Genomic DNA, 121,896 nt, shown 5'->3' with positions numbered 1-121,896 from the left:
ACAGTCAGACTACGAAGGTGAGATTGTGAAAACAGTTTCATGTCACTTGCAGTTTTTTTTTATATTATTAATATTATTATTGTTATTTATGATATTTAATCTTTTTGCTCCTGGTTTTATTTGCAGTGAGCAAATGCATAACACAGGCACCTATGATGTAACCACAATAAATGTATGTGATTTTGAACTTATGAACTGAATCAGAACGACCATTGTTGTTGTTAATACTGTATATAAATGTGTGCTGAAAAATAAATACATTTATTTATTCATTTATTTATTTTAACTCTTATGTGATTACATTCTTGTGCAAACATACCTATGTGTATTTTTTTTTTTTTTTTTAATTTCTGCCGATTAACCCTGCAAAGTCACACTGGACCTTTAAGACGTTCTTCCGTGTCACGTGACCCGGCTGTCAAATATGGCTCCGTCCTACAGGGTGTGAAAGAAGCGACAGCTGACAAAGGGAAATAGATCTACAACATCGCCTTCCAGCTTCGTCCAGACAACGCTGCTCGTGTGTGGTGGGTATATTTGTCTTTTGTCTCCACTTTGGCTTTACTTGACGTCATTCGCTGCGAGACTGTAGCTGTATTTTTACCGTTAGCTCGATGTTGACCGTTTCTGCTGCAGCAGCATCCGTCCCCGCTCTGCATTGGGACTAGTTTCTCATTTAGCAGCATTAGCTCAGTGTATGCTGTTTTTTTTTCCAGTCCTTTCCTTTTTCTATCTGCATCATTCGGATGTGCTAGCCTGCTGTTAGCACAGCTGCTAGCTGAAAGTCACCCCCCCCTACACACACACACACACACACACACACACACACACACGAGGGAAAACAAGGTTGCAGCCGATGCAGAAAGAGTTCACACTGGGTAAATGTTCACTGTGGACAGAGTTCATTACAGAAAGCTGATAAGAGTGTGGTCAAGGTTCACTGCTGTGCTGAGTAAAGATGTTTCAGGGACTCAATGTGCATTACACCGACTATCACATTTACTGGATTAGAAATAAATAAATGCTAAAATGGTTTTCATTATTCTGTTGTCATGCTGAGTCACCCTTTCCTCTGAAAAACCTGACTGATTGAATGTCTCGTCCTCTTTCTTTACATCATCAGGAAGAGTGCCTGCCGAACGATGAAGTGTGCCAGAGAGAGGAACTGACAGAAGAGGGGCCTTTATTGTTGCTGACCATCTGTTCAGATCGATTCTCCTCCCTCCCCGTCAAGCCCGCCACCCTGCAGCCATGCTGATGAACGCGGCGCTTGTGGAGTCCGGCATCGTTCTGGCCATGGTGCTCTGTGTTCACATGGCCGTCTGGAACCAGCACTCTTGGTGCTGCATAGCCCTTGTCATCCAGGCTTTCTACGTGCAGCACAAATGGGACCGTCTGCTCAAGTCAGGGGGGGCCGTGTTCCAGTTTCGTCCAGGGGCAAATAGCGGCATCGTCCCGGCCTCTATGGTGATGCCCTTGCTCGGTCTGGCACTGAAGGAAAAGTGCTCTGCTTCAGGGAATGTCTACTTTGAGCGCTTCTCCATGGTTGTCACCATCACCGGCATGATATTGGCTCTGTTTCTGTCTCTGATTGCACTCGGCATCACAAGACCTGTGCCTACAAACACCTGTGTGATAGCAGGCATGTCGGGCAGTGCAATTCTTTACACAACCAAACAGACCCTGACTGTGTCTGAGGTCATCGAGGTCTTAGAGGTACTTTTGATCTTCGTCTATCTCAGCCTGATCGTGCTTTATCTGCTGCCTCGCTGCTTCACACCCGGAGAGGCGCTTCTCATCGTTGGTGGAATCAGTTTCATCGTGAACCAGCTCATCAAGCGCTCGCTGAATCTGGCAGAAGTCAAAGGAGATCCGGTGAACTACTTCCTGCCTGTGGTCGTGGTAGGCTCACTGCTTTTAGGCGTTTTCTTTGCCCTGCTCTTTTGCTTCATGGAGTCAGAGACCTGGGTGTCATCGCTCTTCTTTCACATGATGACAGCAGTTCTGGCTCTGGGAATCCTCATGCCGTGGCTCTCCCTGTTCATCGGCCGGCACCCCATCATGTGGCTGCTGGACTTTTTAACATTAAATGACAGAAGACTCTGTTTGTTGGGGTACTGGGTCTTTCTGGTCGTTGTAGCCACCTGCGTTGTGTTGCACCAGAACTACCAGCGTCAGTCTGGGTCCAAGAAGTACCAAGCCTCGACTGTTGTCCGAAAGTACTTTCATCTGATTGTAGTGGCCACTTTTGTTCCAGGTCTGATATATGACAGGCAACTGCTTCATGTGGCGTCCGTGGGTTGTTTGGCAGTTTTCTTGTTCCTCGAGTACGTGCGTTACTTTCGGATCCGGCCGCTGGGTCAGCTGCTCAGACAGCTGCTCACCCTGTTCCTGGATGAACGTGATTCTGGGCCTCTCATCCTGACCCATGTCTATCTGCTGCTGGGCATGTCTCTGCCAATATGGCTGTTCCCTGGGCCCTGTGTGCCTAAGGGGATACTTATTGGTGCGGGAGGCCTGGTGCCTTATGCAGGTGTGCTGGCTGTGGGCGTTGGAGACACTGTGGCGTCTGTGTTTGGCAGCACCATGGGGGAAATCCGTTGGCCTGGCACTAAGAAAACAATGGAGGGGACTGCAACATCTGTGTTCGCCCAAATAATTGCTGTCGCCATCTTTCTCATCTTTGATGGAAGTATTAACCTGAACTCCACCTATTCATGGATTGTTGGCTCCATCACTCTGGTGGCCATGCTGGAAGCCTACACCTCCCAAATAGACAATCTCTTCCTTCCGCTCTACCTCTACATCCTGCTGCTGCTTTGAATGGACAGACGTCCCAAACACTCGCACATTAAACCCCCCCCCCACCCTTTCTAGGGAAAAAAGCTACAAAATATGTTTTAGAAATACAAAAGAATCATGATTTTCAAAGGGATAGATGTCCCTTTTAAGAATCAGTAGACTTTCAGAATGTGTCCCGAAGAAGTTAAAGATCTCAGTGGCAGCAGTGGTGAATGGTTCCTGTGTGTGTCGCTCTCTTGACCCTCGAGAGAATCAACAATAAAGATTCTTGATTTATGCAAAAGCAGATTCAGTTTAATCCATGGGGGGGGGGGAGACGCACAGTGAACTGTGGACATTATAGATGCTGCTTAAAGGCACATATGGATCGGGTTCACCCATCTCGTCCCTGACCCGCAAATGAATACATGCCTTGTATTGCCTTTGAAGAACATTATTGATTTAGCTTATTGTCTTTTACCTAATCAACCTTTTTCATGATTAGAATGTTACGATTTCGATGATGGCAATACAATGAAGGACTTACTGATAAAAACATTTGCCTTAAGAAGTAAATTTTCTATCAGACATTATGACTAGTATAGACGCTCTAGATGAAAAAAGCATGGCAGCCCTTCTCAACTCCTGTTCGTAAGGGCTGGTTTAGACATGAATATGGCAGAACCTCACTATGCTCCTGCATGACACTAACGTAAAATCCAGTACTGTAACATGTACAAAGCTATACGGTATATTTTTGTCTGGTAAAATGACTTTGCTTAATATTAAGTTTTTACAGTTGTTTGATGGGACCCTTTAAAAGTGAACCTGATATTTACATTTCCTTGTGATACTGAGCCTTTTTACACCACATTCTTTTGACCTTGTAGATATGTTTGTAGGCCATACTGATGAACACGGGCCTTTCCTTGTTTAGCATTAATTAACCCTCAAGTTATAATTTAATGTTCACTTCACAGAAATATCAAATGTCATCAGATGTGACGTTCAGCCTTTTGTTTACATTCATCTGTAAAAGTTCCCTGGTGTTTTTAATGTTGTGATGACTTATTTATTCGCATGATTCTCTACACATGTTGTTTTTGACATCATCCTTGCATTTTTAAAAATGTAATACTGCATGTTGAGTGCACCCGAGGAGAAGGATAAAACTGATATGCCTCCGACTGTTTGTTTTAATGCTCATTTGTGGACTGAGAAGATTTGATTTCAAAGTCAACAAAATGATTTTGGATGCTGCGGGGTAAAAACCTTCATACTTTTGAGTTGATTTCCTCTCCATTAATGCTATGTCTTAAAATCAAACTTCAAAAAATAGAAATGCTCACTGTTTGTCTGTAAAAAAAACATAATATAGGGATCTGCCATCTTGTTTTGAACAAGAATTATGCTGGTTGGTGACAATGTTGATGAGGAGACTGAATAAAAGTATCAGTTGTATTAAGTGCCCATGGAAACATTGGTCAAAATGTAAAAATTATAATTAATTTCATACTCCATACAAATTACTACATTTAGCAAGAACTTTCAAGATAAGATAGTCACAAGGACGTGGCATTTGCTATGGTTAAAACGGTCCATACAAAATGATTAGTCCTTCAGGAAACACAGGGTCTTGTGATTGTCTGCCCAGTCATATCTCAAAGAAGTCCTTCACTTAGTGTAGAGAGATGGGAAAGGAAGCTCATCCGTCGGCTGCAACCTTTAAGCAACAAAGACATGGACACATCAGAGATGAGTTATAAACTATGATCATCTTTCTCTTTCTCTTGCCTTCAGTAAGTCAGTTTACTTGCTGCAATCATTTATCCTATCCACAGTCCTCATTTTGTACATTAGGTCAAGCAAGAAGTTCATCCAAATCTAGCAGTCTGAGTAAAAAAATCAAGTCAATAGCTTCTACCGTTGCACTTCTTTAGGAATTTAATTTTATGAATGACTGAAACACTTTAGAAATTGATGTCTTAGTGTCCTCTATGAACAGGAATAACATTTACAGCAAGTAAAAGCTGTTTACATTAGCACCTGATTGAGACAGTATGTATTTTAGTATATCAAAGATTATCTAGTCTCATTTTAGTGTGTAAAGATTATTTTACTTCCTTAAGTTATTTTAAAAATAAATGGCATCATGCTCTAAACAACCAAAAACATGGTTTATAATAGTCACAGTCACTGTTGCTGTTGCAAGGTCCAGTTAGAGCAGTTTTACGAGATTTACAACCAGTTGTTTTAGTACTCCACATAATAAGCAAACGATAATAAGTAAAAAAAATGTAAACCTTTAAAACTGCACATAAATATTCAAGCATTTTAAAGGCTTTCCAGCACTCACATGAACTCTGAATATTTGTAAACTACATTATCTCAGTTCACAGTTAAAGATACCATCAATAGGCAGCCAACAGTGTGTAATAATGATCACAAACACATAACAAGACTCACTGTGATGACTGTTTTTGTTTACTTTTGTGATAAAACCATAAAATTGTATCTCATCATCTGTGAGATGCCCAATATCATAAATATGCAGTGTAACAGCAGCATGAGCAGTTATATGTTCATAAAGGCTCAGCTAACAAAGGCCAACATTTGCTACTGGTCACACCAGAACTAAAAGATCTGTACATGTAGCAGTAAAACCACTCAGTATGTTGAATTAACATATTGCTCCATCAAGACTTGAGTATTTTCCATTTACTGTGTACATTATTTTAATATATTTGATCCATTTCTCCTGTCCAGGGAGTACCCTGCCTATCGCCCTATGTGAGCTGAGATTGGCACAGCACCCCCCGCGACCCTCCGGTGGAGGATAAAGCGGTAGATAATGGATGGATGGATGATTCACTTCTTTTGCAAACATGCTGACTGCGACAATCCTTCTGCTGGAGACACACCAACACTTAATCCACTCTCACCAGTTGTCAGGGCTCCACTGGGTGTCCTGGGATTCCATGAGGTGGAATGTATAGACATGGCGAGAGTCATCCGATTTGTTTTCAGCACTTCGATGCACCACCTCGCCGTGGATCAGGACCACGCCACCTGATCACAGAGAGGTTACTGAGCGGGCTGGGACGTGTAGCTGCTCTCCCTCCCACTGTGACAGTTTTATTAGGCGTTGGATAACAAAAATATAATGTCCTTAATCATTTGAGGATTTGAACACACAGCCAGTTACCTTTTTTAACCGGTGCTGCTATGAACTTCTCATCGTCGTACGCCTTCTCTCTTCCAGTGAAGTCTGTGAGGGGAAACGTGCCCTCTGGAGTCCGCACCATACGGCGAGAAATACCACCTGAGGGAAGGAGACCGAAGTTTCATAATATTAAAAGCACAAAATCATACCAGGTTATGAACGTAGTGGTTACTTTAGAGGCTACAGAGAAAGATATTTTATGATAAAATAAGATCTTACTGTGTTGTGAGCCCGGGATAAACCACAGGCAGCCATTGTTCACAGTGGCATCTTCCAGAGCAATCCACATCCCTGTAACTCTGCCCAGAGGCTCCGTGTACAGAAATGTGGCATCTTGATGAGGTGTCACTGAGAAGAATAGAAGACAAGAATCTACTACACACTTACAAGCGTCATGGAAATAACATACGTATGAGAAACGTGGATCTCGAATCATCTTAATGTAATATACTGTACATTGTTGCAAAGGCAGAGAAGGAAAATCACAACCAAAACAGCACCATGTATAAGAATAATGTACGTATATATTAAAATATACAAGAATAAAGACAAACAAAAACATTTTCATTTTACCTTCCCCACCAATGCCCGGTTGCTGGAAAGGAGAGAGAATGAAAAATTACATCTTAATCGATTAATTCATTAACTCTTTGTTCTCCAATTTATATCATGTGACATTAGGTTAGGAGGTAGGTGGTAGGGCTGAACAAATTGAATAAATATCTAATTGCTATTATTTTGACTGAAATTGTGGTATGATTGGCAATATTAAATAGATTTTACATAATTAGGAAATTAAGAAGGCAGGGAGTAGGAAGGTAGGGAGTTAGGTAAGTAGATAAGAAGGGAGGGAGAAATTTAGGAAGGTAGGTAAATAGATAGGTGGGGATGTGTGGATAAGTAGGTAGGAATACAGGTAGGTAGGTAAAGAGATCGATAGGGAGGTAATTAGGTGAAGAGGTATATAGGTAGGCCGTCAATGCTTTACCTTGAAAATGTACATGCTTTGGAGTATGACAGGACTTATGAGACCCAGCTTCATAGATATGCCCTATAAGACAACAGTGGAGAACAGAGTGTTGGTTATTCTGTCACTTTGCTCTCATGCATCATTTGTTCCAACAGTGTACTCACCTGAACTTTGGGTGAATGTGTAACCTTTTTGAAAAACGGCTCATAGGCATGTAGCGCTGCATGAAGACAACCTGGATTAGTCAGGGACCTTTGGGAGACTCATGTTGCTGTTAGAAAAGCTCAAGTAGAAATCTTACCGTGACCAACTTTGTTCAGTGACAGCTGTTTTGGAACGATGAACTCCCCTGCAAACCAAGAAAAGCTTGACTGAAACTAATCTGGCATTGACTATTTAAAAAACAGTTATGGAGTTTAAATTTACAAGAGCTCACCTTTGTCATCAAAAACTCCTTTTTCAAAGAAAAAACGTATCTTATCACCACTGGTGATAAAATAGTCAGCATTTCCCTGCAGGTCAAATGGTCAACATTAGTCAACTACTGACTAGATTGTTGACATAACAGGAAGCACGTCTAAGGTCAAGGGGATCATCAGCTGACAGATAATGTATTAACACTACAGTTTAGAGCTTTATACACAGCCTTTCTACTTTTAAGTAACATCAATAATAACCATACCTGCATCTTTAAGTGCAATGTGGTGAGAAGCATGTGAACGAAATACTGTTAAATCAGCTGCAGACAATGTTCAAGTTTTATCCCACTGACTGTGGTTAAACTGGGTCACCTGTTTTTGGAGCTGTTCTTCCTGATAGGTAGAGAAGGTGATGCGGCAGTGCTGCGGGACGTCCATCTGGTCCACAATCTCCGTCATCCTCTGTCTCAGTTCATCACACTCCTGAGAGGTCAGCAGCCCGTCCAGAACCACATACCCGTCCTCTAAGTACTGTCACGGGGGGGGGGGGGGGAAGGGCGGTTTAAACAAGATACGACTGTATGTTTCCCAGTTTTGAAATTTTGAAAATACCTTGTGTGGTTACATTGTGCGCACACTGCAAGAACATAAACACACGAAGCTGGGGACACGTGACGAAAAACGTGACACTTTATACGTGAACTGTATTTAGTTAAGCATTTGAGGCAAGACAGTGTTGCTGTTTTTTCAATATAAGGCAACGCTCACCTTTTGCACATCACGATCTGTCATGAAATCCATGCTGAGGTCTTTCTGTGATCCGTGTCCGACCAACACTGAGCTGAACTTCCAGCCTGCAGACGCGCTGATACCACGTCACGTGACTTGTCTAAGTCGATTAAACTGGAACCAAACAAAGACCGTACACGGAGCTTGGGCGTAAATTAAACGGCCCAAAGCGCCCTCTTGTGGATGTTTTGTGTAGTTGCGTAAACCAGGATGTAATGAGGGAGTATTCCCAATACAACATATATATATATATACATATATATTTACATATAAACATATTGTTGGAGCTATTTATTTATTGTTAGTATTTAGTGCTGTTTAGTTCAGTATTTTGTTTAGTGAGTATTTAGTTTTGGTTATTCTTAATTATCTTTAATCAATTTATTTGATTTAATTATGATTACCTTTTTATTAGTATTCTAGTTTATTGTTTGTGTTTTAGGTTCATATTTGGGCACGTTAGCGTGGGACCTGAGGCTGTATAGGTAGGCTGTCGGTAAGGGACCAGCATGCACCTGGGTGGAATGATGTTTTTTTACCGCTGAGCAGGAGAAGCATGGGACTTCCTTTTGTTCTTTGTTTGTTTGCACTTTTGGTTAAATAAACCACCTTTTTGTTGACTTTGGATATTCGTTTGGACCTCTTGTTTTTCCGACACCACAACCCATGGTGCATCAGTGGCCTTTTGATTAGGGATAATTTGAAGTTTGATTTGATTTTTATTTGTTTGACAAACGGCTACTACACATATTATTAAGTACTGAGCTATAGATAGGTAGATGGACAGATTGATACTTTATTGTTTTTTTTTATTATTAATCACTGTATTTAAATACACAGTAGGTCCATCCATCCATCTTCTACCACTTTTTCCTCCATGTGAGGGTTGCTGGTGCCAATCCCAGCTGACATAGGATGAAATCTTGGACAGGTCGCCAGTCCATCACAGGGCCACATAGAGACAAACAACCATCCACTCTCACACTCACACAATTTAGAGTCCAATTTGCCTAATCCACAAATCTGCATATTTTTGGACTGTAGGAGGAAACCTTAGAACCAGGAGAAAACCCACACATAAACATGCATACTCCATGCAGAAAGGCCCTGCACAGTAGGTAGTTTCTGTAATTTGAGAAATTGTGTTTTTGGCTTGTTTGATTTCCCTTGTGTTTGTGCTTTATGCGGAGAGCTTCTGCGTAGAATGCCCATCAAACAGCAATGAGTTGCTGTGATCTATTGGAATCCAATTGGAAAAAAAATAAAAAATACAAAACTACTGGGACAAAAGATCTCATTCCAAATACTCATCCTTCATGGGGATGTAGCAAAGATGTTAAAGCAGATGCCTTCATTAAAAGGTGACCAAAAATCAAATGGTAGGTTATTGTAAATATGGAGTTCTATGGATTTGTGATCCATACAATGATGTTCTATAAACATCACAAAAAAAAACAATTTTAGCCACATGAACCAACATCTTATAAAAAGCTTCTCAACAAAATCACCAACAGTGCTCAGGAATCTCTTCCGAAAGAAGACACTTTCCAGACAATTAAATAACATATTCTTTGTGACAGAGCTTCGTGTTAAGTGTTACTTTTATTATTATGTGTCAGAATGGTACAAAAGTAGGGTTTGAACATTAGGAAATCAAAGTTTAGTTCTTCATTGAAATAGACATCGAGCTTCAAAAGCCAATGTCCAGTCCACTTGGCAACAGTAAATTCATAAAGGCCTTGTCATATATGTGTCATGTGATTCAGCGTTCAGGCTTATATTCAGCAATGACTGTGGCTGGGTGTATGTGGGCAGCTCTAGTATGGCTATAATGCACATAAGTTCAACATCAACAAATTCATGCTGCAAAATGAAATGGACAGGACACCAGATAAGGAAATCAACCAGCACTTCTTATAGCCCTGAACTACAGGCTTCAGAACACAGAAAAATGCCATACACAGTACATACAATCATAACAAAAAAAAACATTTCATTTTTCATACATAAATAGAGAAAAGATGTCAATGCAACCATGGCAGTTATTTGAGTGGGATTGTTTGATTTTCTTGTGAAATGGTATGTGACACGATTATATAAGTGGTTCAGGAATATTACACATTAACAGATGCTGTGTACCGTTATGTACAATGAAAGATTGTCAAGAGTTGGTTCTGTGCATTTGTGGAACACTGTCTTGTTTTTGGGGACAAAAACTGGTAATTACTTGTGAGAATAAACTGATCAATAACTCTGCTTCACAACAACTACACTACTTAAGGCATACCTATACAAACAGACACTCCGCTATATTTCAGACTGAAACATACATTTAAATATTAACAAAGAATGCAAATGCAAGCAGAAAACTAATTTTAAATATGTCGATTGTGGCTTTTAAAGGTGATAACATTAGACATGATAACTAATCACGTGCAAGAGCTGTTTGTTACCATGGGGCATTTCATTAGTCACAAATGTCCTCCCTTTAAGGCTGACTGAGCTCATTTCACACAGTCACACTGACTCACAGGAAATGGAATGGGGGTAAGGTTAACTCAACACATGACTCAAAGCGAAGTATCTTGACATTACTGTCGTCATTCGTCTGGAGGTCAGAACAAACAATGTTTGTGGATACAAATCTAAACTTTGACAAAAAACTAGTGCAGTTGTTCACGAACATTTTTAGCAAATCCAACAACTCTGATACGACGTGAATAAGCTCCCAGTGACGCCCTGAGAAAGACTCAAATGGCTTCCCTGAAGTTCAAGAGTACTCAAGTACACCTGAAATAATTTAGGGCTGGACACATGCACTACATGTCAGAACATCTTCTCAATAAACCACAACCATGAAAAAAGAATTTTTGTGCAAGACTGTTGAACTTCTAACATGACTAGCAAGTTATGGCAGAAGAGCCCAAAGCAACAGGGAGGTTTTTAGTTTCAGCTGCACTGCACCACTACAATGAACTATGACACTGCAATATAATGTCTTATATGCAGTTTTATGGACTGGTAACTAAATTACTATATGCATCGAGCTGGTAAAAGGACACTATTTGTTGCTACTGTATGTAAAATGGAAAAGAAATAATCTTGCTATCACTTAGCACCATAAAAATTTAACCAGAGCCAAGATACTGAAGTGGACATGCTACTTCAAAACTAATGTGTAAATATGTCACATGTGCATGGCATTACTGCCTTCCTTGGTGTCATCTGTTCCTTTTTTGCATTTGACTGCATCTCTGACCTTTAAAACTGGTTGCTAATGAACACATGAAGACAACACAGGACTGCACTTTAAGACAGTAAGGGAGCAATTAACATGTGACTCCTAGAAGGACATTTGGATTCAACTAAGGCCTCAGTGCAACATAACCCATGGGGAACAATAGTGCGGTTGTATTATTACAATGAAACTATTCAACGGCTAAAACAAAAAATTAAAAAAAAAAGATGGAGAAGGGAAAAAGACTGATAACAATAAGATCACTAACTGATATACAGGAAACAAAGAGGTTATACATTTCAGCTGTACATTTTACATGAAATAACATGTTTGTGATCATTAACAGGGCATACTGCTTGTAAAAGGTAAGGCCATATTAGAGATGCCTGGATGGGTTTAACCTAGCAGATATACGCTAAATTATGCTATTAAATCCTAAGCCAAAGAAAAGTGTTTCAAGCACACAAAGCAGTGTTTGCACTGATTTGCACCATGCACCATGAAATCACATACTCTGCATACTCTCTTTCTCTACAAATAAATGTTTCCCTTGTGTAGGTCACTAAAACCTGTTTCGTTCACTCTGCAATTCCCTGTGTGTCCTTATTTTGTTATTCAGCGATTAATCAAAGTTCCATTTTTCCTGGAATAAACCAGGCATAATAAATAAAATAAAATGTCACGGATGTCAACACTTTTCATTTTCAGACTGGCAGTACCTGGCAGAGAGTAAAGTCTGTCTTGTCTTACATCTTCAGCTCATCCTCTCTGTAGTGCCATATAAGCAATTATCCTTTCTCACGGGACTCATGATTAAAAATTATACAAGGCATTACATGTGCCTTGATTTCTGTATTTTTATTGACTTGCTTGTGCAATCGCGCATAACAGAATTGGAAAATAACTAAGAATGACTTCTGTGACTGTGTGTTGTCTGAATGTGTGAGCAACAGGACAATGTGTAATTTTAATCTCATCAGCGAAGCAACGTGCCTTCAATTGAACAAAGGTCACAGGATCTTGCACTACAAGTATACATCCCATAACCTTTCTATGTGTTCTTATTCTGGAGTGTTGTGGTGACTGAGTGATAACAAAATGAACAACAACAACAATAATTATAATTATAATAATAATATTAATAGCAATTCTTAACTGAAGGCATTTAATCACTGCCTGGAATTTCCAATCACTCTGTGGCCTGACTCGCATACAGAGACATGATACCAGGTTGTGGTAGCATTTTAAAACACGCAATTATGTTTAGGGGAGTGAAATCCACCCATATAACCACCCATATAAAAACACATCTCTCATAACCTTAAGATACACCAGTAATGTCTGCAATGTTTCGCCATGCAGAGGATGCGATGTTTTCATAAGCAAAATAAAGAGTCCAAGAAGAATGATGCATTTCTTCACCATAACTCCACAACTTCCAACATAACAGGCTGACATTATAACTACAAAAACTGCAGTCTATTCAGACAGTGTACAGTAAAATGTGTTCCCTTTTCTTTTTTGCTGAACAGTTATTCTTTGATGTCGTTTCATTAAGTTAAGGCCTAAGCTGTGAGATCACGTACAGGATTATCTCCTGATCTTTCTCACGGAGTCACTCCATTCATGTAAAATCTCGCACCGAAAGCATGTTGAATGTACAGGAGAGGAGCCTGAAAACCAAAGAGGCAGACCTTTGGGGCTTACCAAATTGGTTGTCAGATGCACTGTAATGTTGAGTCTGCTAGCATTCTAAGTCACACTGCACCACAACTGCAAATGTAATTGTAAAAAAAGTTACATTTTGAGGCTCAAGGCAAAAGGAACGGCAGGCAACACTGCTCTGAGTATGTTACATTTGTGCGTGTATGCCACTGCAAAGAGGTGATGTAAGCATGTTTAGCTTACTCGTCAGCCTCAATCGTGCAAAGTGTTTCAGTTTTTTTACGCCCTTTCCAATAAACGGGTTTGCTTTTGACAGGTCCTGTGGCATGCATATTAGATGTCACCTACTTGCATCCCTGTGGGATGAAATGACAGAAAAAACATATTTCTAAACCAAGTTATCATTAAAATTCTTGAAATGTGACGTCCATGTTTTCACAGACCCTGTTAGGAAAGCCTCATCACAAACAGAGGTTTGCGTCTCTTTCGTAAACAAGAACAATCACTGCTTGTTTTTTTCTTTGATCAAACTTCTCTCACCACCAAGGATTTGGCTCAAGCTTGCTCCTTATCCGCCCTCCAAAGCTGTTCTTTGACTTCTGATGGCAGCGTGGTGAACACGTCCTCCTCCACCACCAGTGCACTCCTCTTCAACAGTCGACACTCGCCGAGCTCCACCGGGAGACACTCCAGACGGTTCCCTCTCAGCTCTAGCTGGGTCAACCCTGTGAGCTCTCCAAAGCGCGAAGGCAGCGTCTGGAGGCAGTTGTTACCCAGATTCAGAGTACGCAGCTTCTTACACTGGAAGAGCTCTGGGGGCAAAGTCTCAATCTGAAGTGGAATGGACAAGAGGCAGAATATTAAGTTACAAGTCACCAAACAGGCTGAGTTGTTGAATTTTTAATCCACATGTCATGGTCAGGGATATGAGATATGAGCAAAGGTCATTCATAGAAAATATACAGCTTTTAAGACATTCTTATATGAATTAGTTTAAACAACACACAAGCCAGGCTTCAGAAAAGTTAACACATCAAAATAAGACTGGGCAGTTCCAAAGATTTTATCAGGTTTTAAAGTTAAAGAGTCAGGACAAAAACCCCAAGTCTTAAAAGTCTCAACAATTACAAATCAACAGCCAGCCAAAGCCTTTGTACTACAAAGATACTCACAATTCATTTGAATTGCGAGAGTGCCAACAGAAAGAATGTAAGCAAAAGAGACTTTGAAATTTCCCCTTTACTACGGCTATTTTTAGCTGCACACAAACCTGTTGGAACCTAATTTCAGTATGTAACCACATGAGGAAATGCAATAAACTGGCAGGAGCCTTTACTGAAAACACATGATTTTAGATGCATGCTTCTGAGTGAAAGAACACCGATTTACTCAATTTTCACAGTGAACAAACAGCATCTACCCGAGACTGATACATTAAAAACAAGCAAAAAATAAAGTATTAAATGTAGCAACACAAATAACAACATCAAGTTTAATATTCATAATTGGTCTCTTACGTTAAAACTCATATAGTCTACTTCACCTCACACAATATGGACTAACTCAGCAGTGTGGGTTGAACAGCCTTTAAAACACTTGAGTTAATGATCTTTGCAACTGAAATAAACAGTTTACTTCTCAAGAAGTCACAGCAAGAGACAGAAATAATCATCTTCTCTTCCAAAGAGGAGAGTTTGTATTACATCATGCTCAACCTTATTTTGGACTCGGAAACAATGAGACTTTAAAGCATACTTGCACACATTGTACATAGTTATTTTCTGTTTATTGGCCTAAAAGAAGAAAGGAAAAGAGACTGGCAGTAAAAACATGTTAGCAGTTTATTCATAATTTGACTTCTGTGCACACAAGTGGACTGGGTCTACAACATGCCACTTTGTTTCACTGAAAAGCAGAGAAATATACCAAGATGATTTCAGTGTTTTCAAATTATTGTTGTCACCTGAACTCTAATCATATCTCTGCATGAAATGGATCAAAAATCTTGTAAAAAGGGAAATAATGAATAACATATCTGTCCAGCAAAGGTGCCATAGTGTCACTTATTATCTGGTTATCTTAAAAGCAATAGTTTCCAATCCAGAACTATCTCAACATTTACAACTGCTGACCTTTGTAAACACCTCATCTGGCTGTTGATCTAATCTTATTCACACATACTAAAGAGAGTTGGGTGGAGACGGAAAGTGAGACAAACTTTCGCTAGTGTCAGAGTTTATATACAGCACCTTTTCTAAGGTCAAATTCAAGCACTTTCAATTACAAATATTCATATGAATACATGCATACTCAAAACGATTAGATCACATTAAGTATTATGCTATATAAGCAACCAAATATGTGGTTAATAGATACAATCTTAAGCATTTTTGTGCACTTCATGCAAAAATCCATGGCCTTTCCATTCATCAATGATGATGATGATCTTGATAACATCATTAAAATTCAACAATATCAAGCCCCTGTATGAACCTTGTAATATTAACACATGCAGTGAACAGATTTAAGGAAGTATTTTTAATTCTTACCCTGTTTGCTGTCACAGCAAAGTACTGCAGGTTCTGGAGGAAACCAACATCAGCATGGATGTTGGTTAGGTTGTTATGACTCAGGTCCAAGAACCGCAGCTTGCGGCAGAAGAAAAGCTGGCTGGGGATTTTCTCAATCTTGTTTCTGTTTAAATAGAGCCTCTCCAGGTTGGTAAGCGTTCCGATTTGAATGGGGATGTAGGCGATCTGATTGTACCACAGTTTGAGGCACACCAGCCGATGCAGGTGCTGGAAGCTGATGATCTCTTCTATTGTCTTCAGATTGTTGTCCTTCAGGTCAATCTCCTGCAAGTTGTGCAGACTAAAGATGGAGTGGGGGATGCGTTCAAGGTCACAGCGAACAAGCTCAAGCTCCGTCAGGTTGACCATTTTCTTCAGGCTGTTGAGCACCATAAGCTTGGTACCCTCATTATTGATGGAGAGCTTCTGGAGGTGGACGCCCACATCTGTCACTACCTGTGGCAGCTTGGTCAGGTTACTTTTCAGACGGAGAACTTTGAGCCTTTTGAGCTCTCTGAGCCCATCAATGACAATGTAACGATTGTTCTCTGCACTCAGGTTCCCAGTTAAGTGCAACTCACTGAGGTTTTTCAGGCTGTAGATCCACAGTGGGATCTCCTTGATGTCAGTGAACTTGATATGGAGTGACTTCAGGTTTTCTCTCAGAAAAGCCAGAGCTGGAGCCTCGATTTTAGCTGGTGTGTGGTAAAGCCACATCTCTCTCAGGTTGGAAAGCTGGGCAATGATTGGTGGTATAGTTACGTCAGAGATGAGCTCCAGCTTTAGCACTTCAAGCTCTATGAGATCAAATACTGTGTCTGGGATCCCACTGAGCATGAACAGATGTAGCTCCAGCTTTTCCTGAGAGTTTTTGGTGATGCGCTGCCTCAACTTCTCCAACGTCCACTCGTTGTTAAGGTTCAGCTGCCTCAACTTGTTCTCACTCACCTCTGACAGAAATACAGCAAAGCGCTTGGAATACAGAGGGTCATATTGGTCTATCATGTGTAACATGAAGGCAAAGTCGTTCTTCACGTCAGGGATGTCACTATAGCTGCTCTCCTCCCGGATTGATTCGAAGGAGTATCTTTTGAGGGAGCGGCTGAGCATCCAACACAGAGTGTACATGGAGATTAAACCATAAACCACTACCAAACTGATGTAGAAATAGGCCAAAATCTTGAAAAGTGTTGCCAATGGGTGGGCACAAGAGAATGTGTTATACCCTGTTAGCTTCTGAAGGTTCACTGTGCACACTACACTGAACCTGATGTAACCTACATAGTAGGCTGTGTAGCTAATAATGAGTAGAAACTTGATAACTTTGATAATGGTCTGACGTATGTATAGACGGTACACTATATCACCCTCCTCTACGTGGATCCTGAACTTCTTCACCTTCTCAAAAAGAGCCTTCGCCTGCTCCCCTTCTTTTTTATCTAGAACCCCAGTTTCAGAGCGATCGACTATTCCTTGTTCAATTCTGGACTTTGTTCGTTGAAGCATTGGCACACTAGCCTCAACATCCTCGCTCACGCAAGAGGCTTTTTTATCCATTGAACCGTTCATTTTTCCAAGAGGTTTAGGATCACTCTCTTCCACCACAGTCTCAGACAAAGCCCTTGTTGTCCATGGGGAGTCAAAGCACTTGAGGAGGATGGAGACAAAGTGCTCCAGTTTTGAGCTTGTGCGGGGAAACTTGAACCAGAAGTTGCTAGAGGCCAAGAAGATGAGGGTGTGAAGTAGCACCAGATAGGGGAAATATTTGGCAAACCAGTGTAGCTCAGTCTCGTAGCAGACAGCATCGACATAATTATACTGATGACGGTCAAGGTCATACTGAATGCCTTTTGGTTCTGATGCATAGAGGGTGGTCGTATTTGAGATGGGCATGGTCTCGCATGACTTGTTGACCACCCATTTGCAAGGCAGGCAGATCATCTTGTCCTGTGTGACCTGCAGTGTACCACCAAACACTGCAATCATCAGCATGATGATTGAGATGTAGTCTGTGAAAACGTCCCACCATGGCTTCAGGATACGGTACGTTGGCTGGGTGTCAGCAAAGTACCGGAGCTCTGTGATGGGAATCATGATGGTTTATCTAAAAAGACAGCAAAACAAACAAAAAAACTAGGAATTAGTTGGTGACAGGTTACATTGACATTGGGGCGATGGTAACTCAGTGGTAGTCGTCTTTCAACTTGAGGGTTGTGGGTATGATCCCCGGCTGTCAGTCTAAATGCCGATATGTAACATCTAATGTGAGTAGTTGCAGTATTGTAACTCAATTACAATTATTATTGTGGAACTTGGGAAGGTTGAATTAACATCTCCAACCAACTAAAAATGGGTGTTTGCCAATTTTGTGCTATTCCACAACAAGGACAATGCAACTTTGCCATAAAAAACACAGTAATTGTGTACAGCTCGTTTGCTATCTTAATAAATAAAAAATAAAAGTGTGGCCAAATCAAATTTGATATGTGACATGTTCACACAAGTTGCTTCTTCTACAGTATGTTAATGGTTTAAAAAATGTTTTTAAAAAACTTTATAGTTATGTGATGACATCTAAAAAATAATTACATTCTCAGCAACATGGAAATGACACCAAATTATATCAGATTGCTGACCATGACACCTCTGTCAAACCAAAAATAGGCAACTTCCTCTTTTCCCACACAATAAATGTGCGATGCAAGATGATATACATATGATAATGCACAAACAGCATTTCCTATCCAAGTTGTTTCAACTGTTAAAGTAATGCAAGAAAACCTGTACAAAAACCTGTGGAATTTGTGCAAAAGCACATCGACCATACTGTACATGGCAACATGACATGACTCTACAAAAGCATCTTAACAAGCATAAATGGCATCGCTTTAAAAACATCACCAAATAGAAATACATCTATGGAGCCACATATAAAATTCACCCTGAACTAAGCTTCAATGTGGAATAGAAGCTCTGTAGATAAACAGCATCAATCTGAGAAAATATCTGAGATAATCTGAATATCATCATGACTGAATGATTTTTGTTTCCTCTTAGAACTCAAGATTGAGCATGGTTGCTGTAAAAAAAACCTGTATCTTTTCCTGTCTGCTCAACTCTCATACAGGTAGAGTAAAAGATGAGATAATTGGTCAAGTAGTCACAAAAAAGCATTGTTTTATCCAGTTCAATCGAGAAACGCCTCCTCTGTTAGAACAAACACCAGCACATAGAAGCAATAGGTTAATTAAAACTCAAAAGATGAGTGATACATTGTATATATTAAAGCTGAAACTGACATGAAAATCATTGTTTCAAATACATATAATACAACAATCTGCTGATTTAAACTATTGTCAAACACAGATGTAACATAAACTGAATAGGTACGCGAGTTGCACGCCTCCCCTAACCACCTAACCTCTACAACAAACTTTTAACTAAGGACATTTCCCACAATGACTAAAAGCAACCTAATCATTCTCCCCACCACCACAGACAGCATCAAGGAAATATAGTGTTCACAACAATAAAATACTTATTTCAAAAGGCCAGGACTGGATTATTTAGTGACTCAAGTGAGTTTTCTCCTGTTCTGCTTCTGCTTTTCTGCAGTTAATTTCTCCTGAGTTTGTTCCCTGAACAAAGCAGCTTTTGTGTAGATGCTTTTTTGTCAAGCAGGCTCTGACACATGGGTTGAGAGAGGTGCAGGTGACCCTAGCTGCTGTGAGAGCCAATATATAACAAAGCCAAGTACAATTTTCCTCAAGGACACGAATGTCCCTTGACTGTTGCCAAGCAGAACATTGGAGGAAAAACATAAAACTGGCATGAACTTCTATTTTACAGCATATAGTTTGACTTCATTGAAAATTAATGAGAATATAAAAACCAAATGAAATCAACATAACTAAACCAACCAATAAGAATGTTTAACGGGAATGTCAAAGATGTGAATCTAATCGCTGATAAAGACACTTTATATTACAGTAGCATACAATATTATTGTAATAATTTGTAATAGGAATAATATGGGAATATTAATAATATAAAACAATAGTTCTAGAGTAACCACCATGTAATAACAATGAAAGGTGTGTGGTGAATATAAAGGAGGATGCATTTTAACTTTATAAAATTATGATTACCAGTTTTGATGCACTAAAGTTTTCATGTGAACGTACTAAACTAATAGTAGCCTATGACAATCATCATTACCAAGCTACTACCCTGGATATTACTATGGAAATCATTATATGGTAATGGTAAATTATCTCCTTATCACACCATTACTATTGTCAAGATGGAAATTGCATTTTAAATAAGCTGGCATGACCATTATGCCAAGTATATTACATCTTACGTAATCAATAATTATATTCCATACTAATAAATAATATGTTGTTACTGTAAAGGGTTATCTAAAATGTTGGTGTCTGGAATCTCTTAATATTCTCCCTGAAACATGAAACATAGTACACACATGATTGAAGGGACATGAAGGGACAATGCATTTTGGAATTTGTGCACTAGTTTTCAGACGTTAAAATCTTTATTTAAAGATCTCTCTATTGTGTCAACAAAATGCAATCTACAAAAATTAATCAAATCTCAAACATTTGGGATCACTGAAATCCATCAATGGAAAAGAAAGTCTTTTTAACAATGACATTTCAGCTTCTCCAATATGAGAAATTGCTTTTTGTTGGTTTTGTCTTCTGATTCTAAGAAAACAAAATCCTTCTGTGGGCCATCTGTATTTAAACAGAGTAATCACAGCTTCATGTATCAGCCCATCTGCCCAATCCTGGCAATGGGAAAACTGTGACAATGAAGGAGACAAGGCAGTCATGACCGGGTCCAACTGGTTCTGGCTCACAAAAAAACTTTTTTTCCTTGAAGGCAGCTCTCTCTCTCTCTCTGTCTCTGTCTCTATCTCTGTCTCTGTGTGTGTGTGTGTGTGTGTGTGTGTGAGTGAGAGAGAGAGAGAGAGATGATTCGATTCAGTTTTAATGATTTCTCTGTTATATGGAGCAAATAATCCAGAAATGATTCACGTTTAAGGTGAAAAATCAGACGATTCAGTACTTCAAAAAAAAACAATGCAGTATCACATTAAAATATTGTGATATTTTCTCATATATTGATATTCTCTTACATACAAGGTTTAACTAAAAATTATTTTCATAAATGAGTCATATTCAATTGACAGTGGAAATGACATTGGGTATTATATTACAATTTACGACAGACCAGAGGAGGGCTGAACAATTAATCAATTCATTTTTATTTCTCACAGATCTATACAAATATCACAGTAATCATTTTAGATGTTTCTCAAATGAAATTGATAATTATATTTTACACATTTAGCGTATTGTGTCAGGATGAAAAGAAAAAAGAGCTCGAAACAATACATGTTCTAATAATAATAATAATAATAATAATAATAATAATACAAAAATAGCTTATGCGAAACAAACACAATCCTGTCCACAATGGAAATTCTACAGGTTTTTTTTTTTGTTTTGTTTTTTTCTTAATTGATTTAGGTGCCAAGAAACAGTTTAAGAGTTCATAAATAAAAACCGTGGGTTCTAATCAATCTAATCAACGTTGAATGTGTTTTCCGTTTCAGTTATAATATCAGAACACCTTGCTGGCCTTTAATTGGTGCCGAAATTTGATGGTGACTATTGTACTGTAATAGCCTGGATTTAAAGCTGACAATGAATGTACAACATGTTATTCAAACCTGCTGACCGCGACCTTTAATGAACAGCTCTTCCCCACAACAACAGCCAGACCAGTGGCGACGGGAAACGGGTGTCTCATACCGATGCTTGGTTAGCACGCTGCGGCACTGGAATCACACGCTGAGTCGCACAGCTAACTGGCTAGTTACACACATTAGGACAATATATGGAAAAGAGACCCACCTATTTTATTGTAGCTGGTGTCTGTCGCCTCATTCGCACACGGGTGACACATTTCTTTCCCGTTTCTCAGCAGCTGGGGGCGGTGAAAGCCCGGGCCGGAGCCCCGTACGACAGTGACGGTGTAGAAAAAACCTTTACAACAGCGGCAGCAGCAGCCGAGCGGCGCTGTTAGCTCGCAACAGCTGTTGCACGCGACTGCCGGAAGTCCTAACATAGAGGCCCATTCAAAATAAAGGTACGGCGGAAGTACAAGCAAATATCATGCAAAAGTCTGTTTTTTCTTTTTTTGTTGTTGACGTATATTGTTGTTGTAATGTGTATACTATTACACCTTCTTCTTCTTCTCATTTCAGCTGCTCCCTTCAGGGGTCGCCACAGCTAATCAACCTCCTCCATCTAACCCTGTTCTCTGTATCCCCGTCTCTCACACCAACTAACTTCATGTGTTATTACACCTAATAAACTGTTATAGTTGTATTTTGTAAAACATTGCAACGTGCGACATTATGGAGACAGTCTGTAACTAACAAGGCAGCCTACATCTGCAATTTGTTTGTAAAATATTAATAACAAAATATTAATAGCAGGTTATATTGAAGATAAATACACAATAATACATATATAAATAATATGTATATAATTCTGGCTATGGATGATATTTGAGAAAAAGGCAAACTTAGGCTGGAGACATGCTGTACACAAAAACTGTGTGCCGAGTCACCACAGAGGCAGTGTTATTGTACGATGAATATATGTATTCTGTGGGTAATGGGGGCGGGACTAGATAAGCTTTTGCTTCTCCCGCTTGTGTATTGTGTGAACTACACTAAAATGATGTGTGATGATGAGTGATCTAACTGACATGACCGAAATAAACATATAAATAAATAAATAAATAAACAAAAAGTGTGTTAGCTCTTTACACTTTAAAACTGACCCAAACTGTACAGCAGGGGTCTCAAAGTGGTGGCCCGGGGGCCACATGTGGCCCTCCAATCGATTTCATGTGGCCCTCCAAACATTATCAAGTTATAACGAGTCATTTCTATATGTTTTTATTTTTAAATGAATAGATTAATTTTGCATCATAAATATGTTTTTTTTATTGTTGCATATTAAACTTATATATTGCATATTAAACCACTTATATTTTGAAATGATCCAATCCAACTTTATTTGTAACACAGTGGACCAAATTGCTGTACAGAATAATGGAAAAAAACAGAAGAAGTAAAAGACAGAAAAGCTCACACGAGGGAATACATATTTAAAAAAAGGAATTAATACGACATATTGATGATATGCGCTCATGACGTCCACCGCAACTGTTGCTTTTCCCAAAACATTTTTTTTTACTTGACTGGCCCCCGACTGACCAGACGAGACCGTCAGTGGCCCACAGGTCATTTGAGTTTGAGACCCCTGCTGTACAGGTAGTATGTAGATAAACTCACTCCACTCACCATCACCCTTACTACCTACATAATTTGTGCTGACTGCCAATTGGCTGAGCCACACATTCTAGCAGCAGCCTTGGCTTTAGTCATTTGGAACAATGTTAAAAATAATTTTGACATAAATTCACAACATGTCCTTTCATAGTCCCTCCATGGAACCGGTCAAACAAAGAGGTGATGATAACCGTGTGCACAATATTAATATTACTGGAAGGATGTTGTTTCCAGTTTGTGACTCACTGGCTCTCCCAGAGGAATTTTGTGACCAAGTGTAAAATGTGACTCTGAGAGATCAAACATTGTAAGTCTGTCTGTTATTATTTTGAGAAACAAAGTAACTTCAGGCCACAACAGTGATTAAATCAATACATAACCAATGTGAATGAACAAGACCTGACAGAACAGCTACTTATTTATACACATCACTCTCTGAAATGGCTCTTCACTATCATGTCGAATATGTCTCTTATGTTTGTATATGCTAAACATTTTAATGACTGGTTTAAATAACTCATTTTCACAGAGTCTAAATAACAAAACCTTGGCTGTGATACAGATTTAGTGGAAATGTTTCCTCTACTTGTTTTTGTATCATATCCAGAACCTGTTCCTGAAATGTGTGGTGAAAGTTATACCTGTGACAAGACATGTGTTGACTCAATGTTTCATCACTGAGGACTAAGGACTACTGATGAGAGAGAATGCCCAACATACAGTATGTGAACACATTTATCTGATTTACCATTGCCAAAGTATCCAAAGCAATTTAAAATGAGGTACAACACCAAAACATCAATGAAGTCAAGCATCTAGAAGTACTAAATTTGACAATGGAGCTCAGGTAAACAAGTGCACAGAAAGAGTTTGTTAGTTAGGAGGGTTAGGATGACAAGCACATGGAAGAAATATTGTTTATGTTGTTAAACTAACCAGTTTTTTTTCTTTATTAATTTATTAAATTCAAAATATATAGAAGACATTGGCAGTGGGACAGTTAGTATTAACATTTCTTACTGATTGATTTCCAATATGCTAGTAGTCATCGAGTCAGTCTTGTCCAGAAATTAGGTAAATCATGTTTTTATTGCATCTGAAATTTGGAGTGTTTTTGATTAAAAAAGTGCTAATGCAAGCTTTTTCAATTGAAATTTCTATAAAATTGTACATTAAAAATGTCTAATTTTCAGTATGCTGAACACAATCTTGTCAGTCTTTTCCAGAAAATGTATCTTTTATTACATCTCATAATTTTTTGTGGGACTTAAAAATGGAAAGTGAAGCGCTTATGAATACAACATTTGACAGACGTTAGGATTTCATATTGGAAATCTTACATCTTTTACTTCCATTAATGGAAAATGGAAGCAAACACATTTAGTTTATTTTCCTTTGCGGTATCTGTTTGGAAAAACATATTTAAGTCCCAACAATGTGCAATAATAAACCATAATAGTAATACGCATGTTTACAGAGCCGTTGTAGCAACTTTATTTTGAAAACATCTCTTGATGATGTCATCAAACCGGGACAGCGCACTCTCTGATGAAATCATTTGTACCTCGGCAACAGAAAGACAGCAGCAGCAGTCATGTTGGTTTTACACCAGTGTTGTGTTAGTTTTCGCTCTCTGTCTCGGAGGACGGTGTCTTCTTTCAGTCCTGCGTTTCTTCGCTGTTTCCACAGTCGTTCAGATCTGTGTCCTCCGACATTACGGACAACCACAGCCTCGACGAGGCTCCTCTCCTCGCAGGAGCAGCGGAGGGGTCGTTACTTGTCGCCAGTTGACAGAAGTGAAGCTGGTCTGATCATCTGCAGAGGGTTTTCAGCTTCGCAGTGTATCAGAAGTGACGCTCTTGGAAAGATCGAGTCAACTCATTATCATCTTGTTTACACGTGCAAGGTAGCGGAAGTGGGAAATCTAAAATAGTTTTGTTTAAAGGCTCAGTGTGTAACATTTAAGTGAAACTGTTCTGATACAATACAGATATCACAACCTCAAGTTTTGACTAGTATTTTCATATTATACTAAGATATGTAATATAATATATGAATACAACCGATGGGGCTAAGCCGGTTGGGATCTATCTAACATTCAGACTGTTTTGCATTTGCAGGTTTGCTCCACAAGATCCACGCAAAAGATATCCAAGATAGCATACCACAAAGGTGTCGTGATAGTGACGTGTCCAGGATGTAAAAATCATCACATCATCGCTGATAACCTTGGCTGGTTCTCTGACCTTGAAGGGAAGAGGTGCGTGATTTGAACTTCTCAACACAAAACAGAATAATACAATAAATTGTTGTTTGACCTTCCCTCATTGATTTGAATGAGGTGGACAGAATCACTGAAACACCTGACGTGTGAACATAAAGCAGTGCAGTTCAATAACACATCCTCAACATCTCTTGGACACAATTTCAGCCAAATCTGAATTTGTGAAAGCTGCAATCTGCATTTACACTAGTTAACACGTGGAGAGACAACAAATAGGATACAATTCTGTGATAATCAATATATTGCCAGACGATCATATAACGGTACATCACGATATCTGTGTAACTGAAGAAAACAAAACGTCTGTAAAAGGTTAAAAGTGCAGGATTTATCTATTTATTCAAAGCATAGAGAACAAAGTGCATGAAGTCTATGTATTGAATGTGTTTGGGGCATCCGTCAACAATGCTTTCGCTGCCATTATTCTGCTGTAAACGCCAGGTAACTTCTGCCCAAGTTTACCTTGTTTATTTGAGCCTTATCTCCTTGAGGGGCAAGGAGACATCAAGTAGCATTTTGACATACAAATGAGGCCTGAAACCACACTGACTATACCTGAATCCATGTGCTTTTTTTCCTGCTTATACTTACATGGGTCATATCTGATTTGTACCACATGAGAGGATAAGATCAAGAATCAAGAATTGGATCACTTGCACCATGTAGTGTAAAATGCAGCCAAAACCAAGTGTGGTATACACCCCAGCCCACTGGTGGTATCTGTCAATGAAATAAGATGACCACATTGTTTACAATTAGAAAACAACAGATGTTTGTCAGAATCAGCAGGAGATCTAAATAGGGTATATTATATACCAGTAGGTCTGCATATCAAAAACTGACAGGGACATATTACTCTCAGGCTACGTTTTTCATAGCTCAGAAACAGTATGCGTCACTAGAACAAAAAATGGTAAAGTTGTGGCCAGACAGCAACTTTGATAGTTAAAGCCAAGAGGGACATTTTAAATTTACCAGCTACATGCACTTTATACTATCTCTGAATGTCCTCTGTTGATTCTTCCTTTAGAAACATTGAGGAAATCCTTGCTGCCAAAGGAGAAACTGTGAAGAGGATTGAAGGAAGTGCTGCTTTGGAGATAGTGTTGGATGAATCCAGAAAAGACAAGTCACAATGTAGTGAAGACACAGAAAAATCAGACAATGTTCCAGAGAAACAATAATGCTGTTAATACCTGCAAATGCATACATGTATTGTTTATATTTCATTAATTTCCTAATAAATGTAAATATTTTTCCTGAATGGTGTTCTTTTGCCATGCCTTCTGAAAGAGACTAGATTTTCATCATTAATGCTAAATCTTTTAAGGAAAATGTTTTTTCCTCTGAACTGAAGACTGAACAAGGTCTTTCATATGTTGTCCAGATCAGAAGTGAAAAAGATCAGATCGCATGTGACATGTGCTGTTCACCCTGTCATAAAGATTATAATTGAATCAGTTATAAGCCAAAAAAAAAAAAAAAAAATAGTTGGGCCACTGTAGCCTAAGTACACTATATAACTGTAGCAGTTAGTTTCTCACTATAAACAGCAAGTGGCGCTCTCTACACTGAGCTTCGATCTGAGGTGGGGAGACAGAGCAGTTTAGGAACATTGAACTGTGATGAAGAAAGAACTTTGAGCTTTGAATTACTTTCTTACTTTTAAGTGTTCTCATGTCTCTGTATTCTGGTCTGACATACACAATTGGTCATCTCTGAAAATAGAAAATAGAATATACAGTGCCGTTGTCATTAAAAATAATGGATAAAAACAACAATAAGGCCAAAAGACTATAAAAATATCTGTCTCTTATAATTTTAGCCTTCTTTTCTGTTTACTTTAATTATTTTATTTGTGTTTCATGTTCATGTACTAGGATGACCCAGCTTCATTCCTGCTGCAGTTGTACTTATTTATTACTTAATAGTTAATTGATTTCCACGTTTTGAAAAATTCGAAAAGTGGGAGGCAGCGTCGCGCCTCTCGTACACAGCCTGTCGGAAATTATTGGACGAGACCTGTAGCGAAACTTGGGTTGCAATCACGTCACTTCTCGCGAGAGTAGCGTGTTGTTTTTACATTGCTAGCACTTAATAAGCTAGCTAGTTTCCCTGCAGTGCTCTCGTTCCTATTCGACTGCAATGGACGCTCTCGGAGCCCTTGACGATGCAGAGAGGCCCCGGCACCGTCCTTTCTTGATCGGGGTTAGTGGAGGAACCGCCAGCGGCAAGGTCAGTTGTTTTCAGCCGGAAGATCTCCCCCAACAGCGGAAATTAGCATAGTAGCTTAGCTTAGTTAACTGCTTATCAACCGGTCAAAGCAGCTGACACGCCCCCCCACCGTTTAATATATTCTACTTTTTTAAATTATTCCATTACCTAGTAATCAGTCATTCCATATTTTACTGTCCGTTATCACTTACCTGTGACAGTTTGACGCGGAACATCTTCATTTTTCTAAGCAGTTGCTGTGAGAAGGTCACTGACACCACATCAAATGCAGTCTACGCTCAGGGACTCGTATTTACCTCTGATCCGCGGGAGACTTCCAATAAATCTGTGTGATATATTAAACATAGCTTCATTTTATGCATGCGTTGTAGAAAACATGCACTCATGAAGTACTTCAAAAACCGTAATTAGGTGTAGTTAACACCAAGGGTTCTGTGAATGACAGCTGTAAATAACTGTGACTTGTCTGACACAGTCAACAGTTTGTGCCAAGATCATGGAGCTCCTGGGCCAACACAAGGTGGACCACCGCCAGAGGAAGGTGGCCATCATCAGTCAGGACTGTTTCTATCGAGTCCTGACTCCAGAACAGAAGGCAAAGGCACTGAAAGGCCAGTACAACTTTGATCACCCAGGTAAGACCAGTTAACTTACTAATTACTACAATTCCTCATGGTTCCAGTGACTCAAATGTGAGGATCTGCTTCTTTCCTGCCTTTTTAGTGAAAATGTTTGGGTTTTGGACCATCGGTCAGAGATCAATTCATATCTTATATCTTTATTTATCTTATCTTTATTTTAACCTATTTAACCTTATTTAACCTCATTTTTTTTATTTCAAAGCACTTAAGAACAGGAAATAATCTCTGCAAGAACCAGATATGCAGCCAACTGTCTGGGCCGGGTGGGGTGAAAGGAGAAGATGGGGTTAAGAGGAGGGAGATGGGAAAAGAAGTGGACATATAAAGGGAACAGATACATAACAGTTGCATTAAAGGACAGTTAGATCAGTTGTGGGAAAGAAAATAGTTATATTTTTATAATAGCAGCAGCTTTGATGATAGCTGATATAATTTATCACAAAAATAAGTAGCATGATTTCCATCAGCATCCTGTTGGTCAACATCACAGATGGCAGTTGTTGTCAACTCTGTCATGCAACCCTGGAGTCACAATCCCTTATATTCACATTATAAAATTGTGTTTGTTGTCTTGCAGAGGCATTCGACAACGATTTAATGTATAAAACCTTGAAGGACATTGCGGAGGGAAAAGTGGTGGAAGTGCCAACATATGATTTTGTTACCCATTCCAGGTAGGTAGGAAGCATATTGGTTAAGCCCCGATGCAGAATCCTCTGACCTCCTTTTATTAGTACCTTTCTTTGACGACTTATGTGTGTTTTTATAGGCTGGAAGACAGGATCACAGTTTACCCAGCAGACGTGGTCCTCTTTGAAGGCATCCTCGTTTTCTACCCCCAGAAAGTACGTGATATGTTTCACATGAAGCTCTTTGTGGACACAGATTCAGACGTCAGACTGTCTCGCAGAGGTATTAATGTCCGTGTTGAACACACAATACTCCAGTAGTTGTCCCAGTGCTTCCTTTGTCTGACTTCTTTCTTTCTCTGAAGTTCTGCGAGACATGAACAGAGGGAGAGACTTGGAGCAAATTCTTTCACAGTATACGACGTTCGTCAAGCCTGCTTTTGAGGAATTTTGTTTGCCTGTAAGTATGGCGACTCATGTGTCTCCCCTTCACAGTGTCAGTCAATACGTCTCTGAACATTTTCACTTTATCCTCTCCCAGACGAAGAAGTACGCTGATGTGATCATTCCGAGAGGAGTGGACAATATGGGTAAGTGTTGTTTGTTTTCTTCTGATGTAGCAGCCCAACATTACATGACACATTCTTCCATCTGTCTCACATCAGTGGCCATCAACCTCATCGTGCAGCACATCCAGGACATTCTGAACGGAGACATCTGCAAATGGCAACGTGGGTCCATCAACAGCAATGGGCGGGGCTTCAAACGGGCCATTTCAGAGCAGGGTGACCTGCAGATTGGAGCCACTAATCCTGCAGGAAAGAGGGTCCTGCTGGAGCCCAGTAGTCGCCCTCACTGAGACTGTGGATGAATGTAGGCCGAGGATGAGCTTTGAGTCGGGAATCGCTGCTACTGATTTTGGCGGAGTGGGTCGGCAACTGACGGAGTTTTGAGAAACTCGGTCACTACTCTGACGTCAGTCTCCCCCCCTCTGTGTAGCTTTTTAAAATTGTCCACATTAATGATATCAAAAGTATCCAGTGTCATAAGTCTTGGTAATTTTATTGTTTGTGCACAACGAATATGCTAATAGCGTGCTTTTCACATGTAATAGTCTTCCATTCTTTTTTTCTTAAGTTTTAATGTGTTCAGGTAATGTTACTGAAAACAGGAGTGATAAAGGTCAAAGACAGGAAAATATTTAAATTCCGCCATGCTTTTGCACTGAGTTTGACCTTTTTAATTTTTGCCTTTTTGGTGATTTAATGGAGATAAATATATATATTTAAATTATATTAATACTAGATTGTTGCTTTCTGTCTGTTTTTAGTATCTTGGGTTTTCTATTGAGAGCTTCCTTTTGAATATTGAATGCTGAACACATGCCTTAACATTTTTAAGTTTATCTTCCATACACTGTTCTGTTCAATAATAAAAAAAGAAATTCTATTATTAAGGTTGAAAGTGTCAGACTTGTTTGACCTTTGACAGAGAGTGAAGTTTGTGAGCGGCAGTGTGTATAGAAACAGAGCTGTTTTGTTTTATTGAAGTTTGAGAGCACAGTGTGATGTGATGCTTTTGACATTATCCTGAAAAGAAACCAGAATGATTTTACTACAGCACATTTTGAAAAGACAAACACGCAAAGTCACAGAAGGACTTCAGTCGCAGTCGCACACACAAACACTTCCACGCACCGACATGACTGGGACATGATTGTGATTGCCTAATGATTTTCTACACTTGAACACGGCACACAATGATTCAGTATGACATACATATATCACAGCATCTTTAGTAATTCATCTTTTTGTGTTTTTGCTTTGCTTTTTTTAGTGCACATATGTATGGCACTTCGGAGAAGCTAAGCTCTTCTCATAAGCATAAACATCCTTTTTAAGAACAAAAGGAGCACTGTATATAATACATTTTATAACCATACATGATTCTTACACAAAATGTTTCAAAACAAACTCGTAGTTTCCAGTCTATAATGGCTGTCCTCTCTCAGTTCAGATCCCCTGCCCCCTCTCCAGTTGACTCGATGTGCGACCCACATGTTGACATTACAGTTCACATCAGGTCGCTCTCAAGGTTCTGCCGTTTCAGGGAAATCATGAGTGGGGGGGAGGGTCACAGAGGATGACCAGCAAATGGCACATATATAAAGGAAGAGGAAGGAGCAACTTGGAGAGTAATGGACCATTCAACTCTCTCTCTCTCTCTCTCGCTCACTCACACACGCACGCACGCACGCACAACCGCTCCACTCTAAAACAGAGATTCCAGGGAGCAGACTTTGGTTTATTTCCATACTGTCTGCCCACTCAGTGAGATTCTTCTGTCCTCCTTGGCACCAGGCTTCTTCCTGTTTCCACATAGTCACTATCTCTTCCCATCTACACGCCAGATCCGCAGTAATCCCAATTATAATCTCCCACAACAGCAGAGTTCCTTATAAACCCCTGGCCAAGCATCGGTCTATTGTTTGTTCTGCAATGAGTCTCCCATTTGCTCCAGCGGATAGCTTCCATTCTTCTTTCTCTCGGTCTGTAGTAAAGTGGAGTTAGTGTCATGAAGCACAGTTGGAGGTCAGTCAATTTTTGGCCCATGGGGCCTAGGTCTTCTCCTCGCGCTCCGTCTTGCGCCTGGTGATGTTCCTGGGCTTGATCTTCAGCGACAGTTCCCACAGGGCCTCCTCTGCCAGGTGGTCACTGAAGTCGTTAAAGAACGAGACGATGTCTTCGTTGCGCTTCAGTTCGTAATGTCTGCGATGAGAAGAGGTCAAAGTTGTGGCGATAACAGAAATGTTTTATAAAACAATGAAATGAAAAACATAATTTCTTTCCTGGCACAAATTATATTTTCTACTAACACTAACATGTATTTCTGTGATTTATGCTTAAAAATCTTTCCATAAAAAGATCTTTTCATCATAAATTTATCTAAGTGGACTTACACTTGCTGGAAGCGCCGCATGCTGTCCAGTATGTTGAACTGCTGCCAGCGCTTGGAGAAATTGACCTTTCCGTCAATGAGGTCAGGGTTTCCCAAGTGGACGAATGTCAAGTCCTGGAGAATCAGACCCCTGGGAGGACAGACAAGTCATGTTGGTCAAGTTCTCGGGGAGTGATGGCTTACACAAGTTACAGTTCAGTATGTTCCTTATTTTAGGGGTCAGAGTTCGGTACAGGAAACGGAAAAAAGCAACAAAAAGTACACAATTCTAGATTTATTCTTATCCATTTTTAATAGTAGTTATTGTAACTGTTTGTGCCACCCAGTGTTAATTGTGTGAAAATACACAGCTGCGCACTATATGTATGTATGTATGTATATGTATATGTATATGTATATGTATATATATATATATATATATATATACACATATATATACATATATATACACATATATACATATATATATATATATACACATATATACATATATATATACATATGGATATCATCATTAAAAAATATTTTCAAGTCACAATGAAAGTAAAATGAGTGTAACATTTTGTTAATATCTGTGTGTTCAAGAACTGCAGTGTGTGTGTGTGCGTGTGTGTTCTACAGGACCAATAGTCTTCATGTAGAACAAGTTCCAATCTAACACCAATCTATACCACCACTTTCTTTTATTTCCTCCTTTTTTACTTGCTCATAATCAGCTGTATCTGTTGTACTACTCCATACACTGAACTGTGGCATCTGTACTGACAAATGCACAGACCGTTTCACTCCTACTGAGTTCCAAAACGCATTCACAAACATTCACTCACAGATACGGGATACATGGAGGCTCCACTTCAGCCAGAGCAGCTCGGTAAGCTCTGAAGGAGGAGGAGCTGTCGATCAACGTGCAATACTCCTCCAGTCCCTGACAAAGAATACAGAGGACGTGAGGACACAAGAGTCAAGTAAGACATGTATGTTCAAAGACAGAGATCTTTTATGACATGACAAACTCATCCCTCTCACCTCTGAGGTCTGTTTCTGCCACTCCAACCTCCGGATGGGAGCAGAGTCCAGGGCGGACAGTATTGCCAGGTAGGAGTTGAAATTATTCAACTTTCTTAAGTGCTGTAATAAGAAATGTTTATGAATATTATTGTATTAAACAAAAAAATGTCTGGCTTCTCCGTCATACAGGTCATTGCATCTTGCATGAGTTAAGATGAGGACGTCATTTGTTTAATTGTTATATTTTCACACTTTTTAAAAAAAGAAAAGAAGTTAAAACAGTTTCTTAGTTAGCTCTATGCGTGTATGCATTTATTATAATGGTTCACTTTAATGTATGCTAGTTTGTACTTGTATAATCATCTAAGAGCCTTCTTCAGTTCTCAGACGAAGCATCTTAGATGAGAGGTGAATCGTCTTTGACTAAACTCAAGCAAGCCCAGTTGCCTATATCTGCATCCTGAAGATAAAGCAAGAAAAATCCACCAAGGAATAGAACTTTAGTTTGACTAACCTTCATTATTTTGATGAATTTAAGGAGCAACTTCTCTCTGTCTTGGGCTTTCTCCTGCTGAATTATCAAAGAGCGAACCCTAAAGGATGAAAATAAACCATGTGATGTTTACATTTATGACAGACGGCGCGGGGTGCGGTCATGAACTGTGTGATTTCAATCTTACCAGTAGCTCATGTTGTTAAAGTGCTCTGTGAACTGAGTCAGGTTCGGACTCTTCTCCTCGTTCTGCTCCTTGGCCCAAAGCAGCACCTCGGGAATCTGAGGGTAAACAGGAAATGTTAAGATCGACTGTGTGTCAACTAACGTTGACAATTAACTTCAACGTGAAGAAACCACCTCACCTCTATCTTATAGAAGAGTTCGGCATCGAGAAGAGTGAGCTGATCGGCGATCTCATGACTGCGGAAGTCATGCAGAGTTCCAGGCCTGTGAGGGAACACAGACAGTTATGTAACAACTCCACCGTCCGTCTGTGCTACAAAATATTTCATCAGCCGTTGCATTTTGGCAGCATTTCATTTCATGGTCTGAATGGATTAGAGACACGGATCATAGCAACTGTCACGTGATGACAGTTTGATCCTATTTTGCTGTAGACTGTTTTTAGCCACCAAACAGTGAAATCTCTGAGCAATCTCTGTTTTCTTTCTCCGTAAAGCGGGTTCACTAAAACCTGAAGGGGCCAAAACCAAAACTTGATAGTAGGCTGCAGGCAGAAAGTTAATACCTATTGTATTGGATTGTATACTGTGTTAGTCAGTGGTGGGATTCTAGGTTGCCTAATTGGATATTATTTCACTTTAACATAGTTAAAGCTATAGTGTGTAACTTAGATATAAACGATATAAATGAATGCCCCTTACACTCAAACCATTTGGACTCTCCATGTTTCTCAGCATAGCAGTGTTTTGTTTTTCTGGTTTACATCAGAGACAGTAGCAATTTTATTTTATTGAACTCTGTTTTATCTGGTGCCTTGAATCTTGCCTTGATAGATATATCCATATATCTTAGGTTAAGGAATTGTTCTCTAAAACATGAGTGAGGAAGTGAGAGACTGGCAATGGCAAAGAAACAAACAAAACAGTTTTGCACCATCAACACACCCACAAATCATTGACCCTTTACCCCCTCACAGTACCTTGCAGAGACCCCTCGGGCAGCCAGGGGCTTCAGGGAGTTAGTGTAGCGTAGCAGCTTCTTCTGCTCCACTTTATCCAGGATGTTCTTGCGGAGCACACGGGCGAGGCTCAGCTCACCGTTGCACACCAGCGTGAACACCAGGTCCATGAGCTGTTTCAAGATGTCCTCTGTCAGCTCCACCAGGCTGAGGTACAGAGGAAGAGCAGAAGGACACCATAAGACAATTAAACCCGGTGATGGAGAAAACAGAGGAGCGGAGGAATTGAATTCAAATGTGAGCACTTTAAGCTGTAGTGAGTCATTTCTAGTGACATTTTAAAATGCCAGTTGCAGGGAGACGAACAAACAGAGACATCTGAGGACGAGGTCACAGAAAAAGACATTTTCAAGTTAGAGCTGACAGTCATGTCAAAATAAATCTAACACTGATTCATTTCAACTTAACATTTAGAGCAGAAATTACATTTTTTTTCCCCCATCTTGAGAGCTCCTGACCCTAGGTTGAAAATTACAGTCTTCACATACAGAAATTCTTCATGTGGAGCATAATTGTATAAAAAGAAAACCTTGTTTGCATGAAAATGGAAACAATGGTATACACACTCCCATGCAAGGCACTAAAAATATTCCAGTTTCTAAACTTCTATATCCATGTCATTATTTCACAGAGCTTAGCCTAAACAGTCCCTGTCAAAAGGGCTACTTTTCTTCACATGATGAACAAAACACAGAGACACACTCACCACAGCTCATCCACCACACGGACCAGCACAAAGAAGGTGTTCTTGCTGACTCGCTTCTTGAAAGTGTCCGGACTGTGGCAGAACCTGGTATATGTGCTTTGTGGTCAAGGACAATGGAAATAAAGCTATGCATCCAGTATATAGTGCAAACTTTGAACAACTGATCAAATTTTTGTTAGGGTGGTACATGTTTTTACAAATTTAATAATGACAGCTTTTGTTGCATACACTTCATGTCTTCTGTTATACGAAGAGTTGAAATCCCTGTGTTTTAATTTATCATAATATAGTAACCAAATTCCAACTGCTTGAACCCAACCCAGACACAAAACATCTCTCTCCACGTCTCAAATGCAAATCAAATGATTGCACTAATCCGACTCAAACCCGATTTTGAAATGTTAGTATGACTGTAATTGTAATCACATTTCTCAAAGTCGGACTAACACACCCAGATAATGTGGTTGGGAGTCGAATTACTGCTGCATGTATATGTTCAACTGGACCCAAAATGGCACATGTTCCTAAGTTCACACCCCCTGTTATGACCTGGAAATAACAGAAGAACACAATGGCAAGAAAACTAATTACAATGAAATGCAGAACGGTGCATTTTTGAGTCCAAGTTTATAATCTGCCAGCTCAAAGAATGAAATATTTTCAAGTTATTATGGATAATAGAATGACACTGAAAAGTGCTCAGTCACATTTCTCAACTTGCCGCAAGCGGCAGCTGTTTTGGTCTGTGGCCAATTAGAAAACACTTAATAGTGACAAACTGAAAGGGGGCACATCGCCACCTAGTGTAGCAGAATCAAACACACTTTATTTAATAAATCTATTCCCCCCACTAGGAAAGTAGTCCAAGTACATGGTGTAGAACTGTATATAAACCATTATAAATATCACACTGAGTGGTCATCAATGAAAAGTCAAAGTTTTTAGTTAACCATCACATGTGAGAGAAAATATACAAGGGAATTATTAATTATTATCAAAATAGCTGCTAATTCTTACTTGGGTTAAGGTTAGGTTTAGAGTTCAAAGTATCCGATAACCAACAAATCAATTATAATTACTAGTAAATAACAACTAAAACATATTGGGGAGACTTTTGTATTCTTATCTATAAACAAATGCACACTTAAACAAAAAGCCACAATAGTTTCAATCGACAATTTAGCATTAGAAGTATCCATTAGTAGAGTACAATCTTTGGAAAGAGTAGAAAAAGAAAATAGGTTAAAAGGTAAACAGGTCTTTCATAGTTAAATAAGTATTTTTCATATTATTATGCTTCCAGTAAAATAGCAATTTAGCTCAGAGTGACATATTGAGAGATTTGAAAAGGATATCTGTAGTGTAGCTTCTTAATTAGGTCCTCTGGGGATATAAAAGTCCTATATGTAGTCAGAAAGGCTTCACAGTACAAAACGAGATCTGTCGAGCAAACACACAAGGAGAAAAAAACAAAAACAGGCTTTATAAACCAGACCGACACATTTCAAACATAACTGAACCACAGAGACGGACTGGAGGCTGTTTAGGATGCTACTCATATGAGGAGATTAGAGAAGTAGCAAAACATCAGTCATCATAAAGAATCACAGTTTACAAATAAACATTCATCTTTATTTGTGTATATAAAATGACTGCAGATCTGTCAAGCTTGAAAGAAACAGGCTAGTAACACACTCTACCCTGCATGACAAATACGTGGGCTAAGTACAAGTACTATACCTTTGCGGTCTGTTTCTGTAGCATGGACTAATAAAATATCTCCTGATCCAGCACGAACATCAGGGCCATCGTCACTCTGGGAACATTACAGACAAGATGTGCAGAAAAGGAACGACAGACAGGAAGATTAGAGAAAAAGAAGGAGAGTGAAAAGTAGGAGAGGAAAACAGTGGTTAGAGTAGACGTGGAGTGATGCAGTCTAGCACCTTTCCTGTTTCTGCCTGGTTGCTTTTTTTCCCTCCCTCCCTAATAAAAGGCCCCCACCTCCCCCTGCCTGCACCAGCTCCTCTGATGACGGAGGAAAAAAAAAGAAGTCAGACTTGTGGAAGATAAAAGCAGCACCACTTCAATACATCTTTTGCAACACATTTAAATGACATCACAGGCCACACATCTCCTCTCCTTGCATTTCTGCTCTTCTCCTTTTTATTAACTATATACACATTGTCCCTAACCTTGCAGAGTGGTGAGCAGTATATTTCACACATCTGTCTATCAGACTGCACCACGCAGGACAAAGGAGGAGGAGGCATATGACGAGGAGGTGGTCTGGCGTTTTTTTCAGCTATGCCAGTTTCAGAGAGTTAACTCCAGAGGGCAGCAATGGCTCTCAGTGGTGCGTCTAAGGATCTGATTTCACATATGAGTGATTCACGGTGACCTTTAGCCTGTCCTGCACTGGATAAACAGAATAAAGATTTGTTTTGTATGCTGGTGCAGCACACTGTCAAAGCAGATTTCTATAAACAATCCCAGTGCGCAGCAGCAGCAGAGGCAGCTCTCTTACTTCTTGTTTTAGTGTTATCCTGCTCATAATCTCCTTGTGGTCTATGAGGGAGAGTTCGTCCACATCTTCCTCATCACTTCCAGCTGATTCTGTTGACTTCTGCCTCTGCCTGAAACACAAACACACACACACACACACACACACACACCAGTGCCACATTAATGCCCACACGAGGCACCAGTACTAATTCCACTTTAAAACTAACTTTGTATCTTGGTCTGCATGTGCCACATAGTAGATGAATGCTGTAGATAACTATAAAATGAAACCCTGACAGTCTCCTCATGCTGGTGATTGCAGCGACATGTTCAACTGCATTTTTAAATTGAATGTGAAGTTTTACTTTGCACAGCCTTGTTAAACAGAAGCTGGAGCACACAGTGAACACACGCTGTGTTTTGGGTGGAGACACCTTAGGAGGAGAAAGGAATGGACCCGTGATTAGGTATTAGTAGAGGAGTTTAACTGATCTCATATTTAATGAGTCTATAAAACGTTTCCACTGCATCAGGCTCAAGCATGCCAATTGATAGCACAAACTGCGGAATAATCAAAACGCAAAAGCACTGAGGTTGTCTTCTTTTATACATTTTTTTTCTTGCAGTATGCTGATTTCTTGTTTACCACTGCAGATAAGTTGCAATATAAAGGTTGGTATATGCTGTATGACAAACGGTTTACTGTCCATATCATTTACTGGGGGTAAACATTATGATCCTTACCTTTCCTTGTCCAAAGCCTCTTTGCTATTGCTGGATGGCATCTGAGGAGTGGGGTCTTGAAGTACATCATCAGCTGCAATTGTTTCCTAATTCATGGATGGAAAATACAATAATTACTATCTGTGCTGGTGAAACATTATTTTTTAATGGTTCCTTGCAGTGACAGGAGCCCGGTAATGGATGAGCTCTTATGCCGAGGTCAGAGTACACGTTCTTTTGGTCTGTGTGGCGAAGAGCTATAAATTTGTGCTGCGACATGACTGACAGACTGACCGAATACGCACGATGGTATCTGACCCAAACAATCATCATAACCGAGGTGATGATGTTAAGACGACAAGAAACTGGACCTTGGTTTGAGACAAGACAACACCCAGGACGTGTGTAAACAAACAATGGCGTCCGAAGCGGTGTGCATGAGCACAGCTGTGAGAAAAGGACAGGTCCCTTAAAAAGAACTTGAGGCAACTCGATCAGTTTTCTTTCGCTTCTCTATTTGGTTTGTTGATGCTTGTTTCTTTTATAGGTGCAGAGCACTCTGTATATTCATTGGTCAACATTACTGATGTGACGGAGAACATGGTAGGAGTCAAGTCTTTCCTTTGGGAGTAGGTGAGGTAATCTAGATACATCCTTATTTGACAGCCACTATGACACACTACACGATATAAAAGGTTACATTTTTGCGACATCCTACGCCTGTTGGCTTGAGGTATAATTGCGCTTGAATTGTGTAGTCTGACCTCAGCTTTACAGATCACAAGGATCTCATGCATAACTTTAGGTGAAGGGGAGGATGATCGCTTTGTACGAACGTCTCAGAATGAAGTCGTTCTTGTTAGTGTTGTGGTACATTAGGTGTGAAGGGCTAATGCAGCTTTTCCTCTGTATGAGCCAGGTAAAAAAACCCAAAATGTAAAATTCCAAAGGATAGAACTCACTTGCACTCAAACTCCAAATGTTAACTTCTAATCACACATCCATTTGTTTGTTAAACTCTCACTCACTTGCTTACACTTCCCCACACCACAATCTAAACATAACTGAAATACACCCTGAATGCACACACCGACTCAAATGAACACAAATACAAAGACACACACACACACACATAACCTGTCATACATGCACAGGTACATATATGCTGTTATAGGGCCTGTTATAGGAAAAGTGGAAACCAGTGAACCATTTAGAAACCCCGTTGAAGCGAAAACATGTCAGGTGTTAGATCAGAACAATGTTAAATGCAGCTTGTTACAGTTAAAGCACAGCCAGAGAGACAGCAATCACCAGCCAGGCAGTCAAAAACAGACAGATGGACATCTTTTCCACAGACACCAACCACAGCAGGCAAACCTGTGAAGCTCAACTCGTGCTCTTTCATGGTTTGGGTACATTCACGTTCCATTTCAGCGCCATCAGTTCAAGAGATGAATCAATAAATGTTGCTCAGCGCAACAGATAACTGGTGAGAGTGATACGTGCCAGTCAAGCAAGTCTTGATTCAATCCCTGAAGTGATAGGACCTACAAATGGAACTGACCTTTCACCCATGGCGGTCAGCTACTTACTCTGAGGGAGAGAGGCAGCTCCCCATTGGCCTGGCTTGATGAGTACAAGTTGACGTACTCCCCCTCCCCACCCTCGTCATTCGCGCTCTCACTCTACAGGAAAAGAGGAGGGACACAAACCGAGGGGTAAGGCAGCGGAGAGGCGCACAGAGTGTTTTCCAAGGACAGGACAGACGTCAAGTGTGAATATGTGACTCAGGAGGAGAGATAGCAGCTAGCCGGACTCTAGTATTGAACAGTGAGCGATGTGTTTTCCAGCTCAGAGTCATCATGACCACCAGGTGGCACTAGAGTGCATTATTTATAAAGATACTGTTAACTACTGGCAAAAAAGTACATGCAGTGCAACATGCCCTACTGGGATTCTTTTAAGACCAATAGCAGACAGCAGACAGTTTGTGGTTGATAATAACAACAAGATGCCACAAAGTGAATGAGTCACTGTATTATCGTCTTTGCAACAATACCGAATACCAAACTGCTGTAATCTCACACCAGTCTGCCAAAGGAAGGAGTCCACTATCACATTTTATTATCTGTCTTGGAGAGCTGCTGCATGTAAGCATCCTGCTTGTGCTTCCAACATCTATCCTCTGTAAGCTCACCGCTGAGGTGTGGAGAGAGTCAGTGAGAGAAGACTCAGAAGGAAGACAGACAGCCACAGAACCCATTGAGCCAGCCAGGGAACCGTCGGGCCCGCCCCCGCTGCCATCCAGAATGGTGGCATTGGTCAAGGCAACATGGTCCAAGCTCTGTGATTGGTGGAAAGCAGGAAGGAAAAGAAATAATAAAAAAAATGAAATAAAGAGACAGGACGGAGGGATTAGAGAGGTGAAGACAGCGTAGACAGAAAAAGAATCCGAACAACAGGAGACAGAGGGTAGGAAAAAAAGTGTTCACCTCATTCTCCAACACCTCTATTAAGCCTGGACTATAGGAGTGATGTGCCTCAACATGAAATGCACTGCACACTCACAAACACCCAAGAATGCAAGACTGAAACCAGTGGCAAAAAAAACCCCATCTCCAGTGGGATATTTTGGAGTATGAGAAGACATGTTGATCAGGGAAATGCTTAGATAAGCTCACATCAGTGCTGAGTATATAAATGTATAAGATGAGAGACAATGTAGGTGTACATGTGTGAGTGTGTGTGGCCAGCTAAAGAGATGCCTGCCAGAAAGGTAGAGGTAACCTGTTGTAACATGTGGTGCATACCAGCCCTGTTTCAACATTCCTGTAAGGAGCACAGTACTAACAGTGTACACACACACACACACACATTGTACACACACACACTTACAAAAAAATGGCAATTTAGGCCAATTATTCTTTGTCTAATTTTTTGGGAATTAAGTAATTGTGTATACAATTACTAATAAATATATAATTCACTTTCCATTTGCCAAACAGCCTTCAGGGCATGGCTTGGTTCCCTCATGACATCCTCCAAAAACATAATGCCCCAAGGAGTTGAGGAATGCAAACATTCCACAGAAAGAGACAAACAGGAGGTGTGGAAGAGTGTGAGTGTGTGTTACGGGAATAGGAGGTTGCAGCATGATGGTAAAGGAGAGACGGGACAGATATGATATAAAATTGTGGGTGATGTGGGAGGATGAAGATGATTTGGAGAAGAGAGGAAGGAAGAAACAGGGGCAATGTGTTCTCCATCAGGTCCATCTGGTGCTGCATTCCACTGATGATATCCTGAGGGAGATCCACACCATGTCTTAGCATGCTTTGCATGGGACCATCATGGGTCAAACCCCCCACACACAAAAACCGATCAAACCTCAAACGTACAGCCAAGTCCAGTGTGGGAACTAGAATATAAGACTGATCAACAACCAGATCGTTCACTGTCAAGAACCTGCTCCTGATTGGGGCATTCCTGTTATACTAACAAAGGGCTACTTTATTATTTATGAGCCCTGACCTGAGGTCCGACAGTCTCTTGTGATATTTGGAGGAACTACTCAAGACACACACAACTCACTGATTTTAACTGTGAGGCAAACTGAAAAGAGGGAAGGGTCAAATCATTACCTGTCATGTGGAGGAATGCCATAGTGCAATTACACAAACACACATTTGACTAGCCAGAGGCTACACTGATAGAACCACAAAAAAGTAACTGCACACACACATCATCACACAAAGCACGCATTAATCACACCATGTACAGACAAAGCCAGTACCTAACAACACAGTCACACTGAGAAAACAGTTGTGCATATGGATGGGTGGATGAACAAAATCGAGGATCACACAGCAACCAAACCACTGACCCTCGAGGGACTGCCTCATCCGAGGCATTAAAGGGCATATGGGGAGCACACAGGTCAAGCTGCCACTGGACCAGTCCAGGACCACACAGCACCCACACCACACTGAAGAATGAGAGTGATGGGGTTATGGGGTGGTGGGGCAACTCACCGTGGGTGTGGTCAAGGATGCTTGGCCAATCAGGTAGGAGTTAGATACGGACATGCTGAGGCCCAGCCCAGAGCCTGCCTCCTCCATGGCCGCTACAGACGGCTGGAGGTGGCAGGAGAGAGAAGAGGACGAGGAGGAAGAGGGGGATGAAGAGTGGGAGGCCTGAGAAGTAAGGAAGGAAGAAAGAAAGAATGAAAGAAAGAACAGAAAATAAAGAAAGAAAAAAAGAACAGAAAAAAGGAAATCAGGGTGTTAAGGGAGAAAATAAAGAAAGAAGTGGACAGTTGATTATACTAAGCAAGAGTGAATTAGAGCAGATTTAATCAAAGTGCAGCAGTAAAGTGGTGAAAACTGAGGGGGATTCTGGTAGTTTAAGCATCAGCAGCAGCAGAGAGGTCAGTGACTAACACTGTTGAGGTGAATATGAGTCTACTGCTATGTTTAAGTTAGAGCTATTCCTAGAAAGCCTTAATTACTACAGGGTTATGTGACTTGAAGTGGTCAAACATGTCTGCGTCTACTGTGACAGTCCAATAAACATTCTTTGATGCTTTACAGAGATCAGGCCATCCACAACGGCACATTCTAAACACAGCCAATATGATCCAAATGTGGGTTTTTGTGTACTTCTTTTCTTATCCACACAGCAGCTGAAATTATTAATATAATTTCTTTGCAAAGCTGCCAGTGCCATGTAACGTCGCCAAATCATGTAAGCCTGGAACATGGGTTCAGACAGGGAGGCAAACAGGCTTATTCCAGTAGACCACAAGCTCATCGGGTCCAAAACACAGAGGCCAGATAAGACATTGAGGCAGGAGCATGGATGAGTACAGCTTGACACAAAAGGATGGTAAAACATGTGAGGGCTTTAAATACCCAGTGGTAACAGAAGGAGGATGATGGACACAGAACCAAGAAAGACTCTGAGGTGGCCTGTGTAGACTTCCATCCTGCCACAGTCTATTTTCTTTTGTAAGCTGTAATACTGTACATCTACAATGGCTACAACCTGGACAAGAGCGTCATCCGTTTACTGCACACAAAAGGTACGTAAGTCTTCATTACACCAAAAGCGTAGGCCAACCACGGATCAATTTGTGACTGTCAAACTGCCAAATCTGGTGAGAACCATGCCTCATATATTAATAAGGCCAAACATGAACCATCTACTTAACATGCAATAATCTATATTTTGAATAGCTCTGCAGCCGTAAGAAAAGGGAAACGCAACTGAAAAATAGATCGAGAAAATATTTTTTTAAATATCTTAATATTAATTTTTTTCCTGTTCAAACCTTTTCAGCTCTCTTTTTATCCGTACTGAATCACCGTCAGGATGGATAGAGGCCGTTGTCTCAATTAATCCAGATGCCAACCCAGCTTAAAATAAGTGGGCTGGATCTGATGCAGATCTGATGCAGGTCTGATAAAGGCTAGTCCTATCTCCAACTAACGACCAAACACCTCCGTGTATGTACAGATGTCTGCTTTGCGTACAAAAATTTTAAGAAACGGGAGTGAGAATAGGTGAGAGATAACAAGATAGGGAGAGGCTCCGGAGTAAATTGATGAGGATTACCACAGGAATGCAGCCTTTGAATCTGCATTTTTTGCCCTCCATTTACTTTCCAGCCTACATTAGAAGACCTGTGGATGATGACTGGGGTCGACCACAAAAGGTTGCTTAAACTGTTCTCATGTTATAATGACACTTATACTATGTGTAACCTCAGAATTTGATTGTGTAATCAATAAACTGTGCAGTCTCCAAGTGTTGATTCAAATCCAAGCAAGATGAGCTGACCAATTTCAGCGATGTAAATTACAGCTTTGCTCCCACAGTCCAAATTAGAGAACCCAGCTATTTAGTTATGTCCCCTCACAAGAGACAGTTTCTACACTTTATTACAACTGTTTGTATGCCCTTTAGAAAGACTGCTGTAACTAGCAAATCACAAAAGAAATGTTTCTTACCAGTTGTCTTTGTTTTGGGGGCAACGCTGGGGGCAGAACTGGCTCATGGACCGAGTCTGTGCTGCTGAAGGAGTCGTTGAAGCCATAAACCTCCTGGAAACGCTTATTACGCTGCTCGTAGATGCTCTCACTCTGTGGCATCTGGTAGAACATGGAGGGCTGCGGCTCAGAGTAGTCTTCCACAAACTGCATGTACTGGAGGACTGGAGGAGGGAGACAGGATAGATGATGAAATATTGTGTCAAGAAGGCACTAATATTTAAATTAAAAACATTTGATGTGGTGTCACTGTGTATGTTTACATAATGTGAGTACAAAAAACTAATGATTGTGTTTGTCGTACTAAGACCAGACTTTTAACATACATGTCAATATCCTTAAACTCAAATCAACACAACCATGTAATGGGTTGGGAGTAGAATTACTAATGCATGTATAAGTCCTTAAGTGGTCCAGGTGTTCTGCACATGCTCCACAGTCCCTGCTCTTGGTCTTTGACCCAGTATAAAAGAAGAAGACAAAAGCGAGAGGCTGGTCATTTTTTTTGGACTGACAAGGAGAGTTTATGCTCTGCCAACTCAAAGAATTTAATATTTTACAGTTCATAGAAGGTAGGAAGACTCTAAATGGCATTCAACATGCTAACAACTAGCTGCCAATTAAACGTGAAACTGCTTAATACTTAGAAGCTGAAATGGGGCATATCGCCACCTACTGTAGTGGAGGCTTCATTCAATAGATTGTATACTGGAACAAGGACAGTACTCACAAACTGACATCAACACAGTGAGAAACTTTTAGTCACGTCATGAAGTATTTTAGCTCGCAGCAAGGGCTGACTATATGGAATGACATAATACAGTAGCATGAGAGGAAATGATATAGCAGGTGTGACAGGAAATGACCATATTTTGCCCCTTTGCCCCTGGAGCCAGACCCATTGTAGCACATCCTGTTGTACATTTCCTGCTTCTATTCACAATGGAATATTTCCTTGATATAAGTTAAGTTTCAATGAATTGATGATTAAGTGCAGCCAATGTTGTCCCACAACAAATCAACTTCATCCCCTCCTTCATTAGACTGTGCCCCTTTCTTTGATTGTGTTCCCCTATATTCAAGCATTTCCTTCAAATTGCGTGTAAAGCCATGAAAAATATTTCTTCTGATTTTGTCATCCCATAGTAAATGTGATACTTGCCAAATTTGAATGATTAAAAAGTAATTTCAAACTAGATTTTCTGATGTAAAATTTAACATCATTCTCTGCTCTGAAACGGGGGGCATATCCACTGGTCCACATCCCGGGCACACACTCTCACACACGCGTATGTGTATAACCATAAATACTCCTGTAGCAAACAACCTGTTCAACAAACACATTTTTGTACACAAATACAGTGCTAGTTTAGCTACAGTCCTGCCCGCTTTCTCCCCATCTCTCAGGTTCATTGCCTCCATTTTCTAACTTATATATGTGAAGAGGAGAATCTCTGCTTTACACATACTTCAAAAGATACATTTTTTCATGCCCGCCTTTTCATATTCCCCACCATCCTCTTTTTTTCACTTCACTTACTGTGTCTGCTTTTCTTTTCTGGGAGTGGTGGTGGGCTGGCAGGGACATCTGCATGTTCGGTGCTCATGTACTGGGCAACAAACACCCCCCCATTTGTCTGGGGCATGGGTGAGACGGGTGTGAAAAGGGGGAATGGGGGTGTAGGGTGCAGCTCCTCTTCTGACAAATTGTCATACTGGGAAGGGAATCGCTCATAGAGCACTCTGCACCCTCCATCAGTGAACGACGGTGTCGGAGTGCTGCGTCGCTTCTTCTGGGGCAGAGCAGGGGGTGCACTGATGCGGGACAGTAAGGGATTGGTTTGATATGGCTGAGGGGTCCAGTACTCTGGTGTTTGCTGTGGTGGAGGAGCACTGAAGCGGGGATGCGTGGGATGCTGTCCAGGTACTGGGGAAGAAGATTCACTGTGAGACTCAGGCAGGGGGCTAAGGCACCCTCCCACCGGTATTGGGGGCAGGTTTTCCCCAACTGACAAGTCCTGGTGAAGGAAGTCATAGTCTGGGTCATAATTCTCTGTGTTGTCTGAAAAGATGGAAAGAAAGAATGAAAATTGTTTTATTCTGTCATCAGACACTCTATAAAAAGCTGAAACTCTTCTCAGGTACATCTTTGAGTATTCAGTCAACAGGTTGGAGTTTGAAATAAAGTCAAACTTTAAGAAAGCAATGCTGCTGCTGTCTCGTTTGTCTCGATAAAACAAATCACTAATCAGCACAGGAATGAGGCTGGGTGCCAAAAGACCTAAATATTGCTATACTGAGAAATATAGAGAGAGGCTTTATCAGCATTGTGTGAACTCATTAGACAATGGTTTAAATGTAGTTATACAGTTTTAAAGATCTTCACAATGTAGAAAAGGTTGTCAGTCCTCCAGGACATGGTCATCTTCAGAGGTTTGTATGGAAAAGGACATTAGCAAAAATTTGTCAAAAGGTGAGTCCTGATAGCTGATTTAACTTAGGTCGTCACAAAATGAAAATTCATGTGTTAAACTCAGAGGCCAAATAAATCAAACCATCTATTGACCATTGTCTCTAGCTGTCTGAGAATGTGTCTTGTTTTCTTACCAAGCGTTTCACAGCTGGTATTACGTGAACACTGACCACTGTCCTGCTCCATGGAGGAGAGCTGTTCATCAGACTTGCTGAGTTTCCCCATGCTGCTGCAGGGAGACAGTCGTGGAGAGTCTCCCCCGTATGACTGGCTCCCCCCAGAGAAACGCCTCTGAAGGAGCTCCTGCTCAAAGTCTTGCTGCTGCACAGATGGGGATTATTATTGTTGTGTTTCTTTATAGTATGCCTTTATTGATTTATTGAAAATTCTAAAGTCTAAAATCTTTCTATAAGAGGGCGCTGCATCCTCACCTGTCTGTGAACACTGCAGGGCAGACTGGAGCCACGGCTCATGGGTGCAACCACTGCCACCCGCGTGGGCGAAGGGGCTGACTGGCGTTTCTTAGGAGGAAGAGCTGGAGGTGGACTAATGAGAGATAAACAGAAACAGTGGATTTAAATGAAAGAGATGGTGGATGTTCTTGCTCCTGAGGCAAAGTCAATAGAAACAATGACATTAAACACACTTTCTCAGACATGTATGCACACACAAACTCATGTATGAATACATGAACACACACATTATCATCCCTTGGAGAACAGTGAGATGAAAGTGAGGGTGTTTCATGTTATCCTCACTCAGCTATGACATGAAGCTGTCCTGTTTGTCAAACCTAAATTCTCTCAGTGAGTTAATACCAAGTCAAAATGCAGCAAAGGGGCGGGACAAAAATCGCCATGATATGGAGGCCAGTGGAAAGACACAGCATAGGTCAGTCACACACGCTCATGCACTGGAAGATCTTCTGATTGGATGATGAGTTCTTCAAGGGATACCAAGGATGACACACATGTTGGGAAGATGCAACCATGCAAGCCAAAAAAACACTTTCATCCAATCCAGAAGCTTTATGGGAGGAGGTCAACGGTGGGATGTAATCATGGAGACAAATAATCCTATAGGCCAACATACTTCTCCTTCTGAGAGGGTCTCCTTTGGCCAGCGTCAGCACTCAACTGTGCTCTGTTCCCAGAATCCAAAGGGAAACCAAAGATGAAGGAAATTGAGAGAGACAAAGGAAGAGATAGAACAACAAACAAACCAAAGTGCGCCTAAAGTGTGAAATTATTGTAAGACATGAGGGAATCTACTGAGGGATTGGCAATTGTGTGCCAAGAGAAAAGTCCATTAGACTACAAAAGAAAAAAAAGAAAAGAAGAGGAAATCACCCATCCATACATATATCCTAAAATATGTCCTTATTCCTCATTTGGTGTGTGGAACACTTTCAGATAACGATTTAAAAATAACTTCTGTGCAAACTGAAACAGCTGTGATGTATAAATGCAGAACAGAATCTTCTGCTTTTGTGACTATAGTGTAAAAGTTAACACATTGCCTGTGGCCAACATCTCTGCATCTTAAACAAAACAGAAACATTGGCTGCAGTTTTGGAGTGTGTTCCCCTTACCTGAGCTCTGCCATCTTTGCTTCAGGAAGAGGGGGTTTGGGGGGGGCTACATCCTCATCTGGTACCTCAGGGGCATTCTCTGCAGGAGCAGCTGCTGGTGTAGTCTTATTTGAGATCTCCTGCTCCCCGTCTATCGAGGGGACCTCCGAGGACACACTGCTACACAAGTAAAAATGAGTGGACAGAATAAACGGTTTAAAGTGTCTAAATGTTTGCAGAGATAACATTTGTGTTAGTTTTTTGTACTCACCTATCTGTTGTGGTGGCAGGTGGTGCTGGTTTGTTAGGTGTGGTGGGTGACGGCTGCTCCTGTTTCTCTATGGTCAGCTTCACTAATTCCTGTTCATACACAGATGACACAGCCACGTTCAGCTTCTGGATACAACCAAAACCGTTCACATCATTTCCTCGTCCCCAATTAGTGATTTGCCTACCTTTACACCATCCAGCACTGCTTTGATGACACTTGTGACAGATGCCACATTTTCCTTGTCTTCCAAGTCAATACCATCCAGCATCACCTGGTCTGCCCAACGAATGAGATTGGCTAGGCTCTGGTACACACGGTTATGGCAGGAAGACAGCGCCGAACTGCAAGAAGAGTGTGAGAGTAAGGCCTGGAACATACAATCCATGATCCTTGTCTGTGGAGAGCTACTGGGCATTTCCACATGCATGTATGTAGTCACAGTTTCATTCATAGTTAACAAGCATAGGCTTCAATCTAGTCCCACACGTGTGTACTCAAATTCAATTAAAGTAGTGAAGATTTTGCACAAGGAGTCAGCCTTCTTTTTTTATGCAATTACATTCTTTGACCTCTGACTTGCACACGTGGGCACAAGTGAACTTTTTCACTATTGGGAGTAATAAAGGAGCATCTTATCATAGCTTCTTTGTTGTCTTTATTGACCAAAAGAAGTGTGCCATTAACTGGCCTAGAAAGTGTTGTGCCAAAAGGAGCATGCACAGTTACTCAAATGCCCCCTTTACACCTTGCATTAAAATGCGTTTTCTGTGATGGGATACCGATTGGATAGTGTTTCACCAGATGCATGTACAGCTGGTACTAACATGCGTCTCCAGTGTCCACATCAAGATTTGATTGCTATCCGAAACACAGTCATCCTTCCCTTACGTCACCTCTCCCACTTCTTATGCAAAGATTTCAAGCAGCAGACTACAGTGTCACATCCTGTGCGCCACCATATCAACAATAAGTTGACTGCATGTGAAGACTCCTCTTTTGCTTTTTGCAGTTTTGTCGCTGCTTTCACATTAGCTGTGCTCAAACAATGCATATCCAACCACCTCCTGAAGTGATTTGGCAGGTTGGATCTGTCCTCAATTAGTCTCGGGTGTATTAACATCTGTACTTATAAGGGGTCATGTGCTATCGGATTGCAATCTGATCACATAAAATGCATTTAATGCCACGTGGAAAGGGGGCCAAACTGTAGGAATGCTCGCGTTGATTCATGAAGGGCCAGCGAACCACCACAGAAATAGGAAAATTACGACATTTACATTATGTGGACGTCTGCGGACACAAACAACATGGTAAATATGACACAAGATAAAGGTTGGAAGAAGGAAAGAGTATAAGAAAGAAATTTAGAAGAGGTAAGAGGAACTAGAAAAAGTAGTAGATGAGTAGATAAAAGATTAGATGCACAGGAAGTGAGAGCAGGGGGGCAGCAAGAACAGAGAGAAGTGAAAAAAGCATTGGGATAGCACATGTTCAACTGACAGTGACAGAAAACGCGACATTTCCATCCATCTACCATTTATTAAACTATTAAGGTGCCATTTGTTAATAAACAGCAGCCATGCCTGACTCCACAGTCACAGGGTGGAAACAGCTAGCTAGTGCTGACAGAGGAATGTCTAACAACACAAGGAAGCTGGGTGTTGTTGTTCTGGCTGTAGTGAGTGGTGTGTTCAAACCTAACACTAAGGTGTGGCACAAACCTGCACCAACATGCAGCATCTGATTTACAGTGCTGAAATATCTATCCACTGTCTCTGCACAGCTTAGCCCTGAAGTGAGTGAGAGACGACTGTAGCTACAGAGGTTCGAGGAAGGATTTAAGGGATGGTGGAGCAGTTGGGAGGGTGGCGAGGTTTGACCCAGAAAAACTACACAAGCTAAAGGCTCTATCTTATACACAGCTAAGTAGGAATAGTGAAACTACAAGTCTGCACATCGAGTGCCCAGACAAAATAATTCTGTTTTCAGACACACAGACACAAAGGTGTTACATCCTGTAATGACCTAGTTCTTTGACCAGTATTGATTAAAATTACTGCAAATCTTTAACTATGGAGTTAATTTTGTCAAGCAAATTTTTCCATTTGTTAAAGTCTTCTTCCAATGTCTGTCACACAACAGTTACACACAAGTGCAGAAGCTTATTTACCAAAAAAAACATGTAGGTTGCCTTAAGAAGCTTTGAAACAGAGGTGTTCAATATAAAATAAAATTTTGAAATTGTGACCTCTGTCCTCAATAATCTGCACTGATGGATAAGGAAAGGCACAGAGACAAAGAGAGATAGAGAGAGAAAGGTTGTAACATGTCTGGGTACTCTCACAGAGAGGGTTTACTTTCCCCAATGTAAAAAAAAGCAAAACTTAGTCTACATAAAATTCATTCCCCTTCCTTGAAGGTAACATACTTGATAATGTGCCACATAAGTGACTAAGATGTGAAATTTAAAGGCTTCAGGCACCAGGTACAACAGGTACACTTACAACATATGGTCAATCTTCACAAGAGTGAGTGGTAGTCAACATCATGCAAGTTCTAACACGCCCTCCGTGCCTAGCAGCTATGCAGTAAGTTATACTGAAAGTCAGAAAGCGCCGATCTCCATAACCAGCATAGGGCAACAATTAGAAAGCATGAGCCTGTTGTATAGTTTTGAATTTTGTCAAATTAAAACATGGAGTTTCCAGTCACAAAATAAGCACATAACTGTTTCCATCTTGTGCTGTGAAACAAAGGGGTTAAGTGGACATGCATTTGGGCCCACCTGTGCTGTATCCGGGCCTCCACCTGAACCAGAGGCAGGATAGCTTCAAGCACCTTGCTAGCAGAGCCAGGAAGCATCTCCAGCACCTTCTTCTCCACAACCATTTTGTCCACGATTGTCTTGAAGTAGCGCAGGGCACTGACCACATCTTTCTCGTGTTCTTCCAGTCGACTCACCTTCTGCAAATACAAAAATAGCAAAGTAATACCACAATTGTAGTTGTAGAGTTTTAGTTGCAGTGTAGCCTAGCTACATCTGATTATGATGATCATGACTTAACTTCCAAGCTCTTGAACAACATAAACACAGTGTGACTTATCATTGAGCAACCTATTTAGTATTTGGGCCAACATAGCAGTCTGGGCTCTTAGTTTTATGACTCCCATGGTTTGCACACACTTCAAAGGACCATTTATCAAGTGATGTGGCTTGGAGCCATCTTGGTCCTACATCTCTTTCAAACTCTCTCGTCTTTTACAGCAGGACTGCTGGGCAATACACTGTACTCATTAAACCAAAAGTCTAAGAGGAGTGGAGGAGTTCATTCAGGAAGTGGCCTAAATCCATTCATGTCTCTAGATTAAGACACCTGCTGCAGCCTAAGCAGCCACCACAGCTACAGGGAAGTGGTGGGAATACTTGCACACAGACAGACACAATGGGATATGGGAGCACAAAAACATTAGAGAGGAAAACAATCGCCTCACAAATAGGCAAGAAGCACATTGTATAGCTGGGAAATAGATGGATTTCCCACAATATACATGCATTTTCTGCACACACACACACACCTTGTTAGTAGGTTTTTCTGTACTCTTGGCTGCTGGCTCAGTCTGAAGTTGCTTGCCCTTCTTGGATGGAGTCCTCTTGATCTTGGGAGAATGGAACTTGTCCATCAGTTTCATGGTGAAAGAGGACAGATGGGATCGTTGCGAGTCTGTGGACAAAAGGGAAGTTGAGTGGTCAGACACTCAGGGGATCCAGAAATTGGATAAAAACAGAAGGCACAAGCACACTGAAGTGCTGATATCACACAACGTCACTCAGACAAAACTATGCTCAAGTAAAAAAGTTCAACACCAGATTCAATAACCGAACTTGAAGATTCAAGTATGTACAAAACCTGCTCTGTTTCTACTCCATTTGCTTCCAGCGTAAATCTGAAGGGCAGGATCTTCAAGCAGTCCATGATGTAGCCACGTGTTCACACACACAAGAGAGACATTAACAGAGCATTTGAATACTCTAGTTAGCCGTAATATAAAAATTGTGTCATGATAATACACTCACTGTCCCTTAACCTCCCAGGCTGATCCCATTATCTCTGCAAAAAATAAAAAATAAAAGCATCAAGAGATAAATGCTAATAACAACTGTGGGAGTCGGCAGGAAGTGTGGGTTTTATCAGTGACAAAATTGCAGCTCTATCTGCTCTAATCTCCCCTCAGCTTGATGACTGTGTGATGCGGCATTCCATAGCCATCAGCGTAAAAACACTGAATGCTGAATAGCAATCAACAACAGGAAAACACCACAAAATAGAATTCCAGTCAGGCAGTGCTTTCATCTGCACCATCGATCCACATGCATCACACATATCCACCCTACTGTTCTCCCCCTCCACCATTAATCCTCTTCATCCTTTTCTGAGTAAAAGCCAGAGTTCGATGAGGGAGCCAAGGATGATTGTGAGTCTCATTAAGAATGTTGATGCAAAGGCATCTAGTGGAGTTTTCTCTTGATACAAAATGCCTGTGATGATGCATGCATGCATGCATGACCCCTCAGGCTCTTGTTTTACACTGCATTTCTTAATAATCTTATCTTAGTGTTTATTTAATAAACCACTGAGTTACTGGAAAAGTATCTTGTGACTGTTCTGTCACTTCAATTCTGCATTTGACCTAATTCATAACATCCGAACAAGTTTACTTATTCACATGTACATGACAAGGAAAATGACAGAGTCACAGAGCTAGCCGTCTTATCGTGAGGTTGTTATACTTAGGAATTGTGTGTACTCTGTCCCCCCACTCCCCACCATCTGTGCAATGAAGACATAAAATGTCAGCCAGTCAGGATATAGGGAGGGAAGACAAAGAAAAAAATTCACTCAAAGAGCCCAGAGTCAGACGAGGGACAAGACACAGTGAAGGCCCTTCAGAAGGGGACAACCTATTTATCTTTATAGCTGTCTGTATCAGTTCTCTGTAGCATAGCCACAGGGGATGCAGTGTTTGCTTCAGTGCTGCGTGAACAGTAGAGTGAACAGCATAGCTGGGGCTGACAGGATCTTTTGTACCCTGAGGCCACACATTGTTTTGCTGGTTTTGTCAGTTTTGCCGCAAGTCAGACAGTTATTCTGGCAAGATTTAAGATTACCAATGTGTAGGAAGTGGATCAAAAATGTATACACTTTTGATTGCACATCAGCCTCCGTATGAATTTAGTCTCAGATAATCCTGTCTATTTGACCCAGCTGACCCCTTATTCCTGGCATGAGTACAGGGAATGTGGCAAACATCATGGTCCCTCTCACTCAATCTCAAACAGGCCCAGAAGGACTATGCTTGAGTTTACAGCTGCAGCTTAGAGTCCCAGCCCAGAATTGAGAAACAGTGACATCAGCACACTGAGTCACAAGCATGATCGATACATCTGGTCCCTCAGACAACATTGTAGCCCCTGTGGCTTGGCTTTCTATCATGCACACAGAGCTGGTCTCCTCTGTTTCAATTCACTTCTCCACTACCTCCCTCCCTCTTTAGCTCTTTCCCCCTTTCTCTTGAGTTCAATCAAAGTCTGGCTCAGCATGGAAATTACATCATCAACCGAAAGAAAGAAAGATGGTGGACGAGAGAACGTCAATAAGAGAAAAGAAATAAATCCAAAAGAGAGGGAGGAGAGAGAACACAGTGAAATGCTCTGTTATAGTCATGTGGGCCTCTTTAAGTCCACACTCCAGAGACAGGCCAGCCATCCCTCCTGCTCTCCCCTGACTCCTGCCTGCTGCTGTTTAGAGTTATGAGGTGATGATGTCATTGGTTGTAATGTCTCTTGCACTGAATCCGCCTAGTCATGGACTGAGAAAAATACTGAAAGAAACCTCACTGTGAAAAAACTTTTTCCTCCTTAATTTTTGCTCAGCTGCCCAGGCCACAACAGACCTTTATACAATTTTCCTTCTCAAACTTTCTTCTCTATCAACTCTGCATAACACATTAAACACAAGTTTAATGACTCTTTAAAACCAATATTGGATTTTCACTCCTGTAAGATGAAAGGACACATTGACAGACAGATTGGAAATGAACACTTCAATATTCCTTGAATGGACCACATCATTTATATTTTTCCTTGTTGTTTCCTGCTAGCGGCAGATAAATGTCTCACTGTTCATTTTATGGCAAGGAAAAGTACAGGAGTGTAGCTAGTCTGATAAACGACAGTGTGGTAATACTTCCATAAAGCTTTAGATTTATCTCTTTTGTGTTTAACTGCTATAGCGCCACAAAAACTGAACTCACGGCTCCCCCGAGCTTCATTATCCATTCATATCGCACTGAACCCTCACAGTTACTTTTATATATAATATTTTTAAGACCCCAGTGAATAATATTACAATAAAAGTATTATAAGTATATGATAAAAAGTACACATTTGTTGTTTTTCTAATTTGGTGCGGGTGGCAATAGTAAAATCATGTTTAATGTTAAGAACATTCGGACAAAATAAAATCTAAGTGTTAAGAATAAACGGTGAGGGATTCAGCTTGTAAATATTGTTTAGAGGCAGTGCAATTGCTTAAACACTTTAAAATGCTCTGAAAGCCCTTGGGGACATTCAAAACAAACACCCCAGACTGAACTAATCCTGAACAAAGCCTGGGAGAGTTCTCACACAAGCCTGTGGTATAGTGGAGTCCTCACGAGTTTGGCATTTGCTGAACTGTCACATACACACACGACACAGGTCTAAATTTATGGATGCTTCTGCTAAGTTTCACAATGCTTACATATTTCTCATTTGCGAGAAGAAGTATGTGCACCAGGCCACATGAGGGAATAGTGGCTAGAACTCTTGCCTTATAGCAAAAAGACCTGGGTTCACGATCAAGTCCTATTGAGGGCTTTCCTGTATGGCATGTTCTTCCCGTGTTCTTCCTGGTTTCATACAGTCCAAAAGCACGCAGAGGTTAATTGAACACTCAAGACTGACTGTAGGTGTAAATGTGAGAGTGGATGGTTGTTCGTCTTTGGGTTTTCACCCTGCGATGGACTGTAAACCAGTCCATGGTATACTCTGCCTTTCGCCCTAAGTCAGATGGGTTTGGCTCCAGTGGTAGACAATGAATGAAGTATGTACACCAACTTACTCAATATTTTAAGTGGGTTTCTTAATTGCCATTAAAGTAAACAGTATGCATATTTGTAATTGAATGAGCAACACACACAAATATATAAACATATATACAGTTATTGTCTATTGCCTTGATTTGTGTTTACTTTGTAGGTATTATTATTTTTTTTACATGTGAGAATTACTCAAAGTGATTATTTTAGAAGACACAAAATACATTTAGATGTCATGGGTAGAGGATATAAAGCAATACGTCAGAATAAACCCCTGGGATGTCAATAAACTGGAGAAGATTACTTCAACCCAACTGATAAAGCAGTGACATATGAGCTTGTCCAGATCTGAGTGGAGAACAGACTGGCAGATTGATTTGGTTCCTGTCCAGTACAGGTGTGATCTATACACGACAGCTGGTCGTGCCCCCACACCTGCCCTTCCCCTCAGAATAGGATGATGACTGGGTGTAGGGATACAGGGGAGGCTGTGCTTAAGGTTACAGGCACAGCTGTCACCTCCCGCTGAACTCAGTGAAAGTGCATGCAAGCCTTGCATATAGACTTGTAGAGACTGCTAAAAAACTGGTCACAGGGTCACAAAGGTTACTGGGCCAGCTGTTGAGTAAGGAAGAAGGCAAGGGGGGACATAAGTCAAACTCAAAGGGCATGTACAGTAGACAGTTAAAATGATGACTGCAAACTAAAAACCCAACAGGATATGACAGTGGACATAAGCAGGCTTGATGGGAGGAGAGAGAGAAAGGAACATGCATCCTATATACATTTGATTTGGTGCCTGGAAAAGAGTAAAGCACCCTCTCGTCTAAATGTGTATATAATTGAAAGTAAATAAGACTATGTGAATGAAGCTACTGCTATACTAGCTCAGTAGGGCTGTGCACAATGATTAAGGCAGCACTAACAGCAACATACGTACACTGACAATACTAGCGGTTACATACAATAATAAGATGATATGTTCCATAATTATATATAGATAGAAGAAAAATGCTTGAAACAAGCTTCTGCAAAGGATGAAAATACATTTGACTTAATTTAAACATTAGCCAAAATTCCCGTTAATACATATATCCTTTTAAAAGATACTGTACATAAATTAATTCTTTGTACACTTAATAGAAACGGGAAAACAACACGTTCCTATGATACATGTAAACAGACGGGTAATTATTTACAAGTGACTTCAGAGTGGGGCGGTATTTGTCCATAAAAACAACACCATAGTGGTTGAATTACTGTTTGTTCACTGTAAAGAAAACCTCAGAGAAGCAGTGTAAGAAGTACTGCATCTCCACAGGCAAGACAGGCAGTGATGCAACAGAGTGGAATGCAAGCTGGAGACACGCAAGATGAACAGTGGGAAGAAAAATGGACAGGAAAGAAAGACATTTTCAACAGGAAATAGTTTGGTGCTTAGTTAATTATTTATTCTCTCCATTGGCTTACTGCTGACTGTTTTCAGTTTTCAATAGAAATCCTTTTTACATCATCAGTTATCAATGTGTGGCAAGGAAGAAAGGTATGGAGGTAGTCCCTGGTAAATGGCTGATTGGAGAGGCAATGGGGGAAGAAATTCAGTGCTAAGTTTTCCAGCTGTTCTGTATGGGTGTAGCAAATGCAGTGGGTTTAGAAAAAAAAAGGATTGTGTTAGTTCAACTAAAACTGGATTTCTTTCATATATGTAAACATGTTAGTTTGACTGAAAATTACTACATTTGTTATCGGCAAATTTAATTGTCAACAATTGTCTTTTTTGAGCTTAACAACTTTGTTGTTTCTTTTTAACAGAGTGAGTCATCTTGCTTTCTGTCCATCTCTGCTGAGTTACACACACGCAAACACAGAGGAAGACAGATGTTTGTGTGTGATGCCTCCGTGGACTCCATTAGCTCTGGAGAGAAAAGCCACGTGCACATGGGGGAGAACACGCAAACTCCACACAGAAAGGACGTTAATAAAGTCCCTGCTTGAGCTTGCATACTGGGACAAGGACGGTAGTAGTAGTAGTCCAGTTAAATGGCGTAGTTGAGCATAACTTAATTGAGCATGGAACCTACTGTCTGAGATCTAGCATCCAGTCCATTTACTGAGAGAGTAAAGGAGATTTTAAGTGCTCAGCCCACTTACAGCAGTGTATATTTCAACTTAACAAATGAGTAAAATAGAAAATCTAATTTCTAGAACAAGCTGATCAAAATATTAAAATTCCAAATGAATTTAAAAATAAATAAACATAACTGGTGAATGACTGTTGAGTTGTCACTGAGAAACTACATCAAGGACTACAATGGTCTTGCTACATTTGGGTTCATTTTTATGTAAATGACTATTTCAAATACTTGGATACAATATCTACTTAATTTAACAAAAAAAATATTTATAATATTTGACTGAAATCACATATTTTATATATACCTCCTATTTTAAGTGATTAACAGCGCACACAAATATGCCCTTTCGTATCTCTGTCAATGACTAGCCAACCAGCCTCCTCAGCCATGAGTAAATGATCAGGAGCAAATATGAAAGTGGTGATGAAGGCGATCTGCATGCTGGGTTGCATGGGAACAGACATCTGTTCAACCGTGGCTAACAGAGCATAGCCACAGTAATACAGGCCACCAGTAACAAAGAACAATTCTGCTTTGAGAGTTACTAACTAGATCCTTAACGGCTAAGAGTAGCTGTGTTCGGTTGTCTGTGCGTTGAGTTTTTATGTGATGTGAAGATGTGAAAGTGAACAAATGAACATCTGCAAGAAGAAAAACTCTTTCCTTGAGAGTGTTTGTGCCATCTGCTCTCAAATGTAACCACAGACATGCCACAGTAGACTGGTGATTGAGACTACATCTTTCTGGGGAAACTCCTGCTCTGGGAAAGTCATCACTCACTATAAACCATGAGATCAAAGAGTGATAAAAAAAACCCTCACCGTCTTTTTGTGGTTTGTCACTTCTCAGGATTTAGTTTAGCATAAAAACCTCTAAGAATTGTACATTATCCTCCAAAATTTAAATTTGACATGATTCAAACGAATAATGCCACATTTAATAAATGTGTGAAAAGCAGGGGCTTTAAAACCACTCATCAGTGTGGAGGAAAAAGTATTAAGTTAAACCATAATTTAAAAAGGAACCCTAAAAAAACAAGCCGTTACTGGGACACAAAATAAAACCTTTCCTTATGACTTGGTAACACATACGTCATTCTTGTGTCTATTAATTCCTTAGGTGTTGCTTTCTCATACGTCAGTCAATATTTTCACAACCACGGTGTACTTTAATGAGACAAATCCGTTATTCAGCAACATGCAAAAGAAGGGTCAGTGAGAGCACACTTTTTTTCATTGCACTTTGGGAAACATACATTGATCTGACCTTGCACAATCTATAATCAGCAAGTTGCGGCATTTCCTGCATTTAAACAGCAGCCTGCAGCAGACTTATACAACTGTATTTTTCAAACACAAAGTCACAAGGTTTCGACTGAGCACCGTGAAACAAAAAGTGAGGGGTGAAGTGAAAGCTCAGTAAAGCAAAACAATTTACTGTAATGAACAACAATGTGTGAACACAAGGCTACTGAGGTTAAAGCAGACGGTGGACAGTTCTACTATTACACAGCATGTAGATGGTATGTCGATATTGAGGTGAGTGGGTCTGTGTAAAGCTGTGTGACTCAAACTGAATCTGCCTAAGCAGTGGTATTACTAATAACTTTTCGTCTGTGCCTTTCCTGTAAACACCGTATAGAAGAAGACATGCGATATATTGTACACAGTAAAAAATAAATAAAATTGTTGTTGTTGAACTATTATACAACAATGAGTTTCATCAAACAAAAGGGAGAAATCTAGTGGACCCTTCTGGATATTTTTCATGATACTATCAAAATCATCATTTAGATGCAAGATTCCATAATTATGCCATTATTCTGTTTATGTTCCTTTTATTTGTTCTATGCTAAAAATTGTGTGACAGTGACACATCAAACACACAATGTCAATATTTAGAACGATCTGGAAAAATGAGGGCATTCTCAAAGTGACTATTAGTATATACAGTAGCTTTACAGTAGTACAAACCTTAAGATCTGACATATTAAAAAGGTTTTCAATATTGGGAGCTGTCTTTTTACTGCGTTTTGAGTTTAATAATCCTTAAACATCATGTTTAATTAATGATTAAACTACTGTCAATGAGGAGGTGCGTTTAATAACAATGTACACTATAGAAAAATAAACAGAAATGTGGAAACAAACAGTAAATCTTGGCAGGAACTTTGTTCAAAGTTACAGTAGGCCACATAAGCTAAGGTTATAAGTTCACATCGATGTATTACACAGACTGTTCAGTTATTGGTTAAATACCACTGAAGAAAATGTGACACTTCTCTGGAATTAAACCATCAGATCATATCAGCAGATTTTCCCCAATTTCCAGTGAAATTAAGAGTTTTAATCACGTACTTGCGGTATTGCGTATATGTGGTATTGTATGACTTTCACACACAATTCTAGCGTATGTCAAATATAGGCCAGTTGCTTGGAAGGAGGGTTTGGATGTGGATAGGACTAAAAGACCCGTGTATTGTGTGGTGGCATAAACATTTACAAGTCTGTAGCCTCAATGGCCTCCTCTGTTTAAATATGAGGCCAACAAAACTCCTTCGTCCAAGGCTCTATTTGTCCAGAGTTAACACCATCATTTCTCCCTTCTGAATTCCTCTTTGCCCCTCTGTACCTTCCAACTGGTACTGTGGCTCAGTCTGGTGGGTCGTTCTTACTAGTATTACCACATGTATTCAATACATTTCCATGCACAGTTCATTTGAGCTACAGTTGTGGCTCGATGCCGCTTTTTAATTGGACTCCTACCCTTGTGCCAGTACACGAGCACTAGTGTGGAATCAATTTAATGAATGAATTGTGTCCGCCTCCGCTACACTAGGTGCTGATACAGAATGCCCCCTCTCAGCTTGTTGATAATAGGCAGTTTCTGGCTTCACTGGCTGCTAGTTCTTAGCATGTCAAGCCCCATGTGCCTTTAGAATTTCCGATTTAGTACAATACCAGTCAGACCGACATGTTACGTGTATTTAAGTAAAATTTTAGTCGGATTAACACATATTAACTACTTGTATTGTTATATACTCATTTATCCCTCAAATTGACTTCTTTTGATTGGCACTCATTCACAATCTCCCTTTCTTCATGTCTGTGAGTAACTTAAATCATCAGCAAGGCACTACTCAAGTGGCAGCTTTAGTGATACAATGACAACATACAGTACGGCATTGCTTTTTGACCACACTACATCAGCTGCAGGCTGTGACTGACATTTAAGTATGAATATTATGAATATTCAAATTATCCCCTTTCCAATGCCAGTAGCTGGAACTCCAGTTGAATAGATTTAATATGGGTTGAGGTCTCATGGTGGGTGGACTAATGGAACTAGTTAATGGGAGCACTTGGCACAGTGGTTCAGTTAGATTGTATTGAAAGCTATAGAGGGAGCCCCGAGGTCTAGGTCACTCAATTGTCCTTTACACAACAGTAACACACAAGCATCCACATCTCCAGACAGTAAGAAATGAGCGCACAAAGAAATCCCAGTGAACTATTCAGCTGCGAGCAACAGATTTCACACGGAATGCCCTGTTTTACAGAATCAGAAAAAAATGCATAATATAGTCTATAACACACAAGTAGGAAGATTTAGATGGTCCAATTGTAAGATAAAAAAACATATAGAGAGAAGTAGTTAAACAATAATGTAAAGTAGTAAAGGTTCAGAGGTTAACTTATGCTAAAATAAGACACTAACTTACAAAATTACTTGCCATAATTACCTAGTCTACCTTTGACGATTGGTGCGGTGATTATCTCTTCAAATCGTGTTTTTGTTGCTGTTGTTTTTTCTGTCACGTTTGTCTGTGCAGCCTTGGCCAAGGTTTCAATCTCTAGTTTAATTAATCAGTAGAGAATCTGTAACTCTTGATCACTGATGAATAACTATTAATTAGACATTTTGGCAGACACAAATATGCCAAATGTTTAATCTTCTCAATAAGTCAAGGCAATACTATTTTCGCCGACGATGAATTTAATAATCGACATAACCTTTTTTTTTCGAAGCTATGTTTTTCTATCAAAACTGCCTTTCGGTCCTTGACACACTTGCGCAATAGTGGTAATGTGGGTCAGCCGTGATAGCAATAGCACGACAGTAATGCACGAGCATCTGAAAAGGAAGCATGTTGTGGCTGATTACATTTTCTGATGAAGAGGGACAGGCATCTCGGTAAGCTAATTGGCTAGTTAGCTGGTCAAATTAACGTCAACAGTGAGCTACTTACTTATAGCTGTAAATGTTAATATTAATGATGACGATTTCATTAGTCTTACCACATATGTTATGTGTTTGCTGTAATGTTATAACAGCGATGTCATATTTGAATAGGAAATGTGATAACACTAATGTTTTATAATATATATTCATAGTGCATAGTTTTTGGTTCCATTTTACAATGCACTAAACATTTACAGCAAAAAAATGTTAAAGGCCAGAGTTTTGCGTGTTTTTTATTTTATTTATCACATTAAAACATGTCAGACATGCTGCTACAAGCTGCAAAGTTCATTAAAAGTTGAATCAACTATCATCTTAATTATCTTTATTTTTAGTTAGCACATACCTTAAACACTTTAAGCTGGAAGCTAATGATGGTTATACAAGTGCAGCCGCTTGCTGGTGCGATAAGCTGCAATTTACATATGACCCGATTAGTTGACTAATCGCAAAAATAATTGGTGACTAGTCGATTATTGAAATAATCGTTTGTGGCAGCCCTAGTTAGACTCCAGTTAGTTTCATGATTCTGCTGATATGACATAAATGAGAGAGGCTACAGACGGTGAATTTATAGTGTTATACTGGAGGGCAGTGCAAGAAATCATACAACACAAACACGGCATCCTGGGTACCCCTCCTGTTCCTTCCACCCTGACGCCAAGGTCACTGGCACGATTTCCTGTCCCTTGTCTCCATCATTGAAGGCCGCTCCCTCTTTTCTGAACAAAACTCACAGACCACAGCAGCCTGGGCGCAGCACATCTGTATATGCAGCTTCCCTGTATAACAACTTTACTCAGCTAAACAGGCACAGACCTCACTCACACACGCACACAAAAAGACCAGAAGCACCACTGTGCCATACATAACAACTCAACACAAACAATGCTCTAAGCAGTCTGTAACTTCATATGACCTTCTGGCTACAGTCATACTGCATTTTTTTAGCATTCCATTTAAAGCTCACTTTCTATATGAATGCCTCAGCAAAGTGAGAGCAGATACAAGCACGGAGCAGGTTCACACTGGGTGAAACAGATAGAATAAAGAACCATAAAGTGCTATAAATACGCAGCTTGTCAGTATCTCTGGCATCAAGAAGAAGAATAACAGAGACAAGGCGACAGCTACAAACCCTGTGATCTTACTGGGATGATTTCAGAGGAGAATACTGCATGACCGAGTCCTAAAAGTGGAAATTAGCATTTTGGCACTTCCAGTTCCCTCTTTTGCCTTCTACTTTTAAAGTGGAAAGTTGGGGCTCAAACTTCGGCTTCACTAATCTACATGCTGACGTGTCTCTGGGCAAGACACTTAACTCCAAATTCCTCCCGGGCTGGCAGTGTGTAAATAGGTGTGATAAATGTGACAGAAAAAGTGCGGCATCGCTGAATGGATATGAGGCGCTATATCAAAACAGACCATTCATGATTTTCTCAAGTTTTTGCATATCTTCAAAAAGAAGGCCGTCTAGTGTCATGAGACTACGGAGTTTGTTGTGGACAAAGCTGATGGACTCACTAGTACATCTCTATTGCTTTGTTGTGCTCAGACTCATGCTCTTGGAAACTATGACTTTCTTAGAGGAAAAGCTTTTGCAGAGGAGGTAAGTGCCGCAAACCAAATTATAAGTTAAAAGCAGTTGGATGCATAATGGTGGTGAAGTAGCCATTTGACAGTGATGTAGTTCATTAATAGCATAGCATTTGCTTATAACTTCTGGCATTTGTATGCAGGCTTCAGAAACATCTAAAGAGTATATCCCTGAATAAAATGTGCAAGTATCATAAACGTTTGTTTGCCACAGTGTTTGTTTACTAAATTAATCCAAAAGCCAGTGGAAGAATCCCATTAACCTTTAGGCAAGGAAACCAGGGTGACACTAACTGGTTGGTGTACAGAAATACGTCATCCCTGCAGCACTTTCTGAACAGCAGCTGTTTGGCATGAGAGCATGAGGCAAACGGGCGCTATAAAGCACTTGAGATAGGAGACTGATCCCACGCATAGACAAACAGCCTCAAGAGAACCGATCACTTCACTGTCCGAGTACAAGTCGGAGTCAGATACAGAGAGAGAGTAGCATAAGCAACAGTGTTCTTGTGAGTAAATGGCCTCAAGAAGCGGGGAGTGGTACCACTCTCCCCCTGTTTGAGTGCTACACAAAGCTGATCTTGTCAGTACAGCTGGCTACTTGTCATCTTCTCAACATTTTGTTCAAACACACAGCATTCAACAAGACTGACAAACACATGCACCAGCACCATAATACATCTTGGAGTTCAAATACTCTGTGGCAAACCAAACTCTTTGCATTTATATTGCTTCACAGCTTCTTAAAAAAAGGCTTAGATGCCAGATGTGTCCATACAAAGAACAAGACTTGCCCTCGCAAAGTCACTACTAATTAGGCAGTTTAAACTATGTCAGTGATGAATAACCAACCACACACAAAACAATTATTTTTTTAATTATGCTCAAAGAAAACCTTATTTAAATCTGTACACTGCTTGTTCCTTGATTTCTAGATGGCTTATAGGTGTTCCATGGTTAATTAAATATTTAAAATCTATATGTACATACTCAAAAAGTTTTTTTTCCTAATCACATTTAAATAGCAGAAGGATAAGTGGAACTAAATTCTAATTTCTCATCTAACTAACATGAACTAACTCTTTCAAAAAGCAATTTGTCGCAAAACAAATGCAGTTACATTTCAAGCCCTTTATCCACGTTTAAAACCTTGGTAACAACATTAAAAAGTGGATTTTCAAGCACCTGTAAGAACACGTAAAACTAAACTACATACATCTGTCATTTTTGATCAGATCAAACTATTGAGAGAGACACTGCGAGCCAGTGACACAACTAACAAACAATTTGAACAAAGAAACAACAGTGAATGCAGTATCTGAAAATAAAGGTAATATGGCAATATAAGGGCGAGACAAACGGGTACAAAAAAATACACTGTAAACAAGGTCCTCAACATTCTGTTTCAGCTTTCTTGTTTTGCTCAGTCAACACAGCAACCATGTCCTTGGAGGAATGGGGCTTATGAAATGGGAAACAGCTTAAATCAGAAGGAACTTGAACTAAAGAAGGCAGAACAAAGACTGCAGTGTCTCTGTTGTTCAAGATGACTTGGAATCATGTCTTGATAATAAGTTTAGATGTATTCAAATATGGCTGCAGTAATCTGGAAAGGCTGCATATTGTGTGGCAATCTTACTGTGAAAAAGAAAATGAATGTAAAAAGTTGCTTATCATCTTCCAACAAATTATTGATTAACTGATGTTTTTCTTCTGCAAGCAGTCACAGTGCAGCAGGCGTACTAAACAAAAGCCTGTATTTTTATCTCATCTGGAAAAAGGCAACCCTACAACACCCAATTACAGTGAACAATATAACACACATCCAGCATTGGAAAAAATACTGTTGATTAATTCAAACATCATTGTTTGAATGTTGTTTTTTAAATGATGCAAGTAGAGTCAGAAAAAAAACATTAAAAACATCTTTCATGATGAAGTAATTGCAATTTTGCACGATGAAGTAATTGTTAAACGCCATATTTGCCATAATTGTTAAACGCCTATGCTCCAGCTACAGCTGAGTAGACAAGAAAACATGCCACTGTTAAAGGACTTCTCAAAGAACTATAGATGTGTGTTGAATTAAAGATATGTTTTAAGTTTGACCTCCGCAGACTTAAGTTCAGTGATGGCAGGAGCCACCCTACTTCTTTATGACTTCAGTATTGCTCAATGCCATTGGAGGAACCTCATAAAACAGTATTTTTTTAAACACATTTTCTCATTCAGGTTGTGAGAATAGGAACATCCAAGAGGAAGTGGGTCAGTGGACACTGATGCACGCAAACACTAACATAATGTCAACATTCTGCCCACAGGGTTACAGGCTGAGCCAGAGTCTGACAGATTAAACATTGTCTACTTGCAAGTATGTCAGATACTATTTGGGTATGATATCAGGATATCAAACGAAAGATTTGGAATTATCCATTTATTCAAACATAAAGCCATGAATACGCACAAATACACACCCACATCTGCCTTGACAACAACGATGACTCGTTTGCAAGCAATGTCAACTTCTCTCTTTATTCCTGATTTAGACTGGAATCGGAAACTGGCAGAGACTGTGGGACATCCCCTTCATTGTGTGCCAGCTCTCTGACACAGCCATGCCACCCAGGGGTTTGACTGACATGCACATTTGACATAAAGCTTTTTTTTTTTTATCTCCACATTTTCACCCAGACAACGCTTTTAACAATTATACTTCTTTGGTTGCTAAAAAATGCTCTACATTCAGACAGACAGGCACTTATTTTACATTATTCTTAATGGCTGGGTAATTGTGGTGTCAGTCTGACATGCATGTGCTCTTGTCAGCCATTTAATATTCTTTTCAATGGACAATCAAATATAACTACCTCTTTTTAAATCTAATGCAGCAAAAAAATAATCTGAGTATGCTCATTGTAAAAGAAGAACTGAAAGTTTTCAGCAGTGGTTCTCCATCTTGTTTCTTTTGGTGCCATCATCTAATTAAGAACTAATTCCTTCATTCGTAAGGCCTTAATTAAAAGGACAGAAGAACTTTGGTCCAGGACTTAGTTACATTTTGAGTTTTTACTTGGGTTCATTCTTTAATGATCAAAATGTAAACCTACTGTGGAGAGGGTACTTAGACCTAGGGAAAGACCTCGACCGTCTGTCTAATCAGACAACAAAGACACTTCCTGCCCGCTGGTCTGAAATGCACAGATTATTATACAGAGTATTATAGCACTTGGCTGTGTGTAATTACACAATGATAGACTCTCAAATACCTTAATTATGGAGTCTCTATGTGGTACTGGCTCACCAGGGCGGATGTGTTCACACAGATTAACAGGACAAGCACGGGTTCCCTACAAACCTTAATAAATCAAGTTGCATTAACCCCAACACAGTGGGTCAACAAACAGACTCGGCTACCATTGTGATGCAAGGTAGGCAGTCTGGATTTAAGAAGCCAAGATTACAGCTGCATGGTATGTAACCAACACCAATGTTTGTATTGTGTAACTGGATTAAGACAGCAGCATCTAGGGAAACTGGCATCTCCTGATGAGGTGAGACGAGAGTGGCAATGGTCTCTGTCTACATGGTGATGAGGCAGAAAGGCAGCCTGTGAGGGAAGGCTGCTGCCCCGCAGAGCAGCCTCCTCCGGCTGGGTCCACCCAAATTTCAGCAGAGCAAATGAGCACTTTCCATAAAGCCACACGGCAAGGAATGTCCCCTGCATTTCATTCTGCCAGTAAGTTACATTAAAGCTCCAAAACCGGCGACAACAGCACTAAACAAAGAAGTACACCTCCCCCAAAATCAATGCAAGACTGCTTCCATTTTTTTTTACAAAAAAAGCGTTCTATAAAGTGTGGAGAAAACAATTAAAATCAATCAAAAAGCTATTAAAATATGTGATTTTCTACCCAGTTCAGTTTATTACAATGAATTGATTTTTGAATTAAAAAGAAAGCAGGAAGCATTGCAATGACAGCTAGCATCAATATTACTGGTTTGCATTCATGAATCAGGATAAGTTCTGCCATATTTGTGTGTCTACCTGTGTCTTCATCTAGATCCCCCTGTAGAGAGGAGTCTGTGTCCTCTGAGGAGGCCTGGCTCCTCCAGCTTATGTTGCCCATCCCAGAGGCCAGTATCCACACAAGCTATGAATCCAGAGGTGATACTGACAGCTTTGAAATATACTCGTCTGACCAACAGGTCCTCATTGTACAAAAAAAATCTAACTATCACTCAGTAGCACTCCTGAGAGTTAGTCACAAACTTACTGGTCCTCATGATCATCCTTGCTTGACTCAGCCACGTTACACTGCACTTCAGAGGAAAGATCCACAAATAGCTCCAAAAGCAGGCAAGAGGTAGTAAAAAAGTTAAAAGTTCATCATTTCAAAAATAATTAATCTTGCAAAAGCTGTTTAAATGCAGCTAGTGTCAAAGAATCCTGGATAGAATGGTGACGCTTTCTAAGCTGTCATCAATGGTCCTGTAGAGGGTCCAACCCACAATTGTCTGGAGTGGAGATGCACTGAACAGTCTCAGGGAAGTGAGCAGGCCACCTGCAGGAATAAATGATCTGCTCTCTGGCATGTAGGTCAACACACAGCAGTGAAATCAAGTGAAGCATCATCTTTTAAGATGATCGCCCCCAAGGAAAAAAAGTCTCAAGAGCTGGAGATGGAAGCAGAGAAATAAACGTGACCCATAAATGGAAGTCAGATTGAATTACAAATAAAATCCCCAAAAACAATCTCTGTAGAAGATGTTAAGGGTGGAATGGCTCTGAAAACATTCCTGTTATTGCCTTTATAGACAGCCTTCCATTGGTCATCATCAATAGCCTCAGTACAGTGATTACTCAAGGTATAATCCATCCAATTCTCTACAGTTCTTCATCTGTGTTCAGACTTGTTTCCCATCAGTGCACTACCTTTCTCCACCCTCTTTCTCTCCCTTCCTAAGCTCTATTCCCTGCCTCTTTTTGCTTTCCCATACACAGCACATACAAAAAAGTAATTACAACACAGCGAAACCTATATGAGAACAGCAAGCCTCTCATTCTGTGGGAGAGGGAGGGTAAAATGCTTGCTGCCACCAAACCTCAAAATTGCAGCATGTCAGACCAAGACCCATAGCTTATGCTGTGGCAGTGGGATCCCTCATCAGCAATGTGCACACATCTAATCGTCTAGGAAACCCTTTTGTAATAATGACTTCTTTAGCTCTTGCTCAGAAACTCTGTGACTCAGGCATGTGGGGCTTACTATTTCTGTACATCAGACAAATAGATATTTCAGTCTGAAGTGATGCAGCAACCACTTAGCAAAGCCAAGAACTTGACTTGCATATCTGTGTAACTCAAGGAAAGCTTGATACGAAGATGCACAGTCCCTGACTATGGATCTAAAATAAGGCTGCTTCTACCAAACACTGCCTAGTCAACAGTGCTAATTATAAAACAATGTACTAGTCACACAGCTTTGACACAAACACAAATGTGCCAAAACCTTTGTGTCACAATCCATGCGGGGAGTAAGAGCATATGAATTTTGCAACAGCAATAATCCAAATATAAAGCCTCAATTAATGCAGGTTTCTTTAAGTCGGTGGGCTGTTTCTCCATGTTAGAAAGGTAACCCAATGCTTGCATTTATCCTCAAAATAAAACCTATTAAAAATTAACACAAAGCACCAGTGATTTTATAATTATTTATACCAATAAAGCTGTCCATCTTCACAGTACTTTTCTTTCCTACACTGAAGAGGGTGCAAGGTTTCATTTGTTAAATGAAGCTTAAGTCGCTTGCTTTACTCAGATTCTGAGTCACTTTAACTGAAACCAACCATGTCACAATAACACCGTCCATTGAAAGGGGGTGGCATTAGATGTGTCACTGCACCTGTGGTACAATTCCAAACCATCTAATTGGGTCATATTTGCATTCAAAATAAGCACATCCATTCTTTTTAACAACGGTCATTATCAGCTGGTTTAGCACAGGTTTTACCCAATTTAATGTTTTCATGTACAGAGAAAGAGTCCCTAAATTGTACATGGTATTACTATATGCTGACCTGGACCTAACAAAACTCTTATTTAACACACATTAACTGCTTGTAAAGATCTGGTTAGATTAATGTAATTTTTCAGTTTAGATACTCCGGCAGCTGAGTAAATCACAATGCAAGTGTGTAAGTGTTTTAAGACTTTTCCGCCCTGTTCCTTTTCTCTTGTTAGGCTTTGGGGGTGGGGGGGTGGGGGGGGTTGAGCAGCAGAGACATTGAATCTGTATCAGAGAATTTCAGCTGCTTGAACAATGAAGTCATGCGGGTGCATACACACAGATTGGGGTTCAGTGTTGCAACAGACACAAGAACCACCCACTTGATTTCCCAGGGAGGTGACATCCTCAACGAGCACCACACAACGGGGTGTAGCAGCAGCAACTCAAAACAGTAACACTGCGTCAGGTCATTGACAGCAGGACATTGTATCCATGGTGATAGGGGATGTTGATGCAGCTAATGACTCTGGAAGATACACCATCCAAGTCTCCATGTGGAACTTGGTGTCTCCAAGTGTACTTATAGATCTACTTGGTCTGTGTGCTATGCCATCTACTTAGATTGCTCGACTGGAAAATCACATTACTATGCAAAGTTTAAACCTACACTGAAGTTCAGGAATCAACACTTGTAAACAGTGGCAGTGACACCTAATTTCACTTTCTACAAATCATTTCCATTTAAATTTGCTCCAGGAGTCAAGAGTGAATTAATCTCTTTCTGTCAAAGGCTAAACCTGTTCCCTTTTCTGTGGACTCTCCACAGCCTAAGCCCACTTTTAACTTTTAATTAACATCTATTGCCACAACTCCTTCTGCTCACTCTCTATCTCTCCAAGGAAAAGGCTTAATAGGGTGACACTGAAGTAGCCATGATATTGTGGCTATTTTCAGCCAGCAATGTTTTCTTCTAAAGGCATTGATCAGGATGAGATAAGCAACAAGTGAAACAGTAAATACAGCTGGAAAGGGGAAGAAGTCCATATGAGGAAGGGTGCAGGTTCTAACCAATACATTTGCTTTACATCTACTCTCTGTTTAGTACTTATTTTCAGGTACTTTTTTTAATCAGAACTCCACTACTTTATTAGCAAAAACATATTACTCTACTGTATTTATAAAGTACTTAATGTAACTTGTCAACAGTTTTTTATTTATATATTTTTCGGAGTAATCAACAGTGAGATCCACTGATCCAGCCAACTGCAGGAAGAGAACATCACGGGTGAAAATAAATACTACACAAAACTTAAACAAAACTAAAGGTTAAGTTCCAGAATTCATGATTTCATTTGGTAATAATTACAGCTAACATACTATTAGTGTAACAAATATGTAACAAAGGTTCGACATATATCAATATTATCTGTGCCCTGTGAAAACAAACTTTGAAACAGAGCACACATGCTGTGAATGATTTGCCTCAGATTTGTGAAATATTTCTCTGATTTTGTCTTCAACTTTAACACAGAAATATTATTTGTCTTTAATTATCTGGCATTTAAACTCCCTACCAAAACATTTTTAAGAGTTTAAGTCTTTGATAGTTTTGCCTAATGGCAACAATAAGAACAAGACCCTATAAAATATTTTAAAATGATTATGTATTATAGTGTGTTTTCAGAAGCATCATCAACAGCATTTTTACTTTTCTATTAAACATGTACAGTAGGCAAAGCTGATTATGTAGTACACTGTTGCATGGATACAATCTGAAAGTATTTTTTACAGTAAATACTTTTATTCTTTATTCGTGAGGACATTTTATTTTTTTTAAGCACTCACTGAAGTAAATTGTCTCAGTACTTCATCCACCAATGGTGGCTGTTATCCAGAAACCCTGAATTTAATTTTGAACCAGAATCCTCAACACTGCCTCTTATTTAGCTGTGACCATATGTAGTCATCATCTGTCTGCAAGTCACGAAAGGAATCGGAAACTTTTACGCCTGTGAAGAATGGGTGAGCTACTGGTGGATGACACCCTCCCCGCCTCTGCACTGGGAGCCGAGAGTACGTGTGTCCATTTACTGCAGACATCACTGGACACGACTGTATATGAAGGAGACAGCTGGCGGGGTAGGATGCGTGTGTAGCAGGCGGGTATAAAGTTTCCTTTCCAAAAGCATACCGGAGACCACCCCGTGTCCCCCCACCACTCCACTCTGCACCAGCGCGCCGCGCAGTTGTTGTTTTTTTTAATTTCCCTTTGAAGTTGCGTGATATGATGAACGGCGCCGGAGGACACAACAAAAAAGATGCCACGTGCACAAAGTTAAAAAATCAACACAACACAAACATACAGCAGAGTCATGGGCGTGAACGCAACGCAACTCCAGCGCACTGCTTGGTAACAACGCAGCTAGCGTTAGCTCCTGAAAAGCTAACATTTAGCTGCTGTTAGCCACCGTTAAAAATAAACACCTTTTACGGCCAACTATGATACACACAAAAAACCAGCAACAGACAACATCGTTTAATTATCTCTATTGACACTACTCTTTTCGAACGAAAAAAAAATCCAAAGTTATTCATAAGTGTTTGTGATGCTTTCAAACAATCAAACCATTGGTGTATTTACGCTGAGGGAGAACGGGGAAAAGCCGGTGGGCTGAAGATGTGGAATTGTGATAGGTTTTAATTGTATTTTTAGCAGTGGCTAACCTTCGATATTTATCTCGCCAAACTGCCGGGATTGTAATATCACTAACACTTCATTGTTGTCTACATATGGCTGAAAAGGCACAGTAAAAGCCATTTTCTTCAGCTAATACAGGCTAGCCGATACAGTGACGCTTGGTTTTAAGTGAATAGCCGAGAAAAAGAACAACCATATGAGGCCCAATTAACCAACCATTCACACTGACCACGTTCGTTGTGTGGACCCATCATTTCTGTGCATGTGTCGGGGCACGGACGCTCGTTTTCATCTGTCCGTGCTTCGATATGAGGAATACCGTTACACGGTGTCCCGACGTGTAGCCGTGCAGCACTTACCTTGCTTGCTCTCTATTTTCCCCGACATTTTCGTAGCCAGCAGCTGTGATCCCACTCGCAGTTCAACAAAAACGTTAGCTACAGACGAGCCTCGCCGTGCGTCTCCTCCCGATTATTCCCTCATTTTCGATGTACTGTAGTGTCCATGAGACGATTCCACCGGGGTTAGTGCCATATATTTACAGGCCACACACATTGGCACGGTCAAAAACTGTCTCGGTCAGTCTCCGGGTGATTTTCACTGGATACACACACATTCACACACTCACGCCTCTCTCTGCCTCTCTCTCTCTCACACACACATACACACACACTGGCTAATGTCTTGAACCCAGACTCTGGAAGGGAGCCTTCACAGTCAGTATAACACCGCCCCCTGGCGTCAGGAATTAGTCATATCAATCTGTCAACAAGGGGATGGGCGTGTTGCAGTTTGTATTCTGAGTTTTCAAAAACTCGAGGTTTGTGTGTGTGTGTGTGTGTGTGTGTGTGTGTGTGTGTGGTGCTTTGATTAGGCTCATCGACTTACAGAGAACTTGCAAGTGTTTCACACTGATAATTAACTCTATCTATCTATCTATCTATCTATCTATCTATTGTGACAAAATGAAAACAAGATAAGGCATGCAAAAATAAAAAATAAATATATGTATATACAGAGGACAATAAAATGATATGTATATACAAAATCTAAAATGCATGTTTGCCATAAATGTTCTATAACATAGAATACAACAACAGAGAGCTCCAGAGATGGTGGTTGTTACCCAGTACAACTCCTCACATCTATAAAATTACGTGTTATTGTTTCAGTTCGATCTGGTATCAAAGACGTACCAATATTTGACTTTACTTATTAAGAGTTAGTTCATAGTTTGACAAAGGATTCACTCACTTGTTCAACCTTAACACTGAACTCAAACACAGACACATACTCACAGATGGCTTACAGTTCATTTGCTTGTCTCATCAAACTCAGCATCATCTTCGTTTACAGTTTACAGTACATGAGGATATTAGGCCGCCACATATTGCAGCTCCAGACCTTTAACATCCTGAATATTAGGTTGTTCTTGATACATTAAAGCAGTTTTTCTAAATTAACTATCTGCATACAAGAGATTTATTTTACCCTGCTTCAGTAAAGTGAGGAAAAAATCATCTTTCTAATGATATTGTTTTAGTCTTCCACATGTTAGTATGTATCACAGCACAAGACTCTTTCGACCTTTCTTTACTATGATTCTATATAATTAGCTTAGAATTTTGTACTTTGCATATCTTAATTTTCAATATCTCCAGTGTCCCCAGGGAAACTAAAAAAAAAACAATCATAACTTGGGCCACGGCTCATCTCATCTCATGGAGAAGACAACAAGAAACACAGCAGACCCATTTAGTTTGGTGCAGTGTTTCCTCTTACTGCTTCCATAAATGTTTAACCCAGTTTAAGTGATACAAATTTTATGATGTTTGTGGAGGTGATCCACCTCCACTGTAAAGCTCTAGTGCAAATCCTGAAGAATCATTAGCTCAGGCTTCAGCTTAAGTATTGCAGTTGAAAATAGAGCAGCGTGCATTTTCCCTCATGATTATATTTTTGAAGTCAATCCTCTGAAAAAGATCAGCAATTAAGTATTCTCCATAAAATGTGATAAATCTTGAACTTAAATCAACTTATTAACCCTTAGTTCTCACATACTACTCGCATACCCTTGGCAAACTGACCCTTTGTTTACCCTAGACAGGATTTTCTTTGTCAGAGTCAGAGACTTTTGTGGTATGGCATGCTTCTGTAAAGTTATTTGTGTCTTTTTTAATATGGTTTTTAGACAGTTTTATAATATACTTCTTTGAGTTTACAGGGTCAGAATAAAGGTTTTTACAATTTAAGTTTTGAAATCTGTTTGATCTCTGTTTTTGTGTACGTGATAGGAAGATAAATCAAACAAAATCTAGTACTTTTTGCTTAGGTGTGTTTAATAGTTGGTGAAAATGAAAAAAAATCATATTGCCTATAGGTTGTGCTGAAAAAAAAAGGATATAAGAAACTCTATATTGCACAGTCTTATTGCCACTGTATATACACCTTAACATAGTAATTGAAAAAAGCAGCCTAAATGCTCTGTGTTCTGACGAACACCCTTATCATTTAGTTGTAATGGAAAATGCTGAAAAATACCCATCTTTTGTTAAAATCTAAACATATTATTGGGTAAAATAAGGGTTAGTTTAAAGTTTAATTTGATTTTGATGAATACACTTTGATGAAGCACAGAGCCCCCTGGTGGGCATAGTGAAAACATAACTGCATTCATCAGAGGCAGCTGTTTTAACTTTTTTTCTTCTTTTTTTCATACATACATACATAAATAAATAAATAAAAGGAATGACAGAAGGGATGGGATAGGATGGCTTCTCATTTACTAAACTGCTGACTGTAGCTTCTGTCTATTTAGTGCTTGCACATTATCTCAGCCATTAAGGAGCAACCACGCAGATTATGTCTCCAGGATCACAAGACAAAGCAAGTAAGCCTTGTCATCTTTTTTTTTATTTTTAATTTTTTATTGTTATAAATAATTGATCTGACAGACAGATTTATCTACATTGTGTGAGTGATTTGGGTCATCTTACGTGCTTGCAATGCACTCATAAAAGCCAAGATGAATTAAAATACTAAGACCGCCGTCTTAGTATTTTAATTCATTGGGTTCATTGTGTATTGTTGCACAAGTCTTTCACGCACCAACCTCATCTTCAACTGTATTAAATCACAAATCGTACAGAGTCTTGAGAGTCAAGGGTTCATTTTTACACTGGCTGTCATTATGCCTCCTCCCTTGAGCTCTTGCTTGCACAGCAGAAACCACACCCATAGAGCAAGTGCGAAGTGCTTGCACCAGTGTGTGCACTAGTGAGAGTGCGTGGGTGTGTGTACAGTGGAGGAGGTGAAGGAGTGGAGGGAGTGGAAGGAGTGAAATACCTTCCCCAAGGCTATGATAAAGTCATAGAAGGAAGGCAACAGGCTCCTACAGCAGTGGCGGCAGACATGTCGGGAGAGGCGAGGCCTCGCAGCACAATCAGAACACAGGTCTGCTGTGGCAGTCTCAGCTTTCCTTGACAGATTATATTCAATCCGTGAGTGATGTAACGTGAATCAGCCTCGCGGTTGTCTGACTTAAATGTCATTCACGAAAACAACAAAGGTCACAGGCGTCAAAATACTGTCTTCACGAGGCAGAGCCGAGGGCGTGTCAGCGACGATAAGGAAGTGGCATGAACTTAGTCACTCAGAGGCAATTTGTGCAGGTACATGTCTGCAGTACTCACCTGCATTTTTATTGACATCCGTCAAGCCAAAGTGGACTTGGTCACTCAAATCACTCATGCATCATGTCCATGCAGCATAGGTCTTTGTACGTAGTGCAGTGCTGCTGTACCACTCAGAGCCACACAGTGGTGCTCATGAACTGCTGTCCGTGTCGGCATTTGAGGCTCAGCTTTATGCATCATGCAGGCAGGCAGGTAGCAGGAGAGCTGATGAAATGCATCTTGAGAAGGATAAGCCTAATGAAACAGGATCTGGCATTACAATGATGATGAAACAGCTGGGTGTTTTTTTATGTGGACTGGACCAGATTAGACAGTGTTTACAAGAAACATGAATAGAAAAACACTTTAAGTTTAAAAGTTGTCATAATAAATGAACACTGCCTGTTTTCATTCAGTGAAACAGATCATGTAAACAGCAGCTCCGCATCAGTCAGTCAGTCACCACGCTCAAATATTCAGAATCAAATACTGGGAAGTTTCATACTGGGCGTACAGACTGATCAGGTCAGCTGTGGGCCGGATGATTCATGGCAGACAGGGCAAAGAAAGGAGAAGTGAGACAGTTTAGTTAGCTGAGAGTTGTCAGTGGGAGCTGGGAGTAGAACAGTATTTGATCTCTGTGGTGGTGGGCGTGTGATGCAGAGCTCAAACACAGTTTAAGGCTCTGTTAACCTTGGCCAGCGGTCAGGCCCCTCTGTCTGTCTCACATCTGAGAGTTGGAGAAGGAGAGAGATCAGGAAGGCTTAAAAAGCCACTGAATACATTTGACTGAGACTCCACTTCCACAACAATCTGGATCCTCCATCTCTGGCCCTTCTGTCACACTGATTGAACAATAGTGTGATTTTTAGGGAGCTTTTTTTGGTGGAATTAATATGGACGACCAGTGACATCAGTGTGGGGGTTAGCCACAAGTCAACGGCGAATGAATATGAGGAGGTGTTAGACGAAGAGGACAAGATGTCTAGGTCGTAACCTACTCAATACTGCATGAGAATAGATCTCTCTGTCACTAGCAAACACACTGAGACATATATTGACAAGGTTGGCAAATTTAGACCGGGGGGGGGGTGGTTGGTTGGTGACAGGAACAGGTAACACAAACAGAGCTGGACGTTTTTCTAATATGCAAAAGAAACTTTTGAATACCATTCGTACACATTAAAACCCAGAGTGTCAAAGGTATACTGCTGAATATCCAAGTTTAATATTTAGATCAAACCGACGAAAACCATGGCCTTGGTTTTTGAAATTTTATCATTTTGTAGTATCAGTTGTCTATCAAACTTCCTCTGTGTCACCTAATATCAAACATTAGTTAAGGAGTTAAGGAGTTAATATCATCAGCGTCAGTGAACCAATAAGCAAGCAGCATGCTGTTTGACCAAGATATAACAGCTCTCAAGACGGTTTGTTTAATAAAATAAAGCATGTCGAGAGGATCCTAAGTTAAAGAGGTTTAAATAAAAAAATTATTGGGAAAAACAGATCAGTACAGTATAAAATGATTTTAATCAGGCTTTCTACACTCACTGGTCATTTTACACAGGGGACATAATAGGAGAAAACCCCACACATTTAATATTACATTTTTGCACATGGACAGAGTGTATTGATAAGTCGATGTCTGCTGGCTATGCTTTAGGATAAAAACTGTTCTTCAGTCTTGTGGTGCTTGTGGTCTGATGGACGTGTTCAGACAGTGTGCAGGGTGGTATGAGTCCTTCAAAACATTGGATGCTTTCTTCAGGCATAGAGAGGTGTAAATGCATTTTAGATCCAACAGCTGTGTGTTTATAATTTTTTTCCTGCAGTTTTTGTGCCTCTTTTCAGAACTTTTTTCTTTGCTGCCAAAGTGTTTTCATACCATACGAGAGTTCTATGTGTCAGGATACTCTCGACTGAACACCGGTAAAAAGTCACCAGCAGACTGACTGAAGTACTGTCTTTGTTGTGTCTTTTTAACCAGTGAGTGTGTGTTTAAAGTCCATGTTAAGTCCAGATGGACATTTTGAGGCTTAAGTGTTAAAGGGTTAAAGCAACAGTCTTTCCAGGTACTTCATAATTACTGGTTTCAATGCCACAGGCCTGTAATCATTAAGGCAGGTTATACCTGTATAATAAAGTGAGAGGAGTGGTCTGTAGTCCACCTGCTTTAAGGGTCAATGTGTTATGCATTCAGAGATGGTCCTCCGCATACTTCAGTTGTAACGAAGTATGCAGAAGTCATTTCAATCCAGTCTTGTCATTCTCCTCTGACCTCTGGCATCAACAAGGCATTTTGGCTCAGAGAACACTGATGCTCACTGGATATTTTCTCTTTTCCAAACCATTCTCTTTAAGCCCCAGAGATTGGTTGTGCATGAAAATCCCAGGAGGTCAGCAGTTTCTGAAATACTCCGACCAACCCATCTGCCATCACAAATACGCCACATTCAAAGTCACTTCAATCTCCTTTCTTACTCATTCTGATGCTCGGTTTGAACTTCAGCAGGTCATCTGGACCATGTCTACATTTCTAAATATACAAAGTTGCTGCCATGAGATCGAATGATTGGATATTTGCAGATGTATCTTAGGCTTATAAATGATATCTTGATATTGATATTTTAATGTCCTGATACACTACTGATATCTCAAAAAATAAAGTAAAAAAAAAATAAAGTTGTACACAAGCTCGAAGCTCATGAAAAGATTTATTTTTCCTTAAAAAAATACAGCCATTTCTGTGTTCTTGCTGTTCTTGCTATTTTAGATGGTTTTATTTATTTTATTTATCTCTGATGTACAGCACGTTGTTTTAGCTAGTATATCTAGTATATTTCTTTGGCTTTATAATGTTTAATAAAGCATATTCAAATGTGTAAGAAACAATAAAATTGTTAACCATAATATGTCTTTATCATTATCTAATGCAACGTCATAAAAACCACAAAATGTGACTAAATGCTTTAATATCAATACCACATCATTTAAACCAGGAAAAACAAAACATCCAAAATCCGGGATAATATCTTGTCACAATATCAATAAATATTTATATATTTTCCAGCCCCTAGATGTACCTAATAAAGTGGCCGGTTAGTGTATAAGAAAGGGCACACGCTTATTGTAAATGGTTGTACACATTCAACAATGCATATGCACTCTAACCCATAGGAATTATTTATGTGCTGAGACAGGCATTGTTGTGCTGCTCTTTGGAGCACTACAGGGTGGCAGACCTGGCTTTTGGAAAGTGCAGCGCTTGCCTTTCAAGACTGCTCCGTCCTATCATCATGGCAGTAAAGGTCTCGCTCTCTAAACTCCCTCCTCTGCCTCTTTCTTCCTCCCCTCTCAATTTCTAATGGCGGTTTCAAACAGTGGGGTCAACCTGTCCTCGTGGTAGACCCTCCGCTCCACTGTGCCAGTTCCTCCGCTGCTACTGATTGACATTTAACTCAGAGGCCAGGGTAAAAATGGCCAAAGAGCCTGAAATAAGGCTGACCACGGGGTGCTCAGTGCACCTGACCATTCCCTATCTCGCACCTCCACCTCCATTAGCTGCTGGAGTCCCAAGGGTGTGCAGACGCCCTCCTCTTGGGAGATGAGCGCACGGCTGTGGATGTAGGAGCACAAAGAGAACGGGAGAGTATGGGCCAACGCTGTGATGTGGAGACACAGAGAACAGTTACACTTCATTAGATTACCATCTTAGCAGGAAGCCTCAGCTTCCTTCTACACTCTTCGCTTTCCACTTTAGAGGGCTAAATGTCAGTGCTCATCTTACACTTCATTCTGCTCAGCAGGTTGGAGGCATTTAATGTGTGTCTGAGGGTTTTGCTTCAGTGTCACTTATGTTCTTTTTATTATACCAATGTTGTTTAATATTATGCTTGTGTTTGTTCTTCTTTAGGTACTTTCATTGTCCCCCATGGTCATCATTTACTGTTTAAGCAACATTTACATTGTACCACTCAAAATCTTCCCACTTGGTGGCGGGTCTCTTCATTGCACTACCTCAGTTTTGTTAGTAGGTGCCATCAGCGGGGACAGCAGTTGACCAGGATTAATTTACATCCACTCACTCACTCATTGTCTACTGATTTATCCTCCACATGAGGGTCACAATGGAGCTGGAGCCAATCCCAGCTGACACAGGGTGAAAGGCGGGTACACCGCGAACAGGTCGCTAGTCCATCGCAGGGCCTCACCGTAGACTGTACAGTATATAAAAATGTATGTAGTCTACTGATTTAAAACTAAGTATTACGTAAATTGGACAATCTAAGTTGACCATAGGTGTGAGTGTGAGAGTGGATGGTTGTTTGTCTCTATGTGGCCCTGTGATGGACTGGAGATCTGTCCAGGGTGTACCCCGCTTTTCGCCCTATGTCAGCTGAGATCGGCCCCCACGGTATAAGACGGAGAGATGGATGGATGCCTATTAAGTGTGATGGAAATAGCAGTTAGCCACCAGGGGGCAGTACTGCTGGTTGCAAACAGAAGTCCATTTGAATGGACGCCTAATTCTCACTTGATTTGTAATATCCATCAACATTTTCCTGAGGAGTTAGTGATCTCTATCACAGGTTTCAGGTCTCCTACAATAGAATGTGATGCCAATTTTGTAAACTCTGTTCACATTTAGAGGAAAACAGATGATAAATGATGGCATATAAAAGTGGATTGAAAGTTGTTATCATCTGTGAATTTCCTGTTTCAAATCACAAATCTTGAGGCGTCACAGTGGGTGTTTCATTTTGCAACTGGTAGACCATGTCCATTTTTATATACAATCCGTGTGAGTCACTTTGTCTTCACAGTGGTCCAGCCCACTTTTGCCAGGAGCATTTTATTTTGAACCAAGTGTGGAATGAAACAGTCTGGTCCGTGGGTGTCATACTTAGGTTAGTGCCAGTTTCCCGGGTGAGGGGTTACAGCACCGCCGGAGACAAGTACTGTAACATGGTGTGGCTGCATACCTATCAAACTTTCAAGCCACACAAGGGTCATTGCCTTGGATGAGTAATTAACGCGGTGACTAATTGAATTAGGATTACATGGCCCAACGCTAATTCTGCTCAAAGGAGACTTGGACTGAAAACGATGAGGAAGTTTGTGGGCAGGGGTGTAAGAGGTGAGCAGAGCCCACACATTATTCAGACCATATGCAATGATTACAGATTTGAGTCAACGAGTCATTCAATGAACACTCATACACCATAAAATTATGTAAAACTGTTTGTTTATGCACTGTATGTATTTAAACAGTCAAATCGCAAGATTGCACCTCAACAGGTGTTTGTGTATGTTTCTGTCATAACCACTGACCTTATCAAAACCAGTAGTCCTCATGTGGCACTTTTCCACCACACAGTTCTGGCACGGCTCGACTTTACGCGGCTCAACACGGCTAATTTTTTGTTGCTTTTCCATTTGGAAATAGTACTTTACTGGTTCTTTTTTTAGCACCTGCTCTGACAAGCTTCTGAATGAGCTGAGCCGATACTATATGTGACTTCGACAGACTGCCGGCCACTGATTGGTCAGAGACTGTTGTCACTGGAAGAGTCATGAGCGCGAAGTGCAACACAAGAATCAAACTGTAGATCAGTTAAAATGACTTAAAAATCCTGAAGACATGCGTTAATCTCCAACATTTAGCAAAGAAATGTCTAAAATCTCAATATTTAATTTAATTAACAGAGGAGCCGAAAGTGGCGATTATGAGCAGTGAGCTGCATCACAACCCCTTCCACTATATTTCAGTTCAGTGACCGCGTCAGACGGAGTCTGTGCCCCGGTCATGCAGGAAGTACTGAATGATTCTGCGAACAAATCTTTTTAATGAACTGATTCTAATGATTAAGTACACCACAAACAACTGCTTTACAAGTCACTAGTCACTACTTTGTGTGTGTTGCATGTAAAACAAAGTCACGGCAGTTTCATGCAGCCGTGCTATGATGACTCTGCCCATAGTTGAGGTACTATAGTAATGGAAAACCATAACAAGCCGTGTAGAGTCGAGCCGTGCCATGCTGGAACTGCATAGTGGAAAAGTTCCAATAGAGACCAAACCTGGTCCTAATGAGGCAGAACCTAATTTCTAACAAACTGGTTAAGTTAAGGGCTAATAAAGCTAATTGGGACCATGGTTGGATTAAGGTTCGGGTTACACATTAACTGGTTATGAAAACACTTTGTTTAGGCTGTGCAAATTAATGGAAGTCAATGCAGTGTCCTTAAAAAGATAGGTACTTGAACCTGTGTGTGTGTGTGTGTGTGTGTGTGTGTTTGTATGTGCGTGCGCGTGTCTACAAAAGAGACATTTACAGAGTAGAGTATGCTGCATGTACAGCATGTGTTTTGGTCCAGAAACTGTGCTCATTCATAAAAATAAAGGGTGTTGGGAAAAAGGAATATGAAAGCAGGTCTTCTTCTTCGCCTCATTTCACAAGACACCCAGTCATTTACATATTGAGAGTAAAGCTGTGTCCCAGTTCTATGATACGTATTATTTCTGGCTGGGGTTTGAGTTGTGTGTACAGAGCATTCACAAGGGAAAAGTGATAAAATTACACTCATGTCAGTATAAATACTGAATCCACTCATTAAGTGTGCATGATGGTGAGACAGCCTTACTACGTTTGCAGCGGTGTTGGACTGATGTTGCACGCACAGGTCTTATATTGATTGTATAAAACAGTATTTTTTTTTCTTTCAACATTAACTACAGCAACAACAGTTAATAACATTTACCGGCTACGAAATGCAGTGTAGTGAAAACTGTGTAAGTGAATAGTATAGAAGCAGTTAACGCTGACTCTAATCGCTCGCTCTTCCTTGAGAAAATACATTATGACAGGCCATTATTAATGTAGAGCTGCCCTACTTACCTACACACACATGCAGAAACACACTGAAGCATGGATCTACTGCTTGTAGCACAGCACTTGCTGGCAGTCTTAGCACAACACTCAGTAACTTGGTAATTTTGTTTCACAGGGAAAAAAAACAGAAAACCAAAGAAAGAAAGAAAGAAAGAAAGAAAGTGCTTTGTTTCCATGCTGATTTCTGCACACTTTGCAGAAGGCAGTGAAAGCCTTGGACATACTGCTAGTCTATCACAGAGCTAACACAGATTGACAGATAAACACACACACACTCCTGTTCCCTCCTGTGGGAAATTTAGAATCTCTGATCCACCTGACTGTGGGCTGGGAGGAAGTCGACGTATGGAGAAGAAACAGACATGAACAGAGGCAGCACAAACACAGTTGAACCACACTGGAACCTTTCAGCTGTGAGGTGAACGTGTCGCACATGCACCGTCATTGATTCCTAGAGGTCAAAGCATCTTTTCACTTGACCTCCTTTAACCTCCGGGCCGACCCTGTCAGTCTCAGTGTTTAATAATTTCTAACAGCATCCCTATACCAGTCACACACTCAAGGCAAAAGCAGAATGATAATATGGCTGTAAATGATTACTATTGTTGTTGTTTTCTTTTATTTTACATACAACACCCAGTCCTGAATATGTGCAACACCTTATCAGAGGAAAATAAATGATTTTTTTTCAATAAATTAATACATAAACATATACATCACGTGTTCCTTGAAGGACAAGTGAATCAGTTTGTGAGGTGTGACATTTTTTATCCTAATATACTTATATTAAGGCAGCATGTTCTGCATGTATTGATTTTTATCACGATCTTAATGCATCTTGAGCACAGAAAGTGCCTTCAGTATGAATACAACCCCCCCCCCACACACACATTTTAACTTAGTATAAAACAGCACTTAACAACATTTTTATATTATCAATTTGTGAAATGATGATTGCAATGCGAAAGCTATTCCGTGTATTCCACGGAGAATAATCATCCAGTTCTGCACGTTCCCTGCAGCTCCATTGAGCCTCTCTCCACAGAGCAGTTTGGTTTTTATGGTTTATAACTTTATTGTACTGGTTCACTGTTTTCATTGACTTTGTTTTCCAGCAAAAGAATACTACAGCGTTCAATGAAGCAACTGTAGGCCACACCACACACTACCTGCACCAAACACCAAACATAGCTAGTGGCAAACAAATAAAGACAGTGAGGCAGTTAAAAGCTAATAAAACAGAGATTTTCTGTTTGTTCTGCTGCCACCTAGTGGTAAAAACATGTCTTCTGATTTAAGAAAGTGTTTGTAACACATCGTTAAATTTGGTATGTTTTAAAATAAAATTTTATGAATAACTTGATGATCTGTGGGGTCAATTTTACTTTTTTATTAACTTTATTTATTCATTTTCTTTTTTTCTCCCTTCTTTCCTATCCCCCTGTTGTTTGACACTCAATGTCTGTATGTTTGCATTGTGTATGTGTGAACCGATGATGGGAAGCTACAGATGAATTGCCCTTCTGGGACCAATACAGTTTTCTGAATGTGAATCTGAAATTTTATGAATAACTTGACTCAGTGGGCCATTAAAAAAAGTAGCTGTGAACGTGAGTTTTCTCACAAAATTGCATATACCATCAGAACAGCAATTACGGAGGGTGCTCTCACCTTATAATGTGGATTATTTACTGATATCATCATCAGTCAAAGGAAACATATGCCATTTTTTTGTCTAAAACAGGTCATTTATTTTCCTCACCGTAAAATTTAAAAGAAACAAAATTAAAGACTCAAATTTAAAATGTTTGCTCAAATTCTATCTCACTCATGGAGAGATTTCCCAAGATCATTCACCACAGTGCCCCTGATGTAAAACAGAAGATGGAACATTTGTGACCAGTTAAAGAACGCCTGGATTTCTTTTGCTTCTTAATTCATTTACAAAATCAGAATAACTGATTTAATTTTATTTAAATCGATGTTCATTGGATTATGGATTGTATCCATTAAACAATATGCCACATTCTTTATATAGATAACAAAAATGCCGACATTTAACTATCATATCATTTATCATAATGCACCATATCATAAGAAATGAGTTTTTCCTCTTTTGGAAAAATGAATCACCACCTAATTTAACGGTATTTTTGGAATCAAAATAATATAAGTTTTGCCATTATAAAGGTTGACTCATGATAAATATGGCAGCGGGCAACTATTGTTTTTCCATACATTTATAGGCCTTTATGATTTATAATGCTTGTTGAATTCTGGATATTATGTTGTTGCTGTTTGGTTTTTGTTTTGCATGTTGATGTTTAGTTTTCTAATAGTATTCTGTTTTATTTGTTGTCTGTTTTGGTGCATATATTATGCACTCATTGTGTGAGTAAATATGATTTGTATACATGAATAAAAATAAAGAGGAAAATCACTTGGGTTTTTTTTTTTTATACTGTTCATTACACACACCGTCCCACACACTCACACGTCCATGATACAACTGTACTGCGTCTCTAAGAGGTATGATTTTTTTTTTTTTTACTGCATTGCAAAAGGAGGACATGGACGAGGAGACAAAAAAGAAAAAACTGAACACCCTCCTCATTATCTCTCCCAGAGTCAGTCAGCGAGCATTAAACACCACGGCAAAGAGAGAGCTACAATAGAAGACAAGAAAAAAGAAGCGGCTGTTCTGACGGAGCCGTGTTGACAACTTTCCAGGAGCCGATTTAGCAAAGGAAGCTACATCTGTCGAGCTCCAACGACAGCCATTGTGTTGTTCAGGCAGCTTTAGCTCTGATGTGGTGCAATCAAGATTTTTTATTTTTTTTATGTAGACAGAGTAACCTAGTTTGCTCTACACACACTGCTAAGACAACCCTGGAGCTCCTCAGCTCAGGCGGCGTGATGGATATTATTGCTGTTTAATTGGTGAAGAAACAAACTCTGCAATGAAACATCCTGGTCTCCTGCAGCAAAGAGGACAAGCAGTGGAAGCACATGGGAGCACACCAGAGTCAGAGAGACACATACTCTTGTTCACTCAGACTCAGGCTCAGGCTCTCTGAAGTATAAATCAGCAGTGAGAGGAGGCCGTGTTTAATGCAAAGGCAGAAAAGCCTGTGATGGGCCGTCTCAGGCAGAACTGTTTGGACAGCTTGGGACAGCTGAAGTGGCTTGCTCCAAGGAATGGGTCACTGCACGGCTCTGGTGTGTTTATGACACAAATGGGGGATTGTGTAGGAGCAGAAAGCAAAGTATTTACATGTGGTCAGTGTGTACATAGAGTGTGACGTCTCCCCCTCACGATTCATGCGTCTGTTTTGTTCATCTTCTCACACTTTCACTCGGACACTGCGGCAGCACGGCACAGTACAGTTTTGGAACGGTACGCCCTGAACCCGCTTGTGTTTCCACCGTGGAGTGTGCGGGCCACATGGTGACAGCTGCATCATCTACATAAATAGCGTGACGTCACAGCAGCGCAACACAGTGCAGAGATTACACAATGAAGAAGAAGAGGGTGCAGAGATCGGAAGTTCACCTGTCGTCACGGTACTGTTTGACTTGCACGTACAGTGTCAGTGGGGAGCAGTTATAAATGCAGACGGACAGATGGTTGACAATGACTCGTCCTGTTCATCACCTGCTTTGGGCTCTCTGAGGTCGTTCACTGATGACAGTTGAATAAGCGTGTGTGTGTTTAAACCTGTATGCACTTGCAGGTGTGTTTGTCTGCAGACTATAAAGCATAACAAAAAGTGGGACAGGAAGTGCATTATTAGTCCAGGCCTCCTCTTCCCCAGCTGATCAAGTGCCCCCTCAGTATCTACTGAGGACACTGGCATCCATATACAGTAGCTGGAGGAGGCACACATGACTTTTCACTTAAATCCTTTGTTACAAAACGGCTGTATAATGTTTAAAAATGTAACTCCCATTTAAGATATATGTCACAGCTACACAGTAACATTTATTATTTATAATTACATATTTTGTTGAGTAATTAGCCAAAAATAGAATTGGGGCACCTCACAGTGTAATAATACACAACAGAAAGGCAGGATTAAGTCTCAGGAGAATAAGCGGAAACGAGCTGTGGATGCAGCTGCAGAAGGGGTCTCCATTTAATGACATCATCCACGTCCGAGTGAGGAAGGAAATATTTGGTTAAACATTTTTATTTCTTACTAATACATACTCAAAACACGTTAGAATGTTACCACCATTCGGTTGGGTTGGTCCCTTGTGGCGGTGCGCTCAGTCGCAGTGGCTCTGATCGGCCCTCCATCTGACCTCGAACTTTCATTGTGCAGTTTCGGTTGTATAATGACAATAAAGACGATTTCCTTTCCTTTCCTTCGTTAATAAATCACGACAGCTCATCGCTGTTTGCTGCTCATCCTGTCACTCTCCCTGTAAAGCTCTAACACACAGGGGAACCAAACAAGACAAGACAATTCCCTCGATTATGCGCTACTTCTCGACTTATCAAACTAGATCTTTTGTTATTGTTTTGATTAAGAGACCCCTCTTTATGGTCTGCATGCATATAGCACGTTTCCAGTCTTGATAGTCTTCCCATTCACACTCATTAATACAGTGCATCTATGTGCATTTTCTACCACACATATTTCATACCCATTCACAAGCTGCCAGCACAGCTGTCAGGAGCACCATGGGATTCAGTGTCTTGCCCAAGGACACATCGGCATGTAGCTAGTCTGAGCAAGAAAGAACAACAACAACAACAACAACAACATCTCTTGATTGAGATATAATATGAAATTCCATCCATCTTCTACATGAAGGGTTGCGGGGGGTGTTGGTGCAAATCTCAGCTGACATAATGTGAGTGGCGGGGTACACCCTTGACAGGCCGCCAGTCCACCACTGGGCCACATAGAGACACACAACCATCCACTCTCACACATAATCCATGCCTAATGCCCAAATCTGCATGATTTTGGACTGTGGGAGGAAACCCGGTAAACCCGCAGAAAACCCACGCACACCCAGCGAGAACATGCAAACTCCATGCAGAAAGGCATAGTATAGAATTGTTGCTCAAAATCAAGTAAGAAACATAGAAAACGCATGAAAAATCAAGGCACAGTAAACACTGCTATTTCTTAATCTGGATGACCTTCCTTCAAAATGTCTATTGTTTACCAGATAAGAAGATTTTCTGGTGTGTGTAATGTCATAAATGTTGCATAAGGCAGTTTATCACAGGACAGGGATCGTACAAATTTAAATACAGACAGTGGAAAAAACATGGGGTATTAAAAAAAATAAATAAATCTGGGATGCACTGACAACCTTTAGGATGAATCCTCTTTTTTTTAAAATTTCAATATTAGATATTATGAAACTAGGATGATTCTATCAAATCTAATAAAGATGAGGTTAAAGCAAATTGCTCCTAAAATGTGCGTGTGAGCTTTAATGAACAGGCCGGCATTTGCTGGAAGCACGCTGTCAGCGCGGGGAGAGCCGAGTGCATGGCTGTGGCTGGATGTCACCAAAATGGCATAATTAAAGAGGAAAACTGTGGTGCGATCTGGATGCAGATCACCTCCAGTGACAGCCAAAATAGCCATATAAGTGCTAAGTAGATGGAAATAGCCCTACAGTGTCCAGTTCACAGGCCGCCTGCCCCGGCTCTTTGATCTCTTGGTCCTAATGAGCTTTCAGAACAGAGCCAGAGATGAGAAGACGGGCTTTTTCAAAAAGACCCTTGATTCTGGGCGAGACCTGGGGTAAGACTTGCTAGAAGCAGGCCTCAACTGACATCAGTATTCCCGTAAGTATTCCCAGCTACATTAGTAAAACCTGCCCACCCAACTCTCCCGAGCAAGGTCACTTTCATCATTATGAGCTAAATTACATCCTACAGACAGGGGATTGGAACCATACATTTATTTTCATGATACAAAATGCTTTTTTTTCTTTTTTCTACTGTAAACACATAGCTTAATAATGTCAATAATTCCCTTTGTAGAGATGGCGGCTCCCCCGCCCACCGCTGGGTGAATCTAGTGGTTGGATTTGTTGGGAAGGATTAAGTACTAAAGCACCGGTGGGCTGAGACACTGCCAGGGGAAAAATATTTGTTAAACTGCAAAGTGCTTGTGTACAGCACATTCACTTAAAAGCAAAATCCCTCTGTGAGAATATGCAGCTGGATATGCAATCAAAAAGAATATTTAATGTCTTCCCCCTCCTTTTGAATTTAGCATGCAGTGCACTCTGCAGTGCTCGTGCTCACCCATACTGGTGACAGGCGCATATTTGCTCTCTGCATATTAGCTTCATATCACTCACATAGCACGCACAGATAGCGACACATCATTACAGACATAATACCAGGCATAACTACGATGAAGTCGCTGTGAAAGAAATAGAGGGCAGCCGGAGAAATTCGAACGACGCTAAAAGAACGCCATTTGGCCAAGCAAGTTATTTATGGACAAATAAATGAATTACAGTTGACTGAAGTTCCCAGTTAAATAAGCATCAGGCTCCTTTTTATTGATGATGAAAAACCTTCAGGGATCGAGTCATCTTTCTGTGTGGGACTCACAGGCAGTGTTTAATGATACCCAAGCCTTCTCAAAGGCTATAGAAGCAGCAGGACATCAAAGAGTGGCTGACAGACAGATTCGGAGTTGCATGTTAAAAGCACATTTCTTTTAAAAGTGAAAATAAAACCGCAACACACACACACACACACACACACACACGTGCACACACACTACCCCATCTCTCCGCTGTGAGACAGAGACACAGTTACATCCATCTTTCTTCAAATATCTTTTTATTTCTTCGTGTTCTTCTTTCTTTTCTTTTTTATTTTAACCCATGCTTTTCAAACCACTCAGACATAGCCAGGCATGTTTGTGCATCATTAGATCTGGTGGGAGTATTCGGAGAAAGACGTAACGACAGCCTGGCTTTTCGGCTCAAATCAGAGCCGTTGCTCATTTTTGCTGAAGGGATACATAGATGGACTGGGGGAGGGGGGGGGGGAATGTAGCCCCATCAAATATTCTCCAGCACAAGCCAAATGACATGACATCACACTCGAGCCATTTAAATCACAGTCACGGACTTAGCATGTGACAATTGCGAGGTATGTTAATGTGCATTTTTCTGAGCAGTAAATCAATGGGACCTCACCATATGGACGCCCGTGTCTCACAGGATGAATGGTCAGAATGATCAAGAGGAGCAATGAAATAGAATGAGGAGTGTTGTATGCTGTGATGTGATAAATTTACTGGCAGGCCCGAGTCACAGTGGACAGCCTCAGAAAGGAGCCGTCCTCACAGGGTTTAAGATTCTGGCACGGTCCACTCCGATCCATCTTTCCGTTCCATTTATCTCTGCCTCCCTTTTTCGCCTCTGTTCTTTATCCAAATACTGCTACAGTTTGAACACCAACACAAACTCACTTAACACACTCCATGAGAATCAATGTGGACCACTGCCAGGAAGCATCCCCTTCCTCCTTCTTTCTTGCTTTACCCTCTCCTATATGCGTTATCTACAGGTCACATCCGGTTTGAAGAAGAAGGCGTCTTCTGTTTGGGAGAAGACGTCTCCAATTGAGTCCCTGCACTGACCTGGCTTGTTATGGAATATTAACAACCAAATAGAGTGGCCCTATTTTTCCTCGGCCAGCTCCGGCTGGAATCACACAACATGTTGACAACACTTCATAAAGTCCCCCCCAAAACCCCGCTTCTGCAGCAGCCCCGGAGCGATACAGATTAGACCGTAATATGGATTGATTCCTGCTCCCTCTCTCTCTGCCACCTCTCATCTTCACACATACGTGTGGGTGTGCGAATGTGTGTGCGCATACGCTGCGAGCTGCAGAATTTGTGTACAATTTGTGAGCGGACCCCAGCTGCTCCCGCATTCACCGAACACACAACCTTGTTTTTGCACCCTCCACAACCTTCTCTTTCAGTTAACCCCCCCTCCCCTTCCTCCACTCTTTTTTTCTGGCTATTTCTGTGAGATTAATTCCTTTCTTCCCATCTTTGGGCTGTCAACTCAGGGTATGGAGTCATTTCTTAAAGGCCGCCGTTCCTGAGGACAAGAGACTGATTGAGTAGCGGCCTTTTTCTGAGTGGGTAAAGAACAGGATTAATGTGCAAGTCTTGAAACCAACATGTTGGGGGGAAAACAAAAGAAGGAGAAAATGTCCAATGGGGGAGGGTTAAATAATGAAAGTTTATGAACAAGAGCATTGTATAGCGTGTTATTAATTCTTTATGATAGATGTGGCTTAATGTGGCTGCATGAAAACAACTACTTTTGGCAAGTGGCGTGGATGTGAAGCAACCGTATAAAGTCGATGAATGATCATTGGAACAGCGTTTGTATAAATAAGTGCTTAAATATTAATTCAAGCACTATATATTCTTGAACTCTACTTAAATATTCATCTAAGCAAATGTATTTAAACTTCTTAGCTGTACATTGAGCCTAAAAAAAAACCAAAACACAGTCTGGTTCTGTACAGTCTGTCGTGAAGCAGTTGAAATTATGGTTAAAGCCCACATTATGACATTTTTTTTTTAGAAAACATAGATACCATAAGAAGTAACTTAACTGAAAATGGAAAGCCTTGGATGCATTGCAAAAATAATATATTTTAATGGCGATAAGTGAAGGTTAACCATCACTTAAGGCATCTACAGTTGCAACACTTATGTATATACAACAGGGGGTATTTGTTTGAGCCATGCCACATTAATATTAATATTCCCTATCTGATTTGATCTGTAAACAAAAGGAAATGCACTCCACCATCATACGACCAGGACGCGGCTCAGAGCTCCAAATGTCTGCCACACAGTTTGAGCATTATGTTTTTGAAATGTCTGGTTATAGCTGGGTGGTAAATGCATCAGCACCTTGGCTGTCCCTCTGTGTCTGACATTTGGATATCCTTGGATAAACTTGGGGGTCAAGGTTCAGACACACTATGAGCTATGCAGCTTAGCCTGAATCCACATTTCCCCTTTTGCTCATCAGAAAAAGACAACAGCGATGTTGCTTTTTTTTGTGGTGACAATGGAGGACAAAAACAAGCTAAAATGTCCTCCTGAACAGACAATCGAGACACTGACGCATATGAAAAGCAGCGTGTGAATGTTTGTGTAGTTGTACACGAGGCTGCGTTTTGGAAAAAAATCTGCCAATATGATTCATACTTTAGGAGTATCCAAATATCTTTGATGGGAAAATGTCATGTACTATTCAGTGACAGCTCAAGTTAGTACAAATGTCCAGCTAAGCTGTTTAAAAGAGGTAAAAGACTGTTTCAAACTGATGTCAATATTGGTACTCAAGGCAAGGTTATAATAGTTTTGGATTTTTCATTAATTTTAGTTTTTATTTCATTGACTTTTTGTTTTTAAAATGTGATTATTTTAAATTTTTTTATTAGTTTTAGTTTTTTGTAATATGGAGTATTTGCCAAGTGCAAGATTCAACAAGGTAATAATAAGTATTGTGTCTCAAATACAGCCTTTCAAAAATAAATACACATCATAAGAAACCAAAAGGATTATGTATAAAATGAATCAACAAAGATGAAAACAATTTTAGCTAGTTTCAGTTTTATTAACCCACAATTCAGTTTCAGTTAGTTTATTTATTTATTTTTTTTAATTTTAATTTTAGTTTTGGTTATTTGGTTAGTACCTTGACTCACGGTCGTGATATAAGTATCATATTGGACACAGAAAAAGTGGCATTGAGCTGTTTGTCATGAACATCAGTAGCATGATATCAGTGTGTAAATGGACCTTTCAGATACATTTTTAGATTTCGAAAATCGCTGTATTAGATTACATTTTGCACATTTACAATCTGCATATGATTGAGTTACTGTACTTTCCAGAGCAGCGTGACAGAGCAGCTCTGGTCATTCAGAGACCCAGCAGAACTCTGGCTGCTCTACTGTCTGCTGTCTTGAGAAAAGAGATTCTGCATTCACCACGGACCTTCTGAGAACTGATGTTCTCAACAAAGGGAGTGAATCAGAGGTTGGGCCTGCACTTTCTCATGAACTCCTCCCATGAACTACACCCCCCCCCCCCCCCCCCCCCCCCAACGCACCACCACACCCCACCCCATCCCCCCCGGCCTCTATGCTTCCCGTGGCCACTGAGAGCTGAATAGCTGATTAAGCACATATTGATTAGCGCAGGCTCATTAGCATCCTGTTTGCGTTGACCACTCCACCGTTTCCAAGCAGCACCAGCATATACACACACAGACACAGGCACACACACAGACACGCACACTCTCTGCCTCTTCCACTGAGCCCCCTTGCTGCTCTGACTCAAATGGATTAACAAGCACAATATTTCTGCCAGGGACAGGAAATCACTGAACACTTGTCAGGAAGCCTGCGATCGATGGAATTCAAAACACTGACCCCAATACACACACCCCACCATCACATTTGCCCCCTAACCCACCCCTATGTCCGCGACCTTTCCCCACCACAGCACGGCTTTATCTGCCTGTGCCTACATCTCATCACTGGTTCTGTATTTTTGCATATGCAAATACCGAGCGCCAATAAAACTGGAAACGCACACGTGAGATCTGGAACTCAAAAAAAATGATCTCAGTCTCTCTGAAAAGTTAAACTCTAGGTGTCGTCACATCTTTTTTTAACTTCCTGTTTTCTCATGCTGTCTCTCATTATAGGGGTTTGTCTCCAAGGTTAATTTAATACATGGAAAGCAGTAAAGCACAGAGCACAGAGGGCGTGTGTGGTGATTATGCATCGCGTCTTATGCATATCTGTGTATTTTTGTTCGCACAGAAATGTAATCTTACAAAACTGTTGCTGGTGGAGAGTGACTTATTCCCAAAGGCAGGCAATGGACGGTTTCAGGATGAAAATATCTCTGCTGGAACGGAATCAATATATACTAAAATATGAGTTCGGGTAATCGTCCAATTATGACACATTTCTGTTAAAATAAAGGAGAGAGAAAATAAACGTGTTGCTGATTTCTCCATCTGCCATCTGTTGCTGGAAGATTCACACAGAGAGAGCGAAAGATGCGGGGAGGGCTGCTTGGACTACTGAACTTAATTACTTTTGTACCTGCTTCTGTGAAAATCTCTTGTAGATTTGCAATAAATACCCACATTTCATCAGTGTTTTGGTTGAAGTTAAGACTTAAAAGCGGAAATATTATCAGGGAATATTCAAGTGATTAAACCATGTGATTGCGATGTAGTAGTTAAATGTGCTTTATTTCTATTTTTGTGTTAATCAGCTGAAAAAGTTACGCTCTGTTCTTTTTTTTTTTTTTTTTTACGCTCCCTGTCCCCCTTTCATGGAGGTTTCTTTTCTGGCTGCTGTGAGCTTTCTGGAGTGTGACAAATAACCCAGCAGGCCTGGAGCCCACAGCTCAGTAAGCATTCCAACAATGCCATATTACTGCATTAATATTTAAGCTCTAATGTTTCCCTAACTGGCTTTCAGACAGCTGGCTAAAGGCCTCTCTCTAAAACAAGCATGTCAAGCCTGGCACACAGTGAAGTATCATATGTTCAATATGTAAAAAGAAAGGAAGAAAGAGAAGGGAAAAAAAAAGAATGTCTCGATTGTGTGTGTGGGGGGGGGGGGGGGGGGATTTTAAATTTCATTTAATTTATTTTAGATAATAAATGTGACTGTTAACAATAAATGTATGGTGTCCTGCAGTCTGGTCTACTCGAAGGAGAACAATGAATCTCATACAAAAAACAACTAGCTTATATGGGTTAGGGTGTAGATATTTAGGTTGGAAATAAATTTGGGATAGTTTATATGCTTAATTTTGCATAGTTATATTGGGTGTAAATAAATTGAAAGCAATTTAGTGATTTTTTTTCATTTGTCATATTTCATGTTAGAAATAAATACATACAAGCAATCATACATTTTTATGCACTGCTGCTCACTTCAGTAACAGTTGCTGTTACAGCTTGACATAAAAATGGTGCAAGTGCCTAAAACATTAAGACTGCTGTCATCAATACAATCACATTTTTTGACCATTGAAACACTGATGTTATGTCTTTCAATACCTTTCTTACAATAAGTGTCTTCTTTTTCACTTAACTTGTATAAAAACACGATTTTTAGGAGACAAGTGGTCACCACACACACACACACATGGATTACCATAACTCTGTCCTTGTCAGTCTTCCTCACAAGCTTCTTCGCAAACTTCACAGCTGCCAGATTTATCAGCAGAACACCATCCACCACTGACACTGCCATACATCTCCAACCTCCTCCTCCTCCTCCTCCTCCTCATCCACACACCTACTCAAACACTTCTCCTCCTGCCCATTTCACCACCACATGGTCCAGGTCCTTTACCTGTGTCACTTATTATTATTATTCATGTGCCTAATGATGTCATTCAAGCACCTGAATCAACTTTAGAGGCAATGCACAACTAAGGACACTCACAGCTGGTGTTGCGTTGCATCATAATAGGAAACCCTGTCTAAAAACAAGTGAGATAACTGGTTAACAATTTTCTCTTCATTGTCTTGGATATGGAATAATGTCATCTCTTTGTGCCGTGAATTAAGTCATAGTTTTTCCTGCGACAATCCTGATCTGGGCTTAAACGGGAACTAAATAATAATAATTATAACAAACTGGTGACCAAGATGAGGCGACGGAGTGTTTTTACTTGTATGAGATATTCGTGGTTGCATCATAAGTGTAAAAATAGGCTGTTGGTTACAGTCGTGTCACTTCACAGCAAAAATCTAATCTCTTTTCTTGTCTTTTCTGATTTGAGTTTGAATGTTCCTCTCCACGTCGTGTGGATGTCAACCTCCAACTGCTGCAGCTTCCTCCCACAGTCCACAGTCTTACTGGCTACATGGATTCCAAACTGCCCACTCAGCATGAACATGATCAGAAATGATGGCGTGTTTTTGCTGAACCTTTACCAAACCGTGCGACAACCTGTTCAGGGTCTGTGTCCTTGCCGTCCACATGGTGTACTCCGCACCAATGATCAAGATACTGATCTAAAGTAAGGAGAAATGTCTCATCACTATCATTTTTGCAAAGTACACACACACACACACACACGTAAAAAAACAACAAAAAAAAACACCTTGTTGTAATGATGACAAACACTGCGGGTCACACTTTGCATCCATGTGACCTCGACTCACCGACAGCACTCTGACCGTGACACTGATGTCACCTTCTGCGTTGAAGTCATTATCGCTTTGCTGCGTGTTAGTAGACTAATTATGAAAACATTTATTATTTGTGAAAAAAAAAAAAAAACAACCTCCGGAGACATGCATCAGTCACAGAAACACATCATCATCCTCGGGCATACATCACAGACTTCACGGCAACATGTTTTTCAGCTGTTTACAACCTTGCCAGGTTGTTTCCCCCCCTTTCTTTTCCCTTCTGGCTCTCGGGCTGTGAATGTACCTGCTCCCCCACAGGTGACAGGAGAGCAATTAAATCCCTGTTGGCAAGTTTACTTCATCACAAAGATGCGGTCATCGAGAAAAGAGTGTGAGTGGGAGTCGTCTAATATAATGTAGAATTACACAAACAGTAGAGTGGGAGATGGTACACTCAGCCTGACATGAAATGGGATCTAGTCAGACCTGGAGGCTAATTCAGTCGGATTGGGGGAAGAAGCTGCTGGTGCACTGTAACTGAACCCAAAGCTGCAGCTTAGCAGGGGACAGTGTCTGACGTAGGCATGTGTATGTTACCGCATGTGTATGTTCATCTGTGAATATTTTAGTGCACATGCGAGTGTGTACAGGAACATTTGCCATAGCTGCGATGGAAGGAACAGATGGGCGGGGGAAGTGGACTCCTGTGCCTGAGGAATACTGCGGCGCTGAGGATCAGAGTGCCGCCTACGTTCCACCCTGGGCCCCAGTTACCCACTACAGCACATGGAGCCCGTCCAGCACCAGCCCATCATGGACCAGCCCCCCGCGCCATCTGTCTCCTAGGACAGACAACCCCCCCCTCCCCTTCCTCCTCCTCCTCCTCCTCCTCCTCCTCCTTCTCAACGCTGTGTCCTCGCCAACCCCGCTCCACTGCCACACCACCCCCATCCTGAAACCAAGAAAACAGGCCCAACACTTACATGGATGTTACGTGTTGCTTTTTGGAGCCCAAGGAAGACAGAAGGAATTTGGAGAGATGACTCAAGGAGGGGATGGTGTGCCAGATACATTTAAACTCAAGCATCAAGAAGACGGAGTGATGATTTATTTATGACAAACTTGCTTCCACACAAGTTTTTTTTCTTCTTTTGATAATTTGGTCTTATAGCAAATTTTAGAACAGCTTGTAGGTGGTACAGAAGAGGAGGAAGTCAAGATGAAACTACTTTTCACGCACTATAACCACATAATATCATAAAACTGAATTACCTAGCGTGGGTGATCGTTTCAGATTTTCGTCCAGCACACCTCACTGCTACATTGCTTCTTGGTGTCACCTCAGCACCATCTGTTCGCATGATATGAAGCCTGATGAATTCATTCAGTGTCAAGGATGTCAAAAGCCAAAATGATATCAGTGCTATGATCAATCTGCTCACTGGTCTGCTTCAACCACAACTTCTTTTAACGACACAGATTTGATTAAGAACGTGGTAAAAGTCCAGCATTACCTCACATTAACTTGGCACCTTTTAGTTTGTGGGCTGGTTGTTGTGAATATAGCGATTTCCATAAAGGCAGGAGCTTTGAAGCAAACAGAAAAGAAAGAGGAATGTGTTTTAAAATCCGCCAAATACAGAAACAACGTAACTGCTCGTCACATTATGTTATGTAGCAAACTTTACGCTGGACGCCAGACACGATATTTTGACCTAATTTCACTTGACCTAGTTACACCTGAATATAAAAAAACATACACACACTCAACCAGCCACTTTATTAGGTACACAATTCACCTAATAAAGTGGCAGGCAGTGTGGTCCTCTGCTCCTGTAAACATAAACAGTATAAAAAATTATCATAGTCTTCATGCCAGATGTTCACAGATGTCACCTGAATCCAGGCACCGTTTGAATGGTAAAAACTATAAATGACATGGTGTCCACTCATATGTTCTGTGCTTTATCATCTATTTTCCCCTGAATGGTAACAAAATGTACATCATGTTCTATTGATGAAGAGCTGAAACTAAACGGAATATGGAAGTAAACGGAAAAGGTTTACTGGCGTTACAAATTAGTAGACCCGCTGGGGAGCCTGGTGTCTATTCTTCCTAGTTAGACTTAGCTGCTGCTCATATCATATTATATTTTTTTTGTGGTTGTGGGTGAAAATCCCAGTAGATCAGTAGCTTCTGAAATTCACAGACCACCCTGTCATCACCTTTCTTCCTCATTCTGAAATCTGTTTATTCTGTTTAAACTTCAGCTGATCATCTTGAATATGTCTAATTGGCATATTAGATATTTGCATTCATAAGGAGTTAAACACATGTACCTAACAAAGTGGTGGTGAGTGTATACAAAGTTGTCCACTGTGTTTGTTTTTTCCTCGCAAATTGTGGTTTGACGCATTAAACAACTGTTGCTCATTTATTTTTGACTGCTCTCTTTTCCAGCAGCTGCGTGTGATGCAGCGTTCGGCAGATAAAACCTTTGGCCTGTCTTAATCACCCGTCAGCTCCACCAGCAGCCCCCAGCCCTTCTTAGCGAGGAGGGGAGTGTCTGATGTCCCATAATGCCCTGATTCTCTGGTGTCTGCAGAGATAATGAGACAATACTGTACTGAAGCTATGACACCATGCTGGTTGGGAAGGTTGGTTGGGTTGCAGTAAGGACTGATAATGAGGGACAAACTCTTGCAGGCATTCAGGGCAGTGGCAGTGGGTGGACGGTGTTTGGAGGCAAACCGCAGCAGGAGGTTCAATATGAGCCAGGAGGGAGGTGAAGAAAGAGGAGACAGAGCAAAAGAGGGGAACAAAGAGCAGCAACAAAATGCTGCGGACAAGTTAAAGAAAAAAAAAAACCCACAGCTTACGGCAGATTAATGAAGACACTGAGCAGCTGGACATCAGTGTAGTTTATGTGTGTGTGTGTGTGTGTGTGTGTGTGTGGCTGCGAGTCTAAAACTATCAATTTTACCAAAGGAAACACAGAAGTCCACCTCACTAACAACCCCACTGTCTCATCTGGTAATTTATTTGCAGGGTGTAGACCCAGCTCATTAAGTGGGAGGAAAAACATTGACATTAACACTCTTCAGGCTCTTCACCCCCGTCCTATAATGACATGACTATTATGATGGTAAGGGGGGTGTTAATTTAGCCCAAGACAAACAAAGCTGTGCTAACTACCCCCTTTGTGTTTTATTAATAAAGCAGGGAATGATCTCCCTCAGGATTCGTCGTCTAAACGCTGCGTCCACCCCCCACAGCGTGTACAAAATCTCCCACACTGCCTTCATTTCTGTATCTGTAACTTTTTTTTAAGATCTTTTCCCTTTTAATTCAAATCCTAAACTCCAATTCATTCATTATTGCTGGGGCTGTCAAACGACTCATTATTTCCTAATCAAAATTAATTGCATTAGTTTAATAGTTAATCATGACTCGTCACATTTTTACCACACAATTAAAATTGTATAATTTTGCAAAAGCAGTTTTTAAGTCCATATTAATAGCGTAAGGCAACTCTTACCAGTGTATCTTGACTAGGAATCAAAAAGAATGCATGGCAGGCTACTTTATGAACTTGATGTTTACATATATTAGATTATTTGAAATCTAAAGAAGTGCAATAAGGCCAAGGTCACACAATGTCCACTTCAGAAGTGTGAATGCAACAGCAGTTCCAGTTTAGTTGTCTTCTCTGTCTTCACACAGGTCGTACATTAGGGTTGGACGGATGAATGAACCAAGCTGGATCTTTAACATAAAAAACAGAGTGATTCTGTGACACAGAAAACCAGCAGAATTGTCTTTCACTGTCTCTCAGCAGAGCTGCAGCTTCATTTATTTATTTGCGACTGACCCAAATTTTAGTTTTTTTTTTGTTTTTTTTTACTGAAGTCACATTATATTCCAGCTTTTTTTAATTGCATAAGCAACACAACAATTATCAGCAATTTTAAGAAGTGTGACTTAGGGGTGGGTCAGCCCTCCTCCTTCTTAGGGGTGGGTCAATTGATCGATTTCGTGATATATCGCTGTCGTCTTTCCTCGTGCAACACGATCATCGATACGCGAGGGCAAATATTGATATTTTATTTAATAAACGAATGCACTCTATAGGAGGGAAACTTTGGTGGAGTTTACGAGGCCGAAGAAGAGGGAGTTTAAAGCGGAGAAAGCTACGTTAAGAGATGCCCCATTCACGTTCAATACATAGACTTTATGCACTTTGATGGGAATAAATAGAGAAATCCTGCACCTTCAACTTTTTTGAGACAGATATCATCATGTATCGCTACATGATTGTCTTGCAATATATTGAATATCACAGAATCGTCATATCGCGATATTATTGGTATCGGGGACCGTGTATCGTACCCGTCATTCCCACCCCTACTCCTTCTCCTTTTCTCTCTCCCTCACTGAAAGAGCAGCAGCTCTGACAAACTCCCTGTGAGAACAACCTGGTGCATGAGAAGCTATATATGTGATATATGTAATTATAAAAACCAACCCATTATGTTCGCTCCCTAATTAATTGTGATTAACGCTGACAGCGCTAATTATTGGCTGTTTTTCTTTCTTCCTTGCTGATTTGTCTTCCATGTAGAGAAGATTAAGAATGTCCTATTCTTTTTTTTTTGTATCCCAATAACATACGCAGCCAGATATTGATAGTTTCAAGACTGTTGGGCTATACACTCTATGTGTGCAGCAACAAACAGATGCATGCACTCACTCACTGCACACATGCAGGGCAGCAGAGCTACATTAATGCAGCGGCCCCCTGGAGAGCGGTGTACTGTATTGATCGGGCCTCGGTGTGGTTTGTCACAGGTGATCACAGTGATTGGGCCACTGCTCAAGCGTGTTATCCAGCTCTGCCCTGGAGGGGAACAGCGTAAGGACTTAAACAGCACAAAGTGGCTGGCACTAATGGAGAACACTGCTCTTATTATATGAGTCACTTGTCTGCACTCTCAAGTAGAGCAAGAAGAAGACTGACACACAGAGATGCAGCACATCAACTCAATGGGTCTAGAGGCTCCTGGACAGTGAGCGGCTGAGTCAGTCCAGGACGTGAAACAGGTGAAACCTGGACCTTTAAGAACACGACCTTGACTGAATCGAAGAGTCACATCTTTTCGCCTACACAAAAGAATTCCCCAGTCACAAGTCCGGCAGGTGTGAATCCAGCAGGACTAACACCACCACCAACACTCCCTGTTTCTCTCTCTCTCTCTCTCTCAAAACAAATCCTTTCCATGTACATTCTCACCATTTTCAATGCTTTTCCTCATTTAGGTGTTCATCCAACATTCATTGTCCTGGTTTCCTTCTTAGTTCATTTAATTTTAATTTTAAGAGGTCATGTTTTAAAATGAGTATTAGTATTGTATATAAAAGGATTGAAATCTGATTATTCTTTTTCATTTTTGAACTGTTGCTTGTTTTCCAGTACAATAAGTGTGTATATATTCCGCTCAGGGAACTGTGACAATATAGATTTTTTTTATAGCATGTATTGCCTGATGCACTAGATTCAAGTTCGACTAATTTAACAATCCCTAAAAATGAATAATTGAAGGATTCATTATTTTCCCACCGCAGTTACACGCGGGATGTGAGATGTGAGGAACGTTTCCCAGACATTTTTAATACTGACATTCACTGCAATCCCTGAACAGCTATATTCGGCATTACTGCAGGAATACCAAATTAACACACTTCCAGAAACACAGATGACTGCTCTTAACACTCTCCTTGCAAAGAGACCAACAAGCTTTTTTTAAATAATGCCTGGGACACTACCTTTAAAATACTAACTTAATTACCAGGACACTAACATATGATTTGAATTGTGTAAATGTGCTGTGAACTATTTATACTGTGTGTATATTGTGCTTTCTTCCAGAGACTTGAAAAATCATTATGAATCCCAACCAGCACACAGAGACTTGTATCCCAATATCCCAAAATAATAAACAACAGTTCAAACAGTGGTGGATAAACAGGAGAATCAGTTCAAATGAACACCTCCGTATAACATGATGTTAAATCAGAGGCGTTAAGTAGTTAACTGTCTTCAAATATGTGACGTTCAGGAGAAAAGGTAGAGTGTTTCCTCTATTATCACCTAGAAACAACACAAGCTGCCCATCAGTTTCTGGAACAGGATGAGACTGCAGATTCTTTGCCTCGTAGTCACAATTAACGCTGAACCCTCGATATTGCCGAGCAGCCTCCAGAGATCCATTGGAATTACCATAAACAAATTGGTCAACAACTGGACATTTCCCACACACGGCCGAGTTAGCAGCGTTTGACCCCCACACACAGTCTCCCCGTCGAGTGACACCGTTCCCCGTTGACCTTTCACACGGTAAGTTGATGGAAATACACCACCCTAGAGCTCGAGTACGCATTGTATTAAAACACTGCTGTCTGCATTACATCAAACATTCATAACCAGGCCTAGCATTAAGAGTGGAAACTCTTCAACAACAACAACAAAAAACATTAAACTGTAGGGCACACATACGGTAAATGTATGGAGGGTGGAAAAGTGTAACAGCTTTAAAATATTAACCTCTTTATAACATTTTGATGGTTTAATCGCCAATCAATAGCATTGTGCAGCGGCAGTGGTGGAGTGGGAACAGGATGGTGGTGATGAAAAATGCATGAGGCTGGAGCTGAGGTGGGGGGCCAGAAAATTAAACCCTGCCCGCCACATTCGCTGAGTTGCAGCTGTGGAACAGGGATAAGTTTGAGTCGGGGAGGTTTGTGTGTGTTTGCACTCGCGCATGTGTGTGTGTGTGTGTGTGTGTGAGTGTGTGAGTATGGGTGTGGTTTTCCCTGCGGTGTGTTTTGCACCTGAGTGAAACTAATAAAAACACTCCAGCTTTCTGCAGAACGCCTTTGTCTTCCCCTGCAAAGCTTAAAAAAGGAAGACAGATTTGACTTTACTTTTTTTCATCCATCGCATAGACCACAAAAAAAAGAAAAAAAATTCCACACAAAAAAAGCACTCATCTACCGCTGTGGAACGAGGATGATAAACTCGGATGGGAGACACTGTGTCTCTTGTGCTCCACTGATGAGTTGATTCTTGGTCTCAGTGCTGCAGGACTCCTGCTGGCAAACAAATTTTAACCGTGACCCGAATTTTTTAAAATATTTTTTGGGTTCCCCCAAATACCATCTTGTGAGGACCTTTAGGCCATTACCTCTACTGTACGGATTACTCTGAGAAAATCATATTAAATTCTACTTGCAACGCATGGGTGTTAACATATACTTATATAACATGTTAACGTAGATATTTCATCATCTAAAAAGGACGAGTGTTTTACCAAGGGATACTCCAAACTCATTAAATAACTCCCACACCTTTTCTGATATGGTTCATACCATGAGGCCATGCCTTTCATGAAAGTCGTTATGAGTTACTGAATGATATGACTCTCCTTGACTCTTGTGGCTATCTGGCCCATTACTCGCAGCCTGCAGCTCAAGTCAAGGTCTGACCTTATCATTTCCATTTGACCCATTTGGACTGAAGCCAGTGCAGCCCAAGTGGCAACTGGTAGTGAGGTCACTCCTAAGAATCTGGACTCCCATTTTTAAGCCATATGATGAGGTTTTGCAGATTTATTACATTACATTACATGTCATTTAGCAGACGCTTTTATCCAAAGCGACTTACAATGGAATCAAGTACAATTAGCCAGGGGTGGAATCGAACTTGCGACCATGATGTCTTTCGTACACAAGGTAGGGTCTTCACCACTGAGCCACTCCACCAGATTTATCTGCAATCAGAAAAGCTTCTGCAAATTGAATAGTGCCAGTGTCAGTTTTAAGTGGTTAAATCTATGGCGAGTGATCAATATACAGAACTTCACACATTGCCTATACAGGGATTCGAACTGGTGACCTTCTTACTGTGAGGCAACAGTGCTATCCACCACCCTGCTGTGTGACTCTATAAAGAACTTGGCAGACTGAATATAATTGACCCTTGTTATGCATCTGCAGTTATTTTCACAAGTATGGAAACATTTGGAGTGAGCATTATTCCAGACCTGCTGTATTCTAATATCTTCATCTTTCTAAAAAAACTCCCTCTCATCCTACTCTGGAGAGCATTTAGAAATAGTAATAAAAGTATGTAAAACAAGCAAGACATTAAAGCCTGCTGAATCCTGTACCTGATATGAAATGATCACTACACAGGCAGAATATGTTGCTTGTGGGTTCCCAATGCTGTTTCTTCTGAGCTCACTTTGAGTATGTTTTGTGGCAGTGATCCACCTACGCTGTCTCTCAGGATCTTTGGTGATATGCTAAAATGCTCTCTCTTTGCTTGTCCCTGACTGTTTTCATATGCCGGGGCAAAACAGCTACTCACCATCTTCGAACAGCTCAACTTCCTTACCAAAATAACGTTGTTTCGATTCTGATTCTGAATGTTCACTGATCAAGTAAGAAGTAGGCTCATTGCCCATAGACTTCCATTCAAATCAAGTTCTTGGATATTCAGTATATTCTTACTACTGGGTTGTCTATGAAGGTAAGAAGGTTCTCAGTCATCCAGGTCAAAGTCATCTTCTTCTGGGTCGTCCACAGTCAGCAAACAAGAAGATTGTGTGATTGTGTCCATTTTCTTAAACGGTCAATGGTTCAGCCTTAAGATGTCTAGTTCCTATAATCTGCAAGCCAGAGGTAGGAAGGAGGTGCCTGCTATACCCACATGCTTCTTGCCTCTCTGTTGGGTTCCATGCCCCACTATGATGCTGTGATCTCATCTGTCAGAGTGAATTTAGTGGCAGGTGAGCTCAGCTGGTGGCTACCTGCAGACTACAAGCCTTGTCTTACGCTCCAGTTGGTTGTCTCCTGCTGAAAATGATGCTCACACATACCCCCTCACACATCCAGGCAAAGAAAGCATTCGCTCGAGAGGGGTCAGCGGAGGGGATGAAGAGAAAGAGAGGGCATGTAACACTTTAGCTATAGTTTTCTGGAAGTGTTTTTACAGACTAACAGAACAACGGGTGGCAAGTTGTAATCTGACAGTGATGTAATTGTTCCTGCTGGTAATGTGTCTGACACAGAGCATGCAAAATCTCTCCAAATTAATTCACCATCAACACTTTCAAAAAAAAGGAGTCTATTCAGAGTGGAGAGAAGGGATGAGCAGCTGAAGGTTCTGTGGCCTTGAGCGCTCCATCAGCCAAGCCTCTCTTTCTCTTTTATCCTGCCTGAAGTAAACTGGGCCTTGGCCTCGACTCACACAAAGAATAGCTTTGTCATTGATCAGAGTACATCCTGGCAAACAGGCATAACCAAAATAGCATGGCCATTGATCTTGAATGGAAGACTGATCAATCTTTATTAGTTCTTAGCAAAAGGCTTGAAACGGCAACAGAAGCACAGAAACACCAGCATTATGTTGACAGGACTTCTGGAAAGTCTGCCCTGCAAGGATCAAACACTCTCCTCTCACATTTGTGCATTACACACTCGCAGCTCAGACAAAGGGCCTGAGTAACCTCTTCACACACACACACACACACACACACACAGTGAGCCTGTGAGAGCATTGTCTGACAAGCAGACAGAAGCGTGCAGGGAAGTGTTATAGTCAGCAGGAACCAGCTGTGTTGAACAGCAACACCTGGCTTAAAGGATAACACTTTCACTGATCCCTGTTCGTATCTACAGGGCCAGGCCAGCTGAATACAGCATCTCATAACAATAGAGGCGGGGGGAGGGGGGGGGGGGTTACCTACTGAACTGAGAGCTGAACAAAAATCAGCATATGATTACACGCTGTAAACCTGGATGACCCTTTTAAAAATGGTCGACTTTGCTATACTCCCCCCTCAGTGTGTTCGTTGACTTAAATGGGTATTGTGATACCAGTAAAATGTCACCACTACGTTTAGTTGCAAATGTGAGAAGTTTATTTAAACACTTAAAATAACTTAAAAGAGAAAAAACTAAAACCAAGTGCGCAAAAAAGAAACTAAAAAAGGTGAAAAAGGGAAACCAAATCAGCCTTGAGGGATGTTTCCACCACAGAAACTAGTACCAGGACCTAGAGACCTAAACAGGTACTATGCGTGTTAGACCACAGGACCCAGGAACTTTAATGGAAGTACTGGGCACCATCAACATTCCTGAGGATAGTACTTGGAGATAGTTCAGGAACCATCGAGGTGGAGTTTGCGGTGCTGAACTTGTAAAATCTCTCTTTACAGCAGAACAATGTGAATCTCTTCATTTTTACAGGTGGTCTCATTTTTGTCGTGTGTTGATGTTTCCTGTTATAGACCAAGACTGTGGTTGGTCCGATGTTTTATTTGTCCCAGCACAGTTTAATGATGATCCGAGTAATTTCCATACTTCAACAAGGAGATCTCTATTAGCTCAGCTTGTCAATAGCATTATTAGTCCAGCGCAGCAGCAATGTTGTGGCCTCTGGCCTCGACAATGGTATGCAAGAACTACAGGTAACTACACGGTAGAAATGCACCTTGGGAGAATGCAGGACACCCCGAGGCCAAAGAGATGGGACGGGAAGTGACAAAGAGGTGGAGAAACACACGAGGGAGGAGGGTGCTACATTTAGTCCTACTTCCTCTCTGAAGTTTACGGTGGCAGAAATAAGAGAGTGAGGGGTAGAAAACGAGCGCTAATGGGAGCAGGCGAGAGAGGGATTGATAAACAGAGGGTAAACAGAGATGTCTTTGATCTTGGAAGACAGATGTTGAAGAGAAGCTGTCTCATCTGCATAAATGCCCACCTGAGCTGGCGGGTAGCCAAGTCCAGATGGCTCTTTGTTCCATACCCAGCACTAATTAGCAGATAGAGAGACAGAAAACAAGGGGAAATACTAGCATGAGGAAGGGGGAGAGATTTGGAGGGTTGTATGATGGGGTGTTTTTCAGCTGTACAGATGTAGTACTGATTACATCTCATTTACCAGCCTCCAATCTACCGTTTGGACAGCAGGAACCAAACACCTGTGACTCGGAGGTGAAGTCATGGACAGCCAGTCGTTTGGACGCGCAGCGGTACTATGCCACTTTGCATATTCATTACAAAATCCCATGCACCAATAGATCAATGGTGATGCATGCTTTCATATGCATACCAACCACAGTGGTGTGCGACGCATCAGTCTCTCTGCAGAATAATCAAATGCCACAATTCTCCCCTGGGTCAGTAAAAACTGTGGATGTGGGGAAAGAGACAATGATACTGCAGGTGTTATCTGTTTACATCCACTTTGATGTGCATCCACACATTTTTGAGTGTGTGTGTGTGTGTGTGTGTGTGTGTGTTGGGGTGGTGGTGGAAGATATGTGAAAATGTGGGAGTAGAATGGAATGTAGTAATGTAGAGTTGCTTCACTTGAATTTTTGACTTCAGATACACGATACACGGTTCTTCCACACACTCAGTACATTTCCACGACATTAGGAAAAAAAAGGTTATTGTGTAAGTCTGGCTAAAAGCAGACTTTTAAAATAAATGAAATGTAACCAAATCGAATTTCTCAAAGCTGCACTTAAAAACCCAGATATAATGTAATGTATCTGTTCAGTCAGACCCAAAGTGGCTTGAAAACTCTGCACATATTTCACAGTTCCCGTCCACAAGCTTTCGCCCAGAAATAATAGAAATGCACATGCAAATATGATCCACAATCCGATTTTGGACTTTCTTTTTGGCTTTTGGCATCTTTGAAATGCACTTTGGAGAATGAACCAATCTGTTGACTTCTCTATTTCGACTACTAACCTCAACACTACATTAAAGACACTGTTTTCAAATGGTCATGTGCATCAGTGTCTGTATGATGATGATGATGATGATGATTAGCCATACACAACCCCATCACACAACTGATAAGAACAAGTTTTATGATAATATTGGACATTTACCCACATTCATTTATTGACAGCAAGTGAAATCTAGACAAAATGGCAGCAGATGTATTTTTACACTAACTATCACAGCCAACATTTACAGTGGGAGGAAGAGCTGGGAAAAGGGAATTAGGTTAATAATAATAAAAACTAAAAAATTAAATTATGCAGGAAGTGCAGCGCTTCTCAAGAAAACTTTCGACATCACATTTCTGCATCTTTCTTCATATAAATATAAATGGCACATCCACAAGGCGAAGACACAACACAATTCATAATTCACATATGCCAGAGATGTTTTAGGATTCCCAACAAGTGACAAATGATGAGAACAAACTAAGTGATCTCTTATGCTGTGTTTAGAGGGAGCGATCATGTCATTGTGGCATTTTGTGAGTGACGTGTCTTACTTCATAAAGGAGATCATAAACAATATCACCACCAACGCTGCCATGCGCTAATTAAAAGGATAGTTCAGAGTTTCTTTCTAGCTTGTAGGTACAGTAGAGCTGTTGGTCTACTGCTGCTTCATTTGGTACGTTTGTCTCACTTGTGTCACATAAATCTGAACAATGGATTTCAAATACCAAAGTCATAAAATAACACATTTGAACTTATGGACTTTGGTGTGGGGAGTGAACATGGAAAAGGCCGCCTTACCTGAGAGAAAAAGTGGCAAACATGTACTGTATATGTATGTACTATATATCTATAAAATATCGTAGACTTAACAGGTGTAGATTTTATTAGGTGAGTCTTTTGTGAAGGTGAGAGTCTATTTTCCATTCTGTCCCTGCTGGTAGCCATCGTATTAGTGACAGTGAGTGTCCCAGTTCCAGGATAGTTCCTGGAAACAGTGGCATGCTCTCCGAGGTCAGTGTTGATGGACGATGAATGGGTGATGGGAGTTAATGGGTGTGAAAGATGAGCGAGAGAAAATGCATCATCAAGACTAGAAAAGTGCTATATAAATACAGACCATATAAAGTGTTAATAATTCTTACACTCACACTTAAAACATCTGAACTATCCCTTTAAATAACTTTCCACAGTCATTTGAGTACAAAATGCAACACATGCAATGACAGGCTTTCACAGAAGACTGCGAAAATGGTCACGTGACACAGTGTACAACCGAACATGTGAACTAAGCCCTTTACTGTCATTTAACGATGACCACCTTTGCTATTGTTTTGGCAAAAATGCTGAATGCAGGACGGTGCATCAGCATTGCACCAATACTGCAGAATCACTTTAAATTCAGAAAACTTCCCTCCCAAAAATCTGCTAATATGCAAAACTGCAGCTGCAAACCACCCCCATAGAAGCACCATTCTGACACCCCCCACAGCTTCTTATCCCTTCATCTGCAGTCAGTGGTAGGTATCAAAATATTCTGCCCTGCTGCTCACTAAAAGCTCTGCATGGTCAGAGAATTCTCCTGAGGCCACTGAATATTTCTTATTTCAAGTAGACTTTGCAAATGGTCATTAAAATGCCAAGGTTTTTTTTTTTTTTCTTTTATCTTTACTCTTAGTTTTATCTTTTATCTTTATGTGCAATGGTATATGTCTTTCAAGCATATGGCGTAAGTGAACAAGTTGAGATATCACAACCTGACTTACTGGCTTACTGACTGCCTAAAGTGTTTTTAGCTGCATTGTTGCACAGAGTAAGTCTCAGTAGAGAGAGAGAGAGACAGAGAGAGAGAGACAATGAGTCAGACAGAGAGACTCCTAATAAATAGCTCCTTAATGGTCATCTTTATAGTTGGACAATTGTCCTAACAGACTGGCGCTCTCCTCTCTTGCACTGGGGACATGGCAGTAGACGGCCTGCCTCTCTCTGAAGGACGTCCGAAGAGTTTCAAAGGCGATAACAAATCAAACTGTTCCCTGAAACTAATATCAAACAGGCCTAGTGTCAGCATTTATTAGAGAAATCAGATTCCCCCCCCCCTCCTACTCCCCCGCCTCCCCCCTTCACTCTCCCACTTGCAGTATTCCAATGCACAGTGGCTCTTTGAAGTCAAAAGAATGCAGGATCGCAAATTACCCAGGAGACGTAGCTGATGGTCTTTGAAGCCCTCCTTTGATAGTGTTGTTTTCTCTGCACCCCCTGCATCTCTCTTCCTCTGTCTCTCACTTGCTTTTTTCCTTCGCTCCGCACACAATGAGCCTCACAAACACTAATCGGCACAGCGGTGGAATCATACGCGCACACTCAAACACATGTGCGCACACATACACTAATACTTGGGCTCAGCCAGAGCAATGAGCATGACCTGCAGAAATGGACAGGAAGGAGGTATTTCAGAGGGAAAACCTAAGGGGAAAGTAGGAATGCTAATCTGGCAAATCTTTGTTGTTTAGATTTATTTATTTCATTTCACAACAAAAGTGCTGGACCACTCCCCTTAGGTTTTGCTTTGTTGTATAAAGAGTGGAGAGAGAGCGAGAGCTGTACAGTTTTGATCCACCTGCCATCATGAGGATCTCAGCACTGCTCTAACTAACATTCTGGGCCTATGGCACAGTAAACTCCCTCTTTCCCCAAAGAATGACAGATGGAAACGTGCACGAGCATGATGTAAATTTCCCTCAGCCGCTGTCTATTTACAACTTCTCCTAGCAGCCTCTGCACAGATATACGTTGTCACAAAGCATTTCTGTTTTTATGGTCTCCTCTCAGTACACCTTAGGGGAATAAAAGTAAAGGCACAAGTTATGTCTCTGTATCAGACCAACTGACAGCTAATGTTGGAGCGTACGTCTTTAGGAAAACTGACAACAAGCTCCCATTTGTTAAATGACTGTTATTAGGTTTAAGGCTGACAGAAAAAAAACAGAGGTTTTATTTTTTCTTATTTTACCAGGGAAAATAAGAAAAATGTTATGTAAAAGCTGAAGGGAAAAATAGGCTCATACAGTAAAGCACAGACTGTTTTCTCTGAGCGATCCAGACATTTCTTGTGCTAAACACACACTTTGCTGTCTTTATGTTGTGTTTCTGTCTCTGTCCCATGCTTCTTTGATGAAATTACACTTGTTTTTTGCTCGTTTCAAGGAGATGCTGCACAGAACACGAGCATGAATGTGTTCACGTCAACTACTGGGAAGCAAATTTGGGGGAGTTAGTTCACAGAGATATGCAGGAGGTGGCTCCACCATAGAGCGATAATAAGACGAAACCGGAAGTGTTGTAATGTAACGAAGTACAAATACTTAAATACAAAATTCACATATCTGTACTTTACTTTGTTATTTATATTTCTAGCAACTTTTATCTAACTATCTTTGTTACTTGTTACTACTAAATAAAATCAGAAGAAGAAGAGTTGGTAATGGTCTGTATTTATATAGAGCTTTTCTAGTCTTGAGCTGCTTTACACTACAGTTTTGCCATTCACCCATCTTTCATACCCATTCACACGCTGCAGCATGGGTTAAGTGTCCTGCTCAAGGACACATATAGGCTAGCAGAGCCAGGAATTGAACCCACAACCTCCCAGTTGAAAGACAACTCACCCTACAACTGAGCTCAATCCTAAGCGAAAATTACTTTTGATACAGTAAATGTCATATTCCTTAAGACTTTTACTTAAGTAATATTCTAAAAAGTGACTTCAACTTCTACCAACGTCATTTTCTTGTAAGATACTATGTCATTTTTATATTCTACTTCATATTGTTTGTCATGTGTCAGGTATACAAATATAAGTGCAAATCCGCCTGCAACTCCAAAGTTGTCATATATAACCTCTATAGTCCCTTTTCCACTGGTCAAACACTCCACTAACATACTGTATGTCTGATAGATCAGCATTCATGTGGGTTTTTATTGACCATCAATAAATGGTCTGTATTTATATAGTGCTTTCTAGTCTTGACAATCACTCAGAGTGCTTAATACTACAGTTGTGCCATTCACCTGTCTGCACCCATTCATACACATTCATACAGCATCTACATGCACATGCAGCGTCTATCGTCCTGATTCACAGGCTGCCGGCACAACCAGCAGCATCAAGGACACATTGGCATGAAGACTGTACTCAAACCCTGACCTTCAGGTAGGAAGACAACATACTCTACAACTGACCAAAAGCCAATAATGTACACATATCACCTTGTAATTTCATCAGATTTGTTTTTGCTTTGAATTGACAGTTTAGTCACAGCCTGCACCAGTGTGTACCTTTTCAGGCAGAAGGTTATAATGTAGCGATCTAAAATAGTTTGGTTGCTACTGAGTTAGAAAGGAGTGGAATGAAAGTGTAACCACTGTGATATCGTCAGTGCTCTCCATGGTGCGTTCTTCTGTTGTGAATTGTATGCCATTGGTCTACAGAGCATTTATGGAATTGATCATGACTCACTGGGAAAAAAAGGAAATATAAACTCCTACTGGCAATAGCAAAGATGTCAGTCACCTTTTTTGTCAGTTACATTTTTTTTTTTATACCTGGTCATTTTGGTTTATTATTTGCTGAATTATGACATTATCCAAATCTTATTATTAATAATAATAATAATAATAATAATAATAATAATAATAATAATAATAATAAACTAATAATAATAATAATAACAACAGTAATAATAATAATAATACTAATTGTTATAATAACTCTGGCTGGCCACAGTGTCTTTTCTTTTTTGATTTCTAAATACAGAAAAAAAGAGTTATTTATATTACTGTACCAAAGTCAGGTGTAGTATAAATATTAATAAGTAATTACTCATGTTTGTGTACTCTTTTCATTATTAATAGGCAATAGCAATTGATTCCTCCACCTCCCAAGTTATCCATATATTGATTATCTTCTTCTTTGAAGTCAAGGGAGAACATCAGTGAAAGACAAAAATGACGACGCAAATACACAGTGACACGTTTCATGGACAAATTAAGGCACCAAGAGTAGATATCAACAAAAACTACAGCACAGAGCCATCAGCATGTTTATAGTGCAAATGAAAACGCCCACAGGTTGCCGGTTTCATGTGCAAAACAGCCCATTATTTTTCTTCTTATGCTACTGGCAGCTTCTCTCCCAAGAGGAACAGTGGGATTACATCTACTGTCCATCAAAAGCACATGGTAATCCAGTCAATACGTCCAAGGACACTTTGACCATCCATGTTGTAATCTCTTCTCTTTTCAACTGACACTACACTGACTGGACGGTCATGACTCACTAATACACCAACATTGACTCATTATGTAAATGTGTACCAGACTGATGACACTTCTATAGCTGCTGTGATTGACGTGAAGAACTTTTTATTTTGGGGGTAAAATGTCAAATTTGTTTTAACGTTCCTCCCTTTTCATATGACAAGATCTAAAAGAGGCGTAATTGTTGTGAGCGTGTATGAAAGTGGTGCCGCACCTCTGTTCCTTACTTTTAAGCACCGGAGAATTCAGTGCATCATCTGCATAATCCAAGTACAGATCTTTTCCTGAGAGATGATGCAACCATTCGGAATTTGAGTGTAATGACAGTCCATTGTAGTTTCATAAAAATTCAATGGCCGTCCGCTTCATTAACAACGTGCCGGTGCGTTTGTGTTTGACAAACACTGCTGAGGTTTTTGTGCAACGTGTTGTGGAACACGTTCCCTTCCTGTGAGCATGACATACACTTGAAGGGCAATATGTCACATGGTGATACTGACGGCAACACTTGCAGATGCTGCACAGAAATACGCAAGCACACCCACTCAGTGTCTCACACTGAAAGCACTATGCACACACACACAAGCTCCCTGATGCCGAGTAGTAGCAGCATTGCTTTGGTGGTTTGGGAGCCTCACGTCCACTTAGATAATTAACAGTGATCAAGGGTCGTCCTGCCTGTCATAGTTGCCTCATGTTACTGCCTGTTCAAAAGGACTCAAACTCACTGGCCTGAGCTGAAAGGAAAGATACATACTGGATCATATTCACATCCAATAAGCCACAGTGTAAATGTGAGTGTGGGTTTCTGAGGTGGGGGCTGTAATCTGACTTATTTAGTATGAACAAGGGAAGATCAAGTGCCTTCCACCCACACCAAGAGCGCTTTGAAAGGGACCCGAAATATAAAACACACTGAAAGTGCGCCATATAGAAATTATTACTGAAGCCCTGTTTGAGATGATGCATTTTTTTAAAAAAGATTTTAAAGACTTTTTTATTCTCTTCTCAGTCCATCTGTACACTGTACACGTACAGTGAATGCATGTCAATTCATGATGTTCAGAAATTAAAACATACACTGTATATAAAGTAAAGTGGACATCGTCTTCTGGTTTGAAAAGTGAAGCCCGCTCAGTTTGAATTGAAATCTATAGGAAAACAAACCTACTGCACTTCTCACCGGATTTAGAACATCAGCAAACATTTTCCTGAGGAGTTAATGATCTCCTCTCCAATAGAAAATGATATATCTATATAGACATAGATAGATAAAGCACAACAAGAGCATGCACCAGTGTGACTGACAGCTGATTTCATTCAATAGGTGATGTTGGTGAATTTCCAGTTCACTAGTTCTTCAGAAATGAGGTTCTGCCTCATTAGGACCAGGTTATCATCTCCATGGGGACTACTGGTCCTGACAAGGTCAGTGTTTATCCCTGAAAGTATCCTAAAGATGTTACAATACAAGTACACACACCGACACATGATTACATTACATTATTATATATGAATCAATAGATTCAAACTTTCATATACACAGCACATGCAGGGAATCCTAAGCCTAAGCCACATTACAAACTTACTGTGCTCACTCTCTCAGCAGCTGGTTATCACAGAAGGCTGCTCTCCACTGAGTGGAAGTGCAACCTGTCAACACCACAGTAGCTTTTAGCACATCTCTGCTAATTCTCCAAGGAGGAGATAACAAACTAAAGAAAGAAAGAAAGAAAGAAACATGTTCAAGGGGGAACACTATACATTCTGTGTGCTGCCACATCTTCCAGCCCAAGATAATAGAGCTGCATTCCCACCAAGAGCTACTGTGCAGTTCAGGTAAACCATGATCTGGGTGGCTACGTAAATATGGTGACATCATAGCACTATTCAACAAAAGAGTATAGGACAGTAAACAAAGGGCAACAATGGAGGACATGCAGCATTTGATGTCCTTTCTTCTCTGTTGTAATGCAAGATATATATGAAATAATGTTGCATTTTGTGTTTTTCCCATTCCATTCCCCTGTCAACCAATCAACAGACTGGAGCTCCACTAATTAGGTCCTAGACTACAGAGCTAGTTCCTCAACAGAAGGGTGCCAAAGAGTGGGACAGTAGGGAACACAAATAACTACTGGCGCTTTTCCACATGGTCCCGCCACGCCACGCCTCGGCTTGGCACGCCACGGCTCGACTCTACACAGTTTGGCTGGTTTTCCATTACAATATAGTGCTAAATGACATATATAGTACATCCTCAACATGGGCGGGGTCATCACAGCACGATTCATTAGAATCAGTTCATTAAAAATATTTTTTTAGTACTTCCTGCATGACTGGAGCACAGACTACTGTTAAATATTGAGATTTTAGACATTACCTAGCTAAATGTTGGCGATTACCGCAGGTGTTCAAGTTAGTATTGGCTCAGCTCGCTTGGAACCTCGCCAGAGCAGGTTCTAAAATAAGCATCAGGTACCAGGTGCTATCACGAATGGAAAAGCAAAACAAATGTGGCGTGCCATGCCAAGGTGAGTCGTGCTGGGACCATGTCGTGGAAAAGGGGCACATGTGTTGTACCGGACTGAACCAAACTGTACCAGTTGGTGGAAACATGGTACCAGGTTAGGGCTAAAAGAGTACATTGATGTAAAATGCATCAATGTTTGTAAAAACAGCTGAAAAGCCTGAATAAATATCCACAATTAGAGCTAAATAAAACGAGTTGCTGTCTTCTAACTTCATTTATCCAGAGCTCTCCAAGAAAAGACTGTGATCCCGTGAGACGTTGAAAAGGTCAAATGAAATCATTAGATGATAAAATATGTACATTAGTTAATTGCAGCACTATAATCATTCATACAGACATGACACGATGATCCATTCATTTATCCCTGTAGTCAGTCCCACACTGTTCTGAAAGAGACAAAAGTATTCTCCCCTGGCTGGACGAGCACCGCTCCCTTCCACAAAGTAAGATTCAAACAAAGCCATGGAGCACTGCTGTGTGTCCCTCAAGGCTTCAGCAGTGCAGTAATGCATATTGTAAGCTCATAGAAACAGCACCGCTCACACCGGGGCGCAGCATCTTTTCATCTCCATATTATCGGTGTGAGACTGCTAATGAGAGCTGCTGCATGTGGCTGTAACCCCATCAGTTTCATCCTATGGAGCAGAGCGAGCATGTAACCAGGTCTCTGCCACTATGGGTCTGGTAAAAGGTGTGTGTGTGTGTGTGTGAGTGGGGCTGAATGAGAGGGATGGAGGGGTTAAACTGACAACTATGGAGAACTGCAGCATCGGGCTGAATGGACAATGGAGGGCTTCTTTCTTTGCACAGTGATGTGTTGAATCAGAGCCTGGATTCTTATTCTTTACTTCTTTCTTTCGCCTTTCATCACCCTTGTGTTGCAGGCTGGGGAGGGAGGGAGTGAGGGAGTGAGGAGAGGGAGGGGAGGACCCCTCTGTTGGGACAAAAGGAATCTAATCTTAAGGTTGAGGGGGTGGAATTACTAAACACTGGAAATGGGGGAATAGACGAAGAAAACAAAGAAAGTTAATTGTCTCATGACCTTGTTTGCCTTTATTCACTTACATAGCAAACGTGTGTGTGCTTACTTCTTTTCAAACCATAGACTCACTTCACAGTTACTGTGTCAATGTGCAGCGTAGCGCTGTCACTTTCTCCAAAATTCAAGTTTGGTCGACTATTACTTGACAAGTTACTCCTTCACATATATTCAGATATTCCACACGTACTGCCTGCACACACACACACACACATCATTATTTATCACACTTCATATTAGTCATAGAGGCTGCTCTGTCCATCTATGACGCCAATTCTCCCACTTCACTTGGGTGGAGCTAAGAGCTAAAGTAACAGGTGAGTCTGCAGAAATACTTCCACATGCTGCTTTTCCAATGTTTTCGTGTCATGGTTAAGTTTGCTTGTGCCAAAACTGGCCCGCCAGCATCAGTACCTGGTCCGGCAGATGATTTAACAAATCTGATCTTAAATTATTTGCTCGTCACAAAAAGTTCAAGTTCAGAGCTTTTATTCTGAAAAAAATATGAACTGATTCAAATTAATTCTGTTGCTAGAACAAGAGATAGTTAACCTAAACTAAATGTTTGGTTTGAAAAATACAAATAAAAACACTGCTGTTGTCATATTAACAGCCAGGTTTGGGGAGTACATGTCGATAAAAATAACTACTTGCAGTTAGGCTCAAAGAAGAAGCAGTAATTCTAAATTGTGGTGCTTAATTGAAATGATGCACAATAAATATTAACAGTACGACTACGTATCGCACACGCATTTGACTGCATAACAAGCTGGTGATTAAAGACAACGTCCACATTATTGTTCATTTAAGGCAGCAAACTTGGGTTTTTGTTTCTGAAGACGTTTGAAGGCACTTTTCCTGATGAAAGATACCATGATTTGGCCCAACATTCAACTGCTTACAAAACAATTGGTCCTCTGCCACATTTACTTGCTGATCCCTGTTCTAGGCTTTATATTTTGAACTGAAATGTGTTTTTAATGTTCACGTTAGAACAGATATCCTAATTTCGGGTCAAACGTGACAGCCCTAGAGCAGAGACAGCCACACACTATGAACTATACAATTTCGAGATGTGTTAAAAAAAATTGAACCATTTGTTCGTGGAGTCAAAAGCTCTTGAAAGGCAGCAGGCTATCTAGACTTACACTTCAAGCCTCAGGCTATATCAAGCAGAGTTATTAATACTTAGATATTTGACCAACACCAGTTTGTTCTCTGTTCTGTGTGGTTACAATGCTTCATAATTGTTTGACATGGTACTGGTTGTTGTATCGTCGGGTTCAGATTTCACCTCCTAAATTGTATTCTTAAGTGTCAAAGACTGGGTTTACCTCTGCGGTTTGCACTCACAGCTAGAGATACGTCCAACTCAAGATTACATTATTAGGCCCTATTCATAACTATTGTTACTGTTGGTATTTATAGCACTAGATGAAAGAGCAGAAGAAAAAAAATCAAGAGCAGGTAACATTTAAAAGCTATTCTTTCCTTTGGGGGAAAAGAAAAAAATAACGTATTAAAGCTAGATTCTTTTAAAACTTATTCCATTTTCCAAAACTCAGCAGATTTTATGAATTATAATGTATCCTGCATCTAAAGGTGGATTCACAGAGCCTGGTATTACATATGATAAATATTTCCACCCTGGTGAAATATTTTGACTTATAGGCACCAGTGTTTCCAGACTAACAGGAGAGACACCTAAAGGTTAACTCCAGTCATTTTAGATGAAAACAGTTCAAGGTCAAAGATCATTTTTTTGTTGTTATTTTGGTGTTGACAGTACATTTGATTAAAATGGCTCAAGTATTTAGTTCCATGCTCTACATTGAATAAGAAGTTAGATGTCTTTTGTTCACACAATATTACAAGAATTACAATAATACAATCGAGTCACACTTTTCTCTCCTTTTTTTTCTGTTGAATAATCCGATCATAAGCAGTGAATCCTAGAAATATTCAGTAGGTATATTTTACCATTTCAAATTCTACATCCTGCTAGTAGTCAATAATGCAGGCTGTTTTTAGTTTATCAGGCAAAATAACTTTAAACCTTTCGTCATTAAGGAATCAGGGGCTTTCTGAAGTTGTGTTACAGTGCAGAGCACATCCTCATCATCTGAATGACCTTGCTTTAGTTTGTGGATAACTTGTTATTTTAATTCCGACTTTCAAACTGAAACCAAGTGTGTGACATCAATTTAAACAGCTCGGTCTCTTAGTATTGGCTAAGAGACTGAAGCCACAATGGGGTCTGCATGCTAAAATGTAATAAAAAAAATCCTCCACCCAAAGAGATGCATCCCTTGAAGTTCAGATATGACACAGACTATTAAAACTCCGTGCAGCTCAGATCGACAAGCCGAAAAAAGATATCAACGGTACAACATCCCCTATCACAAGACTGCTGGACTGTGCATCTTGTTCATAGCAGAGCAGGGGAATTGCAAACTAGAGCCGGTATCAAACCCACTGAAGATGCAGAAACAGTCATTCATATTTCATAAGAGGACCCCTGCGCACATCCCCCCCCCCCCCCTCCACCTCCTACCTTTAACGTTTGCGTATTAAATTCACAGCTGCCAAGGCGTAGCTCAAAGCCTTAGCACAAACACACGCGCGCACACACACACACACGCACACAAATGTGCGATTATTCTCAAAATCCTGGGCATGTGGTAACATGCTCACACAAGGTGCCAGAAACACACAGACACACACTGCCCCTCTGCTTCTGTCCCTCCCTGAGACAGCACCCTCGCTTTAGACTCATTACTTCAGACACGCTTTTTAATGGAGGCTGGATCCAGGAACTCTGAGGAACAGGAAGGAATGAGATGGAGCCAAAGAGGGAGGGGATGGAGAGAGAGAGAGAGAGAGAGAGAAGGGTGAGAGTAAACTTCCTCTAAATTCAAACAGTGCCCTAACCTCACTCGTACAGAGAGAAAATGAATTAAGAGGCTGTTGCTTTCAGGGCTCGCCATTAATTAATACTTATATTAATACCAGTTGATGTTAAGGTTAATGCAACCATCTGTGTCTGCATTTTATAATGCTTTGTAAATGTGATGTTTTGTTTGTAATATGCTGAATTTGTTTCTGTACATGTGACACCTAGGATGGGGTGGGATCCCTCCTCTGTTGCTCTTCCTGTGTTTTTCCTTACTTGACGTGAGGGTCTAAGGACAGAGGGTGTCACTTGCTGTACAGACTGTAAAGCCCCTCGAGACAGATTGTGTTTGTGGTGTTTGGGCTGTATAAATAAAATTGACTGGACTTGAAAGGAACTATTGAAATGCACCATTTAACCACAACAAGTCGGCAGGCCACAGACCCCGATACGTTAGCTCCACTTTTGTTTTCTTCTCTGCCTCGATGTAAAGCAAAGATTGGCCGACCAAATATCTGCTTCTGTAGCGCGGCAGATATTTGCCACAAGAGAGTCGTTGAGCTGGGCCGACGCCTCGGATGTCATAACGACAATATTGCACCAGCAAAGCGCTAAATGACAGTGAGCTTACAGAGACAGGGGGAGAAGTGGCGGAGATGCACTGATCGATGAGCGATCAATACGACCCTGCCAGGTAATCACAAACCACGGTGATTAACAGCAACCAATCAATTGCTATTAACCCCTGCATGTAGCAGTTAAACAGACAATCAGCATCAATGTGCGTGATAAATGCCAGAATTTATTGGAGGCTGTTTAACATCCGTCTGTCTGTGTAAATGTCACCGAGCTGAAAGCTTAGATTTATGATTCACTGTGTCCGACACAACTCCCATGTCTGGCCTGACTAATGACACACGAGGAATATTATCAACACATTTTTAGTGAAATTAAAAAACTTAAAAAGACTTTTTCTTATGAAGATGAAATATATAATAAGGAATATGAAGAAAAGAGAGAATTTGAAAGAAGAAGAAACAGATTTTATGTTTAGAAGCCGCCTTCCCACTGTTTCCTCCCTCACACTCTCCCCCGCCCAGGCATGCATGCGACACACACACACACAGATGCCTGATCACTCTCACACTCGTGGGTGTGACACAGACACATGCAACACACGAAAAAGTATATCTCTTTTCGTGTGTATATCATCACAGTTACTAAAAACTTTGCTCTGTGTTGATGATGAAAACCCAAATTCACTCTCACAGCTGTTGCCATCCCAGAAAAGGGATAAATGAGTGTGACCAGATGTAGGCAATGTCTAGGAAAAGCAAAGTTTCATTGCAAATAAAATGAGGAATTAAAAACCCTGAACGGAGGTACAGTAGTTTGTGGGTGTGATGCCAACTGTGGACCAGAAGAGGGAGCTGCTAGTGGGGAAGCTGAGGCCAAGCAGCATGCTGACTCTGTAAAATAGGTCAGAGAAGACTTTCTCTCCCTCACACCTGGCTGTTCCCATACACTGACTTCCTTTTCACTCACTTTTAAATCCAGCAACACAATAACACCCCCTGCTTTCTCTTTCTCTTCTTTATTCCTTTCACCCCAAAAACAGCACCACATTTACTCCCCCCCCCCCCCTTCGTGCTCCCTTCCTTCCCTAAGTCACACTCTATTTTCCTTCCTTCCTCCACCTCCTTCCACTCATCTCCTCTGCAGGCCCCTCCCGCCCGTTATAGCACGACTCAGCACAACTTCTAAACTTCAGCCATCACGGAACTCTGACGAATATTCTACACAACGAAGCACTCTAACTCTTACTTTGCGACTACGGTAACCTTGAGCTTGTGAAGGATGTTTAAGGCAGAACAGCTTTCTCTTTCTCTCCGTGTGCAGTGTGTGTGTGTG

General features: G+C 40.6%; 6 protein-coding genes across 16 annotated transcripts; 3 read left to right on the top strand and 3 right to left on the bottom strand.

Annotated features, from left to right (window-relative positions):
• The first annotated feature begins 388 nt into the window (after positions 1-388).
• On the top strand, positions 389-3,968 carry dolk (dolichol kinase). Its single transcript, XM_058617843.1, has 2 exons — positions 389-527; positions 1,124-3,968. Exon 2 carries the CDS (start codon positions 1,252-1,254, stop codon positions 2,821-2,823), a length of 1,572 nt encoding a protein of 523 aa, XP_058473826.1. The 5' UTR covers positions 389-527; positions 1,124-1,251; the 3' UTR covers positions 2,824-3,968.
• Positions 3,969-4,225: 257 nt separating this feature from the next.
• Positions 4,226-8,322, bottom strand: phyhd1 (phytanoyl-CoA dioxygenase domain containing 1). The gene is made up of 11 exons (XM_058617844.1): positions 8,162-8,322; positions 7,766-7,924; positions 7,411-7,486; positions 7,276-7,323; positions 7,139-7,194; positions 6,993-7,055; positions 6,578-6,599; positions 6,224-6,352; positions 5,987-6,103; positions 5,724-5,850; positions 4,226-4,504 (listed from the first exon to the last, which is right to left on the bottom strand). The coding sequence occupies exons 1-11, from the start codon at positions 8,192-8,194 to the stop codon at positions 4,456-4,458; spliced, it is 879 nt and encodes a 292-aa protein (XP_058473827.1). The 5' UTR covers positions 8,195-8,322; the 3' UTR covers positions 4,226-4,455.
• Positions 8,323-9,765: 1,443 nt separating this feature from the next.
• On the bottom strand, positions 9,766-21,749 carry lrrc8aa (leucine rich repeat containing 8 VRAC subunit Aa). The gene is made up of 3 exons (XM_058617569.1): positions 21,595-21,749; positions 15,635-17,759; positions 9,766-13,916 (listed from the first exon to the last, which is right to left on the bottom strand). The coding sequence occupies exons 2-3, from the start codon at positions 17,747-17,749 to the stop codon at positions 13,641-13,643; spliced, it is 2,391 nt and encodes a 796-aa protein (XP_058473552.1). The 5' UTR covers positions 17,750-17,759; positions 21,595-21,749; the 3' UTR covers positions 9,766-13,640.
• Positions 21,750-24,587: 2,838 nt separating this feature from the next.
• Positions 24,588-26,593, top strand: dnlz (DNL-type zinc finger). Its single transcript, XM_058616895.1, has 3 exons — positions 24,588-24,951; positions 25,166-25,305; positions 26,360-26,593. The coding sequence occupies exons 1-3, from the start codon at positions 24,640-24,642 to the stop codon at positions 26,511-26,513; spliced, it is 606 nt and encodes a 201-aa protein (XP_058472878.1). The 5' UTR covers positions 24,588-24,639; the 3' UTR covers positions 26,514-26,593.
• Positions 26,594-27,386: 793 nt separating this feature from the next.
• Positions 27,387-30,290, top strand: uck1 (uridine-cytidine kinase 1). The gene is made up of 7 exons (XM_058616894.1): positions 27,387-27,564; positions 28,040-28,199; positions 28,783-28,879; positions 28,975-29,117; positions 29,200-29,294; positions 29,376-29,424; positions 29,500-30,290. The coding sequence occupies exons 1-7, from the start codon at positions 27,475-27,477 to the stop codon at positions 29,691-29,693; spliced, it is 828 nt and encodes a 275-aa protein (XP_058472877.1). The 5' UTR covers positions 27,387-27,474; the 3' UTR covers positions 29,694-30,290.
• Positions 30,291-30,348: 58 nt separating this feature from the next.
• Positions 30,349-73,270, bottom strand: rapgef1b (Rap guanine nucleotide exchange factor (GEF) 1b). 11 transcript variants are annotated; one of them, XM_058616882.1, is made up of 27 exons: positions 72,968-73,270; positions 52,369-52,514; positions 51,578-51,756; positions 48,977-49,133; positions 48,793-48,881; positions 48,543-48,701; positions 48,044-48,094; positions 47,383-47,497; positions 47,086-47,272; positions 46,019-46,540; positions 44,440-44,642; positions 42,463-42,624; positions 40,629-40,775; positions 40,024-40,116; positions 38,453-38,538; positions 37,731-37,839; positions 36,944-37,019; positions 36,559-36,643; positions 35,204-35,296; positions 34,459-34,644; positions 33,659-33,743; positions 33,481-33,575; positions 33,315-33,393; positions 32,819-32,920; positions 32,620-32,717; positions 31,794-31,922; positions 30,349-31,602 (listed from the first exon to the last, which is right to left on the bottom strand). In XM_058616882.1, the coding sequence occupies exons 1-27, from the start codon at positions 72,993-72,995 to the stop codon at positions 31,452-31,454; spliced, it is 3,612 nt and encodes a 1,203-aa protein (XP_058472865.1). In that variant the 5' UTR covers positions 72,996-73,270; the 3' UTR covers positions 30,349-31,451. The 11 variants fall into 11 exon arrangements, with proteins under 11 accessions (XP_058472865.1, XP_058472866.1, XP_058472867.1 ...); XM_058616883.1 differs by having other exon boundaries at positions 47,086-47,269; XM_058616884.1 differs by having other exon boundaries at positions 48,543-48,698.
• Between the last annotated feature and the right edge of the window lie 48,626 nt (positions 73,271-121,896).

The sequence above is a fragment of the Solea solea genome, chromosome 19 (assembly GCF_958295425.1).
Source record: "Solea solea chromosome 19, fSolSol10.1, whole genome shotgun sequence".
Classification (NCBI taxonomy): Eukaryota; Metazoa; Chordata; class Actinopteri; order Pleuronectiformes; family Soleidae; genus Solea; species Solea solea.
This window is presented reverse-complemented; position numbering and strand designations above follow the sequence as displayed.

Bases quoted from the DNA above. Each gene is read 5' to 3' on its own strand.
- rapgef1b (XM_058616882.1), bottom strand. From the start codon at position 72,995: ATGTCGGGGAAAATAGAGAGCAAGCAAG. The intron at 51,757-52,368 runs GTGTGTGTGTGT...TTGTATTTGCAG, and splicing joins CAGAAAAACCTACTAACAAG to AAGGTGAGTCGACTGGAAGA. The intron at 47,273-47,382 runs GTGAGGATGCAG...CCATCTGTGCAG, and splicing joins CCTGCAGTGTTCACAGACAG to CAGCAAGACTTTGAGCAGGA.
- uck1 (XM_058616894.1), top strand. From the start codon at position 27,475: ATGGACGCTCTCGGAGCCCTTGACGATGCAGAGAGGCCCCGGCACCGT. The intron at 28,880-28,974 runs GTAGGTAGGAAG...GTGTTTTTATAG, and splicing joins GATTTTGTTACCCATTCCAG to GCTGGAAGACAGGATCACAG. The intron at 29,425-29,499 runs GTAAGTGTTGTT...GTCTCACATCAG, and splicing joins GAGAGGAGTGGACAATATGG to TGGCCATCAACCTCATCGTG.
- dnlz (XM_058616895.1), top strand. From the start codon at position 24,640: ATGTTGGTTTTACACCAGTGTTGTGTTAGTTTTCGCTCTCTGTCTCGG. The intron at 24,952-25,165 runs GTAGCGGAAGTG...TTGCATTTGCAG, and splicing joins ATCTTGTTTACACGTGCAAG to GTTTGCTCCACAAGATCCAC. The intron at 25,306-26,359 runs GTGCGTGATTTG...TTCTTCCTTTAG, and splicing joins TCTGACCTTGAAGGGAAGAG to AAACATTGAGGAAATCCTTG.
- phyhd1 (XM_058617844.1), bottom strand. From the start codon at position 8,194: ATGGATTTCATGACAGATCGTGATGTGCAAAAG. The intron at 7,925-8,161 runs GTGAGCGTTGCC...CCCCCGTGACAG, and splicing joins CAGATCGTGATGTGCAAAAG to TACTTAGAGGACGGGTATGT. The intron at 7,487-7,765 runs GTGACCCAGTTT...TTTGACCTGCAG, and splicing joins AAGAACAGCTCCAAAAACAG to GGAAATGCTGACTATTTTAT.
- dolk (XM_058617843.1), top strand. From the start codon at position 1,252: ATGCTGATGAACGCGGCGCTTGTGGAGTCCGGCATCGTTCTGGCCATG.
- lrrc8aa (XM_058617569.1), bottom strand. From the start codon at position 17,749: ATGATTCCCATCACAGAGCTCCGGTACTTTGCTGACACCCAGCCAACG. The intron at 13,917-15,634 runs GTAAGAATTAAA...ATTCCACTTCAG, and splicing joins TTGCTGTGACAGCAAACAGG to ATTGAGACTTTGCCCCCAGA.